The following is a 115,104-nucleotide window of genomic DNA, read 5'->3' as shown; positions in this document are numbered from 1 at the left end:
ACCCATCAATATTTTGTACTCAAATATTTTATCTAACTTTATGTCTGTCTGTCTGTCTGTCTCCATCTATCTGTCTGTCTGTTTGTCTATCTTTCTATATGTCTCTCTGTCTATCTGTCTATATGTCTGTCTGTCTGTCTGTGTCTATCTGTCTGTCTGTCTATCTATCTTTCTATATGTCTGTCTGTCTGTCTGTCTAACTGTCTATCTTTCTATCTGTCTGTCTGTCTATCTGTCTGTCTGTCTGTCTGACTGTCTGTCTGTCTGTTATCTATCTTCTGTCTCTGTCTGTCTGTCTGTCTTCTATCTATCTATCTATCTATCTATCTATCTATCTATCTATCTATCTATCTATCTATCTAAATCCACAAAAATATTACTGTCTGTCTTACTGTCTGTCTGTCTATCTGTCTGTCTGTCTGTCTGTCTGTCTGTCTGTCTATCTATCTATCTATCTATCTATCTGTCTGTCTGACTGTCTGTCTGTCTGTCTATCTGCCTGTCTGACTGTTATCTATCTTCTGTCTGTGTGTCTGTCTGTCTGTCTGTCTATCTGTCTGACTGTCTTTCTGTTTGTCTGTCTGTCTGTCTGTCTATCTGTCTATCTATCTATCTATCTGTCTGTCTATCTATCTGTCTGCCTATCTTTCTATATGTCTGTCTGTCTGTCTGTCTGTCTATCTATCTATCCTTTCTATATGTCTGTCTGTCTGTTATCTATCTTCTGTCTGTCTGTCTAACTGTCTATCCATCTATCTGTCTGTCTGTCTGTATGTCTGTCTGGTCTGTCTATCTATCTTCTGTCTGTCTGTCTAACTGTCTATCCATCTATCTGTCTATCTGTCTGTCTGTCTGTCTGTCTGTCTGTCTATCTATCTATCTATCTATCTGTCTGTCTGTCTGTCTGTCTATCTTTCTGTCTGTCTATCTGTCTGTCTTTTCTGTCTATCTTTCTGTCTGTCTGTTTGTCTATCTGTCTGTCTGTCTGTCTGTCTGTCTATCTGTCTGTCTGTCTGTCTGTCTGTCTGTCTGTCTGTCTGTCTGTATGTCCGTCTGTCTGTCTTTCTGTCTGTCTGTCTGTCTTTCTATCTGTCTGTCTGTCTGTCTGTCTGTCTTTCTATCTGTCTGTCTATCTGTCTGTCTGTCTGTCTTTCTATCTGTCTGTCTTTCTATCTGTCTCTGTCTGTCTGTCTATCTGTCTGTCTTCCCGTATTTCTATCTGTCTGTCTGTCTGTCTGTCTATCTGTCTGTCTGTCTGTCTGTCTGTCTATCTGTCTGTCTGTCTGTCTGTCTGTCTGTCTGTCTGTCTGTCTGTCTGTCTGTCTGTCTGTCTGTCTGTCTACCACATGAACATCCCCCACGAGTGAAGTATGTTCTCGTGTACAGTTTTTGATGTTTTGATTAACGCAGTGATATTCACATTTTTGTGTGGCTGAAGTGTTCAGATACTTTTGGGCCTATTTATAATTGTGAAGGTGAAGAGATATATATCCTTAAAAAAACAGTACTTTCAGAGAGGAATAATATTTTTGCTATTTTATATGGGCGATGTGGTCTAGTTTTTGTTGGAACTGTAAACTGTATTGCAAGGTTCCAGTGCTGTGATGATAGAGGCGTAACTGTTTATTCCCATAATAAACCCATCCGATCCCTACCTGTGAGTGTGCTCTGCTGCTGCGGTTTGTACACACGAGCCAGCGTGGCACAGCACTGATTACAGGCTTGCTGCAGCATCACCTGGCAACCATGCAAAACCCTAAAAAGCAGATTTGTTTAGGACTCCTCTTTCTTCTTCTTTTTTTGAGTGTTCCTTTGTCATGGCAACCTTTCATAGAAACGCTTTATGTCCTCTCTGTGTCCGTCTGTTTCTCTGTCCGGTTCTGCTAATATGATCAGTGAGATGAGCAGGCTGTGCTTCTCTGACACATGATCAGCGCATTCTTGTCGTGTCAAAGTGCAGCTTTAAAATGTTTTGCCTTTAAAGCTAATTGAAGAGTTCAAAATCAATGATTTACGCTCATATTAAGTCTTGTCTTAACAGGTCAGTGGAATACATTATTATCAGTCTTAAATCTATGTTGGAGCTGAGTGCAGTCTCATGGTAAATTGATCCTGTAGTAAATCACTGTTATATTTGCTGATGTAAAAAAAAAAGTTCTTTGCACTAAAATAGGTGGACCATGCCTAGCTACAAACATTTTTTTTTTTTTTTATAAACAGCTTTTAAATGGGTCTGTTGACTTTCTTACTTGTTAACTAAGTCTTCCTTAACGTCTGCAATGGATTTTTTCCTCTACTCTCATGTTTACATACTTGCTAGACTGGCTTGTAAGGAGTCTTCACATTTTTGGCCTGTTTTCAACACGCTGTAGGAGTCTGTGATCTCCTCCAGTCCTATCAATGAATGGAAATATTTCACTATTTTAGTGTGTTCTATTTTTATGCAAACCCGATTCCAAAAAAGTTGGGACACTGTACAAATTGTGAGTAAAAACGGAATGGAATAATTTACAAATCTCATAAACTTATATTTTATTCACAATAGAATATAGATAACATATCAAATGTTGAAAGTGAGACATTTTGAAATGTCATGCCAAATATTCGCTCATTTTGGATTTCATGAGAGCTACACATTAAAAAAAGTTGAGACAGGTAGCAATAAGAGGCTGGAAAAGTTATTTTTCCCTTAAAATGATAAATTTTCTCAGTTTAAACATTTGATATGTCATGTATGTTGTATTCTGAATAAAATATTACAATTTGAAACTTCCACATCATTTCATTCTGTTTTTATTCACAGTTTGTACAGTGTCCCAACTTTTTTGGAATCGGGTTTGTAATATTTATGATGCACTGGTGATATGGGCTTGCAGTGAACCATTCTGTTTAGCGGAAAACATCCACAGATGACCAGTGTTGGGGAAAGTTACTTTTAAAAGTAGTGCATTACAATATTGCATTACTCAGTAACTAATTGCTTTCGTTGGTTACTTTTATGGAGAGTAATGCATTATATTACTTTTGTGTTACTTTTTGTCACCTGAGCTGAGCTTTCTTTTTTGTTTATAATCGCAAAATAGCCAAATGTTATATTTTTGGCAACTGTAAAGGCCCTTTTACATCAGAGGTGAAATTAATAAGCCTCAGAACGTTCTGTTCATTGGTTGCTGATGGGATTTTTCAGATCTATAACATGCATTTTAAAAATAGACAGGGTGAATTTTCATTTCATGCTGACTTTAAGTGTAAAACCTTTTTAATGTGAAAAATAATAATAATAATAATAAACAGTGAACATGAAGCAATGAATATGACTGAGCACAGTACATCTCCCATAATCACAGAATGACTGAACCTGTGGAATACTTCAAAGACTGAAAATTCTTTCAAATGTGAAATCTTTACAGGAACTCAATGACTTTAAAGGTAGCTTACTCTCTGAATAAACTGTTGTTCTGTCCCTCTCTCTTATTCAATGGAACAGCTGTAGTTTACTGGGTGTTTGAGAGCTGCTTGCAGTAAATCACTCTGGTTCCTCTCTGATCCTGCTGAATCAGCAACTTCACATGCTTACATTTAGAACAGCCCCAAATTGGAGCCATTTAATATGCAGATCATATCAAATGCTGAGCAAAGGGATTTTGTTTTTAAACATTAAGAAGATCTGTGCTAAGGAGTATTCGGAAGATAAATGAATAATTATAAATTGTTGCACCAAAAAAAAAAAAAAAAAAACACACACATTCTTTTTATTGTTATATATTTGTTATATTTTGACCACACAAAGTTAATGTTAGCATTATGTAACATTAACTAACAATGAGCAATACAGTATCCATTATTTTTGTTAATATTAATAAAAAACATCTGCTCATTGTAAGTTCTATAAATAATGATGCACTAGTAAATGTTTAAATTAACTAGCTAAGTTTAATAAATGCTTTATTTATTATTACTGTTATTATTTTTGCTTCTGGTATTGTTTTTTCTTTCTTTTTATAAAAAAAATATATATATAGCTATTTTAAACATTGTATTATTATTTTTTAAATAAAATAAATAATTCTTAAAAACACTAAATATTCTGAGGTTCTAATTATAGGTTCAGTTTGGAAGCATTGTGGGTTTTTCTCCGGGAAATAGCCTGCAGTAAACAATGAAAGAAAAATCACAGGTTTAGTTCTTGCAGTAAACACAGACTTCTTGCAGATAAAACCTGAAATGGTCTTTTAAAGCCCATCATCTGAGCGTAGCTTACATAAATGAATACTTTTCTGGACATTGTTTTCCAGCTAAGAACACAATGGAGGTGTTGCCACCTGGTGGATTCATGACACAATGACGTCACATTCACTGTTCAAACTGACCATGTGCAAATGAGAGCTTGATATTAAAGTAATTGCATAGCAACTTAAACATTACTAACAGGTACATTAATAACACTCGACATAATTAACATATAAAGTAATAGCTTTATAGTGCTGCTGGTTTCACAGGCATGAAACTGTGAACTCACAAACCAGCATTCACACACACTGTTTGATCCTTACAGTCAATGTCTGCTTTTGTTCATCTGTTACCAAGAATACAGTCAGAGGAATGTGGAGCATTCATGTTAAAAAGCTCATTTCTGTTTCTAACACAGCTTCACTGATTTTGTCCATGGGGAAAATTAGGAACATGGAAATGAGACAGAGTGACTGTAAATCGTGATTAATACAATGATGTATTTTTGTTTAAATATGATTTTGTCCTAAACTCAGCGCGTGGTTGTAGCCACAGTCTCTCTCCGGCCCTCCCTGCAAGGCTATTTCCTCTCAGATGCTGACTGGACATCTTTATAATGAGACGGAGTACAGCACGTTAATGTGCTCGTGTCTGGAATTTCTGACTGCAGAAAAACAGAGAGACACCCATTTTCCTACAGTTACACCCACTACTACACTGGCTTTACACTGCGTGATGTCAGGATTAACTACGACACTCACATGCACTCAGTACTGTTTCTTGCTCATGGAGAACCTGTTGTTTGACTGCAGTTTGAGTCCAGCCTTCAATATGACACTTTCTAAATGTGATATGCTGAAAAAACAGCATCAATACACTGTGACTTGTTTCTATGTTCTGGTTTATTTCTAGCCAAGTGCTATTCTTTGTTTAAGCTTCTCTCAATAAATGAATGAATACATTATAAACAAACAATTGCAAATATGTTACACACAATTAAGGCAGTATTAAAAAAGCATCTGTTGTGAAAAGTCTTATTGGGTCAGATATGACCATATTAAATATGGTAAATGGAAACTTTCTAAATGACCAATATGATCAAAACTTTGCTGAAAACCTGTTGAAAGTTTATAATTTTTTTAATCAAGTAAAAGGCCTTTTAATAAAAAAAAAAAAAAAAAGTCCACCTTCCGGTAATGGTTCACATGTCTTTTTGTTGTGAAATCGTTAATTATTTTTATAAAATAAACTATTTTTCACAGTTTTACTAATATTGGACTGAATATCCATAATTTTTTTTTTTTTTTTTTTTTTTAGAAAAAAATGTATTAAAATGTAAATATCAAATATACATCAGGCTTTACTGAGGAAAGTTTTGTTTACATCTATTAATAATCATTGTATTTCGATAAAAAGCTTGATGTATCAAATATGATACAAAACATACATAAAAACTCCAAAGTAAAATTCTAAAAAATATCAATTAAAAACTAAAAAAACCGATCAATCAAAAAAAAAATGAAAGTCAGTCAAACGATTAATCGCGATTAATCGCATCCACAATAAAAGTTTCATTAAACAAAATAAAAAAACTTAGTACAAACAATTATATTTATAATGTGTATATATACACATCGTTTGACAGCCCTAACTTTAAAACGAGTGTTGATAGGCACTGTGTACGTACCTTTGACTCAGAAAGCTTACAGCGCCTGTGACAACTAGCCCCGGTGTGTTTCTGCGCTGTGTCAGCTGTGTGGGCGGCAGCAGCATCTCTCAGAGTCAGACTCAAACTCGCTCGCTCTCAGTAAAGTCACATCTGCTCGTGATCAGGTGCATGCGGACGATGCGAACTCTAAATTTACTCCATGATTTCACCGAAGATGGTCGCGGCACACACCTCCAGCCACCCGTCCGCCTCTGCTGAGTGGATCATCTGTCTGGATAAGAGGTACCATCATTACCCTGCACAAACTTCATTCGTCTGTCCTGATGATGTTGTTCTGGTCCACCTTCAGCAATCATTCACCCAACAGCGCCTCATGCAGAAGACGTTCCAAACACATTTGATTTGTTAAACAATGTAAGTTTAATGTCATAAATGTTAATTGCGATCGTCAGTGATTGATGTACAGTACAGTATGCATTCAAATGCAGCGTTTCATGCTCAGCCCGATAGATTTCAGATGATAGACGGATTCACTGCAAGCTTCACGCCTTCCGCTGCTTTGATTGTGAACGCAGTAGATGGTGAATTGAAGTGCACTGAGTGTAGTTTGTAAAGGGCTGTTTGTCACCTGGAGGAGGTCACCAGTGCTGCAGTGCTTGGGTTACTGCAGACATATGAAGAGACACTTTCTGCTGTGAAGGGCTTTAGTAACGAGACCAAACTTAAAGGAATAGTCCACCCCAAAATAATAATAATAAAACATTCACCTTCATGTTAAAAACCAAACACCTACACATGCTTCTTCAGTGGAACTCAAAAGGAGAAGTTTATCAGAATGTCCATGGTGCTTTTTTGCATGAAATTAATGGAATTCAGACTAGACGGTTAGACAGAATGAGGCATTCATTTGTACAAACTATTTTAATAAACCACTCCTTTTATATGCATTACTTTTACAATGTCTTTATATACTTTTTGAAGCTTGAAATCTTGGTTGCATGGACTTTCAATGGATGGTCAAAAATGAAAAGAGAATATTACAAATGTCTTCATTCATGTTCAAGATGAATGAAAGACCTTATGTTTGGAATGCTATGGGTCAGTAAATGATGACAGAAAATTATGTCATTTTTGGGTGAACTATCCCTTTAAATTAGTCTGTATCGATTTTGCACAACTTGAAATTTAAAACACTATTGCACGGACTTCACAATTATACATTTATAGTGCTGATTTAAATTTTTGGGCAGCCAATGGAAGAAACATACAGATTTAGAATGGCACAAAGGTTAATGATGACAGAACATTTTTGGGTGAACAGTCTCTTGAAGAATTAAACGTTTTACACATGAGACTTTTCATTTGTAGTAATAACAATACTGTGAGTGTCTGGACTCTGCCCATGATAGCCTAGATACAGGACATCTGGGATATATCCAACATTTTAAAGCAGTTAACAAACATTACAGCCTCATTATCAAAGATAGAGCAGAGATTTGTGTGTAATGTGTTCATGACACACTCTAATGGACTCAGACCTGCTCCTCCTGCAGTGAATGTCTCCATCTCGCTATAGATCAACATTTACACACCTAAAGCAGATGAAAAAATAAATGTTCCAGTATTCATCTCTCTCCATTCCTGTCTTTGTCTCGTTGCACCTGACATTATTTTGATGGAGACATAGATGCATAACAGCAATGTCCAGATGTGTTGAGTGAAGCTGTACTTGATTTTTCTCCTCTGACTCAAACGACAACATATTGATTGCTGTTTGAATTATATGAACGTCATAAATTCACCTATTGAGGCTGAATGTAATTTCAAAATGCAAGTCTTGAATTAAGATTGAGAAGAAACTGAGAAGAATTTGAGGATCTCCATAAATGCCCTGAAGCTAGTAGTCTGTTTAAATCATTAACCCTTTAGTTGCTATGGAGAGAATTTGTATTCAGACTGTGTTGTTCTGATGAAAAGCTTTGGGTTAAACATCTTGGTCACTTTGACAGTGTTATTTAGGTTTTGATGTAGAACTGTTTGCATAGTAAATGGATTTCTAGTCTCTGTTAAACACCCTCAGACACACAGGCACATGATCACATGTTGTTTGCACAGGTGTGTCTGACCTCTAAGTAGATATGTGCAGTTTAAGAAAGACACCTTTTTAAAAAATAAAGCCTAAATTTTCAGCTTTAATCTTATATTTAATATGCTAGTTTTTAAATTGAATGTAGTTTCAGTGTGGGATGCATATTGCACACTAAAAAGGGAAAGGAAGGGCAATTTTAGATCACTGGAAATAAAATTGCATTTACAAGGTTGATACACTGAACGTCTTTGTAGAAGACCCTAATTCCAAAGCTTTTGGCAGATTTTTATTTGATGTCAATATTCAATATTCAGTCAATATTCATGACTGATCATGCCATTTTCTGGGTGAAACCTAGAGATACGGTCACACAAACATCAACCTCTTTAGTTTGCAAGACATGTCAAGGCTGCAGTGTTTTGCTTGACTTGCTCTGTGATTGTGTGAGGTGTTAATTAGCCAATACTGTCAATATCCCATTACTCCACAGTGCTTAAACCTTAAACATTCACGTGTGATCGATCTCGGTGTCATTCTGCTTGGCCAGAGCTGTTGCATTAAAGAGTGCTTACAGTATCTGCATTGCACTGGCCATTGTTCAACCTGCGGTCTAGAGCACTGGTCATCAAAATCCCATCGTTCCACCGCTAGATCTGTATCACATACTGTACAGTACCTCATGGTTTACTGATGATGATGAGCATTCTTTCTCTGGGGTGCTGTTGAATAAATCAGACTTGCTAATTGAACTGCTTCAAGTGACAGTAGCAGTCAAGAGTCCCCTAAACATCCATAAATCATCCTAGATATACATGATTATTTTATTTTATTTTACTTTTTTACCAAACCAAATCACTTTTAATTTATTTTAAGAACACAGAATGTGTTGCTCTATTAATTTGTCTGTAATCGTACACTATGGGAATACTGAAAAGCATATTTTCTTTAAGGTTGGCCTTTAGCTTGGTTGTACCCAATGTGCTCTGGTTAATAATCAGACTTCTAAACAGACCAGCTCCACCATAGTACAAAACACACACACACACACACACACACACACCCCCCCCACCCCCCCCATGAGAACAATGTTTCTGTGTGTGCAGACCGGAGGAGCGTTCGGGGGAGGATGTGGACATTATCTTGGCCCGTCTGAAAAGTGTGAAGGCCTTTGAGAAGTTCCACCCTGCTCTACTTCAGCAGATCTGTCTGTGTGGCTTCTACGAGTGTCTGGAGAAAGGCATCACATGTCAGTCAAACACACACACATGCACTCACGCTCACACACATAGGCCTTCATATGATGTGAAAACATTGTTTGTTGACAGAATTACTTCACATAAGCTTGCATTGTGACTGGGTCTAGTGTAATGATATGATTTTTTTCAATAATGCACTACCTTCTCTCTGTCTGTGTGTGTTAGTGTACAGGCAGGGTGACATTGGCACTAACTGGTACACCGTCCTGTCCGGTTCCCTAGATGTCAAAGTCTCAGAAACTGCAAACCATCAGGTACGTTGTCATGTCAGTTCTGTTTTTAAATGATAGTGAACAGAGCTTATCCTGGGTCTGAACTATCTAAGACATGATAATATTAACATTTTAGGCCTTTCATTTATGTGCATCATTTAACTTCATATGTTTCAGAATCCTCAATATCACCACATAACAAATTAATAACTTGATTAATGAATTAATAAATGATAATGATCTATAAAACTACAATAAGTATATTAAGCTTTATTCTCATGCATACAGTTCTCACTTAGTATTTACTAGATGTGACCCTTAACCACAAAACCAGTCATATGCTGAATAAATCAGCCTTCTATTGATGTGTGGTTTGTTAGGATCGGACAATATCTGGCTGAGATACAACTATTTTTAAAATCTGGAATCTGACGGTGTAAAAAAATCCAAATATTGAGAAAATCACCTTTAAAGTTGTCCAATTAAAGTTCTTAACAATGGATATTACTGATCAAAAACTAAGTTTTGATATATTTATGGTAGGAGATTTACAACATATCTTTATGGAACATGATCTTTACTTAATATCCTAATGATTTTTGGCATAAAAGAAAAATATACAATTTAAACCCATACAATGTTTTTAGGTCTATTGCTACAAATACACCTGTGCTACTTATGACTGCTTTTGTGCTCCAGGGTCACATATAGAAAATCGTAACTGCTTGATTGTTGCAATCGTATATTGTTGCAAAATGTAAACTATATTATCAAACAGCTCTTTGTGTAAAGTTGTATATATAAGTATGTTCAGCTTCATCTGCATACTGTATGTACAGTACACTAATGTAAAGCAATATGTACCATATAACAAATCTAAAAATGCTTGATCACCCATATTGTTGTAAAATGTAAACTGTATTATAACATAGCTCTAATCTTCTAAAATGTGACTATAATGCATGAACATATTAAAATATTATAAATATTAGCAACATGATTTTTTGTAAAGCTTCTTTGAAACAGTGTATTGCTGTATAAATCTTGCTATATAAAGCACTATATAAATAAATTTGACTCGATAATAGAACATACGCATACTCACACATTCACTGTAGTTCATCAAGGACAGTTATGTAAATCATCATTTACATAACTGTTATTACATCACATTAACAGGTCTCCTTAGACGTACAGTATCTCACCTAAAAGGAGTTATATTTAGGCACAAGACAATTATGAGAGGAGATGGAGCACTCAGAAGCTTACAGTTACAAATATTTAGTGTCAGCTAAATTCTGTTCAGTTTGCTGAATGTCCCTCATTTGTCTCTCTGTTCTTTAGCACTTGCTTTTTTTTCTCTGTGCTTGTGTTGTGAGCAAAAACTACCAAGATAAAAAAAAAAAAAAAGCCTTTAGTGGAATTAATTTTTAGTTGCTAAGTAGAATCTGAACTGGAGCTAGACCCAGTAAACTGCTTGTGATTCCCCTCCCAAGTGAAAATGAATATGATCTTATATTGGACGTTTTTTATAGAGTGCAGGTGCTTAGTATGGACAGCAGCAGAAAACTAGAGCAACTCCTAACAGATCTGCATCTTACATTACAAACCTTAGGGACGAATGAGCTGACCTCTCTCTTTCTCTGTGTGTGTTGTCCTTGAGAAAGGCCTGAATCTACGTGGAAGTGCATCAGTCTCTCGATCAGAAACATCTTAGATGACTCCTCTCTTCTCATCTCATCCTCTCTGAAAGAGTTGTGTTTCTCTTCATGTTAAGATGCTGTCACTATCTGTACGCTGGGCATCGGCACAGCTTTTGGGGAGTCTATTCTGGACAACACGCCGCGACACGCCACCATTGTCACCCGAGAGTTCAGTGAACTGCTGCGGATTGAGCAGAAGGACTTTAGGAGCCTGTGGGAGGTATGACAGTTTACTGAGAGTATAGCAATGACGCCTTTATGAACAACCACGACTGAAGTTGTATGCATCTATTTTGTTAAATTTATTGTCTAAATTAGCCAAGTGGAACTTGAATATTGGTAAAATACAAGCATACTTTAGCATACTTTTTTTTTAAAAAAGAGTGTTTATTATGGAAGTAATACACTTTAATAAAATAATAAACTTACAGTAAGGGCTTATATTATATTAACGTGCTTAACTTATATTAAATGCTCTTAGCTCAACTTTACAGTATTTTTGACCCACCTATGTATATCTTTTTAATGTATTTGTCAAATGTATTTGTAATTACACAACTGTAATGATGAAGTTGCAATATAATACACACACACACACACACACACACACACACACACACACACACACACACACACACACACACACACACACACACATGAAGACTTTAGATGCAAAAACCTCTAAGTCTGTCTGAGATTTTTCAGTTTTTTTTTCTTTTAAATGGCCATTTTTATCAGGCTCCTATGTTAAGGTTCAGTAATCTCACTTTAATGGCAAAGAAAATGTTATTAGTCAGTTACTGAATTATTTATTTTCAAAAATGTCCAATGTTATTTTCATAGGAGCCTGATAAAAATGCTAATTTAAAAGAAAAAAAATCTTGTATGTATGGTGGATATATGTATGTGTGTATATATTAACCTTAAATGTAATATCAAATAACACCCTACAGTTAGAACTATAATCAAGTACTTTAAATGTGTTTTAGCATGTTAGTCATTACAACATAATAAGTGCACTTCCTTGAAACATGACAAAAGATTATTGAAACATTTATTTAAGATATAATTTAAAGTATTACAGCATTACAAAGTGCACTTTTAAAAAAAAGTGTAATCTGTGTTAAGAAACATAGTCATAAAATGTACTTTCCTTAAGTACACTTAAGTGGCCTTTTATTTCATTATGTTGTCTGCAAGTACAATTTTAAAAAACGTTGAAATTTTGAAGTACAAGGTCACTTTCGAAAATTTTTGGCACTTCTTTTTTTTTTCCACAAGGGCAGCCATATAAAAACAATAATGAATTGAATTGAGTTTGAATTTGAATTGACAGTCCCAACCTATTGTTACAGAAAGTAAGAAAATAGGATGGTATTGTGATGTCAGACATTTCACTTCATACAGAACTGTACACAGTGCCAACGAGCTCCTGAATCCACACTGGTCCACCCTTAATTGCCAGACTGCCTCAACTTGTGCAAAAAAACTTAAAAATGTATTTTAGCTGCAGCTGCAGTCTGTAGCCAGCAGGAGGCAGTGATGAAATAAAAAATGTTCTGTTCTCCGGTCTCAAAATGTTGTGGTAATCCTCTAGTTCAGTGGTTCTCAGATAGGGAGCCAGAGGTCAGGCAGCAGTTGGAGACTTAAGCACACTTCCAAGGGGCCTAAAGATGGATTAAAACACCCTTAAAATAAGCTAAAATAGCTAAACATGAAGATGTCTTATCCCATCCTCACAAGCCATTGGAAAAGACATGCAAATTCATAGGCCATGAAGAACATTTGGTTCTTAAAACCTCTGTAATTACGGAATGTAACTGTTTAAATGTACTTAAAATTAATTTACTTAGTTCTTTTATTATACTGCCACTCCACGTTTCTGTAAGTAGGCAGATTTATCATTACAGCAGCTCCCAAAATATTGGAGTCTACATGGATTTGAATGATGAATGTCTTTAAAGGTCTTGAATAATGGATGGTCTCACAGTCAAAAAGGCTGAGAAACACTGCTTTGGTGTGACATGTGACATGACATGGTTTATGTAGAGAGTCGGGGGATTTTAGGCGTGTTGTGCTCACTTATTCTTCAAAAACACAACAGATGAAGAAGACTTTTTTGTCCTTTTCAGTCTTTGGCAGAAAAGGCATCAGTGCTTCTGCTCTTCGGGACCGTGAGTTTATTTCTATCTTAGTCTTTCATTCTCTCGTTTTGTTCTTTCTGGCTGGGCCTGATGGGCCTGATGGGAAGCTTTTACTGGAGCAGGTCAGAGAAGGACAAAGCAGCCTGGAGCAACACCAGAATGAGAGGAAGACAGGGAAAACAGGAGAAAGAAAAAAAATAGAGGAAAGGAAGGAGAAGGCTGAGGAAAGATATCAAGACACAGAGTTCCCCTGAGAGGGACTGTCCCTCTGCTGAGTGTGTGTGTGTGTGTGTGTGTGTGTGTGTGTGTGTGTGTGTGTGTGTGTGTGTAGCGCAGTGGGAAACTGAGAGGACCAGCAGAAGTTCTCTGCTGTATCTGCTATAACTCTAAGGTGATGTCTGTTTCTGGCTAGCTGCAGTTATAATCTAATTATAGTATTTTATTTCTCTGACTGTTATAAAGATATATAAGTATTTATGGCTGTTTTGATGTGGTGATTCATACTTATAAGAAAATCAGTACAGAACTAGTTAGTGTAGTGTTAAGCTTGTGTGCATTTTTTAATTTGAAAAACACAATAGACAGGTTTTATAAGCATGCCACTGGTCAGTCTGTGTTTCATTATATTGATATTAATTGTGTTGGAAACTAATCTGCTCTGTATTGAGATTTGATAGCAGTGTACATTTTAAAAACAGCATTTCTGAATTTGACAATCAAATGTGGTAGTGTTGTTTGAATAGTTTTTTGAGTACAGTAGATACACTCGCACAATGGCACACACAGTTAAAAGAGCAGGTTATTGTTAGCTGGATCTTTACTGGCTGTCAGTCATGTTGTGCTGTGCTGATTTGATTGAATACATGTCTGTGTGCAAAGCTCCTGAACAGATCAGTGACGTTCAGTGCTGTCTGACTGCCTCTGTCTGCTGGAGTGAAGCATCATGGTGTTGTGTGATATAGAGAGGTCACTGTATGGTCACTGTAGCTCAAACATCAGATTCCTCTGAGATTCCTCTAGTTACAGTATTATACTGTTATCCTAATGACATGATTATAAAAACATACAAACCATGGCCTAAAAATACACTTGTGAAGATTGATAAGTATATTAAGTACACTAAAAAACTGTACTTGTAGATAATAGAGTATTCAATAAATAAAAGGCCATGTAAGTCTTATTACAAATGTTTAATAACATACAGGTTTCAGTAACACTTCTCACTGGTTGCTTGTTAGCGCGCCTATTATTAACATATTGGCTGTTTATGAATGCTTATAGAAACACATATTCTGCACGAGCATATTCTACATCCCTAATCCCCTAAACTTAACAACTAACTTACTAACTAATAATAAGCAGCAAGTTAGGAGATTATTGAGGCCAAAGTTGTAGTTAATGGTTTGTTAAAAGCGATAACTGGACCTTAAAGTAAAGTGTGACCCAGGTTTCAATAGAAATTACATTAAAATATATTTTACCATTTACCATAGTTTACCATTAATGCTGGTCAGTGCATTTAACAGTACGCTTAAACCATATTTCAAAGGCAATAGAATTATGATATTATTACATTTAGAGATTAGTAGCCTACTTATGTCCTATGTTAGTGGGTCAAAAAACACTTTGAAGTTTAATGGCATTTAATATAAATTTAAACTATAATAATTTTCATGTAAATGCAATTAAGATGCAATTAAGTATCTGAAAACATTCAGTTCGCAGTTATTTTTAAGTATATTATTTCCATAATAACCATGCAATTTTATTAAATATGCTAAAGTGTGTTTCTTTTTCACATGAGTAACATAAGCTTACCAGCATAGTTTATACTGCTGTTCACCATTAAACTTGCTGAATACTAGAAATGTGTTGATATGTGAATGTTTGTGGTCATATAATAACCCTGTGGTGGTGATTAGATGAGTTGCTTTTGCAGTTTGGTTTTCTTAAATGATCTGGGTGGACTGTGCTGGAAAAGGTGTTTTAATTGTGAATGATGGAGTATGTCTAGATTATACATAAATCTCATATTACAAAGTAACAGGAGCAATCACTTTGTCCATGATTTTATCACTTTAAGATTCAGTTTAGAGTCTGTTTAAAGTCCATGTGAACCAGACGTTGCTGCCGACTTCAGTATTGTGATGCATTTCCAACTGAAATGGAACACTGAATAGAGGAAGGGGCTTTATTTAGCGCAGCTCCTCTCCATCTCTCACTAACGGTTGGAGAGCCGAGGTTAAGGATATTCTGTTCAATCCATTACACTGACGTCATCTGAGAAGGAATGGCATTCCAGGAGGAAGCAAATTTACAGATTAGGAGCATTTTTTCCCCCCTGTGGAATAACTTGCAAGGATTAATTATTCACCTCAATACTAATTATGTGCGTTAACAAAATAGATAGTGCCGGTTTTGATTTGCAGACTCTTTTACAGTTGTGTAAAGTCAGCTTACTTTAACAAAAATAGCAAATGACTGCTCGGATGCTTTCTGACTCCTTTCCGTTTACAGTTATAGATCTTATTCACATGGCTTCTGGGAAAGAGAGGTGTGTTTGTGTATGGGTTTGTGTGTGTTTGGAGTGTAATGCTGGGTCACTGGGTGGGTTGCACAGAGGGCTGACTAACAGGAAACCAGAGAGACATTGAGTGTCTGTCTGTGTGTGTGTGTGTGTGTGTGTTTAGGGGGATTTTGGGATGGACAGGATGACCATGTTCCCATCCCACCCACACCAGCTTACACCCATCTATTATAACCACATACTATATATGCAAGCATATGACAAAAAAAAGGTTCTATAATGTGATTTTGAGCTTTTGAAATATTTTAAATCGTCAGCTGTACATGCAACCAGCATTGTACAATCATTACATCATCATTAAACTTAATCTGAATGTGAAATAGATACTTATTAGTAATAAACTGGTATGGCAAAAGGAAGATGGATTTGGTTCCCAAATCACTCCAAGTAATTTAATTTCACCAGTAGCACATAATTCTTCTTTCACTAGTAGAAAAAAATGTTGGTTACATTCACTTCTTCTGTCCACAGAGTGCAGTCAGTGGGAACCGAAACTGTTTAGTTAAATATCTTCTTTTGTCATAAAGGGATTGGAATGACATGAGCTCAGTAAATGATGACAGAAATATTATTATTATTATTATTATAATTTTTCAGTTTTGGATGAATTGTCCCTTTAACAAGGTTTGAGGAGCAATATGTAAAATAGTTACTGCACATAAGCATACGATTTCCATAATTTTTAGTATACTGAGTTCTCTAAAAAACAATCCTACAGCCAGTATAGTTTATAAATTATGTTATTATGATAAAGAATTTTTTTTAACAGTATTGTTATAGATCTAATGGGACATTTTATTTAATTTCACATAATAAAATACTAAAATACTTGAAATACTATTAAATGTGTTTTGGAAGTTAAAAAGTCATATTTACAGTGGAAAACATAAATTGACATTCCCAGAATTATCTGTGTGTCACTTTATGTTTGAGTTCAGAAATTTAATTTCTTCTTAGTTTTTTCATGGCATTTTATTGTGCATGAGGGTTTTATGTTACATCTTATGTTGTTAAATGAATGTTTATTGCATTATATAAGTATGATGTGTGTTACCATGACAGTGTTTTGTATTTGTATTTATGGCACTTCTGTATATTAATATTTACCTCATCTCGTTGTAAAGCTGCTTGTGATGAACTTTGATTTATGTGAGTTTTTCTTACCTGTGTTTTTAAGTTGAATGTCAGTATATTATAAATGCAAAAAGATTTTAGTAAATAGTACATTACTGTAAATTTAAGTTCAATTTATATAACTTAAAATGTTACTACCATATTTTTTTATGGTAAAGTTATATGCGCTGATATTTTGCCTGACACTAATTCTAGAATAAATAAGTTATTGCGATAACCAATTTGTTGGCCAACATAACATGATCTTGGTCAATACAAAATGCATCTACAATTTAGGTTTATTTCTATTTATAATTATCATTAATTACCAGTATAACAATGTTATAAATAGTACCTGGTGTTCCTGTTTTGGTTGCTCATTGGCATTTAGAGGAAACCATATTCATATAGATAAAAGACAGCTTTGGCAGAAACCAGCAGCACCTGTAAGTAACTCATTTCTATTTCAAAGCTGAAGCTCTGCGCTGGGTAATTGTGATGTTTGCATGAATGACAGTGGTCTCTTTTGAAGCAGCATGTCTCTCTGCCTTTATAGAGCGACAGCTGGTCTTTAATCTGAGACAAACACAGATCCTATCACAGCGCAGACCTCTGCCTGTCTCTGAATTAAACTCCACTGCATACGCAGTGTGTCCGTAGGAACTATCCAAACTCAGTGTGGCTTTGCTGCTCTACTATTTCTATCCAAGGTCTTTGACTGTTTGGAGGTGGGTTATTTCACTCCAAAATACCCTCCCAGATCAAGCAGTTTGTGTGTCAGCATTTTGTTTTCAGATGACATTGCTGAATGTGTCTGGAAGGGCTGTTAATATTCCTCGATTGATGAAGAACATGCATTTTGATATATATTTTGAACATTTCAAGTTGTGCACATTAACATTTGATAGTGTATTATGAACAAACATGAATGTTCATGAACAAAAGTGTATTTACAAGTTAACATTAAACTAGATTAATAAATGGTGTGAAAAAAGTTTAGTCAATACTTAAAAAAAATTAATTAATATTTTATTAGCAAGAATGCATTCAATTGATCAAGTGACAGAAAATACTTTTACATTGTTACAAAAAATTATTTCAAATAAATGCTGTTCCTTTTCAGTCGGTCACTCTCGACGTCACGTCGATAATGACCGACGGATTGGGATCTCGCTTAGAGAGACCAATCCACTTTCGAGTGTAAACTAAACAAGCTGATGCACATTGGCATGCGATGATTGCATCCAGCTGCCGCTGATCGCAGCACGAGTATAACTAGCAGCAGGTGCAAAGCATACTCAGCTTTTCGCTTTGGAGCCAAGCGGTCATATCGTTCTGCTCCTGACTTTGAGGAAGACTGAACAAGTTCAGCGCTCTTTGGAGCTCTTGGTGTTGGTGGTATGGCGCTTCAGCAGTGGTGGTTTCCCGTGTCGCGTGGGTTGCATACATCAGGCTGCACTACCCTCTGTTTGTGTTGATACATCCCCGGACGTTTTTTTAAAGATGCCCTTCAACGCATGCATTTCTGGATGTGGTCGTTACCTGGCGCCTGTCACTTAACCCTCTGGAGTCTAAGGGTATTTTTGGGGCCTGGAGAAGTTTTGTCATGCCTTGACATTTGTGCTTTTTTCAGTTTCTTATAAATATCTAAATGGCTAAAGTCTAGTCTCACTGTAATCAGCACAAACTAGGCTATAATAATATGTGAGCAGCATGTATCTACATGATTGTGCTTTTGAGAAAAAAAATGTTATGCGTGGTTAGTGAAAAATTAAAAATGTTAAATCACTTGAATAAGGCAATAAAACACATACAGAAAATTGGTTCCCAGGAATTTTGAGAACTGGAGCTTGTAGCCTAGAATTTTTTTTTTCTAAATGATGTGAAAATCATCTTGTTTACTCACTTACAGAAAACAATATATTTATTAAAATTTTCTAAGACACTTTTTGTTGGTAAAAGTCATATGCGAGTAGGCGTCAACTATCATGAATTCACACCTGAGAAGACAAAGACCTGCATAATGAGCTGCATAATGAACCATTCAGTCACCTGTGTCACTGAGAGGGATGAGTTTACAAGAAAGAATGTGAGGACAAAATAAATCTATATAATTTTATGTTTGTAGTTTATTTAGAATATATTTAATTATCCCACAACATAATTTAATATTCACTTGTGAGTGCAGTTAAACAGTTTATTAGGAAAAAATCAAAGCTGACTTTCAAACTGAATTTTTTGCATCTTTACTCCAGTCACACAATCCTTCAGAAATCCTTTTAACAATCTTATTTTCTACAAAAAAAAAACATTTATTGTTATTATTATCATTATTATTATTATTATTATTATTATTAATGTTGAAAAGAGCTGAGAATATTTTTTTTTTTAGGTTTTTTAGTAGGGGGATAAATTGAAAGAACAGCAATGATTGTTACATTTGTTACAGTTACATTTATTGTTACATTTATATTATTTACATCAAGCTTTTGAATGGTATAGTAGTGTATATTGTTATTGAAACTTCATCATATTTCACTTGATTATACATTTAGTCAGGAATTATAGTTTGGAAAAAGTCTTTGGAAAAAGTCTAACTAGTAAAATGTTTACACGTTATGTGAAAACTAGTACAAGTATATAAATAAATAAAAAAAAGACTTACTCATGTTTATGATCTCTGCTGAATAAAGTGCTTCATTCTTTTTTTCTGAGGAAATCCAAATCTCAAATCCTCAACCACATCACATCTTTTTGGGGTGAATTATGTCTTCCTCTCATCGCGAAGCAAACAGTAAAATAATAAAAACTTGAAGAACAATCTCTCTGCGTTGTCTTCTGTTGTGTGGGCGTATTCAAAAGCCGCGCGCTTCAGTGAAACATTTGAATCTCAAAAGCGCGCTCGGCGCGGGGGCGTGGTCGCATTAGAAGATAATGAAGGGAGACGTGAAAAACGGACATCGCGTTGTTTTCATATGGATTACTTTATCACAGAATATTTGTTTTCAGCAGCACTTGTTTAGTTTAAAAGTAGACATGTCAGGCTTTCTATAGATATCTCTCTCATGTCTCTTCGTTGAGTATTCACTGAGTTACAGTTCATTTTAATGACGCATTTGTATCTGAAGATCAGCGCAGACAAAGGCTGCAGACAGCACTCCTTGGTTGTTATCTTTATTTTATAAGTGCACAAAGTTTTGTTGTTATTATGTCTGTATACAAAAAAAAAGTAGACCCTTTACAGATTCGATTGATGTATTGCACTTATCTGTACGATCAAAACTGAAAGTGTAATTTAAGTTCTTTTCGGGGTTTTCAGGAGAAAATACCCCAAAACGCGTATACGCGTTAATCGACTCCAGAGGGTTAAAGATGCCCTTCAACGCATGCATTTCTGGATGTGGTCGTTACCTGGCGCCTGTCATTTGTGGACGAGTCATGCTCTCATTGCGGGAGAATGACCGTCGCAGAGTTGTGGAGCAGGGTCTGTTTCCCTCAAAGGGGGCGGGGTTCCAGTGCCTCTGCCTAGATCTAGTGTTCCCCCTGGCAAAACCTCCGAGGGCTCCTCTTTCCACCAGCACCCAAGGAATGGGCTGGAGCCTCCCGTGGGGTACCACTCGTATCCTTCGGCACCCCCCCCCAACCATTGGATGCTGATCGCTGCATCGAAGGGTGAGCCAGACCCAGAAATGATGGCTATGCGTGCCAGGGCCGCTGAGAGGGTTGGGCTTGAGTGGAAGCCTCCACCGTGTCCCGAAATCTGTGAGGATGGACGGGGTTTCTCGGGGTGGCTTACGCTGGTTCTCAGGCCCCCACTTGCCAAATTTCATTACGAACTCAATGATAAAAACACCCCCAGAAACCCACCCCCCCTCACCACCCTCAACCACCCCCCCAAACGGTGGGACAAGTCAAGTCAAGTCTGCTTTATTGTCAGCTTTATTGCCAGCGGGGGGTATATGGAAGTCCCACCAGTGGAGTGGTTGGGGCAAGCCATTGCTCCCCTCCCGGGCCTGTAGGTACTCAGTGAAGACTGCAGATGCCCCTGTCTTGTGTGCAGAGATCGCAGTCCTACTGGGGAAGGATGCGATAGAGCCAGTCCCTTCAGCCATTAGAAGATGGGGTTTTACAGCCCTTACTTCATTGTACCCTAGAAAGGCAGTGGGTTACGACCAATCCTGTAAAAACTTAAGGTTTCTGTTTGTATTTGATATGATGATAGTTTTTCTCAAAAGAAACAGTAAAATTCTCATGAAGTGACTCTCAGAGCAGTTCCAGAGATTATGTTTGTGCGTTCATTCATGTACTTATATATTCAGACAGCAGAGGCTGAAAACACTGTATACTGTATGTGTTAAGCAAACCAAACTGTGCATCTGTGCCATGCATTCACACAGAGGCACGAAGAACATCCAGGATTCTTAATTAAATTGTCTTTTCAAGGTTCAATATTCACAGACAGTAGTCCATATTGTGTTTTGACTCGAGTATTATGACCTACTTTTGATTTGTTTATCCAAAATTTAGCAAATTCTGTGACATTCCGCGCCATACTGTAATTCCGTTTTCATGACTGAATAGGCCCTACAGTTCAAAAGATATTAGCATAAACATGAGTGCAGATTTGGGCAGTTGGTGATGCTAGAGATTTTGAGTTAGAGACTCCCAATTTGCTGTGGTTAATGTTGAGATCTGTATGCCCTCAAGTGGATCTGTTGGCTGCCACAGACTTCTGCCTTAGCTGAAGAAGAAGACACTTGTGAATGCGAGTAACCGGTAATGGATGTCCAGGATGAATGACTCACTGGGTCACAGTCCTTTAATGATCTGTGATGGAGAGCAGGTGTGTCTGTTTCCACGTCCCATCAGCACACATGGCTACTGCTGTCGTCCAGAGCAACGCTAACAGGTGTTCAGATGACTTGCTATAAGAGCAAACATCTCCTCTTTCTGTAATGATGCTGCTGAAAGTTCAGTGTGTGAAAGAGCATCTCTGTGTCTCTCATTCAGTCTAATATAATCAGTTCTCCTGAAGACACAAAGCAGACCACCAAACACTCTGTTTTACAGAGTGATAAATGTCAGCGCTTGTGAGAAAGAAGTGCACCTATTTTTTCTGAATGTGCACTTAATTTTTTTCTTTCTTCAAATCTTAAAAGTGTATTTAAAAAATACTTGCAGATAATATTAATGAAATAAAAGGCCACTTAAGTGTATTTAAAGAGAAACACTTCCATGACTGTTTCTTAACACTTTTGAAAAATCTACTTTGTAATAATGTCAAATTTAAAGTTTACTTTAAAGTACATTTTAAATCATTGTTTTAATAACTGATTTAAAGGATTCAGCTGATTTGTGATTTAAAGAAGTAACTGAAGTATATTATTTTCATAATAAGAACTCTTTTTAAAAGTATGCCAAAGTGTTTTTTTTCACAAGATGCAAGATATAATGTGCAAGTCACATTATATTTAATAAATAGCTCATGAAATACAGATATATTGTTAAAGTTGGCTTTGTTTAGAGATTCATGTTTTAAACAAATGTATTCAGATCAGTGTAATAAATAGCGAGCTTACTATGCTTTTTTAATTTTATTAATTTTTTTCCAGGCCAATGGAAATATCCAGCTTTTTTGTGGTCATAGAGTTTTGTGTGAACACAGAAACTGAATTTCAGAAATAAAATTTCACTGGAGAAAAGTGAGACAACTAGCCCCAGTCCCCCCTTGTATAAATGTATGTTTATAGGTTTTGCGCCACTGGATTGATTTTGAATTATAGTTCTTTTTTTTTTAAAATCACTGGAACTAATAATCAAGGAAGAAGAAATAATTGGCAATAACTTTCAGAAAAGAAAGAAAAAAATAAACAAATAAATAAAACAATAAGCAAAATAAATAAATAAAAGGATAAAATAAATCTAAATAAATACAAGGGTTACATTATATAACCATTCCTTTATATAATACAGTAAGGTGGAAAAAAAATGTTGCCAGGCATCAATGGTCCCAGATTTGGCCTTATTAATTCATGCTGTTGTACACCAATAAGTCACTATTTTAAGGAGGCCATGAATCTTTGCAGCTGTAAACCCAGCAAATAACTTTCTCTTTTGTAATAAACTTGCACATTGTCACATCATGCTGTTGAGGAAATATGCTGGAGTCATGAGGAAACGTTTAACAGTCTTTAATCAAGGAAACACAGTGAATAATCCTTAACAGGAGCTTGAGTAACACACGTAGACAGCAAGTAGACCCAACAGAGACAGACTGCACAGACTAGGTCTTAAATACAGGGGATGATTAAGGAAACACAGGTGCATGGGATGACTAATCAAACTAATAAGACAGAACGAGGACAGGAACAAGACCAAATAAGGAAACATAGGAAGGACTACGGGGGCAGAACAAAGTCTGACATTTCGCCCCCTCCCAGAAGGTGCATCCCTTGCACTGTAGCAGCAACAGAGGGAGGCATGGGTGGGAACTTAGGAGAAGGCTCAGGAGGAGGACGGATATCCGGGATGGGGCCGGCAGACAGAGTCCAGGGAGAAGACAGGAGGGGCTTGGAGCAGGAGGAGCCAAGCTGGACCCAGGCCACAGCCATGATGTTGACCCACGGTGGAGCCGACGGAGGCAGGAGCCATGGAGGAGGAATGGCCACTGACTCCAGGGGACTGACCAACGGTGGCGGAGCAGGTAGCTGAGGAGCCCAAGGTGTAGACGGATGAGCCAGGGGGGTGCCGAGGATCTGGGGGGCCAGGATGGAGCCGAGGTCCCTGGCAACCGAAGTGGAGGAGATCCGCAACAGAGCCAGAGCAACTGAGAACCACGGTGAAGCTGGCAGGAGGAAGGAGCCCAACGGAAGTCGCTGGGATGGAGCGACGAGGTGCAGCCGGAGGAGCAGTGTCCAGAGTTGATGGTGGGTCGACGTCTGACCAATGCGGAGCCAGAGGGCAAGGGAGCCCAGTGGAGCTGGTGGATCGACGGGTGACGGTGGAGGCGAGGGACCTGTGAACAGAGGTGGAGCCGCTGGGTCTACGGGCCTCAGAGGTGGAGTCCGGGCCTCGGAGGTAAATGTGAGGGATTCCCGGTCCATGGCGACGCTGGAGGATGGCAGACCCACGGAGCTCACACCGTATAGATGGTTTGCTGAGGGCGAGCTGAGGGGCTGCCAGACGACAGTGATGGAGGAGGCAGGAGCGGGTGGGTGTGTGGGCATTCGTGAGCCCTCAGGCTCTCAGGGCTGCCCTCCGGGGTCCGTGCCCACTCCTGGCTGGACTGGGAAATGGGAGCTCCCTCAGGACTGGATGGGACCAGCGGGGTCCAAGGAGAGAGGAGAGGGGGCAAGTCGACTTCCAGCTCTGTTTCCCAGTCTATTAAGTCCCCCTCAAAGTCCAGCAGTCCCATATGTATGATCAGCTCACCCTCCGCCGCGGGCAGAGGGCCGTCCACCCTCTCACCATCCACGGCTTTCTCCCTCGTGATGGGTGTTGCAGCCTTCATAAGGACTTAAATACAGTGGATGATTGGGGAAACACAGGTGCATGAGATGAGTAATCAGACTATTAAGACAGATCGAGGACAGGAACAAGACCAAATAAGGAAACACAGGAAGGACTACAGGGGCAAAACAGGTCCATGTAACATGGAGGCTGAGGCGACATTAGAATCCATTTGCAGAAGTTTATTAGAGAAAGATCTCAAAGACAGAATCGTTAAACCAGGCAGAGGGTCAGTGCCGTAATAGCAGTCCGATCTTTCAACATACACAATGGGAATCCACAAGGCAGAGACGAGTAGGCAGGCGAATGGGTAAAACACAAACATCAGTCCAATCAGGCTTTAAATGGGCAATCCAGCAAGACAGGCAGAATCATACACAGAACAGGCAAGCAGAACAACAATGAGAAACGCTTGGTAAGGCAGGTTAACTGGCAATACTTCACAATGAGCAAACACGCTGACTCATGTAAAATACTGTCAAACAGGAAATGAATGTAGAAGCAGAGGGAGCGGTAAAAAGTCAGTACTCAGGCGAGGGCTCCCTCTGCTGGTGCGGCGTTACAGAATCCCCTCCCCTATGAGTGCCTCTTGGCACTCGGCGTGGATGTCCCCGTGGTCGTGGCGCTGGTCGATTGGGTCTGGGTCGATGAAAGTCCTCCACGAGAGAGGGATCCAGAATGTCGCTGGCAGCTACCCATGACCTCTCCTCAGGTCCATAGCCCTCCCAGTCCACCAAGTATTGGAGCTGACACCCTCTCCTTATTGAGTCCAGTAACTCATTGACCTTGTAAGCTGGTGATCCATCAATGTCCAGCGGCGGTGGCGTTTCTTGAGTCTCATGATTGGGGTCAGCATCCGGATGGACCGGTTTGAGTAGAGAAACATGAAAGGATGGAGAGATACGATAATTAGCAGGAAGCTATAACTTGTATGTGACCTCATTTATTCTTCTAAGAATCTTGAAAGGACCAACATATCTTGGGCTGAGCTTCCTGCTTGGTACCCGCAACTTGAGATCCCTTGTGGAGAGCCAGACCCGTTGTCCGGGTTGGTAGGGAGGGTGTGATCGGCGTCACTTGTTGGCCTGGAGTTCCTGTACTCTCACAGCAGTCCTTTTAAGGGGATCAACCGACATGACTTGGAGAATCGATCTATGATAACTAGGATAGCAGTGAAACCATTGGACAAAGGTAAGTCTGTGAAAAAGTCAGTGGAGAGATGAGACCAGGGACGTTATGGAATGGGCAGTGATTGAAAGAGTCCTGATGGTAACTCCTTGTGGGTCTTGGATTGGGCACAGACTTGACAAGCTTTAACATAAGCAGTGACATCCTTAAACATTAAGGGCCACCAAAATGAGTTGTGGACCCATTGCATTACCCCGTGACGTAGACTTTGTGGAACATAGTGTTTATTAGGTGGGCAGTTGGCAGGGGCTGGTTCTTGGAGCTGTTCGCGTTGTATTTTCCTCCATGATATCCCAAGGGCGATGACTACAGATGAGGGAAGTATGCATTCTGGGGTACAGCTGTCGAGGGGAAGATCATACTGTCTGGAGAAAGCATCTGCCTTACTGTTCTTGCTGCCAGGGCGATAGGTTACAGTGAACTGGAATCGGGTGAAGAAAAGGGACCAGCGAGCTTGGCGTGGATTGAGTCGTTTAACACTCTTGATGTATTCCAGATTCTTGTGGTCGGTGATCACCTGGAAAAGATGGACTGCTCCCTCTAGCTAGTGTCTCCATTGTTCGATGGCTGCTTTCATGGACAGGAGTTCTTTATTTCTGACATCATAGTTTCTCTCTGCTGCTGTTAATTTTCTCGAGAAGAATGCACAGGGATACAATTTACCAGGTTGGCCGTGGTCCCCGAATACAATGTTAGAGGTGAAGCAACCATACTGTAATTTCTGATGAAACGTCAGTAGAAATTAGCAAACCCCAGAAATCTTTGAAGTTCCTTTATCATGGAGGGTTGTGGCCATTCTGTGACTGCCTTGACCTTGGATTCATCCATCTTTACTCCTTGATGGCTACTCCGTGATATGATAGCCCAGGAATGACATCTGTCTGACATGAAACTCACATTTTTCAGCCTTGACATACAATTGGTTCTGTAGAAGATGAGTGAGAACTGTCTTGACATGGTTGATATATTCCTCTTCAGAAATAGAGTAGATCAGGATATCGTCAATATAGGCTATTACGTACTGGTTCAGAAGATCTCGGAAAATCTCATTGATAAATGACTGGAAGGCAGCTGGAGCGTTGGCAAGTCCATATGGCATGACCTGGTATTCATAGTGCCCCCTGGTGGTGAGTAAGGCAGTTTTCCATTCATCACCCTTGTTAATTCTGATTAGGTTATAAGCACTCCGTAGGTCAAGTTTGGTCTTTATTGTAGCCTCATGGCGCTGTTCTAGGGCCAAAGGAACCAGTGGCAGGGGGCATCGGAACTTTATGGTGACATTATTCAGTCTTCAATAATCAATACAACGTCTCAGTGAGTTTCACAGAAAGCGGACCACTTGGTCAACTCACCCTGATGCCAAGAAATGACGGGGTCGTGAACAGACAGCCATGAAAATCTTAGGATTATTTAGTGCTTGGGAGAGTCGATGACATACAGAGAGATTAATTCCCAATTAAATAAACCAACTTGGAGGGTTACTGGCTTGGTTTGATGAAAGATTCCATTTCCAATTGAAGTATCGTTGATGGCTTTAATCTTGATGGGTGGGTTGCATGGTTGAATAGGTAAATTATATTTCTTGATGAGATCCTTGTGAATGAGGCTTAATGCAGCTCCAGAATCAATCATCGCTGTTAACGAAACGGACATGTCTTCAGTTTTTAGGGTAAGAGGACGTTTGAAAGACTGGTTACTTAGCAGAGAGAAATGTTCCATATTTACCAGCGTGGGGGTTTGGGCCTTGTGAGGGCATCCCTGACAGCGATGGCTTTTTCACCTCAGTAAAAACATAAACGTAGTTGACGTCGCCTTGGCCTTTCTCCCTCAGAGAGTTTAGAAAATCCCACTTGCATTGGTTCTTCACTCAGCTTGGTGGTAGAAGTTATGGCTCGATTGACACCTGGGGAAAAATAGGCAGAATCTCTCTAATAATCTTTCTTTGTGGGGCTTGTCTCATCAGATTATCGATCTTGATGGTGAGCGTTATGAAGTCAGAAAATGATAAACTCCTTTACACACCAGTTCTGCCTGTAGATCAGTGTTGAGGCTCCTCTGGAACACAGCTTTGAGAGAGACATCATTCCATCCACTTTGAGCAGCGATCTTTCTGAACAAAATGGCGTACTCAGTGGCTGTACTGTTGCCTTGTGTCAACTGCAGAAGCTGGGTTGATATATCCTTGCCCCCTGCGGGATATTAAAACACTTCTTGCAGTTGATGTATGAAGTAATTTAACAATCTTCTAAACCGCATATCAGTCTCCCAAACAGCCGCAGCCCAGTCGATCGCCTTGCCAGATAACTTCTTATCGTCAGAATTAAATTTGTCTTCTTGGTTATCAAAGTAGATTTTCACTTATCAAACAAAGCCTCTACGTCGATCCGCAGATCCATCGAATTTATCAGGTAGTGCGAAATGCACCGCTTGTGCCATGGTTGATGGAAGAGACTGGATGTGGTTCGTCAGGTGCTTGCAGGTTTGTAACTTCCGCTGGATTCAGTTGAGATGAAGTATTCTGTAACATGGAGGCTGAGGTGGCATTAGAATCCATTTGCAGAAGTTTATTAGGGAAAGATCTCAAAGACAGAATTGTTAAACCAGGCAGAGGGTCAGTACCATAATAGCAGTCCGACCTTTCAACATACACAATGGGAATCCACAAGGCAGAGACGAGTAGGCAGGCGAATGGGTCAAACACAAACATCAGTCCAATCAGACTATGAATCCAATGGAGCAATCCAACAATTGAGAACGTGAAGACAGGCAGAATCATACACAGAACAGGCAAGCAGAATAACAATGAGAAACGCTTGGTAAGGCAGGTTAACTGGCAATACTTCACAATGAACAAACACGCTGACTTGTGTAAAATACTGTCAAACAGGAAATAACTGTAGAAGCAGAGGGAATGGTAAACAGTCAGTACTCAGGTGAGGGCTCCCTCTGCTGGTGCGGCGTTACAGTCCAAAAGTCTGACACACATAAATCAGAGTCACCATTAAGAAGACATACTGTAAACCGGATTGAGGATGTGGTCAATTTTCAGTAAGGAGGACAAAACAAGTCCATAGATTAGAAACAATTTGACATTCCCAGAACATATGAAGAAAAGTACCTGGTACCTGGTAATGCAGTATTACAAATATGACAATTATAAGTCAGTTTTAGTTTCATTTTGAATCTCTTGAAAGGAGTAATGTGTGCTCTGTGGATGACTTTGAAATGAGTACAGATGGTAGAGTACTTTCACTTTATGTCAGTGTCCATCTTCTTGAAAATACTAAATTATTAAGTGAAACACTGTTACCTTTAACATGCCTGAATAAACAAACACAATTTTAAGCATGTAAGTCTGCAAATATGCTTGTTTTTAAGTGTTAAACTTTGTGTGCAGGTTCATCTTAAACAATGAATTATTAAAATAAACTCTTGCTTATTAAGTAATTATTATTAATAGAACTTCAACCATATTGAACAAAAATATGTTTTTTACACACGTGTGTTTGTGTGCTTGTGCAGTCAGTAGTCATCAGACCATGATGATTGGAGTACTCAAATCGCCTAGCAACCACTCTGCTCTGGGGTGGAGGGGGTGGGGGGGGTTCAGCTGCCTGTTCAGCCCTACACACACACACACATGCTTACTACATCAGCACTCTCTTCTGCCTGCCGCTCTGACCACACACACACACACACACTACAGCATGCTTGAGCTGTCATATAGACCTCTCTGTATTAGATGCTAATAGTAGTGAGAAAAAGACAGATAGAGTCCCTTCAGTTTGTCACTCATGGGTCACTCACTACTGTAGGTAAGTGTCTGAGCACTCACTTGTTCTGCTTTGCTTTATTTGAGGTGTGTATTCTGTGGCTCTGAGGGCACCGTTTGAATGTGTGCTTGATTGTTTTTATCTCAGGATGTAATATGAACTTTCAGCACTGATATGTTTAGGACAGTGGACTGCATGTGTGTAAGATACTGAGGTTTATATTGAGGTTTGAAGTTGTTTTTAATGAGGTGAGGTCTTGTGAGAAAAGAACAGAAAATTGCTACAAATTCATTGCAAGTTTGTCGCAAATAGTTTTTGCAGTGATGTTAGCTCAAATAAAGCACTAATTATTCTGGATGTGTTTGATACTTCAATCATAATTTCATTAAATGCTAAAGTTAACATGTTCAGATATGGCATCATGCTGTAGTAGAGTGCATACCTTCAACCATTTTATTTCTCTGTGAAACTTTTATTTCACAACAAAGAAATTCTAAATGAATAAGCAGTCACACTTTATTTTAAGGTCTAATTCTCACTATTAACAAACCATTAACTAAGACTTTTGCATCAATGAACTCCTAATTTGGTGCTTATTAATAGTTATGAAAGGTAGTTGTTAAGTTTAGGTGATTGGGGATGTAAGAATATGCTCATGCAGAATATGGGCTTTATAAGTACTAATAAACAGCCAATATGTTAATAATAGGCATGTTAATAAACAACTAGTTAATAGTGAGAATTAGTCCATACTAAAGTGTTACCAGAATTAGCTTTATATAATGTTTTCTTCTTTCAGAAAGTACAATTATTTTGGAATTCCTTTTGGCATTGCTTGTGTCACAGAAATCAAAAATATATATATTAAAATTAATAGCTGTTTTGCACATAGCATTAACATTCTGATATTTTATTTAGCAACACAAAGTGAAAATACACTACTGTTTTATATAATATGACTCATTCACAAAAACAAATCAAACAGTTAAAACTCATCTTAATTCAGTGGAGCAAAACTATCGTTTATACAGAGTAGACTGTATACTCCAGTGAATATTTCTCAGGGAAAGTCTATTTCATTATTGACACAAATGTAAGCATTCAATGCCCACAATTTGCTCCAAGTTTGCTTCAGATCTTTCAGGTTTGGGTGACACCTGTGCACTGCAGTTTTGATATTTAGGTTAGTCTGTATTTGAGCCAGTTCAGTGTTGATTAGACTTCCCTTTTGAATATTTTTCCTGCTGGATGGAATTGATCCAAGATTCCGTTCAAGTTCCTTTTTGCATGCTTCCCTGCATCCGTGTAGCTTTGAAGTTTGCCCATCCACACTGCTCTGTTTGCTCTCGTCTGACACCACATCTGTCCACATATCTCAGTTGCATCATTATTGAGGTTTTTTGCCCCAGACATGGATCTCTCTAAGTAGTAATGGCATCTATCTTCTGTTTGATTGCTGTATCTTTCTCAGTTCTGAACTTTGAGGTCCCTGGATGGTTGATGTGGCTTTCATCTCCTAACAATCATACCTTCTTCCTAATTGAGGCATTAGTTTGACTATATATCTCTGCTCCTGCAGATTTATAATGATCCTAATGATCAGTAACTGTAGTAGGGTTTATCCAGAAAATGCGCTTGATATTTTAATTATTTGTCGGTTGCAATTATAATACATTGCATTTAAAATGAAAATAATTCATTTGAGGTTTTGTTGGTTGCAAAACCATTTCAAAGAAGAGGACCACTGAATACTAAACAGCATATTGTTATTTTCTAGCAAGCAGCTGATCACGGATACTGTCTGGTAATGGTCAGATGCCCCACTGATGCTGGAAACACTCCTTCATCTTTACAGTCAAAAAACGCCAAAGTCAAACTCTAATTATCTCAGAAGCAGGCTACTGTTGTCATGGCGATGGACACTCTGATTAGTTCTAAATATTTTTTTCAGGGTGGCATAGATCTCACAGATGGTCTTTATAAACCTTTTCTTTTCTTTTTTTGCAGAACAGTTGTGCAGACCAGCCACACAATGGCTTATTTCAGTGCTGTCATTTCCTGTTGATATATTGGGTTTCTGCATTGAGACAGATGTAATCGATCAAATATGAGGTTTCATTACCCTCCCAAAACTAACCTCAGTATTTCTGTGTGAGTGGAGAAGAGGCTCCACGAGACAAGCAAAACTCTTTGAATTTGAGAACAAGTTTTTGGTAAAAGTCTTATATGCTCACCATATATGCTCACCATTTATGTCAAATCTACATCATTAAAAACAAAACAAAAAATCCAAACAATAACATCTAAATAATCAAGATATATTTCTAGGTTATATAATGGATATCATAAAAACATTGGTATTTTTAAATCTAGATCTGTTCTGGGGAGTTTTCTGTCTGATTCTCAGAGGCGTGTGAAAGTGTAGAGGTGGGTTATGTAAGAGTTTGCTTGAGATATTCACACACTCTGAGCACGAACGCTTCATTACTCATTACTTTGCTCAGGACGGATGCCTGCAACTTAAAGAAACAAAACCATGCCACATTCAGTATCATTGCAGCACATGTGCACTTCTGTATATCAGCTGTGTGTGTGTGTGTGTGTGTGTGTGTGTGTGTGTGTGTGTGTGTTGTGTGTGTGTTTATTGTGTCTCATCATTATGTGTTTGAGTGAGTGGCCATGTGCAGGTGATATTTATGCTGTTCCACATAAAGTACTCCATTGTCCCCTTCCAGCTTTGTGTGTGTGTGTGTGTGTGTGTGTTTGTATTGTGTGTATTGAGGGTCTGGGTCTTCCCGCTATTGGAAACTCAATTTGGATTGAACTCATTACTGTCTTGAGCTTCAGGTGTTTTTTTTTTTTTTTTTTTAAATTGACAGCACTGCACAGCCACAGTGATCTAATTATAAGGACTTTTGTTTTGTATTTATTTCTGTAGAAACACTGTTTAAACATAATTTTGTGTGTGCTGTTTGTGTGTTTGTGCATCTGACTGTGTAATTGTATATCAGCCTCCACTAAGCACCTCTGGGCTGTCATGTCTCCTTCAGTCACAGCACCCCACTTAAGCCCCAGGGGATGATGGGTAATTTGTCATGTTCTGTTGCTGTTTGTATATCATTCAGGTCATTAGAGTTTAGTGTATAGCATATTTGTTGTATATGATCAGCAGCACATATGCAGGGTAGCTTTACTAAAACTAAAAGCATAACACATTTTGGTTACTTGGAATAAATGTTACTATTATATTATAAATATGAATATATATTATAAATATTATTACAATTATAAAATAATAAAACAATTTTCTCTTTTAAAATATTTTAAAGTAGAGCGCTAAAATGTAATATCTAACACACTACATAAACTTATAATTTGACATTATTATATAGTGCATATTTTTAAAACTTTGGGTACACTTAAGCTGCCTTTTATTTAATTAATATTTTTATCAGCAAGTACAGTTTTTGTAAAAAAAAAAAAAACAAAACATATATATATATATATATATATATATATATATATATATATATATATATATATATATATATATATATATATATACATATATATATATATATACATATATACATATATATACTTTTAAGTTTTGAAGTACACAAAGGGGGTACTTTCTATGAAATTCAGTGCACTTTATTTTTACGAAGGATTGCTTATTATTGTTTGAAATGTCACATGATATTTACACTAATTACCGTACAGTACATATAGCATTTCAGAGGACTGAATGTACAGTGGCCTCAAGATGCATTTAGTCTCTAAAGGCAACGTTTGACATGTCTGAATGTTGTTGCATGAAAATCTGTAATCATTTATTCCTCATGTCAGTCTGTGAGACATACACGGATTACCTTCCCGTAGCTCAAACAGCAGAGTAAGGCGCTACCAACACCATGGGCTCAATTCCCTGTGTAGCTATGTATGTAAGCTTCTGTCAAATGTGTAAATGTAAACCCAAACCCAGATGATCAACACAGAAGCAGAATTTTGAGGACTGTGTTTTTGAAGATTGGTTGTTGTTGTTGTTGTTGTTGTTTACTATGCAAGTACAATGAATGTGAACTCGAGGCTTGGATTAGTCCAGCTGATGACTGAATCATTCAGACTGGCTTCGTGAACGATCTCATGCAGTTCATTGAAAAAATCTGACTCATGGAAGAAAGTAAGTCATGTGAGTTTGAACAACATGAAGGTGAGTAAACGCTGACAGAAATGTCATTTTTGGGTGAGCTAACCCCATATGCACACTCACTCTCTGACTGCTGTGTTCAGTGTTGTGTCATTTATCGATAGACATAATTGTGTGATTCATGGGATGCATCAGTCAGAGATAATGACTTGTCCTCTCTCAGAGAGACTCCACTCCCCAGAGTGCCAGGCACTCAGAAAGGCCACATTAACTGTCCCAGGTGTCCTGGTTAATGGCTCGGGCCGCCTCTGTGTCATTAGTCACTGAGCCTCATTTATTGGCACCTCCTGTTACTAAAACTTTCAGCTTTGAGAATAATAAAATCAGCTTATGCCATCATGCTCTGTCTATATAATGATATTCATCAGCTCATCTGTGCTGTATTTCGTTTTCTCAGTTCTGAATCCTTTATAAAGATACAGTGATGCAAAACATCTTCAGTTCTGTATTAGGTTTGATGGATCAAAACAGATGTTAATTAAATTTATTGACATATTGAATACGGTCTTTGGGGATGTGCGAAACCTCTGCATGTGGCGAGGTCTTAAACCCATTATGGACGAGCAGGACAAGCTGGACTTTCTGCCCCTTTTCCAAACACTAAATGGGCACTAATCTCTCTCGTGTGTCTATAATTAGCAGATGCTTTTGTCCAAAGCAACATAAAGTCTACTAGTGCTCTCCTCCAGAGAAATCCAAGGTTAAGTGCCCTGCCCAGCGGCACTATCTGTCCATCTGTCCATCTGTCTGTCTAGAATTTGATGTCAGTTAAAGATGTTAATGGAAATGTCGAGTGCCTGTGTGCTCTCTTATTATCATCCTTTTTTTTTCAGAAACATTTTTTTTAAGAAAAAAGTATTTAAGAAAGGAGACAAACAAACAGTAATATTTCTTAATAACTTGCTATAGTAGAAAGCTGGAAACATGACAAAATTAAATACCCTCCATATTAAACATATTTATACATAATATAATAATATTAATATATATGTGTATATGCGTGTAAATATTTTCAAAATATATAATGAATGTGTGTGTATTTATATATACATAAATAAACACAGTACACATACATATATTATGTAAACAAAAACTTTTATTTTGGATGCGATTAATCAGGATTAATCGTTTGACAGCAATGATATATATATATATATTAAATATACTAAATTGCATCATCATTTGAAATGTGTAATTACGAATATACTTAAATACATGCATTAAATATTCAATAGAAATTGCATAAAAGTAGATTTTAGTCTGTATTCAGTACTACACTTAGTAAAGACAATAGCAGTAATTATCAAATTACAAATAGAAATGTACTTAAGTCTTACCCAAGTGGATCAAAAAAAATCCTGCACTTAATATACATTTAAACAAAAATGCAATGTTTTGATTAACATGTAATTAAGTGTCCAAAAGTGTTACATTCAGTTCACACTTAAGAATATTCTTTTAAATGATATTGTTTCTGTTATAAAGCATGCTAAAGTCTACTATCTTTAACACTGTGAAATTAACATTTTGATATGAATGCACTGCATGCAGCGTGAACGACTGCTGGTACCTGTGATAGTATTTGATGTGAACTGTACATCAGGAGCTCTGTGTCAGTAATGTGCACATGTGTGTGACCTGTGTGTGCCGTCTGATCTTTAGCTCAGAAATATTGATTTAATCCAGCATAATCCTTTCTGATCTGCAGTCAGACCTGATTAAAGAGATTACAGACGACTCTCCAAACTCTTCCTCTCAAACTGCTTTTCTTATTTGTGCTCAGATGAGTTCATCGTTCTGGGCTGACACTCTAAAGCTGAACTAGATTGTAGGCGACTATGGCAAGAAACTTCATGGGATGTTTAGGCGAGAGAAACCTTGTGAGGAAGCAGACTCAGTTGGGGGACCAGGTTTATGGTGGTTTTCATGTGTGTATTATGTGTACCGTTACTCAAAGCTCATGCTGTTAGTCATGTCTCTTACAGCTTCTACATCACTGAGCAAATGTGTGTGTTCGTGCATGTCTGCGTCTATTATTCATATATGACCAACTCTTCTACCCATAAGAAATGTTGTTCACAACCCATTTACCTCCACATGTATTGATGTATTTCCAAGTGAAATGGGATTTTCAACCAAAAATGTAGGGCAGGACTTGATTTTATCCACCAGGAGATGATTGGATCATGAGAAATATCTCTATATAGCAAGTGATTAGCAGAAAAGTGACATTTGTGATGCCAGATATAAAGGAAAGTTTTGATGAAAAACTGAGAGCACAAACTTGTTTTTCTTTGCAATAACTGATGAAGTTTGTCTGAAAAGACCAGGAACACGCACTAAGTAATTTGGGTCAAATTGAGTTTCATGGTGACATTATTTGACTATTTTAAGTAATTTATTCATTTCTTTTCGATGTCTTTGTGGCACGTCTCGTTTGTGACTGTAGTGTTGTATCTTTCAGAATTATCGTCGGTGTATGGCTGGTCTGCTGGTCCCTCCCTACGGTGTTATGGAGAGCGGCCCAAATACTGACAGTAAGTACACACACTTGTCTTTGTTCACCCAACAGTGATAATTCTAGACAAGTTTATAATTCTAGATAAGGTAACAAATAATACATTTTCCGAACTCCTTTTTTTTCTCCATAAAACTAAAGCATATTGTGATGAGGGTCTGTAAAAAATCAAGAAAAAAATCAAGTTGAAAGTATCTCCTCTGAAATCATAAAATAACTTTTAGTGAGAAAAATATCAAAACATAAACCAAAAGTTTGGTGTTGGTAAGATCTCAAAATATGAAATTATTATCAATAATACACAAAAAAAAAAATAAAAACAATAAAACATAACAAAAATTAAAAATAATACTAAAATATAAAAAAACATCATTCAATTTAAATATATTTTAAAATATCATTTATTTCTGTGATGCAAAGCTGAATTTTCAGCAGCATTACTCCAGTCTTCAGTGTCCTTCAGAAATCATTCTTTGATGAATGGAAAGTTGAAAAGAACAGCATTTATGTGACATAGAAATCTTTTGTAACATTATGTGCCTTTACTGTCACATTAATCAATTTAATGCATGTTTTGCTTAATAAAACTATATAAAACTAACTAAAACCCAAAAATCCCAAACATTTGAATACCATATGTCTACCATATCTCTATTACTCACCTCTTCACCAACTATCACAAAACCAGTCTTAAGTCACTGGGGTATATTTGTAGCAATAGCCAAAAAATACATTGTTTGCGTCAAAATTATTGTATTATATCGTATTATATTATTATTTTTCTTTTATGCCAAAAAATCATTAGGATATTAAGTAAAGATCATGTTCTATGAAGATATATTTTAAATTTCCTACCTTAAATATATCAAAACTTAATTTTTGATAAGTAATATGCATTGCTAAGAACTTAATTTAAACTTTAAAGGTGATTTTCTCAATATTTAGATTTTTTTGCGCCCTCAGATTCCAGATTTTCAAATAATTGTTCCTCGGCTACATATTGTCCTAACAAAGCATACATCAATGGAAAGCTTATTTATCCAGCTTTCAGATGATGTATAAATCTCAATTAAAAAAAACTGGTTTTGTGGTCCAGGATCACATTTCTGCTTCATCACAATCAAAATGAGTGTAACTGAGTAAGTGTTGTAAAAGAATATTTTTTTTCAGGGCTGGAGTTATTGTTCCTGAAGGAGAAAGAGTTTGTGAAGAGGGTTGTGCAGGGCTGGAGTTATTGTTCCTGAAGGAGAAAGGGTTTGTGGTGTGTGTAATGATTGCCGCTGTTCCTCGCAGCCCCACAGGACACATTACTGAAGATTACACACATCCTGCTGCCTCATGATGACTTTACACACCATATTTAATCTTCTTACTTAACTATCACTTCTGCTGAATCTTCTGATCTTGACTAAACGATGGTGCTCAATATTAGATTTTAAAGATTTGATCTTTTATATTCATCATATAATTCTTTTATTTGGTTTACAAGGAATGCCTGACAAAGAGCATCTGAACAACAGTTCACCCGGATCATCATCCAAACACTTAAATAAGGTTTGTTTTAAGCTTCTGTCTTTGAAATCTTTCATCTCTTCAGTCAGGCCACATGTTCACTCATGTCTGTCATCATCATTTACTCACCCTCATTCTAAAAGTATATGATTTTCATTCTTCAGTGGGACACAGAAGTTTAGCAAAGTGTCTTGAGTGATTAAGATTACTCCAGATTACTCATTTAAGATTAGGGAACATTTTTTTTACGATTAACTACGGTAGTTAACTACTCACAGCCTTGGTTTCATTCATGTAAAAAATTAAATATGGTTCTACACTGCTGTCCATGCTCAGTTTTATCTGCATGAAAACTCTTTTTGACAGTATAAGATGTCCTGTTTGTCCTTATTGTGAGGTGGTTTGTGAATTATCTAAAAATCTAGAAGGTTCTTAGCATCTATGGTTCCATGAAGAACCTTTAGCATCCATAGAACCTTTCCATTCCACAAACGCTTCTTTACAGTTCTTCACACTAAGAAATAATGGTTCTTTTTAAGAACTGTTCACTGAAAGTTTCTTTTGTGACCAGAGTTGTTCTTCTTGGCACTGCTGTGAAAACCTCCCTTTGTTTTGAAGAGCGTACTGTGAAATCTCATACAAACTCTCTTCACGCCTGACACCAGGAGGCAAAGCTAATGATGAAACAGCTCCAGCTTCTCTTTTGTAAATAAACAGTGTCCAAAAATGTGAAGAGAAAATGAATTTCTCCTAGCCTGTTCATGAGAAGCTCCTCGAAGTCCATCTTGACTCCCCTAACATGCAAAAAGTGTTTGATTCTTGTTTTTTGCGTCAGTTCTGATATAACTACACCCTTCCTTCCCACCATCTCCTCGACAGAACGAGAATACATTTGTTTGAAAACTCAAATCAACCAATCTCCTCCACCATCCCCTCCTCCTCTCTTCGTATGTATTCCTTCCCGCACCAACCACCCCTCTCATCACCCCCCCACCACTCCTACAACAAAACACACCTCTCAATAATTTTACAGCAACAAGTGCTTCCGTTTTATTTGTTTACTTTTCTAAAGATGCATCCAAATAGGCAGGCGATCAATGCAAGCCACAGCACAGTCTCTGTGATTTGCATAATGGTGCTGTTTTATTCACTTAAATGTGTTTGTTGCTTTGGTTAACAGAAGGAGGAATCTGTCTCGTGGATGTACAGAATCGTTATGTAATGAAGGAAGTGTGTAAATTATGCTGTAAGATGCTGAAGAGCTCAGCTGACACTCTTATATTGATTTGAACTTGGATGAGTTCACTGTTAATACTGCTCACAGTCTGTTCTGTGTGAGATAAGCTCTGCATTAGAGTAACTTTAGCTGGACTGCAGACAGAATCTGTTTGTTTGGAACAAAAACAATTTTGAGATATTTTTGCTTTTAAGTTCCAGTTAATGGTCTTTTTGAACTGGGAAGAAGTTCTGAGTTCTAAAAGCATGTTTTCTATATATATATATATATATATAATATATATATATATATATATATATATATATATATATATAATCACGATAATCAACAATTAATCACAAAATTAATCATACTAAATAAAAGTTTTTGTTTGCATAATATATATTTAATTTTATTATGCTTATATAAATAAAAAAAAATAAAATATATAAATTAAATATTTAAAATATTTACATGTATTTACAAGTCTTTTTTTATATACATATAATTTGTTATAAATAAATATATTTACTATATAAACAACCTATTTTTCTGAAATATACTGTATACATGCATGTGTTTGTATTTATATATACATAATAAATATACACAGCATAGATACATATATTATGTAAACAAAATCATTTATTTTGGATGTGATAAATCGCGATTAATCGTTTGACAGCACTAAGATATATATATATATATATATATATATATATATATATATATATATATATATATATATATATAATATATATATATATATATTTGTGTGTGTGTGTGTGTATATATATATATATATATACATATATATATATATATCTGGTGTGTGTATGTGTATAGATAGATAGATAGGATAGATAGATGGATGATAGATAGATAGTAGATAGATAGATAGATAGGATAGATAGATAGATAGATAGATGGATGATAGATAGATAGATGGATGGATAGATAGATAGATAAGAAAAAAAAGAGATCGATCATTAGATAGATAGATCGATAGATAGATAGATAGATAAAAAGATAGATAGATAGATAGATAGATAGATAGATAGATAGATGTGTGTGTTTATTGAAAATAGATTCAAAACTAATAGATATCACCATATTTCTCCAGTCACTTTTTCACAGTATAACACAATACATTTTGTATTACTAGATTTCTGAAATGTTGTTAAAGTAAGCAAAAAAGGAATTGTCTAATTAAATATGCACTCTGTAAAAACCTTCAGAACATCAGTAAATATCAAAATAGCCCCAAATCTCATAACTAACCAATTCATAAACAGGGTTTCTGCAGGTCTTAAAAAGTCTTAATTTGCCCTTTCACAAATTAAGGCCTAAAACGGTCTTATCTTAAATTTATAAAGGCATGGAATTAAATATTGCATTGCTAAAAATTAATCAGTATTCCTCAGTATTTTTGTTATTTTCCAATACAAATATCTTAACATTTTTAAAACAAGATACATTTACCTGTGAGTTTATGCTTAGGAACAAATATCTGTCAATGGGGTATAAAAAGATTTTTTTCCCCCCTTGTTTGAATGATAAACACTTATTTTTCACAAACTTATATATACTGTATATATATTCTCAAGTGAATGTATCTTTATTTAAAAATCATTAAAGTAACTGAGTTTGGTTGGAAGTTGTATTTTCAAACTTTCAAACAACTGAAGAGTTGCTTATACAAGACATTTACATTAAGAGAACACATTGATGTATTTCTCTACTTGGTCTTAAAAAGGTCTTAAATGGCTTTGCCTCTAGTTTTTTACCTTAAATATAATGTGATATTTTGTTGGCAAATCTGACTCACTGTCAAACACTGTGAACACTTCATTGATAGAAGCAGTATGAAGTGTGTCTAGTAATAATCACTGTAGAGTTTGATTATGGGTCGTGTGTTGTTGTAGATGTACAGTCTGGGTGAGGATGGTCATGAATTATTTAAAAGGTTTGGTTAAAAATGCAGCAGATTGGCCCTGGCCCAGCGTCAGGAGGGAGAGCAGTGCCCCAGACCTGCCTTCTGCTCGAAGCGCTGAGAAACACTGTAGTATGACAACATGACATTAAATATTATGTAATATGAGAACAGAATAGTCAGCAGAATTCTACACAAGCTGCTTGTGATGACATTTGTTCTGATATTAAAGCACATGACTTAATGCTGATGGGTTTGTTATGAATAAATGGCATTTTCAAAGAATTGGGTACAACCAAATTTACTCACTAAAGTTTAGCTGGGCGTGTAAATATAGTTTACAACATTGATGCATGGGATTTAGCATTGAACAGGAAAGAAACACGCTAATTAATCATTTTAATGAAAATATAGGTATACAGTTTTCAAGAAAATCGTAAAAAGGTAGTGTGGTTGTGTGAAAATATAGAGAAAAGGATCAAGTGGAGTTTATTTATTTGTCTTTTCTCCAGAAAATGTTCAGATGTTGCTTTCTGAGTATCACAATTTTATGTAATTTTATGTATTTATTTTTTTAATCATACATTTGAAAATGATCTAAATGCACATAGAGTGAGCACAGGGTCATTAGTATTATTGTTAGGCAATCTCCTGCACCAGCTGTCATTCAAAGCTAGTTTTATGTAACTTAAGATATTATAAATTATTTTTGAGAAAGCCATGCCTCAGCAAATGAGATGTTATGATATTGCTCACTCTGCATTTTCCCATATATATATGGAGTCAATATGGCTGAATATTTCACAGAAAGCAGTCATTTATTATTAAACAGTTTTACAGTTGACTCTGTCAGCCAGAAACAATATACACTTCAACTGTCTGCCAATATTTCACTGTGTTGTGTAAAGGTTAACAAAAGACTCAAGAACGCAGCTAATGGTCCTGCATCCATCTCATCCGCATCCGTTTGTTTTCCAGAAATCATTCATTCAAAGTCCCACCAAACTTCACCCCGAATCCATTGCTCAGGTATTCCAGCCACCCTGTTGTCAGTGTGACAGCTGTCAATCACAGTGTTGAGCTGTTTGTTATGTACAGAGTGGTTTATGTCTGTCTCTCAGGTGCCGTCAGAAAAGATCCTGCGGGCAAGTAAAGTGTTACGAAACACCATCCTGTCCAGAGCACCTCACATTATCAGAGACAGGAAGTACCACCTTAAAACATACAGGTAAGTGTAGTCTTAGGGTTTTAATATTATTATTTACTGTGTTAAATATTATATATTTTATAATTTATTATATCCTTCTATTCTTCTAAGCAGTGTTGGGATCATTCTGAGGTTAAATCCAGATTTAAAACCAAAACAAGAAATAGTTTAGTAGCTATGATACTGTTTTTGAAATCAAATCTTTGCATAGCTATGACAGGAAACAATGCCTTGGGAAAAAAAAATACAGTTAATTAAAAAAAATAAAGCATAGGCATAAACCCAAATAGGAAATAAAACAGTTATCGAATAAACGTGTCCTATTCTGTGTCCTAATAAACTCCTGAAACATTCTTGTCTCATATTTTAAAGCAGTCAGTGCAATTTTGGAACGAAATCAATCAAATCTGTATGTGTGTTGAAATAATTCCTTTTGTAATCGTTAACATTTTAATTTTCTCAGTAACTGTAATGAAACTCTATTACCTGCAACTATTTAATCAGGGCCCGAGCACCGATGGTGTGAGGACCCTCTTGTATCTGCTTTTGTTTATTATTTATTATTATTATTATTCTTCTTCTTCTTCTTCTTCTTCTTCTTCTTCTTCTTCTCCAAAATGAAATCGCATTTTTGAGGGCCTCCTCTAAACATGCTCGAAAAGTCCTGAAACTTTGCACACGCGTCAGACCTGGTGAAAATTTACGTCTGATATAGGTTTGCAGAAGAGGGTGTGGCAAAATGGCTCGACAGCGCCACCTATCGTAAAAAAATCAACAGCCCTCGAGCTGTGTTTCACCGTACATGCACGAAAATTGGCACACATATGTAAAGCATCAGTACCTACAAAAAAGACTCTTGGAGCAAATATCCGAAACCCAACAGGAAGTCGGTTATTTTTAATTTTATGAGCAAATTTTGCATCATTTTTTGTCATTTGCATGCCTTGTATTTTAACGAACTCCTCCTAGAGATTTTTTCAGATCAACACCAAATTTGGTATGCCTAATCTAAAGGCCTTTGCGATGTTAAATTGCGAAGATCTTGAGTTTTCGTTGAAGGGCGTGTCCGTGGCGGCCTGACGAATTTCGATGATTCGCCATGAAAAATGAAGTTGCTATAACTCAGACCTACAATGTCCAATCTGCCACAAACTACACATGTTTGATAAGACTCCTGACCTGAACAGATTGATATGCCCAAATTCAGTTATAGTCATAGCGCCACCTACTGGCAACAGGAAGTGACATATTTTACACTGTAACAAACTACCCCAAGAAATTTTATGACATAAATTTTTTTTTTTCAGTCACTCTATTCTAAAGGCCTGTGCGATGTTAAATTGTGAAGATCTTGAGTTTTCGTTAAAGGGCGTGTCCATGGCGCCGTCACAAAGTTCGATGTCTCGCCATGGGAATAAAATGTATATTCTAACTCTGGCATAAAAGGTCCGATCTTGCCCAAACTTCAAATGTTCGATAAGAGTCCTGGCCTGAACAAATCTGAAGGCCAATATTCCATTGGGTATGGCAAAATGCCTCGATAGCGCCCCCTATACATTTTCAACGGAGTGCGCCTCGAGCTACATTTCACGTACATGTACAAAAATCGGTACACACATGTAACACACCAATACCTACAAAAAAAGTCTCTTGGTACGAAATTCGAATCCCAACAGGAAGTCAGTTATTTTGAATTTTCTCTGCAAAATTTGTGTCGTTTTTGCCATTTTCATGGGTTGTACTTTAACGAACTTCTCCTAGAGATTTATTCAGATCAACACCAAACTTTGTCTGTGTAATCTAAAGGCCTTTGCGATGTTAAATTGCGAAGATCTTGAGGTTTCGTTTAAGGGCGTGTCTGTGGCGGCCTTACAAATTTCGATGTTTCGCCATGAGAAAGGAAGTTGCTATAACTCAGACATACAATGTCCAATCTGCCCCAAACTTCACATGTTTGAGAAGACTCCAGACCTGAATATATCTACATGCCAATATTCAGATATCGCTATAGCGCCACCTGCTGGCAACAGGAAGTGACATGTTTTACGCCGTAACAAACTACTCCTAGATATTTTATGACATTTTATAAATTTTTTGGTCAGTCTAATGTAAAGGCCTTTGCGATGTTAAATTGTGAACATCTTGAGGTTTCATTAAAGGGTGTGGCCATGGCACCGTGACAAATTTCAATGTCTCGCCATGGGAATAGAAATTGTTGTAACTCAGGCATAAGATGTCCGATCTTCCCCAAACTTCACATGTTCGAAAAGAGTCTTGGCCTGAACACATCTGAAGGTCATTATTCTACTATAATCATAGCGCCACCTGCTGGCAACAGGAAATGGCTTGTTTTACACTAACTTAAACATGCAATATCCAATCTGCACCAAACTTCAGATATTTGATAAGAGTCATGGCCTGAAGATATCTAAAGGCCAATGTTCAGTTATAATCATAGCGCCACCTGTTGGCAATATGACACAACATGCATTATACTAACTCAAACATTCCATGTTCAATCTGCACTAAATTTCATATGCTTGATAAAAGTGCTGGACTGAAGAAATCTACATGACAAAATCCAGTTATAGTCATAGCGCCACCAGCTGGCAGCAGGAAGATTGGCACATATAAATGACTTTGACATATTCCTCTTATATTTACCGCATTAAAAGCATATTTCTCGCCGTTCGCTGTTTTACAAAAGCCACCCGGTGGTGTTGAGCCTGGGTGCGAGGGCCCGTTCATCGCTGCTTGCAGCTTTAATTAGGGCCCGAGCACCGATGGTGTGAGGACCCTCTTGTATCTGCTTTGTTTATTATTATTATTATTATTATTCTTCTTCTTCTTCTTCTTCTTCTCCAAAATGAATCGCATTTTTGAGGGCCTAAACATGCTCGAAAAGTCCTGAAACTTTGCACACGCGTCAGACCTGGTGAAAATTTACGTCTGATATAGGTTTCAAAAGAGGGTGTGGCAAAATGGCTCGACAGCGCCACCTATCGTAAAAAAATCAACAGCCCTCGAGCTGTGTTTCACGTACATACACGAAAATTGGCACACATATGTAAAGCATCAGTACCTACAAAAAGACTCTTGGAGCAATATCCGAAACCCAACAGGAAGTCGGTTATTTTTAATTTTATGAGCAAATTTTGCATCATTTTTTGTCATTTGCATGCCTTGTATTTTAACGAACTCCTCCTAGAGATTTTTTCAGATCAACACCAAATTTGGTATGCCTAATCTAAAGGCCTTTGCGATGTTAAATTGCGAAGATCTTGAGTTTTCGTTGAAGGGCGTGTCCGTGGCGGCCTGACGAATTTCGATGATTCGCCATGAAAAATGAAGTTGCTATAACTCAGACATACAATGTCCAATCTGCCACAAACTTCACATGTTTGATAAGACTCCTGACCTGAACAGATTGATATGCCCATATTCAGTTATAGTCATAGCGCCACCTACTGGCAACAGGAAGTGACATATTTTACACTGTAACAAACTACCCTGAGAAAATTTTATGACATAAATGTTTTTTTTTTTCAGTCACTCTATTCTAAAGGCCTGTGCGATGTTAAATTGTGAAGATCTTGAGTTTTCGTTAAAGGGCGTGTCCATGGCGCCGTCACAAAGTTCGATGTCTCGCCATGGGAATAAAATTTTATTCTAACTCAGGCATAAAATGTCCGATCTTGCCCAAACTTCACATGTTTGATAAGAGTCCTGGCCTGAACACATCTGAAGGCCAAAATTCCATCGGGTGTGGCAAAATGCCTCGATAGCGCCACCTATACATGTTTAACGGAGTGTGCCTCGAGCTACGTTTCACGTACATGTACAAAAATTGTTACACACATGTAACACAACAATACCTACAAAAAAGTCTCTTGGTACAAAATTCGAATCCCAACAGGAAGTCGGTTATTTTGAATTTTCTCTGCAAAATTTGTGTCGTTTTTGCCATTTTCAGGGGTTGTACTTTAACGAACTCCTCCTAGAGATTTATTCAGATCAACACCAAACTTTGTCAGTGTAATCTAAAGGCCTTTGCGATGCTAAATTGCGAAGATCTTGAGGTTTCGTTGAAGGGCGTGTCTGTGGCAGCCATACAAATTTTGATGTTTCGCCATGAGAAAGGAAGTTGCTATAACTCAGACATACAATGTCCAATCTGCCCCAAACTTCACATGTTTGAGAAAACTCCTGACCTGAACATATCTACATGCCCATATTCAGTTATAGCCATAGCACCACCTGCTGGCAACAGGAAGTGACATGTTTTACACTGTAACGAACTACTCCTAGAAATTTTATGACACTTTATAATTTTTTTTGGTCAGTCTAATCTAAAGGCCTTTATGATGTTAAATTGTGAACATGTTGAGTTTTCATTAAACGGTGTGTCCATGGCACCGTGACAAATGTCGATGTCTCGCCATCGGAATATAAGTTGTTGTAACTCAGGCATAAGATGTCCGATCTTCCCCAAACTTCACATGTTCGAAAAGAGTCTTGGCCTGAACACATCTGAAGGTCAATATTCCACTAAAATCATAGCGCCACCTGCTGGCAACAGGAAGATTGGCACATATAAATGGCTTTGTCATATTCCTCCTATATTTACCACTTTAAATGCATATTTCTCGCTGTTCGCTGTTTTACTAAAGCTGCCCACAGGCGGTGAGCCTGGGTGCGAGGGCCCGTTCATCGCTGCTTGCAGCTTTAATTATTATTATTATTCTTCTTCTTCTTCTTCTTCTCCAAAATGAATCGCATTTTTGAGAGCCTAAATATGCTCGAAAAGTCCTGAAACTTTGCACACGCGTCAGACCTGGTGAAAATTTTCATCGGATATAGGTTTCAGAAGGGGGTGTGGCAAAATGGCTCGACAGCGCCACCTATCGTAAAAAAAATCAACAGCCCTCGAGCTGTGTTTCACGTACATGCACGAAAATTGGCACACATATGTAAAGCATCAGTACCTACAAAAAAGACTCTTGGAGCAATATCCGAAACCCAACAGGAAGTCGGTTATTTTTAATTTTATGAGCAAATTTTGCATCATTTTTGTCATTTGCATGCCTTGTATTTTAACGAACTCCTCCTAGAGATTTATTCAGATCAACACCAAATTTGGTATACCTAATCTAAAGGCCTTTGTGATGTTAAATTGCCGAAGATCTTGAGTTTTCGTTGAAGGGCGTGTCCGTGGCGGCCTGACGAATTTCGATGATTCACCATGAAAAATAAAGTTGCTATAACTCAGACATACAATGTCCAATCTGCCCCAAACTTCACATGTTAGATAAGACTCCTGACCTGAACAGATTGACATGCCAATATTCAGGTATAGTCATAGCGCCACCTACTGGCAACAGGAAGTGACATATTTTACGCTTTAACAAACTACTCCGTGAAATTTTTTGACATCAATTGTTTTTTTTCAGTCACTCTATTCTAAAGGCCTGTGCGATGTTAAATTGTGAAGCTCTTGAGTTTTCGTTAAAGGGCGTGTCCATGGCACCATCACAAGCTTCGATGTCTCGCCATGTGAATAAAAGTTGTTGTAACTCAGGCATAAAATGATTCGATCTTGCCCAAACTTCACATGTTTGATAAGAGTCCTGGCCTGAACACATCTGAAGGCCAATATTCCATCGCGTGTGTCAAAATGCCTCGATAGCGCCACCTATACATGTTTAACGGAGTGAGCCTCGAGCTACGTTTCACGTACATGTACAAAAATTGGTACACACATGTAACACACCAGTACCTACAAAAAAGTCTCTTGGTACGAAAATTCAAATCCCAACAGGAAGTCGGTTATTTTGAATTTCCTCTGCAAAATTTGTGTCGTTTTTGCCATTTTCAAGGGTTTGTACTTTAACGAACTCCTCCTAGAGATTTATTCAAAATCAACACCAAACTTGGTAATTGTAATCTAAAGGCCTGTGCGATGTTAAATTGCGAAGATCTTGAGGTTTCGTTGAAGGGCGTGTCTGTGGCGGCCATACAAATTTCGAAGTTTTCGCCATGAAAAAGGAAGTTGCTATAACCCCAGACATACAATGTCCAATCTGCCTCAAAACTTCACATGTTTGAAAATGACTCCTGACCTGAACATATCTACATGCCCATATTCAGTTATCGTTATAGCGCCACCTGCTGGCAACAGGAAGTGACATGTTTTACACTGTAACAACACTACTCCAAGAAATTTTATGATTACTTTATAATTTTTTTTGGTGAGTCTAATCTAAAGGCCTTTGCGATGTTAAATTGTGAACATCTTGAGTTTTCATTAAAGGGTGTGGCCATGGCGCCATGACAAAGTTCAATGTCTCACCATGGGAATAGAAGTTCTTGTAACTCAGGCATAAGATGTCCGATCTTCCCAAAACTTGACATGTTCGAAAAGAGCCTTGGGCCTGAACACATCTGAAGGTCAATATTCCACTATAATAATAGCGCCACCTGCTGGCAACAAGAAATGGCTTGTTTTTACACTAACTTAAACATGCAATGTCCAATCTGCACCAAACTTTAAATATTTAGAAAAGAGTCATGGCCTGAAGATATCTAAAGGCCAATATTCAGTTATAATCATAGCGCCACCTGTTGGCAATAGGACACCTCATGCTTTATATACTAACTCAAACATACCATGGTCAATCTGCACTAAATTTCATATGCTTGATAAAAGTGCTGGACTGAAGAAATCTACATGACAAAATCCAGTTATAGTCATAGCGCCACCAGCTGGCAGCAGGAAGATTGGCACATATAAATGACTTTGACATATTCCTTTTATATTTAACACATTAAACGCATATCTTGCCGTTAGCTGTTTTACTAAAGCCACCCGCTGGCGGTGAGCCCGGGTGTGATAACCAGTTAATCCCCAACACCATCTATAATTAAATTATGTAATTCTATTACTTGTAACTAGTTACTCCCCAACACTGTCTATAAGCCATTAAACACAGCTCTCTGTGTGTGTGTGGAGTGGTTCAGTGGATTATCAGTATTCTGTGTGTGTGTAGGCGGTGCTGTATGGGCACGGAGCTCGTTGATTGGCTGATGCAGCACACTTCCTGTGTTCACTCTCGTGTTCAGGCTGTAGGGATGTGGCAGGTGCTGCTGGAGGAGGGCGTCCTAAACCACGGTGAGTGTGTCATCTCATACACTATCCCTCAGAAGTGAAAGAAATTAATACTTTTATTCAGCAAGAACACTTTAAACTGATCAAAAGTTACAGATAAGACATTTCTAATGTTACGGAAAAAAAAAAAAATCAAATAAATGTTAAATGTCTTTTGAATGTTATTTTTTCGAAGAATCACAGTTTCCACGAAAATATTATGTAGCACTGTTTTCAGCATTAATCATCATAAGAAATGTTTTTTGAGCAGCAAATCAGCATATTAAAATGCTTTCTGAAGGATCATGTGACACTGAACGCTCACTCAGGGATTTGTTTAGTATGATTTTACCAGAAAAGATTTTAATATTTTTAGCATGTGTTAATTTAAAGATGCTGTATGTAGGATTGACGCCGAGTGGCTGAACTAGGTATTGCAGTCCAAATTCAAAATATTGAGAGGGTTTTTTCACCTGGCCCCTCCTCCTCAGACTTGATGCACACGCAGGTTGCCAGATTGATGACACAAACAGGAACGAGAGCACTTGACGATGAATGAAATGAAATACGCTGTGTTTCCCGCCAACTGGCAACCTGGGGTGCTGAAATACAACTGGGTATTTGTGGGCGGGTTTCACAAACCAAAACAGAGATTCCAGCCCAAACACACATTTTCGAAGGAGAATAACTGACTGTAGCATTGTTTTTCAGATAAACAAGTATGTTAACTTAGCATGTTTCTTAAATATCTGCAAACATATTATGGTATATTTATGCTTTAGTAGACTCCAAATTTTACATACAGCACCTTTAAAAAAATCATATAATTTTAAAAAAATGCCATATTTTTGTGTTTGCTTGGTTTTTATGTTGTGTTTATGTAACTTGTATTATTGTAGTTTTTGCCATTAAGCTGCCTTAGATGCTGACATGGCAATAAAAATAAATAACTACTAACTCGTGACACTGAAGACTGGAGTAAAGATGCTACAAATTCAGCTTTGACATCAAAAGAATAAATTGTAACATATATTCAAATAGAAATTGGAATAGTATTTCACAATATTACTGTTTTCACATATTTTATAAAATAAGTGCAGCTTTGCTTGAGCATAAGAGACTTCAAAAACATTACAAATCTTACCAAGCCCAATCTAGTGTACATGCAGGTCAGTCATTGATTCAGGTAGGAAATCACAGCAGTTTGCAACAGTTTTTGAACTTAAAACAATATTGAACCGAACTGAGCTGAATAATGACATTATTGCCTAGAGAACATATAAGTACCTTTTAAAACGGTACCGCCCCAGAGAGAACTTTTGTATCTTTTGTATATTTTTCAGTGAGTGTAAAATGAGCCACACATGGGTTTCTGTGTTATATGGTTGGTCTCTATTACCGGTTTGTTCTGTGTTTGGCTGCAGTGGACCAGGAGCTGAGTTTCCAAGATAAGTATCTGTTTTATCGCTTCCTGGAGGATGAGAGCGAGGACGCACCCCTCCCCACTGAGGAAGAGAAGAAAGAGAGCGATGAAGAACTACAGGACACCCTCCTGCTCCTCTCTCAGATCGGACCTGACGCCCATCTGCGAATGATCCTGAGTAAACAGTACGTTCTCCCTCAGAAGCAGCAGCAGCGCCTGTTAATATGAGTCATTACGTTCCCCAGAGGACTCTGGGTTATTAAGAGAAGATCTGTATCTGCTCCTGTTTGGCTGCTTTCCTAACTTTCCCACAATTATGATGGTCTGAAAGTCTTTAAAGGCAGATTAGACCTTTATATGCATGCTGTAACTGATGGAGAGACCTTCTAAAGGTCCTGGGAGATGTAATATCTGCACTTTTTAAAATGTCAAAATAAGTTTCAAAGTCATCACTGTCCTCCATGCTCTTCTCTGCAGGCCTGGCCAGAGGACAGTAGATGACCTGGAGATCATTTATGAGGAGCTGATGCATATTAAAGCCTTATCACATCTCTCCACCACTGTAAGGTGCTTACAAATCTCATAAACTTATATTTTATTCACAATAGAAAAGTATATACAAACCCGATTCCAAAAAAGTGGGGACACTGTACAAATTGTGAATAAAAAAGGAATGGAATAATTTACAAATCTCATAAACTTATATTTTATTCACAATAGAATATAGAGAACATATGAAATGTTGAAAGTGAGACATTTTGAAATGTCATGCCAAATATTGGCTCATTTTAGATTTCACATTCCAAAAAAGTTGGGACAGGTAGCAATAAGAGGCCGGAAAAGTTAAATGTACATATAAGAAACAGCTGGAGGACCAATCTGCAACTTATTAGGTCAATTGGCAACATGATTGGGTATAAAAAGAGCCTCTCAGAGTGGCAGTGTCTCTCAGAAGTCAAGATGGGCAGAGGATCACCAATTCCCCAATGCTGCGGCGAAAAAAGTAGTGGAGCAATATCAGAAAGGAGTTTCTCAGAGAAAAAATTGCAAAGAGTTTAAAGTTATCATCATCAACAGTGCATAATACCATCCAAAGATTCAGAGAATCTGGAACAATCTCTGTGCGTAAGGGTCAAGGCCGGAAAAAAACCATACTGGATGCCCGTGATCTTCGGGCCCTTAGACGGCACTGCATCACATACAGGAATGCTACTGTAATGGAAATCACAACATGGACTCAGGAATACTTCCAGAAAACACAATCCACCGTGCCATTCGCCGTTGCCGGCTAAAACTCTATAGGCCAAAAAAAAAGCCATATCTAAACATGATCCAGAAGTGCAGGCGTTTTCTCTGGGCCAAGGCTCATTTAAAAATGGACTGTGGCAAAGTGCGAAAACTGTTCTGTGGTCAGACGAATCAAAATTTGAAGTTCTTTTTGGAAAACTGGGACACCATGTCATACGGACTAAAGAGGACAAGGACAACCCAAGTTGTTATCAGTGCTCAGTTCAGAAGCCTGCATCTCTGATGGTATCGGGATGCATGAGTGCGTGTGGCATGGGCAGCTTACACATCTGGAAAGGCACCATCAATGCTGAAAGGTATATCCAAGTTCTAGAACAACATATGCTCCCATCCAGACGTCGTCTCTTTCAGGGAAGACCTTGCATTTTCCAACATGACAATGACAGACCACATACTGCATCAATTACAACATCATGGCTGCATAGAAGAAGGATCCTTGTACTGAAATGGCCAGCCTGCAGTCCAGATCTTTCACCCATAGAAAACATTTGGTGCATCATAAAGAGGAAGATGCGACAAAGAAGACCTAAGACAGTTGAGCAACTAGAAGCCTGTATTACACAAGAATTGGGACAACATTCCTATTCCTAAACTTGAGCAACTTGTTTCCTCAGCCCCCAGACGTTTGCAGACTGTTATAAAAAGAAGACGGGATGCCACACAGTGGTAAACATGGCCTTGTCCCAACTTTTTTTGAGATGTGTGTTTAAACATTTGATGTGTCATCTGTGTTGTATTCTGAATAAATGATAAATTTTCTCAGTTTAAACATTTGATGTGTCATCTGTGTTGTATTCTGAATAAAATATTGAAATTTGAAATGTGTATATATACAGTACAGGTCAAAAGTTTGGAAACATTACTATTTTTAATGTTTTTGAAAGAAGTCTCTTCGTGTGTGTATATATACAGTACAGGTCAAAAGTTTGGAAACATTACTATTTTTAATGTTTTTGAAAGAAGTCTCTTCATGCTCATTGCATTTATTGTGATCAAAAATACAGAAAAAACAGTAATATTGTGAAATTTATTACAACTTAAAATAATAGTTTTTTTCTATTTGACCACAATACTTTAAAAAAATAATAATTTATTCCTGTGATGCAAAGCTGAATTTTCGAGCATTCATTACTCCAGCCTTCATTGTCACATGTACATCACTATCACATGATCATTTAGAAATCATTCTAATATTCTGATTTATTATCGAGTGTTGGAAACAGTTCTGCTGTCTAATATATTCGAATAAAAGGTTAAAAAGAACTTTTGAATTTCTTCAAAATAAAAAAAAAAAATTCTATCTTTACTATCACCTTTTTATCAATTTAACACATCCTTGCTGAATAAAAGTATTGATTTTATTTAAAAAAAGAAAGAAAAAAATGACTGACCCCAAAATTACTGACCGGTAGTGTATATTGTTATTACAAAATATTTATATTTTAAAAACATAGCTTCTTCTTTTTACTTTTTATTTCAAAGTATCCTAAAAAAATCACATGTTCTGAAAAAATATTAAGCAGCAGAACTGTTTCCAACTTTGATAATGAATCATCCATATTAGAAATTTCTAAAGGATCATGTGAGAATGAGCCTAAAAATTCAGCTTTGGCATCACAGAAATAAATGATAATTTAAAGTATAATAAATTTAAAAACAATTATTTTAAATTGTAATAATATATCACAATATTAAATTTTTTTCTGTATTTTTGATCAAATAAATGCAGGGCTTGATAAGCAGAAGAAACTTCTATTCACAAAAACATTAAAAATAGTAATGTTTCCAAAACTTTTGACCTTACTGTGTGTCTATATATATATATATAGATATATAATTATATATATATATATATATATTATATATATATATTATATATATATATATATATATATTTTTTATATATATATAATATATTATATATTTTTTATATATTGTACACTGCACGCACACACACACCACACACACACAGAGACACACACACACACACACACACACATATATATATGTATGTGACCCTGGATCACAAACCCAGTCTTAAGTGTCAATTTTTCGAAATTGAGATTTATACATCATCTGGCTGAATGAATAAGCTTTGATGTATGGTTTTTAGTATAGGACAGTATTTGGCTGAGATACTGTACAACTATTTGAATATCTGGAATCTCAGGGTGTAAAAAAAATCAAAATATGTACTGAAAAATCAGCTTTAAATTTGTCCAAATCGAGTTCTTAGCCATGTATATTTACTAATCAAAAATTAAGTTTTGATATTTTACGGTAGGAAATCTTATGGAAATGATCTTTACTTAATATCCTAATAATTTTTGACATAAAAGAAAAATTGATCATTTTGACCCATACAATGTTTTTTTGGCTATTGCTAAAAATTTACCCCAGCGGCTTAAGACCGGATTTGGGGTCCAGGGTCATATATATATATATGTTTTTTGTATATATAGACTGTTTTTACACTTTGGGGTGAACTATTGCATTAATGCATGAATCTCAAGCTGAGCCTTAATGTGTTTGCATTATTAAAATATCATTTGCTTTCAAATAAAGGTGATTTTCCATTTTCATTATTACACTGGGACATGTTTCATCACTAGTATAGAGTCTATTGTATTGTGTTTTCTCCTCAGGTGAAGAGGGAACTAGCTGGTGTTCTGATATTTGAGTCCCATGCCAAAGCAGGCACAGTGTGTAAGTGTCAAAATCATTACACCACTAAAATGAAGTCAAGCCATTCAGAACTAACCATCTTTAAATGAGTGCTGTGAGATTAGAGCTTAGATTATTTGTCTGTGTTCTGCATCAGATGCGTTTGATGTTCATTATTGATCTCTCTTGCTCCTAGTGTTTAATCAAGGGGAGGAGGGCACGTCATGGTACATCATCCTGAAGGGCTCCGTTAACGTGGTGATATATGGAAAGGTCAGACCAGTAATTCCCCACTAATGCTTCACATTCAACAGACTAATTAAGCGTTTAATATGTGATAATGCAGACCAGATAATCACTCTCAAGCCAATTATAGTGCATGCAGACTGTGCCAGGAATGTGTGTGTGCAAATTGAATTACAGCTGGAAGATGTTTTCATAAGTGTCTGTGCCCTTTGCTGGTTTGTCTGGGTCACGTCTCGCTGCAGGGTGTAGTCTGCACGCTACATGAGGGAGATGACTTCGGGAAGCTGGCTCTGGTGAATGACGCACCTCGGGCAGCGTCTATCGTACTGAGAGAGGACAACTGCCACTTCCTGAGAGTGGATAAAGAAGACTTCAACAGAGTCCTCAGGGTCAGCGCGCATTATTCACAACAAAACAAATGCCCTACACTGAGAAAAGTGCTAACTTATACATTTTGATTTGTTGGTGTAATATTTGAATAATAAAATAACAATTTAAAAAACAATAAAGTGATTCAGTGATGTTAAATAGTACTTTGGACTAAATAAAAAATTAAATAAAGATTTATTTACTAATATATATATTGCTATTTAGCTTTTACTTTTATATTTTCAGCTTTTATCTTAATTTTGAATTAAAAATGTAACAATTTTGAAATGTGATTTTATTATTATTATTATTATTATTATTATTAGTTTATTTGTGTTTTATGATTTTATTTAGCTTTAGTTTATTTGATTTCAATTTTAGTGTTAGTTTACAAAATTTCAGCACTTCTAATTATTTGGTTTTAGGTCGTTGGCCAAATCAACTTTTTTAATCATTGCTTATCTAATATTTATATTTTATTTCAGCTTTCTTTATTAGTTTTAGTTAACAATAATAGCAATAACAACTAGCATTGTTATTTTAATATCAATTTTTGAACATTTTTATATTTTCTGTTTTCACATTTAATGGTTTTAGTAATTTTGTTGTGTTTTGTCATTTTAATTAGGGGTTGTTGTTTTTTTTGTCTGCATAGTTTTTATTTTTATTTATTAGTTTATTTAGCTTTAAAGTGCTTCAAGCTGAAATAAGTAATCTTTTTTCTTTTTTTTTTTTTATGTTTTTGGTTGCACTTGGTTTTACAGTATGTGCACTTACCTGTACTGTACTTGCATACCTAAGAAAGTACTGCGTAATATAAGGTAACTGCATGGGTTCAGGTTAGGTTCAGGGTTGGTACCTAGTTATTACCCAGTTATTGTAATTACTACTAATACAACAAGTACATGCAGAACTGTAAATGTAAACCATAATAACCCTGATACCTACATTTGAATTTCTTTACCAACCTGAACTTTTAATTCAAAAAATAATAAAAATGATAGAAATTGAAATGGGTGAGTTGATAGTCAAGGAAAATCAGAAAACAAGTGTGCAGCAGACATGTGAACTCCAATACTGTTTAAAAGCATCCCAGAGTGCAGCTCACAAAGTGAGTGTAATGTGCTGTTGCCGTAATGATTATATTTACTTATCGTCTAATAGTTTTCTCTGGCTGCACTGGTGTTGTGTTTGTATGTATAATGGGTCGTCCATCAGCAGCACAGGAGAATCTCTCTCCCAGCGCTCGGACAATAGAGAGCTGAGCTCAGGAAAGCTGTGTAAGCGGAAGCTCAGTCTGATAGTGAGGGTGTGTGTGGCACACACACAAACAGGATGCCTACTGTCTAAACAAATATAGGCAGATTGAGTGAGATTTCACATTCTAGGGTCATTTATTGCATAGTTACAGCATGATGCTGGACAATACAATCTGTATTCACTATATCAGACTGCAACTGATAGAAATGGTGAAGGACACAGTCTTTAAATGCAGTCTTTAATATGGTATCATTTCTGGGGAAACTACTTGTCACACTTTTTCCTGATTTGTCAGTTGTTGTTGTTTTTTTTACAGTCAGTTTCTGTATAAACTTTAAAGTCTTGAACACAAACTACTGAACATTATTATTCAAGAAAAAAGATACAATAGCTGCATACTATGTTGGTGCAATGACAACTTGCCTGTGTCTTCTCTATGCAGAAATGAGTCATTAAATGTATTATGTCTTATTATTAATCGAAAGGTTTGAACAAATCTCAAGTGTACTATTTAAAAGTAAAATTCAACATTAAAATTAGTAATTGAGGCATTCAGACAAAATAGGTTGGGAACCTGTCTCCCTCTACTGGTAATGATGCTGAATTACAACAAATATTACAGAGGTCACATTTGATCATTCATAAATCAGCTATATGATCTGATCTCATCAGTGCTGTAATAGTGAGTTTATTGCTTATTGCTGCAAAACTACTGATAAAAGAAACCTCGTGTCCTGAACACTATCACATATCATCTGTTGTGATTTGTTTCCTGTGTGAACCTAACCAGTCATTTAGATCTTAGTACATCACATATGAATATCGCTTGATTAGTTATGACTAAATCTATTTCTTGTTCTAAATCTATTCATTCTGTTTCAGGATGTGGAAGCAAACACGGTCCGTCTGAAGGAACATGAGGAGGATGTGTTAGTTTTGGAGAAAACTAACAACAGGGGCTCCACTTCCTCTCCTCTCAAGTATATTTTTGTTCTTCTGTCATTTCTGACATTGGAAATTTAGGAATACTATGGAGTAACTGTATATATCAACAACCTCAAACTACGCCTGTTCTTCAGGTACACTGTGATGTCCGGGACTCCGGAGAAGATTCTGGAACATCTTCTGGAGACAACGAAACTCGACTCCCAGTTCACTGAGTCAGGTACTTTGCAGTGCATTCAGTAAGAGAAATCTACGCAGCCGAACAGTGCAATGGGAAGTGGCTAAATGCAACTTTATTTTGTATTTCACATTTTGGACATTTTTGAGATGCAGTTAATACAGAATTATCTGAAGTCCTGTTTGGCCTGAAATATAAGCAGAGATGACCATCACAGTCATTTACACAAGGTTTCAATAAATAAACAATGCAGTATTTCCCACGCTAATGGAAAACCTGGAAATAATAGGGATTTTTAGAATTTTCCAGGACTGGAAATGTCATGAGATTCATATAATGAACATTTATCACATTATGCGGATCCCTAAAATGTTGTCAAATTGTTAACAATTTTCTTTCTTTCATTCTTTCTTGCTGTCTTTCTTTTATTCTTTCTTGCTTTCTTGAAAGAAATTATTTTTAGTCAGCAAGGATGCATTAAAGTGTGAATGTGACTGAAAAAAAAACATCTATAATGTTTTTTTTTTAATTCTATTGCAAATAAATGCTGTTATTTTGAACTCTGTATTCATCAAAAAACTGTTTTCAACATTGATAATAATCAGAAATGTTTCTTGAGCAACAAATCAGCATATTAGAAAGATTTCTGAAGGATCATGTGACACTGAAGACTGGAGTAATGATGCTGAAAATACAACTTTGATCACAGGAATATGAACATATATTGCAATATAAAATCATAATTTTTAATTGTAATAATTTTTCACAACTATATCACAAAGTTATTAAACATTTTACCAATCCCATAATTTTTCATGGTAGTATAGATGTTGCCCTTGTGCACAACATTTGTAAAACTTGCATTTGTAAAATGTTTCAAATTGTAACCAACCACCTTTGACTAACTTTTCTTTTTCTCTGTCTCTATAGATCCTGCTCTGGATGACTTTTTGCTTATGCACTGTGTTTTTGTCCCAAACAGTCAGCTGTGTCCTCTGCTCATGGCTCAATATCCTTTACATCTTTGCTGACTGATTGGTGAAATATATAACTGTCTATAAGTCTCTGTACTTCATCAGCTTGGTAAAAATGGTCAATGTGCCATAGCTGTGTCCTTTATGAGTATTGTTTTATTCAACAAATGACAAGGTCGCTAAAGTCCTTAGCGCTCGTTCACCTATCACGCTCAGCCATCTCAGGGCAGTGAACAGGAGCGGATGGATTACTCTCTCAATAACAAGCGCAGGGTGATTCATCTAGTCTTACAGTGGGCCGCCATCAACACAGACCACCTGCAGGAGGAGGACAGCTCTTTCCACTTCCTCCAGGTCAGCAGATTTGATACCCTCTGCCGTGTTAGCTGATTCAAGTTTACCAGTTCACGAAGCTGTCTGTTCGTTATGTAGAGACCTTCTGGTGCTGCTGTGATTGAATGTGATTGTCACTCTGAGCATGTTGTTTTTTGCAGGAGTTTTATGAGACAGTGTGTGAAGATTCCAGACTCATTCCAGCTCTGAAAGACCAGCTGCCCGAACTAAAGAAAATCATCAAGCAGAAGTAAGAGCACAGTCTTACAAGCCCATTTAGCCTGACATATGAAGCAGTCAAAAACATCTCTTTTTTTTCTTCTTTTTTTTAATAGAAGAATTTATTGAACCTTAAAATCTGGGTATCATATTTGATAAATCAGGCTTTTGTTGCTCATTTAGTATAATATGAAGCTCATACTAGAGGTGAAAACATCTCAGTTTTGTTCAGAGGCCCTGAGAGCAAAATATACTATTTGGTATGCTACAGTATTTGGTGCAAATGCTGATTTATATGGCCAAAAAGAAAAAATAAATTCCGATTTCAGATTAGTTTGTAATATAAATCTATAGATAGATAGATAGATAGATAGATAGATAGATAGACATTGTCACAAACACAGGCTAGGAGACACAGAGGTAGAGGTCAAACAAGGGTTTTCATTGAGGAGACTATGGAGTGAGCCAGGTGATGACGAGAGGTGAGTGAAGCGTGAGGAGCAGGTTCTGAAGTCTTAGCTTGCAGTGACAGTTCTTTGCTTTTGTGCAGGGATCTCGTGGAGCAGTGGAGAAACTGGAATGTCTGAGGTAAGTAAACAAAGGTAAGTCAACAGAGAGTTTGGCTAGGTTCAAGGTTGTGAACGGTAGACCGGACAATGAGCATCCTGAGCACTGATATAGGGAGGCTTAATGAGCTGCGGCAGGTGCAGGGAATTAGAAAGCAGGTGATTGTGATCTTGTGAACATCGGTGCTGATGACTGTGTTGATTGCGGTGACTGTGACTCTCTTACCCCCTACCCCAGGGGCGGCTCCTGAAGCCCTCACATGGTGATGGGGACGGCCACGGCCTCTGGGTGTGGGATGATTCAAGTGATTGCGATAGAATTCCACCAGAAGTAAGCGGTCTATGATATCATCTTGGGCCACCCAGGAACTTTCCTCTGGTCCATATCCCCTTCCAGTCCACCAGGTATTCGTGTGAAGAACAGGGCCCAGCTGGCTTGACGAGGGTTTAGGTGTTTTGCATCTCTTAAGTACTGTAGGTTCTTGTGGTCGGTTATGACGGTAAATGGGAAAGAGGCTCCCTCCAGTCAGTGACGCCTCGTCCAGGGCTAACTTGATTGCCAGCAATTCCCAGGTTCCTATATCATAGTTTTGCTCCACAGGGATCAGCTTCTGGGAGAAGTATGCGCAAGGATGTAGGTAGGGAGGCTCACCATGGTACTGTGACAGCACGGCCCCAATTCTGGTGGTCGAGGCATCCACCTTGACTACAAAGGGGATCCAGGTGATGAAGGACGGGGCCATGCTGAATGCTTCCTGGTGGAAGGCTTCGTGAGCATCGGGGTTCCAGGACAGAGACTTGGGCTTGCCGCGTAGCATGGAGGCGAGGGGCGCTGTGAGCCAACTGAACTGGTGATTGAATGCTTTATAGAAGTTGGCAAATCCTAGGAAACGCTGTAGTTCCCTCACTGACTGTACAACCTGCGCTGATTTTATGGCAGTTACTTTCCCCTGGTCCATCTGGATACCACCTGGGCTGATTTTGTACCCGAGAAACTGGACTGTGGAGCGATGGAACTCGCATTTCTCCAATTTCAGATACAGGTGGTGTTGTCTAAGCAGCTGAAGGACCTGCGTAACGTGGTGGCGATGTTCGGCCAGGTTCAGGGATATGAGGATGTCATCGATATAGACAATTACGAACTGATGGAGGAACTCCCAGAACACCTCATTCATGAAGCATTGGAAGACGGACAGCGAGTTGGATAGGCCATATGGCATGACCAGATATTCGTAGTAGCCTGAGGGTGTGAATGCCGTCTTCCACTCATCGTCCGGCCGATCCTGATGAGGTTATATGCGCTTTGCAGGTCCAGCTTGGAGAATATGCAGGCTCCACAGAGTTCCTTGAGGGCAGCTGGGACCAGGGAAAGTGGATACGGCATCTTCACCATCTGTGAGTTCAGGGCTCGGTAGTTGATACATGGCCTCAAGCCTCCATCCTTTTTGCCTATGAAGAAGAAGCTTGAGGCGGCAGGAGATGTGGATGGCTGGATGAAACCTTGCTGGAGAGCCTCCTTGATGTAATCCTCCATTGCCTTGCGCTCCGGGATAGACAAGGGGTAAACTCTAACCTTGGGGAGTTAAGTTCCAGGCAGCAGGTCGATAGCACAGTCCCATGGCCGGTGTGGTGGAAGGTGGGTTGCTGCCTGTCTGCTTACTGAACACATCCTGGAACGCCTGGTAGTCAGATGGGATCGTACACTTCACTAGAGGCTCAGGGCTTTCGACGAGGGTGGAACATACTTGGATCTGTGAGGATTTCTTGAGTGGCTTAGGGACTGAGTACAGACAGTTCTGGGAACAGGTTTCGCTCCAGCGAGTAATATCAAAAGGATCCCATCTGACTTCTGGAAAATGTTGGTTGAGCCAGGGGTGTCCCAGGATGATATCCACCGTGGGTACCTCCAGTACCAGAAATGAGATGGTTTCATCGTGCAGGTATCTATCTCTCATCCATAGAGAGGGAGCCCGATACTTAACCCTTCCACGCCCAAGTGGCATTCCTTGAATCGTCCCGGGAGGGCTTGGGATATAAAGTTCTCAGAGGAGCCAGAGTTGACAAGGGCGGAGACTGAAACAAAGGATTCTGGGGCAAGTAGTTGCACTGGAAGAAGGGACAATGTGGAAATATCTGGCTCTAGTTGAATCGTACTCACCGCTGGGCATGGAGTTCTCACGGGGGAGTGTTTGATGAAGTGATCTGGAGAGGCACAGTACAGACACAATCCATTAGTGAGGTGGCGAGTGCGCTCCGTGCGGGACAATCGAGTGGAGTCCATTTGCATGGGTTCTTGTACTGGAGGGCCGGAAGCCTCATAACAGGCAGTAAGGTGTTGCGACATGTGGGAGGCACGCTGCATGAAGCTTTCCAGTCCCATGTTGTCATCGTAGATCGCCATCTGGGTGCAAAGGTGGGGATTGAGCTGAAAAAGGCGAAAAGCACTCAGCAGCGCAGCCTCATTCCATCCGCTGGTGGCGGCAAGAGTACGGAACTCCAGAGTATACTCATCATTTGATAATTCTCCCTGAAGAATCACAGGAGCTGGTCTTGCATGGACAGTCTACCAGCGGCAACACCGAAGACCTCCTTGAAATGGTTGGAGATAGCTTCAAAGGAGTTAATAATGAAACTTTGGGCATTCCAGATCGCTCTTGCCCACAGCAATGCTTTACCACTTAATAGTGAGATGAGAAATGCTACCTTTGATCGCTCGGTGGTAAACTTCTGTGGCTGCATCTCGATGAAGAGAGAAACTTGGAGTAGAAAGCCACCACACCCATCTGCATCACCCGGGATGGCCATGGGACATACAGAGGCAGCTGCCGGGTCGTACGGAGGGTATTGACCAATTCCTCCAGCATGTCTGCCGTTGTGAGAGGCCGGGGGGCTCCATGACATGCGTTACAGTCCTGATCCAGTCTTCTGTCATGAACACAGGCTAGGAGACACAGAGGTAGAGGTCAAACAAGGGTTTTTTATTGAGGAGACTATGGAGTGATCCAGGTGATGACGAGATGGGAGTGAAGCAGGAGGAGCAAGTTCTGAAGGCTTAGCTTGCAGTGACAGTTCTTTGCTTTCGTGCAGGGAGTTCGTGGAGCGGTGGAGAAAGTGGAACGTCTGAGGTAAGTAAACAAAGGTAAGTCAATAGAGAGTTCGGCTAGGTTCAAGGTTGTGAATGGTAGACCAGACAATGAGCATGAGAGTCATGAGCACTGATATAGAGAGGCTTAATGAGCTGCGGCAGGTGCGGGGAATTAGAAAGCAGGTGATTGTGATCTTGTGAACGTCGGTGCTTGATTGCGGTGACTGTGACTCTCTGACAGACACATGCATGTACTGTATGTGTTTACTCTACATTTACATTTATTCATTTAGCAGATGCTTTAATCCAAAGTGACTTTCAAAATGGGGGATACATTCATCTTAAAGAGGAAAACAGACACAGGAAGTGCTCGTAATACCAGGTTTCAGGAATTGTTCAACAAGCTAGACTGCGGATTAAGTTAAGAGAAGCAAAGCTTTTTTTTTCCTATATTCTCTTCATTAGTGAAAGTCAAGATTCATGTGCACAATTCATACAAAAAGTCTAATAGAAATGTGTAGAAAATATGCTTGACAGTGTATGTTTTGAGGGGTAAGACTACTGCACAGAGAAATATATAATACATTTTGAGCAACATGACAATAGTAACTGATAATGTAGGAAACCCCAGACAAATGTACGTAATCAGTTGCATGAATGTACCAAATCAATCACAACTTGTTCAAAAGAATGAGAAATGTTTTATGATGTGCACAAGTGACTAGATGATGTGGAGGTTGAACAAGTAGTTTTGAGAGTTTCATTTCTGAGAATCTGAGAAATGCACAAAAGCAACTGAGAAAAACTGTATTTTGGATGCGATTAATCGTTTAACAGCACTAATATGAATATCAGTTTTCTCTCAGTATCTCCCAATAACATGTTTGAGTAAGATGATATTTAAATGGCTAGTTTTATCATCAAAGCTCTGTAGTTGTTATTGTGTGTGCAAACCATATCATGTAAAGCAATACAATGACGATTGAGGGATGAATAATTAAATGATCCTCAAAAGCCTGATGTATCTTATTTGATACTCACATTTTAACTCCATTTTTATTAATAATCATGTAGAGAAAATCAAGTAAACATAAGTTGCTTCAGTCCACCTTTCATCTTTTACCTTTTAAAATCAGATGAAGGAAGGCATGTAGCAGATTATGTACAACAGGCTTTTCATAAAAACTGTGATAATGTTGATAATGTAGAGGTCTCAGGAATGTGCATACTGTATATACTATAATACAGCAATTTTTTTATCACATTGATAAACCTTCTACTTGCTCATAATCATAACACTCATAACATTTATTCACAGCTGTGATGATGGCCGGCCCTCTCAGAAAAAGGTGAGGGGAAAATAAAACCAACCAGAGTTTCTGTAGTATTCTCTTCAGTGCTGAATAAGTGTCATGTGATAGTCCTTCTCCCTCATTTCAGCACAAAGTCCTGCTGCGTCAGTTCAGCACGGGGAACGACAGACTGCAGAAGAAACAGCCAATCAAAAGCACAGACGAGAGTGAGTCTGTATCTGCTCTCTGTTGTGACTGACAGAACACTATTCTCTCATGTGGCATTTCACATATGTGATAGATAGATAGATGGGAAGAGTCACAAAAAGAAGGTTCAAAAGAGTTTAAGACCTTAGGACAAAGAATAGATGTGTATCTTTAATTGAAGTTAATAATGTTCTGTGATTAAAAGCAACTGATTATCAATGTTTAATGTTAATGTTCTTTTCAAATGTGTGTGTGTTGTGTTGAAGTCCTCTTTAAGGTGTACTGCAGTGATCATACGTACTCCACTATCAGAGTGCCTGTCTCTGCATCTGTCAGAGAGGTCATCGCCGCCGTTACCGATAAACTGGGGTCAGGAGATGATCTTCTGCTCATCCACCTCAACTCGGCCGGAGGTGAAACCACACACACACACACACACACACACACACACACACACACACACACACACACACACACACGCTCGCACACACACACCCACGCACACACACACACACACACACACACACACACACACAACAAACAAACAAGCTATTTTTTCCATTCTTATCGCTGTATTGACAGCCATTTCCTATTTTTTTTTCAGTGGTGGTTGATTAATTGCAGGTTGATTAATTCCATGTTTGCAGAGTGTGCTGTTGCACTGACTCTTATCTCTTTGACCTCTGGCTCACAATATGAGCTCTTTGCTTCACCCGTCTTGCTGTAGCATTGTAGTATAAAATTATATTAAATGCATTTTGCTGAACTTGACATTTTTTAACCCATTTAATTAAGACTTTATTAAATTTTATATGCAATTCCATTGTCTGGTTTAAGTATACTAAAATTGTAAAAATGCTAAAGCACTAAAACCAAAATGTACTTTAATGTAATTTCTACTGAAACATACAGTACATGTCATGTTTTTCAAATATATTTGTAATTAAGTGATTTGGTACATTAAAATTTAAATAAATACTAAACTACAAAAAACTGCTTGTTTGTAAGAAACAAATCCATCACCAAGACGTTTTAACTATCACTTCTGTCCAAAAAACCCATCCATAATCTATATTAACACTTCCTCCAGTGAAAATGTCCACCCCCTCACATCAAAATCAACAGACTTATTTGTTTTGGACTGTTTGCTTTGTAAACTGTGCTTGATCTGTGCATAAAAGCTGATTTAAGAGGCTGTTGGTTGGATATCTAAGTTTTGGTTCTTTTGTAAACTGCAAACATTAGGCATCATAAACCAATAGTACATATTATACTAGATTTAAATTTCTAAATGAATAGTTCTTTATATATATATATATATATATATATATATATATATATATATATATATATATATATATATATAAATATATTAGTGGTGGGCATAGATTAATTTTTTTAATCTAGATTAACTCTAACTTGTTAATCTTGGAATTAATCTAGATTAAAATGGCTCATTTGAATTTCTGCCGAAAGGCATTCAAATTATGTTCAATAAGATGTACTTGTAAGTACTGATAGAGCTGTGCTGCACTCAAACATAGTAGTTTGACGACGACTCTTCCCCTGCGCTACATTGCTTGGCCCGGCATCTTCCGCATTAGCTAAAGGATGCTTTGTGTTTAGGTGGAACTTGAGACTGGAAGAACTCCTGCAGTAAACTAATTCCGCATTGCACAAGTTGCAAACAACCTTACGCCTGTTTCACACATACTCCTTCTGCAGTGCGTATGCGTTGCATTTTTTTTTTTTTTACGCACCCATGTTAACGGATTCCAGTATTCATGCGGTTGCGGTCCGTCAGTGCGTTCCAGGAGCAGTGCGTCTGATGCAGTACAGCGATCGTTTACGTACCGAGTCTATTTTTGCTGTGCTGCATGCGTTGAATTAAAATGACAGCGCATTGTTCGCGGTAAAATTAACATGGATTGACACGGAAATGCAGTAATTTCACAATAAATGTATACTAATTAAAGCCTAGTGTGTTTCACATGCAACACATGGGTTTTGGCTAGGTTTAAAACAAGAAAAAGAGCACCTTTAGATAAACGAGGCAACATGATATAGGCCTATGCACTTTTATGGAAGCAGAAAGACGAAGTTCATTAAGAACCGTGCGATTGCTTGTAATAAAGATTTAAATGCAAAAGGCACAAGAGTCGACTGTTTCTGTCAGCGGTGCTTTAATTTTAAATATTTGCGATATCCCAACAAGAAAAGTAGGCTAATTGTTGTGTTTAAATGTTTTGCCGCTTGCTTGAGCAGCCTATTATACAAACCTAGAAGTCAAATTCATGAATAATATGTTGTTTTTAAGTTTAAACTAATGTCTATGATTATGAAAGACTGTTACTGTTCTGTGATAAGAGTCACATTTTTTTTTTTTTTTTTTATTTTTTTTTTTTTTTTTTACATGGTTTGAAATATAGAATAAAGAACAAATGTTGTGTTTGTGGACTAAACAGCCGCGGATCAGTAGCGGACTGCAAACGCTTCCTGTGTGAAAGCACAATGTGTCCGTGCTGCTTCTGCACCACATACGTAACGCACATGGACTGCATACGCACTGCAGACAGAGTATGTGTGAAACAGGCGTGAGTCTTTTCGAGGTTTTTTTGGGGAATCTTGGTAATTTCACAGTAGACATACACACAGGTTCGAAGACTCGTTCTCGCCTCCTACAGTGCAATTCGTCTAGGTCTACATCCGCGCTAAACTATCATGGTGAAAGTCATCATAGCTTGCGTAGTATAGACCAAGCTCCCAACCCAACTTTGAGAATAGATTAACGGCGATATTTTTTTTATCGCCCGATAAGAGTCTCACGTTAACACAGCACGTTAACGCCAATAACGGCCCACCACTAATATATATATATATATATATATATATATATATATATATATATATATATATATATATATATATATATATATATATATATATATATATTCATCCTTACAGCATTAAAGATATAGATGAGTTTGCTTCCTTAGATTTGAAGAAATTCTCTGAAGAGTTGTAATTGGAAATTCACATCACTTGCTCACCAGTGGATCCCTAACCCTAACCTAACTCTAACCCTAACCCTAAATCTGACGGCACCCATTCACTGCAGAGGATCCATTGGAGAGCAAGTGATGTAATGCTACATTTCTAGAAATCTGATCCCATGAAGAAACAAACTCATCTACATCTTAGATGGCATAAATTTTCAGCAAATTTTCATTTTTGGGTGAACTATACCTTTAAATTATTTTTTTGCTTTTTGACTTGTAAATATTGCAAAAATACTTAGTGTAGTTATTTTTAATAAGTAACTTCATGGTTTAGTCATTTGAGAAGCAGCTGGTTACTGATATCTTTAAAAGCAGAATGACTGATGACTGTGTGTTTGTGTTTGTCAGATAAAGAGCTTCTAAAGCCATCAGATGTGTCCATCTTCTCATCACTGAGCATTAATGGTCGTCTGTTTGTCTGCCCGAGGGACCAGATCGACTCTTTGGTGTGTAAGAGCCCCCAGAGACTGCATTTATAACACACATCTGCTGTAAACATGCAGGATCAAACATACATTAGCTTACTGACTGTCTGATTAACTGATGAATCGATCGACTCGTTCATGCAGACTCCGCTGCCGGAGCAGGAAGGGCCGTCTGCAGGCTCCATGTCCACGTTTGAGCTCATGAGCTCGAAAGATCTGGCTCATCAGATGACTCTCTACGACTGGGAGCTCTTCGACTGTGTACACGAGGTACAAACACTTTGGTTTTAAAATGACTCTCACTTAAAGGGCTAGTTCACCCAAAAATGAAAATCCTGTCGTTGTTTATGCACCCTCATGTCATTTCAAACTCACTTTAGTTCATCTACAAAACACGAATTAAGACCTGAAAAGATTCTGTCCTTCTGTTAAATGTCCACACAACCAAAATGTTGAAATTTCAAAAAAGTTCATGAAAACGTGTAAAAGTAATCCAACTGAATAAAACAGTTTAATCCAAGTCTGAAAAGGCATACTATCTTTATATGATAAGCACATTTAATTTAATTTTTAATTTTACATATAAACATTGATTAATGAACATACACATATAGATGTTTATATATATACTCCACAAGAAAAAAATAATAACTAAATTTATAAAAATAACCCCATTCAAAAGTTTACATACCCTTGAATCTTAATACTGTGTTGATCCATGACTTTTTTTCTGGTTTGTGATAATCCATGCATTAAGAGCCGGGGGGTGAAAACTTTTGAACAGAATGGATATGTGTACATTTTTCTTATTTTGCCTAAATATTATATTTTTCCATTTAGTACTGCCCTTCAGAGGCTACAGAAAATAGTTATATTTATATCATAATAAAAAAAAAAAATAATTTACACTTACCCTCAAATTCAAATTAAAAAATTTCACCCCCACCTCCGGCTCTTAATGCATCGTATTTCCTTCTGGAGCATCAGCGAGCATTTGAACCTTCTGTAATAGTTGCATATGAGTCCCACAGTTGTCCTTAGTATGAAAAGATGGATCTCTAAATCGTACAGTCACTGTTGGAAAAGGTTCAAATACGAAGAAGATGCTGGAAAACCAAAGAATGTGCAAGAGCTGGAGGATTTTTCTGAAGAGCAGCAGGAAGTTTAACTGCTCAGGACCAGCACAGGACTCATGAACAACCATCACAAAACAGAAAAACAGTCATGGATCATCTAGGAAATGACACACAGTATTAAGATTCAAGGGTATGTAAACTTTTGAACGGGGTCATTTTTATAAATTCAGTTATCATTTTGCCTTGTGGAGTATATATATATATATAAACATCTGTTATGTGAAATAGCTTATTCAGGACAGTATTAAATAAAAATAAAATGCAATTTTCATGTGCTCTCTTATTTTGTTCAAATTATTAACATATTTGCACATTCTGCAAGGGGTATGTAAACTTATGAGCATAACTGTATATACCCTTGTGAAAAATAAATGTGCCTTATTTCATTGAATGTGCACTTGTAGTGTGCTTAAAATATCCAAATCAAATCTGTAAAAACTATACTTGCAGATCATATGATATTAATAAAATAAAAGTGTACTTTCAAGAGAGTACACTTCCAAGATTGTTTCTTAACACACTTACAGTAAGCACAATTTGTAATAAAATATAAAAAGTGCACTTTGTAATAATCTCAAATCAAAAGTTTTACCTTTAAACACATTTTAAATCATTATGTTTTTAATTTTAACTGTAGTGTGTTATTCAGTATTACATTTAAAGTAATGAATGTACTAAAAATCATTACAAATGTGTAATGACAAATAGATTTAAATATACATGACATACTGTACAAGTTTCAATAAAAGTGACAACATAGTACAGTATATTTTAGTTTACCATAAATATTTGGCAGTGCATTCAGCAGTACTTTAACCATATTTCTCATATAAGATAATAGAAGTGATTATGAAATGACGTATTAAAAAATATGATTTCATTTCATTGCAATATATAGTGCATTTTCATTTCATTGCTGTTTCACTCAATTTTAATTGTCTGAAAATATTAAATTCAAATCACACTTAAATATATTCTTTTTGCAGCAAGTGCTCTTTTAAACGTATGCTACAGTCTTCTTTTTCTCAAGAGTTCTAAAAGAATCTTTGTTGTTCTGTGTGTACATTTATATTTCATTGTATTCATCACCATTTCCAGTAGAGTTCTAGTAAGTGTGTGTGTATTTGTGTTTTAGCATGAGCTGATCTACCACACGTTTGGCCGTCAGCACTTCAAGAAGACCACAGCTAATCTGGATCTGTTCCTGCGGCGCTTTAATGAGGTTCAGCTGTGGGTGGTCACAGAGGTTTGTTTGTGTCCCACGCTCAGCAAACGCGTCCAGCTGCTCAAGAAGTTCATCAAGATCGCCGCGCAGTGAGTCTTTACTCATAAACATGTGACGTGTGTGTGTGTGTGTGTGTGTGTGTGTGAGATGAGTCATTTTGTTCAGAGGAGCAATGATATATGTACACATCTTGTCCCTTGTGAAAAAATGTACGCTTTAGCATACTTGTGCTTATAATAGAAATACTACTCTAAAAAAATATACTTACTGTGAGTGCAAACAGAATGTAATGTTTCTGGATGCTTAACTGCATTTAATTACAATTAAATGAAAATGTAGGTTACACTTTTTTTAAGGTGTCCTTGTTACAGTGTAATTATACATTTAAGTACTGAGTAATATTAATTAACTACATGTATTAACGATTAGGGTTTGGCTTAGGGTTACTTGCATGTAATTATGCATAATTAATTGTTATTATAATAGTAAGTACATATAACGTGTAACAAGGACAACTTACAATAAAGTGTTACCAAAATGTATTATTTGTTTAAATAATTAAATGCAGTAAAAGTGTTTTGTGACCCACTTAAGTAGAACTTAAATACATCTCTATATGTATTTTTATAATTATCTCTATTGTCATTTGTAATGGTACTACTAGATGTACACACAAGCATTTATGGTAAACTATATTGAAATGCATTTTTAATTGCATATTTGTAATTAGGAAGTTGCAATTTAGTACACTTAAAATATATTAGCTTTAAATGAAATATTGAATAACAAACTACAGATTATAATGAAGTACTTTGCATGTGTTTTAGTATGTTAGCCAACATATTTAAAAAAAGAGTACTACTGTAATAAATGACAAAAGATTATTAAAACATAATGATTTAAAATGGACTTTAGTAAATCTTTTAATTTAACATTATTACAAAGTGCATTTTTTAAAGTGTACTTAAATGTGTTATAAAGCAAACATGTTTTTGCTCTTTTTAAGCTGTAAAGAGTTTAAGAATTTGAACTCATTCTTTGCCATTATCATGGGTTTGGGAAACCCTGCGGTCTGTCGACTCAGTCAGACATGGGAGGTGAGTATTCACCACACACACACACACACACACACACACACAAACACACACACACACACACACACACACACACACAAACACACACACACACACACACACACACACACATACAGAACAGACACTGTCGTGACTGACTGCTTAGTTCCATGTTTAACACTGATTCTCTGATATGCTTTTTCACAGAAACTGCCCAGCAAGTTCAAGAAGTTTTATGGAGAGTTTGAAAACCTGATGGTGAGTTCAACTGCTATTGACCTGAACATGTCACCTAACAGTAAATCTACTAAAAGAGGATTTCAGAGATCTGTTGTCTTTCTTATTGAAGATCCCTCCAGAAATCACAGAGCGTATCGACTTACAGTGGCCAAGCTAGAACCACCTATCATTCCCTTCATGCCTTTATTAATTAAAGGTGAGCGCTGCTCTGATATCACACACACACACACACACACACACACACACACACAAATGCTGCTTTATTAGTAGCATTTTCCATATTTTTGAATAATAATAAAGTTAGAAAACTATAAAAATATAAAATAAAAAAACAAACAAACAAAACAATACACACTATATAAAATTCCAATCAAAATAAAAAAAACCATAAATCACACTATATATTAGGGCTGTCAAATGATTAATCACGATTAATCACATCCAAAATAAAAGTTTGACTTACATAATATATGTGTGTATACTGTGTATATTAGCATATCACACACATGCATGTATATATTTAAGAAGAATATGTTTGTTTATATATTAAATATATTTATATATAATATAAAATATAAGAATATAAATATATAAATGTATATACATGTAAATATTTTCTAAATATATAATTTATGTGTGTGTATTTATATATACATAATAAATATACCCTGTACACATACATATATTATGTAAACAAAACAATAAAACTATATTAGAATAATCGTGAAAAATAATTTTAAAAAAAAAAAAAATATATTTGTCTACAAAAATGTGTAATTAATTAAAACAACATTTGACATACCTAAATATTCTTTATTAGTAGCATTATCCACATTTTTACTATTTTGTAAATTAATAAAAAAAAAAAAAAAAAACATTAAATTCATTAATAGTAACACATCGATATGGTCTTATTAGGAGCATTCTCCACATTTTAATTCATAAATGAATTGATCAATAAAAACATGTTTATGAATTAATGATTAAATTTCAGGTCAAAATTTTTTTTTATTAAATTTATTTTCAAATAATACTATAATGATTTGTAATATAAAAAAAAAATATTTAAAATGTAACTTATTTTGTAAGGTTAATATTAATAATTATTCAAACAATATTTGTAAATAATAATCTGATATATAATAAAATATTCTATATAATAATAATGCATCTATTTAAATGCATGTCAATTTAAGACAATAATGATTCATCCTCAACATAATAATTATGTTATTAAAAATGCTGTATAACAAAATTAGCCACAATAAATTAAATACAGCTCATACTTTTACTATTCTGTACATTTTGATATTAATTCACACATAACTCATGCAGTATGTGCACAATCAAATCAGAATGAGAAACTAATAACAAGTTACCGTAACTGCAATAATCTGATGAAGTCAGGAGTCAAAATTCTCATTTAATGGAAACAACAAAATGTTGTGAAGAACTGTTTCATGACACAAAAAGACGCAGATTTTAGCTTCGCTTAAATGTCTAACGTCCCCTTCTGCGCTTTCAGACATGACTTTCACACATGAGGGTAACAAGACGTTTACTGACAGATTGGTGAACTTTGAGAAAATGGTGAGTTTGCAAGGGACCTACTTCTCCATCTCCGAGACCGTTTTAAACCGGACTTGTTTAATATTTCTTGTGTGTTTTCCAGAGAATGATTGCAAACACAGTCCGAATCATGAGATACTGCCGGAGTCAGCCTTTCAGTAAGACACCAACACAAGCTTCACATCATGTTTGAGTTCATCTGATTCAGCATTTCTCTCTCTTTCATCCCTGCAGATCAAGAAGCACCGCAGGCGACTGGTAAAAGCCATCAGGACGTGCGGAGCTACGTGCGTCACATTAGCGTGATGGACAACCAGCGTACCCTGTCCCAGCTGTCCCACAGACTGGAGCCGCGCCGGACCTGATCAGTGCCGCTGCACCTCTGCCAGTCGATAAGCTCGAGCTGTGTATGAGCAGAAGTCTCCTCCGCTGCAGCAGATGCACACACAAGGGCTTTCCCTCGCTTTGGCTGCTTGTGTGAAAGCGTGGCTTCATTTCTGTGCACGGCTGTGGATGTTCAGAGCTCTGTTTGTGACTTTCTTATATTCTGCTACGGATCAGACGTTCCCTTTGCTTTCAGATCGTGTTTGTAACAGCTGGACACCTTACATGCTGTTTTGGAGTTTCAAACAGTTTGTCCTGTGGGAGCTTTTGGAGACTCTTTTTATCATTTGAAGGACATTCTGAGCTTACTGAGTTTGCTGACCTTAAAAATACAGTTGAAAAATTTGGGGTTAGTAAATTTTATATTTTAATTTTTATTTTTTTGAAAGAAATTAATACTCAGCAAGGATGCATTAAATTTATGAAAAGTGACAGTAAAGACATTTATAAAAATTCCAAATAAATAAATCAAATAATCCTAAAAATATATCACAGTCTCCATAAAAACAAACAAACAAAACACACACACACACACATATATATATGTATCATTTTTAATTTATTCATTTATTATAATAATAGAAGGATTGAGTGAATGAATGAATAAATGCAGCCCTGGTAAGCACAAGAAACTTCTTTCAAAAACATTTAAAAAAATATTACTAACTCCAAACTTTTGAATGATAGTGTTTATCAGTCATCTCAAAGCATTTCAAATTTAATTTCTACATTTTTTTTAATTATGATTTATGGAAGTTTTGGACTGGATGTAAATTTTATCAGGATATTTATATCATCTTAAGCATGAAGAAAAAAACTGAATGGTGAAATGAGAAATTATGAGCCCATTTCAAAAGCCTATTGTTGGCTTGTCTGCAAACTTTATACCTCTGTGTGTATTGTGTAAATAAAACTGTCATAAGATGACACATTACAGACATGTCAATGTCTTTTTTTCATGCATAATTATGTATTGTCCTTTTTAATTTCTCACAGTTGATTTGGTATAGTTTACAGCTTAAGAACAAATTTTCTTTAGTAAGCAGGTCCCAAAAACCTCACATGCTCAGAATATATATTATGTTATGTTGTATGTTATATGTTACGTTACGTTACCCAGGAGCACAAAAGCAGTCATAAGTCGCTGGGGTATATTTGTAGCAATAGCCAACAATACATTGTATGGGTCAAATAATTGATATTTCTTTTATGCCAAAATCCATTAAGATATTTTGTGAACCACAAACAAAAAAAAAAAAAAAAAAATTCTCTATTCAAAAATAAAAAAAATAGCATATTCCTTTTTCCTTTTTCTTTTTTTTATATATATGTATATATATATATATATATATATATATATATATATATATATATAATATATATATATATATATAACATACTTGTATATACCTTTTTTTTTTTTTTTTTTGTTTTTGTACCCTCAGATTCCAGATTTTCAAAAAGTTGTATCTCGGCCAAATATTGTCCTATCATAACAAACCACACATCAATGGGAAAGCTCATTTATTCATGATGATGCATAAATCTCCATTTCAAAAACTGTACCCTTATGACTGGTTTTGAATACATTTTAAAAATAATATATTTTATGTATAATTTAAAAAAATAATTTAAAAACAAAGACCATAATAGATCTGTTTTAAATGTTATTTATTTTTTAAATTATAAAATAGTCTTTTTTTAAATCACACCATTTTTAACACGTGGGTTTAGGGTGGTTTGTGTTGCGTCCGCTGGGTGTCGCTGTTTCTGTCCCGCTCCGCTGCGTCACTCACAGCGCGCGCGGAGCAGCTCTGATCAGGAAGAAGTGGTTACACGTGAAATCACCGCAGCAACACGTGAAACTTCCTGACTGCTGTCCATCTCTCCAGGGAAGACTGTCAGCGGAGTACAGGAGATAACACACGTTCATGTGTGTGTGTGTGTGTGTGTGTGTGTGTGTGTGTGTGTGTGTGTCATGATGTTACACTGTAATAACACTCATGTAATGCTGGGATGTTGGATCAGGAGCTCATGGATCTGTTGGGATCTGTCTGGACCTGTTCCTGGACCATCCCGCATCACACACACAGAGAGAGAGAGAGAGTTTCTGATGAACTATTCTAGAGTCCTAGATATGCTCTTCTAAAGCCTTAAAGTCAGATGAATCAAAGCAGATTGCTATTATATAGAGAAGAGTTCATATAGCATATGCCTACATTTCATATAACTGTTTCATTCACATAAAAAAACCACTGTACCATGTGCACTGATGGCATCAGATGTATATTTTGATATTCATGTTTTGCTTCAAACAAGTTCTGCATGCATCTACATGGTAATTATAATGTAATAATGCATTTATGGTTTTTAAGAAACAAGAATAGGCTAGTGGCATCATGTTATATTGTTTCAGTAAACTGAAGATGGGTTTTGGTTGAAGAATTGTATTGAACTTGTGTGAAAATCATTGTGCTGTCGGCTGCACGCTGCATTGTGTGGAGAGTTGTATGAACACACAGGCCTTCAGTCCCGGATGAATGAGAAAAATCCCAGTTATTCTGCCACTTTTACTTTCTGTTCTGTGCTGAGTTATGTATGGAGGAAAGCTGCTGTCATCCTATTGGCTTATAAATCAGTGAGGAAACACTGCTATAGAGTGCAGAGAAGAATCACCTTGAAATGCTTAGAAATGCATGAATGTCATTGCATTACATACAAAATATCAAAGCAAAGTCATTTATTTTAAAGAAAGATAAACCGATACAGCACAGCAGTTAGGAAACCAATATTGTTTAAAATGCAGACAAACACGATTGTATTTACTGTTATTTGATCATCTTCATATTTAATGTGATTCTCTGTGGTTCCTGCTTGCTGCGAGTGACACTTGAGGAGAACTGACTTCATACGTCCACTAAAAAAATGAGGAAGGGACATTAGTGAAGACCCTTAAAGTTAAAATATTAAGTGACTTAAAGAAAAGAATACACTTTTGATGTGTTGACTAACAAAGCATGTAAAGTAAAGATTATAATTTTAAATGTAGTGAGTTATTTGATATTACATTTACATGTACTAAATGGCAACTTCATCATTACAAATGTGTAATTACAAATAATTACAGACATTTCAATAGAAATGTCATTAAGGTATATTTTAGGTTTTTAGCTGAATTTTACAGTACATTCAGCAATCCACTTTAACCATTATTTCAAAGGCAATCGAATTCTGAATTTACTTATGAATATTTACTTATGACTGGTCTAAAATAACTAAAGTTTAGCTAAATGTATTTAATATAAACTGAACTTATAATGCATTTAAAAAAAAAATTCAACTTACATGCCAACAAAGTGTCCAAAAACCTAACATGTAATTCACACTTAAGCATATTTTTCTGTACTAAGCAATCTTTTTAAAAGTATGATAAAGTCCACTTCTTTTTCACAAGCAGAGAAAAGCTCATGCAGCATATGATGAATATTTTGTATCTAATTCAATGACATTCCAAACGTTTTTATAGCCTCTGTATTTATAAAGATGTGAAAGGGTCAGCTATCCCTTTAAGGTAAATAGTCTCTGAGAGTCTCTTTGTGGATGTAAGGCGCCAGGGTGTCAATCCGCTTCCTGCGTTGCTAAATATAACATAAATCTGCCCAAACCGCCCAAGAGCCATGGAGTCCCTCTGTGAGAATAGAGCTGGAGCCCGCTGCGCACCCCAGCAGTCCAGCACAGCCCTCGAAAAACATAATTACTCCAGTGAAAATGAGGAAAATATCCAACAATACACCAGCAGCAATTTGCTCTGTCTTCCTCTCCTCTGTGTTTGCTTTAACAAGATGCATTTATAATTTGTGAGCATCTCAAACCCAGGCACAGTTTTTAATGTAATACACTTTTAAGATTTGAAGTGCACTAGATGTGCACATTCAATACAATTAAATGAACTGCTGATATGATCTGCACTAGTAGCTGACTACAATTAAATGAACTGCTGATATGATCTGCACTAGTAGCTGACCTCAGATCAGTATGAGTGTGTGTCATGTGCTCTGATTGCAGATATGAGGAATTCCCAGTAAAACATTGACAAGCGAGAGGAATGTCAGACTCATACATGTGCAGAGAGGCAGACCGTAATCGTCCGCTTGTTGATCATAAGCTAAATGTCTTGCTTTAAAACTTATTCTTATGAATTCTGTGGATTTAGAGGAATAGTTCAACTAAAAATGAAGATTTGCAGAAAACGTACTCATCCTCAGTTCATCCAAGATGTAGTTGAATTTGTTTCTTTATCAGATTTGGAGAAATGTAGCATTGCATCACTTGCTCAGCAATGGATGCTCTGCAGTGAATGGGTGCCGTCAGAACGAGAGTCCAAACAGCTGATAAAAACATCACAATAATCCACAAGTAATCCACACTTGTGAAACGAAAAGCTGTGTGACTGTTAGAAACAAACCCCTAATTGAGACGTTTTTAACTGCAAACTTCCAGCTAAAATATGAGTCCTCTCTCCATAATATTGCTTTTTCCAGTGGAAAAGTCATCTTGTCTGAATCAGGAGAGAAATCTGCACAGATCAAGTGAAAATGGACACAAATAAGTCTGTGGATTTTGATGTGAGAGGACAACAGTGCATGGACTATCACTGTAGGAAGCGTTATTATGGATTATGGACTCATATTTTAGCCAGCCAGAAGAGATGGTTAAAAGTTAAAAACATGCAGCTTTTCATTTCACAAGATGTTAACTGACGGACTGGAGTGGTGTGGATTATTGTGATGTTTTTATCAGCTGTTTGGACTCTCATTTTGACGGCACCCATTCACTGCTAAGGATTCACTGGTGAACAAGTGATGCAATGCTACATTTCTCCAAATCTGATGAAGAAACAAACTCATCTACATCTCGGATGGCCTGAGGGTGAACAAATTTTTATTTTTGGGTGAGCTATATCTTTAAATATGTGCCTGTGTTAAACGTATCCAGCAGGACAGGCATGCAAGCTGTCGCAAAAACACATAAACACACACAGTGCCAAACGTCACCTTCACACCAGCCTTGAGCAAATTGAGCAACACTTGAGTGGATTCTGTCTGACAGCTTGCGGCGCACACGCGTGTGTGTGTGTGAATGTGTGTGTTCACTGGAGTAGAAGTGAGCAGTTCTCTCAGTGGCAGATCAAATCACAACATCTCTCCTCTGAGGAGCCTCGTCCCTCGCTCTCTTCTCACTCTGTCCTCTTTTCTTGGTTCTTCAGGAGAGAAGTGTGTTGCTAAGTGCCATTATGCCATGGCATCTCTGGGCGCCTCCTTTGTGCAAATCAGATTCGATGACATCCTCTTCTACGAGAACTGCGGCGGCGGGAGTTTTGGGAGCGTGTATCGCGCCCGCTGGCTCTCACAGGACAAAGAGGTGGCGGTGAAAAAGCTTCTGAAGATTGAAAAAGAGGTGGGAGTGAGAGTCGCCCGGGCTTTTCATACACATGCTTTAATTGTCAGAGTGATAATCATTTTAATTGCCTCTCTGTGTGTCGACTCCAGTCCGAGCAGCACGATTGCGCAGAGAGTCGCGCACTCTCACAGCGGCTTTTGTGCACTGAAATTCATAGACTATGTCTTTAAGAGAAAATTGTCATGTAATTAAGTCATATTAGTTTCAGCTGAGTGCAGTGTTTGTCTTTGGGGTGAAGTCTATTTACTTTTAAGTGCTAGATTCATTGTTGTCTTTGTTCTTCGCCTAGTGATTTTAGAGCATAATGGCTTTGGTAGCGTTTGGGATTGTACCGAAAAACGACATTAAAAATTAGTTTGATGGAAGAACTAACTGCCTAAAAAGTTTGTAAAATCACTACTCCTTTCAAACGATTAATCGCATCCAAAATAAAAGTTTTTGTTTACATAATAGATATGTGTGTGTGTGTACTGTGTAATATGTTTATTATGTATTTGTAAATACAAATGCATGTATATAGTTAAGAAAAATGTTATGTTTATATATATATATATATATATATATATATATATATATATATATATATATATATATATATATATATATATATATAAATTTTATTATATAAATATAAATTGATATATGTATATATTTTCAAAATATACACTGTATGTGTGTGTATTTATATATACATTATAAATATTCACAGTACACACACACACATATTATGTAAACAAAAACTTTTATTTTGGATGCGATTAATCGTTCGACAGCACTAAAAATTACACAGAAGTATCAGCAGTAACTGAATAAAACTCAACATTCATACGATTCACTTCATATTAGTAGAGCTCTTCCAAAAATGTTTGTGTAATTTGTTCAAATCTTATGTGTTCATATTTGATAAATCAGGCTTTTATGGGTCATATAATATGATAAAAGATCATCTGTAGCTCGTACTTGAGGAGCAGAAAAACACCTTAAGTGTATTCAGAGACCCAAACTGAGCAGTTGCTGATATTTATATGATCAAATGATGTATCTCAATGATCTTTACAAATGTATGAAAGTTTGTTGACATAAAATGCATATAAATATCAGTTGTTACTAGGGATGTAACAATTAAACGAGAGCCAGTTGAAAATTGATTCAAATATGTGACGATTCAAATCGGTTGAGATGCTAAACCGATCGCAATTTATTTAGGTGTAGGAGTTTATATGAATGCATGTCTGAGGGGAACTTACTGTCTTTAGAAAAGTTTAGATGGTATTTTTATTTTCATCTTGCCTCTGTATGAAGCATATTAAAGTTCATAAGTGCAGCGCAGCTTTGTTAACAGCGGTAACCAAGGAAACGCTTTAAGCTCCACCTGCTGCGGTGTTCATAAGTGCTTTGTTTACAGCGGTAACCAAGGAAACGCTTTAAGCTCCACCTGCCGCGGTGTCAATAAGTGCTTTGTTTAGAGCGGTAACCAAGGAAACGCTTTAAGCTCCACCTGCCGCGGTGTTCATAAGAGCTTTGTTAACAGCGGTAACCAAGGAAACGCTTTAAGCTCCACCTGCTGCGGTGTCCATAAGCGTTTCGTTTACAGCGGTGACCAAGGAAACGCTTTAAGCTCCACCCGCTGCGGTGTTCATAAGTGCTTTGTTTACAGCGGTAACCAAGGAAACGCTTTAAGCTCCACCTGCTGCGGTGTCCATAAGTGCTTTGTTTACAGCGGTAACCAAGGAAAAGCTTTAAGCTCCAACTGCTACAGTGTTCATAAGTGCTTTGTTTACAGCGGTAACCAAGGAAACGTTTTTTTAGCTCCACCTGCTGCAGTGTTCATAAGTGCTTCGTTTACAGCGGTAACCAAGGAAACGTTTTTAGCTCCACCTGCTGCAGTGTTCATAAGTGCTTCGTTTACAGCGTTAACCAAGGAAACGCTTTAAGCTCCACCTGCTGCGGTGTCCATAAGTGCTTTGTTTACAGTGGTAACCAAGGAAACGCTTTAAGCTCCACCCACTGCGGTGTTCATACATGCTTCGTTTACAGCGGTAACCAAGGAAACGCTTTAAGCTCCACCCGCTGCGGTGTTCATAAATGCTTCGTTTACAGCGGTAACCAAGGAAACGCTTTAAGCTCCACCCGCTGCGGTGTTCATAAGTGCTTTGTTTACAGCGGTAACCAAGGAAACGCTTTAGGCTCCACTTGCTGCGGCGTTCATAAGCGCTTCGTTTACAGCAGTAACCAAGGAAACGCTTTTGGCTCCACCTGATGCAGTGTTCATAAGCGCTTCGTTTACAGCGGTAACCAAGGAAACGCTTTAAGCTCCACCTGCTGCAGTGTTCATGCGTGCTTTGTTTACAGCGGTAACCAAGGAAACGCTTTAAGCTCCACCTGCTGCAGTGTTCATGCGTGCTTTGTTTACAGCGGTAACCAAGGAAACGCTTTAAGCACCACCTGCTGGCTGAGAGTGAATCTGCGTCTCGTTCAGCTCGTCTGCTGTTTCTGTTTCATGCAGATATTTTTATGTATAGTTTCACAAAACTGAAGTCAAACATTCTGTTTTTGCTTTAAATTTAGAAATTATACAATCTAATTTAGATTAAAAACTGCTCATGTTGCATGTATGCAGTATCTATGTTTGGATCATGATTAAAATGCAGTGGTTGCCTCTAATTTTAAAAGAGCACAGACAAAGCCTTATTTTGTTTATATGAAGAGATTTATTTTATATTTGTTACTTATTTATTTGATTTGGGGCTTGTTTTTAAATTTCTATTTAGTTTTATTTACATTTACATTATATTTACATTTTGTTGTTTAGCAGAGGCTTTTATTCAAAGCGACTTACAAATGAGGACAACAGAAGCAATCAAAACCAACAAAAGAGCAATGATATGCAAGTGCTATATTAGTATATTATTATAGTGTTATATTTCAATTTCACAAAGAAACATGCAGCATTTTGTCCAAGCAATAATAAAATGACACATTTAATTTATAATTTGGCTTAAATCTCATTTAAAAAAAAATAAATGGTGAATCAAATCAAATCGTTACATCCCTAGTTGTATCTCTACATTTTCCAGTAATATGTCTTATTAAGATGATATCTAGATGCTTAGTTTTACGATCAAAGCTCTGTCCTTTTTAGCATATAATGCAATACAATGATGCAAAATTTCTAAGAAATTATGTTTGGAGCATGAAGTAATCATACGTTGCTTCAGTCCAGTTCATTTCTAACAATATAAAAGTTACTCTGACATTTACTTTAAAAAAATCGATAAAGATTTCAATCTGACAGGTTGACAGTTTTACTAAAAATAAGTTAAAAAGTATAAACCATCAATCAGACGACTGAAGGCATGTTGTAAATAATTGCATACGACACAGGTTTATCGTCATAGTTTTGATCGTGTTGATAATTTAGAGACCTTAGAAATGTGTATCAGAAATGACACAGAAGCTTTATAGGGTTAAATTGTTATGCTAACAGTGTCATTATTTCCAATGACACATTTTTGTATTAAATTAGGAAGGAATACAGATGTATTGAATATTTAACTTTTTGATATTGTTGTGTTCTTTGTGTTGGCTGTATTTCCAGGCAGAGATTTTAAGTGTTCTCAGTCATCGAAACATCATCCAGTTTTATGGAGCGATTCTGGAAGCGCCCAACTATGGGATTGTTACAGGTCAGTCAAACATGACTCGTCACTCTGAAACACAGCATTAATTACTCTTTGTAGTGATAGTCCACAAACCTGCTTTTTTATTACTATCCACAATCTTCTGCAATTAATTCAGCTGGAATGATTAACATACAGACTTTGTTTCGTAGATAATTTCAGTCTGATTTCTATTTACTTTTTTCTGTGTTTCTTTTCTTTTTTTTACTTATTTAAATTTTTATTTTCTTTATTTACTGCTCTCTTCATTTGTTTATAGTACATCGTTTGTTTTGGTGTATGCTGACTTGGAAGCACTGATACTTCCTTCAGGAAATGCAAATTTCTCAGCTGATCTCAGATTAGTTCTGTTTGCTCTTGGATTAGAATAAGCAAAAACCTGTAATAAACAAATATCCTCAGTTTATTTTTGGGATGAGTTACTGGCCTCTGGTTTGTTAAATCACACAATGAAATGGTCACACTTTATAATAAAATCCCATTGGTTAACATTAGGTTAAATTAAATTGTTAACATAAGTTACTTCTGAAGCATTTATTAAACATACTTAAGATGTATCTGTTAATATTATTTAATGGAGCTGAGCTAACAATGAACAGTATATATGTATATATACACACAAACTATTTTACTATTTGTGTCAGCATGTTTCAACCATATATAAAATAATTATTACTGTACATCTTGAAAATGTTTAGTTTTAAATAACTCATAGAATGACGAAACCCCACAACTTTTGCCCCATATATCAAGAATGAGTAACTGTCAGGTCTTAATGAGCTGGACTTATGTAATGCTGTTTCTTCATGATCTGGTTCTGCTGTGCTGAGTGAGTGTGACTCAACTGAATCTGCAGTGATTGTAAACGATCATAAAGCGCTGTGTAAAGAGTCTTTGGTCTGCAGTACTGACAGACTGTTGAGTCTCTCTTTATGAAAAGTAAACGTAATAAGAGCAGGTTAAGGTGCTGTTTATGACCAGCTCAGCCTTGTCAGTGATGTTATTAATTTCCCCTCTCTCTGTGCGTATCTCTGTTTGAACCTGATAATCTGACCATTATATGATGTGTACTCACTGTGACCTAAACACACAGTATTCATGAATATTAACAGATGCAGACTGTAGGCATACGTTAGAGGTATGCGTCTGTATTTGAGTAGTTCGTATTCTTTTGGCAACACTATGTGTGTGTGTGTGTGTGTGTGTGTGTGTGGTGTGTGTGTGTGTGTGTGTGTGTGTGTGTGTGGTGTGTATATATATATATATATATATATATATATGTATATATATATATATATATATATATTAGTGCTGTCAAACGATTAATCGCATCCAAAATAAAAGTTTTTGTTTGCATAATAAATGTATGTGTTCTGTATTTATGTATACATAAATACACTCACGTACAGTATTTTGAAAATATTTACATGTATTTACTTGTCTATATTTATATTCATATAATATATATATTATATTATAAATAAGTATATTTAATATATAAACAATTTTTTTTTCTGAAATATATACATGCATGCTTGTGTATTTATATATACATATTAAATATACACAGTACACATAAATTTATTATGTAAACAAAAACTTTTATCGCGTAACAGCACTAATATATATATATTTTTTTTTAAACTTTTTTATTTCAATTATAAAAATAATATTTGTTTTTACCAAAATTGTTGAAAATATGTATTACAGAGAGAGCTGCACATCAGTTCGTTGCAGGAGAAGATAAAGATGCCTCTCCTCTGTTGTCAGTAATGTTGAATTTATGATGAAATAACTCTAAAATTAGGTGTGTCTTGAAAGGAAGTCAAAGTCCATAGCTTAGAGAACTCTGATATGTTTGTTTTTTCAATAAACAATATTGTCAGTCATAGTCAGAAATTATTTTAATATTTAATATTTTAACCTGTGATCTGTCGCCTGATGCCTTTAAACACGTACTATGCCAATGCAAATATGTTACATTACAGTTGTGTTTCCTCCTGTCATGTGTGCCATAGATGTAAGTCTTTGTTGGTGTTATGTAGTGCTAGAATTTTCCAGATAATTATAGATGATGTCATTGAGCTCAGGATCTCAGGAGGACAGGATACTGTGATAAACACATGGACTGTGGCACAGCACTTGATCTAATACTAACACTAGCAGTGATATATAAAATGTGTGTTTGTGTTACGGTAGAGTACGCCAGCGGTGGATCTCTGTTCGACTATCTGTCCAGCGCTGAGAGTGAAGACATCAGTATGAAGCAGATTATGACCTGGGCAATGGACATCGCTAAAGGTGTTATATATTCAAAAAAAGAAAGATTGAATGCTCTAAATGCACAACAGAACACACTCACAATGGAAGCCTAGCAGAAATGGTTACGTTGTTTTGACTAGGGATGTGCGCCACAATAAATTTCACTAATGTTTAAGTGGAAATATTGTAATAGACTAGTCGACTATAGCAAGCCTATAAAATAAGCTTAATTGCTATATGCTAGTCTGACACAGTCTACACAAAACGTTTCAGATTTCAAGATTTAGGTGACTAGTTGGCAAGTCTCGCACGTCCCAAATAAAGACAAGAACACATTAGAAGCGTGCGGTTCAGACTCCCTTCCTGGTCACGCTGGTGTGTTTTTGTGATTTTAGTGGGTTTTGGTGCTGATTAGACTGTGACCAGCTTAAACTAGTGAAGGCCAGCATGGCTGTAAACATTATTACAGTTTAACTAACTTTAACTTCCAGCTGTTTCTCTGACCGGACTTGACCTGTAAGAGGAAACAAACTGTTTACATTCATGCTTGTGCCTCTTGAAGAAACACTGAGAATTTGACGCATGAACTGCGCTCTGACATTTGCCTTCAAATACTCACGTGAAATATGTTGCCGTGTTTGGGTTAACATCACACATGGTGATATGATGCTGGTGTGATATAATCAGTTACCAATCTTGTCTGTGCAAAGGTATAGCTAATCGGTCAAATCTGCTAGAAAGGGACCCGTTTGCTCTCAGTCTGTATTCATAAATTACTGTTTACATGAGTCAGACGACACCAGACAAGAATTGAGAGCATAATGTTTAACCACAAGCTCGGAAAAGGTCATAAGCACACTACAAGCTTCACATTTCTGCGTTTTAATGTGGCCTCCATTGTAAGTGCACTACTGTAAGCACATTTACTGTGTGTTCACATACACTGGGAAACATGGGAAGCAACAGATGTTGTTGTTTCAACAATTTTCATTTTGGGGTGAAGTATCCCTTTAATAATTACTCTTACAAAATCAGACTCTGCATTTTCTTAATTTGTGTGTTTTCTCTCATAGGCATGCATTATCTGCACGCAGAGGCCCCGTTTACAGTCATTCACAGAGACCTCAAGTCCCGAAATGGTTTGTGGAGTGATAAGTTATATGTAACGTAATTATATCATTTAATTACAAAATAAATGTAACTGGATAACACTTTATTTTAAGGTGTCTTTGTTAAACATGTTACATGTACTTACTATTATAATAACAATAAATGATGCATAATTACATGCAAGTAACCCTAAGCCAAACCCTAACCAGATAGTAAGTACACAAGTCAATTAATATTACTTATTACTTAAATGTATAATTACACTGTAACAAGGACATCTTAAAATAAAGTATAACTGTAAACTTCATAAATTAAGTTTTAAAAATTAAGTAAAATTAAATTGTTGTAATCTTAGTTCAAGTAAAGAAGGACGTTGAAAGTCTGACAGTAATCAGTGTTGAGCACTACTGTAAGGTTAACCCTGCCTGCTTTAAATGTTTGAAAATGATTAACAACTGAAAACATTTGTTGAAATTTAGAGAAGTAATAAAAAATGAATCAAATGTAATCAGTTATATTACTTTAATAAAGTAATTAAAATAGTTACACTACTTACTACATTTTAGAAAAAGTAACTTGTAATCTGTAACCTATTACATTTCCAGTGTTACCTTCCCAACATTGGTAACTTTTGTAACAAAAAACAAACAAAAAAATTAAGGCTGTATGTGTATTTTTGATGCTGTATTTTCTCTGACCTGGTCAACTTGTGTTTTCATTCCAGTTGTGTTGACAGCAGACTCAGTACTCAAGGTACATGATGAATGTCTGTTCATACAAAAAGATTCAGGCTGTCTGTATTGTATTAGTTAAACATGAAAAATTAACCCTTATTGCAATTCTCCATGTCCTCAGATCTGTGATTTCGGGGCGTCTAAGTTTCATTCTCACACCACCCACATGTCTCTGGTGGGCACGTTTCCCTGGATGGCCCCTGAAGTCATCCAGAGCCTCCCAGCATCTGAGACCTGCGACACATACTCGTATGGAGTGGTGAGTGTGTGGACATCAGCGACAGAGCTTCTGGCTGCTTGCACTGGGAAAACTGAAACCACTGAGTCATTTATTGATTTAAATCAAAACTCAGTCCAAACTTGTTTAAATAGTATTTTCTCTTCACACCAAGACTGTTGATGTCCAGAACACATATTACAGTACATATCTTTTTTAATTGTTATTATTATTATTGATATTATTTAGTGCTGTCAAACGATTAATCACGATTAATTGCATCCAAAATAAAAGTGTGTGTGTGTACTGTGTATATTTATTATGTATATATAAACACACACACATACAGTATATATTTTGAAAATATTTACATGTATATATTTATAATCATATAATTTATATAATATATAAATATATTTAATATATTAAAAAAAAAAATTCTGAAATATATACATGCATGTGTGTGTGTATTTATATCTACATAATAAACATACACAGTACACACATGTATTATGTAAACAAACACTTATTTTGGATGCGATTAATCGTGATTAATTGTTTGACAGCACTATTATTATTATTATTATTATTTTGATAGTCCATGACATAAAATGTGATTCATATAAAAAAATCTCAATTAACATTAAGGACATTATATTGTCTTTACTTAGTAAGTGATCTAAATTAAATATTACTTAACATGTTTTATAGTTTGACATATTATCGCTAATTTAGCCTTTGTTTTTTGATGTAAAAGTTGTAAAAACCCAAAAATATTATATTGACCCATATTTTGACTTATGGTTGTAGAAAATGCAGAACATTGATTAAGTATGTTATATGGTCTTTACAATAAATAATATTCTTATTTTGCATAAATGTTTTTTGGTTTTAAGGAAATAAATATTTGTATTAATATATTAAATCAAAATGTAAGGTTTGAACCAAACCATTAATATAATTTGCGAAAAACTAATAAATGAGATTTTTTAGGTCCAGAGTATCATTTTGTGAGTGTGTGGTTGCACTGTGTAGTCAGGTGGTCGATGCATTGGGTCTGTTGGCACAGATCTGTATCATATAGCTGTGAATAACACGTGGGTTTCTTTCAGGTCCTGTGGGAGATGCTGACTCGGGAAATTCCCTTCAAAGGTCTGGAGGGGCTGCAGGTGGCCTGGCTGGTGGTGGAGAAGAGCGAGGTAAGGGGGGTTTCTATCGGCCGTGTGACTGATTGAGTGAGTGAGTGAGTGTCTGCAGCATGGTTTATGACTTGTTTAATGTGTGTTTTGCAGAGGCTGACAATTCCCAGTAGCTGCCCGGACAGTTTCGCCTGTCTGATGAGAAGCTGCTGGCTGACAGATCCAAAAGTAAGACAACAGATGCACACATTTACCTTGGTGTGTCAGTTAGGTCACGTCATAGATTATGACCACAGACTAAACCACTGTTACTAAATATAGTCAATGGAAGGAGCTAAAGTCTGCTCGGAAAGTTGCTAAATGTCACTACGATGACACCATACGCTAATTATATACAGTCGTGTACATTCTTTACATCCGTTTGCTTCTCTCCTCCTGACATACTGTACTTTAATATAGTCAAATTCCCAATAAAACTGTTTTCATTTACAGGGGTGCGCATGCACAACCAAAATAAAAAATGTACTGGGTAAATAAATAATGTATAATAAGTAAAAAAATAAAGCACAATCACAATGATGTTTTAGATTTGCTAACTGTACTGTAAAATTTATATTCAAACTGAAAGCATTGCAAATTGCAAATGCAAATGCAAAACTGTGACATTTCATTAATTCATGGCGCTAAGACCGATAAAACATGCTTACTTGCCGGCAACCCACCAAAATACAAGCTTGCTGATGTAAGCATTAGTGTACTATAAACTTAATTGTAATTTTATTTAACACACGTTTTATTTTAAAATAAAATAGTATAACACTTTATTTATTATTTTGTTTGTTATTATATAAAAATAAATAAAAGTGCAATAATACTATTATTACTATTATTAATGACTTTATTTTATATAGGTATGTTTAGTACACTATGTGCAGTGTAAGCACCAAGTCTAAAAGTGATCTGAAAAAAAAAAACTTAATAAAAGTTGGCAACACTGGACTAAATCAAATCTAAACACTACCCTTCATTCATTTATTTTTGCCATTTTTTTAACACAGTTTTTTAATTTGACACACCCTTTTGGCGTTCCAAACCTGTATGAATCGATTTCTTCTGTGTAACATGAAGATTTTTAAAGAAATGTTTCCACAGAAGAAAGAAGGTCATTCAGATTTGAACAACACCTGAAGAGATAAGTGAATGAACTCTTTTTATGGTCTGTTTATCATATGAGATCATATTTAGCAAATATAGTATATGTTGTATGCAAACATACAATGAACCTACGATAATAACACACATTACAAAGCATTAGCAATATGTTGCAGTACACTAATACAGTAATTATGCAGCGCTTAAGTAGACTGGTATTTACTCCGTGTTAAAGTGAAATGCATTAATGCATGAAGAATAGATAAGACATGCTGTTTGGTCAAGACATTAATAACCGCTGTCTTTATTAATATATGACTGGACATTTTTAATTCATCCAGTCAAAGTTGATTCCAGGGCTTGTTTTCTCCATCTCAGTTTCAGTCTGTCAGGTCACACGTCTCCTCTGAGCACTCACACTCATTCTAGAGAGCTTCATACATTCACATCTGCCTGTCACTTACTGTATAGAAACAGTATCATAACACCCAGCTGTACAGAAACTGTATCATAACACCCAGCTGTACAGAAACTGTATCATAACACCCAGATGTATAGAAACAGTATCATAACACCCAGCTGTACAGAAACTGTATCATAACACCCAGCTGTATAGAAACCGTATCATATGGACGATCCTACCATTCAGTAAGTTTATGACAGCTTACGAATGTTTCATTGAAAAGGTGTATGAACCGCTTCAACCTTACAAGCCCTTGTGAAAAAGAAGTGCACTTAGTTGAATTGAAAGTGCACTTGTAGTGTACTTCCAACCTTTTAAAGTATATTAAAAAAGTACTTTCAGATATTATAGTATTAATGAAAAAGGCCACTTAAGTGTTAAAGATGACTAACACACTTAAGTGCACTTTTGAGCATTTTGCAAATTAACTTTGTAAGAATGTCTAATTAAAAGTTTTGCTTTGAAGTACATTGTTTTAATGACCTTTTGTCATGTTTTAAAGAAGTACACTTGTTGACTAACATACTAAAGCACTTGCAAAGCCCTCGATTGTAATTTTAAATGTAAAGAGTTAATCAATTTGATCTATTTTCATCATTACAAATGTGTAGTTACAAATATATTTAAATACGTGACGTACAGGTTTTAACAGAAATGACATTAGAGCATATTTGAGTTGATCATAAATGCTTGTCAGTGCATTCAGCAGAACTTTAACCATATTTGAAACACAATAGAAGTAATTCTGGAATTACACATGAAGATGTACTTGAGTCCTACCCAGATGGGCCATTTAATGTTTAATAGAAAATGTAATTATAATACATTTTAACTTAATTGCAGTTAATATTGTTTCAATAAGAAGAACTATTTTTAAAAGTATACTAAAGTCTGTTTTTTCACTAGAGAGTGTTTTGATGTAGTGTTGTTTATAAAGCAAATCAGAATCTGAGTATGGTTTTATTGACCAGGTAAGATTTCTGAGCCAGTTATCAGTCTGTAAATGTTTCTAGTGTTTTAGAAGAGTTGATCGTGTCAGAAATGCTGTGCTGGAAGTGCTGATGTTTTAATTGATGGTGTTGTAGGACAGGCCGCTGTTCAAACACATCCTGTCCACGCTGGAGTCCATGTGGAGCGACAGTCACTTACCTGAGGAGTGCAACACCTTCCTGCAAAATAAAGCAGAGTGGAGGTACAGTAACTCACCTGTGATTACATGCTGCACAATATCATAAGCCTGACGTGTATTTTTTGCATAACTCTGTTATTTTCAAATTAATTTTTAATACTGCAAAGTTTAAAGAAAAAATGGAAGAGATGTGATGTGTCAAAAAGGGGAACTGAGGACACGTGAATGTGAGATTTCAACATCATTTGTCAGTAAAGAAACACAGGAAATCGATTGCACAGGGAAGTTTGGAGCTGGAGTGGAGCAAGAGGGGGCGGGGCTAAACGAGAGGGGGCGGTCCTAATGGGAGAAGTTCCAGCTTCTGTCCTTTTATAGATAACTGTAGTCTGGAGAGAATGTGCAGCTCCCTCTGTTGGTGAAATACGATATTACAAATGAACAATGGCTCGGGCTTCTATAATTAAAGAAACACCGCTGGATGATTCTGCACTAAATGTTGCCGACCAGCTGAGAAAATGTCTTTCCTTTAGGAGCATTTATGCTGTCTAGAGAATAAAGACAATATTCAGCCATTATTCTTCCATAACATTTCAGAGCTTTGTAGTGAAATCAGCATACAAAAATAACAATTTCTTCAAAACACCATATAGCCATTTGTTAGAGCACGTGGAAACATTTTAATAAAAAATACATACTTGTGGGTAACAGTACAGCCATGTGTGTCTGAAATGGGACATTTGTATACGGTTATGAGCATTATTAGACCCATTCTTATATTATATATATATATATATATATATATATATATATATATATATATATATATATATATATATAATTTATTTGTTTATTTATTTATTGCCAGTTGTTGTAACATATTTGAACTCAAATTTATTCCTTTTTTTTTTTTTTGCCTTTGAATAAGTGTTTTTTTTTTTTTCTGATATTTTTGCCCTAAACACCAGTGGAATTTTATGTTGTAAAATTGTCAATGTACTACAAAAGTGTGACTGTGGTTAAAAAATTGAAAGCAATAAATAATATTAAAATAAGTTAAAAAAAATAATAATAAATTATCACCTAATCCTATATCTATTTATTTTAGTGCTGTCAAATCGATTAATAGCAATTAATTGCACCCATAATAATAGTTTGTGTTTAAATAATAAGTGTTCTGTGTGTATTTATATGGATAAATAAACATATGCACATGTATGTGTTTATAATATATATATATATATATATATATATATATATATATATATATATATATATATATATATATATATATATATATATATAAATGTGTGTGTGTGTAAATATGTGTGTGTGCTACATATAAATATAGTCAGAACACACATATATTACGTACAAACTATTATTTTGAATGCGATTAATCGATTTGACATCACTAAAATATTTACATCTCCATATCAATGCATGACACATTATGTAAAAAATATTTAGGTATGTTCTCACTGAATAGTGGTGTGATGTTAGTGAATGTGATGGGTTTTGTGTGAGCAGATGTGAGATCGAGGCGACTCTAGAGCGTCTGAAGCGGCTGGAGAGAGATCTGAGCACCAAAGAACAAGAGCTGAAAGAAAGAGAGAGACGGTTAAAGATGTGGGAGAGAAAGCTCATCGAGCAGTCCAACACACCGGTGAGTCTCTGTCTGTCTCTTACTGCAGTCACGGAGGACTTAACTCAATGTTCTAACGTAAAGTCAATCTGAATCATGCTTTACTCTCATGCTTTCCAACATCTTGTATTTCTTTAATAGACCATAAAAGGAGATGTTTTGAAGAATATTTACACTCTTTTACATATCTTATAAAATAGTCATGCTCTTTTCTGTACTATGAAAGCAGCTTGCAAGGGACTGTCAAGCTCTAAAAAGAACAACAACAAAAAAGTGTCATAATCCTTCTGAAATAGAAGTACACTTTAGCATACATTTTTAAAATGAGTGCTTATTACGAAAATACGGTTACACTTTATTTTAAGGAGTCCTTGTTACAGTGTAATTATACATTTAAGTACTGAGTCATATTAATTAACTACATCTACATACTATGTGGTCAGGGGAGGGATGAGGGTGTGGTTTATGGTTAATTGCATGTAATTATGCATAATTTATTGTTATTATAAGTACATGTAACATTTGTAACAAGGAATCAGTAAAATAAAGTGTTACTGAAAATACTTAAGTGCAATCTGAATGTTTAATTGCATGTTAATTGCAATAAAAGGAAAAATGATGGTAACATTTTATTTTAAAGGTGACCTTGTTACATGTTGCATGTACTTACTGTTATAATAACATTAAATTATGCATACTTATATGCAAGTAACCCTAAACCAAACCCTAACCATGTAGTAAGATCGTGTAGTTAATTAATGTTACTCAGTACTTAAATATATAATTACATTGTAACAAGGACACCTTAAAATAAAGTGTAACACAAATTATTATTTTTAAATTTTAAAATAAATAAAGAAATAGCTTAACAAATTGCTCAATTTCATAAATTGGTTCTATTGTTTTTGAAATATGGTTAAAGTACTGCTGAACATACTGGCAAGCATTTATGGTAAACTAAAATATACTTAAATGTCATTTAAATATATTTGTAATTAATTAGGTTAGTGATAATTTAGTACTTAAAATGCAATTTAGTATTTAAAATAATATTAACTTAAAGACTATTAAAACATGATTTAAAATGTAATTTAAAGTAAAACTTGATTTGACTATTGCAAAGTGAATTTAAAAGTGTACTTAAGTGTGTTAAGAAACATGAATGCGAACTCACTTTAAGTACACTTAAGTGTCCCTTTTATTTAATTTTGATTATATGCGAGTACAGTTTTGTTTTTCTAAATAGTCTTTTAAGATTACACTACAAGCACACATTCAGAACAATTAAGCATACTTCTTTTTCACAAGAAAAAAGAGAACGTTTTAGATGTTGTAAAGAAAGGCATAGTTAAGTCTACAAAACTAACTTGACCATTTAAGCAAAAGTCTTTAAACAGGTTTTACTCAAGCTTGTTTTTAAGGTAGCTGCACTCAATTAGATTGATAAGAGTGTTTTTGTGCTGTTTTAAATTCTATTGGGAACAGTATTTGTTTGCTGTTTTTTTAGAATAGTTTTAAGTGAAAGTAAGTGGTCTGTTGTGTGCTGTGGAGGTTAGAGCAGTCACTTTCCTTGATTCCCAGTAAAGGCTGTATTAGGTGAGGCTGCTAGACGCCCACCGGGTCCTTATGGATGTTATTTATGGCAAATGAAGTGGATGTATAGCCACATGCTGAGGAGAGCGAGAGAGAACAACAGCATGTCAGCGTGGAGAGGACAGCGCACACTTACGAACAACTGACATTTCACTGACATTAAGATTGGCCAATTTGAGCAGTGTGAAGACTGTGAGGAACTCGCACACCATCAAGAAAGAAAGAGAGAGAGAGAGAATGAAAAACACGAGCGAGAAAGAGTATTTCAATATTTCTTCCACATCTGTTCATCTAATCAGACTTTCCTCTTCACTGTTCACTCGATAAATCACTGAATCCAGGTAAAGACTGGTACTCCCTTGTGAAAAAGAAGAGTCATTAAAGTATTTAAAAAATAACTGTACTTAGTACAATAATATTATTAATAGAAGAAAAGGCCACTTAAGCGTATTTAATGAGAGTGCACCTTCATGACTGTTTCTAAACACACTTTTAATAAGTGCTCTTATTTTGATGTTGACATGTAAAGCGCTTAACTGTAGCATGTTTTTTGATATTACATTTAATGGATTTGAAATATACTAAAACAGCTTACATTGTTATTATATTGTTACTAAAACGGCTTACATCAATACATTGTATAACTGCAAAAATGTGACATGACATACATGTTTCAATGGAAATGACTGTATAAAACTATATTTAGTTGATCATAAATGCTTGCAAGTACTTTGAGCAGTACTTTAACCATATTTCAATGACAGCAGAATTATGGAATGACATGTAAAGATGTGCTTAAGTCCTACTTAAGTGGGTCAAAATCACTCAACTAACTATATTTAGTATAAATTTAAATATTAATACATATTCATTTAATTGCAATTATCAATGTCCATAAACATTACATTCAGTTTGCACACAAGTATATTCTTGTAAAGTATATTATTTAGTAAGTACTGTTTGTAAAAGTGTGTTAATGTGCACTTTTTTCACAAGGGATGGTAAAACGTTGAAGAAAATTTTGAGCAGGTGAAAGCTTTAAACTTTAAACTAGTTTATTAATTATTTATGTGATTCAGAAACAAAATAAAATCAAAATGCTAGCTTTCATTTTAGCTTAAGCTTCAGTATTTGCTAATAATAAAGTAGCAGGCTGAGAACATGTCAACAATAGCATCCTCACAGCATCTAACAACAGTTATTGTTAACATCATTCTGGTAACGCTTCACTTCAAGCCTTTATGTTGAATGCAATATAAAGATAATGTACATTGTAAAGCATTATATCTATTTATAAATAATTGTAACCAAAGCTAAAATGCATTCTAATATTTTAAGCTTTGTTTGTCACGTGTTTTAACGCATTACACTTTCTAAATAGATAAGTATTATATTGCATTATAACTGTTACAGTTATTCATGAAATCACACAATGCATTATAAGGTGCACAAAAGTTATAATTAATGCATTAAAACTACTTTTATAATGCATATTTTTGCATATGTAAATTAGGGATTATACAAATCTTTTTTTTTCTTCTTCATTGCAAGTGAGCATCATATGACAGAATCAAAAAATTATGAATTGTTGATAATACTGATAAATCTGCACTTATCTGTGCTGATATTAATGTAGGCTGTGTGCACATGTGAGTCTTTCTGTTCCTCTGTCTGTTTTTGACAGCTTCTCCCAAACCTGGCCATCCACTCCTGGACAGAAGAACATGTGGTGGGTAGAATATCTCTCAACAGAGATGATCTGATCAGACTTTATCACCTTTAGATTTCTGTTCCTTTTTTAACATATTTTGTCTTTACAGCATTTCTGGATGGAGCAGATTTTTCAAGGTGAGATTCTTCATCATGTTTATATTTATACAAAATTGAAATTTGGGGCCAGTAAGATTCATTTTTTAAAGAAATTAATACTTTTATTACACAAGGGCACATTAAATTGATCACAAGTGACAGTAAAGACTATCACAGTGTTACAAAAGATTTCCATTTGAAATAAATGCTGTTTTTTTTTCTACTTTTTTTCCTAATCAAAGAATCCTGGAAACATTAGGCAGGGAAACCTATTTTTAATATCTTCATCATGCAATGAAGAAGGGAGTAATGATGCTAAAAATCCGGCTTTGTATGGCATGAATAAATAATATTTAAAAATATTTTTAAGTAGCAAACAATTATTTTAGAGAGTAATAATATTTTACAATATTACTGTTTTTACTGTATTTTTGATAGATGCAGCCTTGGTGAGCATAAGAGACTTATTTCACTAAACATTCAGCAAATTCAGAATGGTTTCTTTGATGGTTAGCTTTTGCGTTGTAGGTTTAGTGGATAGAAAATATCATTAGGTCAGTATAGAGCAACAACAAAAATGCATGCAGTTAACTGAGAGAATCCCTGCCATGACAGAAACATAAGCGTGTGTGCTGTGTAGGTGATGGAGAGCTGCAGCGGTACGCCGAAATCTTCAGGCAGAATCACATCACAGGACAGAGACTGCTGCTGCTGTCCGAGACGGACATGAGAGACCTGGGTGTGACGTCTAAAGGACACATCATACATCTCAAGGTACCAGGCTGGAGTGCACATTATATTGTCTCTGAAAACTTGTCCATACACTCTGAAGTTCAAGTTAATAGGAAATAATCCCAGCATGTTTGTAAATGTGATGTGTATTTTGAATGGCACATATATCTCAGATTCAAAGTGCATGGTTAAATACATCAATGCAACAGTGTTTCAAATTATATTCATAGCTTCACGAGTAAGACCACTGAACCAGCTAATCCACAGCACAGCAAAACCACAAATAAAATCTCCTTAATAGCTCAATTACTTCTCCTCGACAGCAATGAGATTGAATGGAGAGAGCATGTTTACTGAGGTCTCCAGCAACAGACGGTCCTTCTAAGAAACCCAGACCCAAACATCTTACATGCATATCCTCTCGTTTCTCAAAAATGCTCAAACTGTGCTCAGAAAGGCCAAGATCTCAATATTAACTTGTGTAAACAATATGAATATTTGGAGCCAATGAATTCTAGAAATATCTGTGACAGTGTACAATTTCAGTGAAACTCGATTATATCATATGGCTAAGCTTTAAAAGCGCAACCTCTGAGAAATAATTTTCCTTCCTCTGGAATATCACACGTCTGATCGTGTAAGGCATTCGTCGGTGTGCTCCATAGAGAGCCTGATTTGTTGAATGAATTACTCTGGATGTATATGACACATGCCAGAGCACGAATTATATGTTCATAAGTGATACACAATAGTATTAATTGTTGTTTTGCTGCTTCGAGTCCATTAACAGGTAATAATTATGTTACATTCACACCCAGCTGGTCATTGGCTGATTGTCAGTGCGCTGCATAAATCTGTTTTAAACATTATGTCAAATCTTTCTTTTTCAGACCGAAATTGAGAAACTTGCCCACGACTACCTGAACCTGTTCCACTTTCCGCCGTTGATCAAGGCAGGTGGTCTTTGAGGTTTCATCGCTTTCTGGATCTTCTTTTACATCAGAGTTTGCATCATGAATTTGCATTTGAAAAATCTGTTCCTCATCCGTCATCCGAATTAACCTGTGCATCCTCTCTCAGGATGGTTTGGCCACGGAGGAAGCAGAGGAGGAGTGGAGGAAGACTGTGAATCTGGAGTTGGTGTTTGGATATCACTGGAAAGCAGGCACAGGCCAATCGGTAAATCACTCCACTTCATATCATGTGTATCATAGATACTGATTAATCTGGGAAACAGAACTGAATCCATGTGATCTTTGGGTTTGCCGTCATTTTAATCTATTGCTCACAAGATGCTGGGATGCTGTTGAGTGTTTTGAGTGGTTGCCAGGGTTTTGTAGGAGGTTACCGATGACGTAATGCATAGTTTTTGTCATATTTATTAATTAATTCAAAAATACATCAAAAATGCTGTTTTATTTCTGCATTAGATTTTATTGTGATAAATTTGTAGCATAAAATCAAACATGTTAGGGTGATAAAACTGCCCTGGAATAAATAATGAAGAAAAAAGCTTATTAAGAAAACCTTAGTAAGTACTAAGGCATAAAAAACATAAGTATAAACAATATAGAAAATAAGTAACGCTTTATATTTTAATTTAATGTATTTTATTTTATAACTTATACTCATCAGAGCTGATTCACTGCTTATTAACATTTTAAAAACGTCAAATTTTCAATTTTGAAACATTTCAAAAAAGTCAAATCATAGTCATGCGGTCCAACTAACATGCAAAGGTATGCAGAAAAAGAAAAAAAAATGTACGAAAGATTAAGAAAATGATATGTCTCCTAAAACACTGAACAATATTTTATGACAAGGCAGCATTAGTTCAGGTTGAAAAATGTCATGCGGTGCAACTCCCCAAAAACTTTGACATTTCTGAGTTTAAAAAATAATTTGATATTTGTCAGAATAAATTAATAAATAACTTGAAATATATTTCAAAACTTTTTGGAAATTAATGAGATGTGGACAATCACATGCATTCATGAAATTGATGTTTACGCCACATTTTAAATTGGAAATTGCACAAAGATGATAGCATTTCCAAGAAATAAAAGATTTTCCCTTGTCACAGACTCATGTGCGATCACTTAAAAAAGTAATTGCATTTTTTTTTGGTTCTCCGTAATGTACGTAAATTTTTGCATCTCGGTCTGTGTATCATCTGAGACGTTAACAGGGGGCTTTTGTAGAAGACGTGATGTTTTCTCACAATCACAGTGCTCCTTGATTTGAAGTTGTCTTCCTCAAGTAAAAGATGCCTGTTATCGGCCTCCTCTGATGACTGACCACCGTCTCGCTAAATGCATTTTCGGTTCCCGAGCCTCTTGTTTTTGTTTCTCTTCTTCGTTCACTTAAAAAGGGCTGCGAGAGATAAATAATTTTTCATCCGAGACGACGCGTAGCATCCGCCCCCTCTTGCCGGCGAGCCTTTGTTTGGGCCCCTGACACAGTCTTCACTTGCCGTTTGAATTTAATCAAAAATTTAGCCAGAAGTCATTTTCTTTTTAAAAGGCAAATGTTATTTAATCTTTCAGCTGTTCATTGTCCCATCATAAATAGTCCCCTTTCAAGGCGTGCGGCGGGGCTGAAGCGGGGCCGCTAATTGCCTCCCATTTCTCCTGACATGTGGTGGTTTGGTTGGGAGGAAGCTCAGCGGGAAGAAGGAAACAGGAGTCTGAGAAAATGAGAGCTAATTATTTTCCCCTGCCTGGTGTCAGCCTCCGTGTCAGCCTTGTTTTTACAAACTGCAAGGTTTTTTGCACTAAATAAAACAAACCCGCTCTGCTCAAGGTTTTTTTTTCACAGTTTTCGCTCTCTCGCTCTGCGTCTCCCTCTCTCTCTCTCTCTCTCTCTCTCTCTCTCTCTTTCCTGGCGGTGTCGTGGTAGCAGCTGCACTTCTCAAAGCCTAAATGAGACCCTGCGATTGTGCCTTGCCCATCTGACAGCACAGAGTGTTTCTGTTAATGAGGATATCAGGGCTTAGTCGCCGGAAAGGTGCTGAATTATGCATGAGGTGTCATTAGACGCTTACCACGCTGGCCGTCATTACCGCACATTGTTTCTGCCGCTGCTATTAGGCAGGGCTAACGTTTGGCAAACGCCTGGTCAGCGCTCGGCCGACGTGTTACTGGATGCCTTTAAGCCCCGTCCAAAACAAACAGGCACACGTTCACGATTGCCTTTTCACAAGCGCTCGTTCTCTGTGGAGATGTTGTGGAAATGTGAACAGCCACGTGCTTTAAGCGGTAAACTTTGACCTCGGTGCTGGGCTGCCAGATTGGACGGATCATTACCGCTCTGCCCAGCGCGCTCGGCTCAGACGTTTCTTGCATGGTCTCTCAGAAAAGGGCGTCATCTCCATTGCTAATGTGAGCGAGAATGGATGTTAAGGTCTCCAGCTCTTGTTATGCCTGAGATTCGAACACGATCGCTTCTCTGCACTCTGATCTCTAAGCTACAGTCTTCACATCATTCACGTGTGTGTGTGTGTGTGTGGATGAACACTCATTCAAACATTCATTCTCAAGCTTGGCTAGCTCCGGGATGTGTTTGCGTTTACATGCCACACCTCAATCCTACATGGCTTTACAACAGAGTAAAGTCCAACATTATCTGTAACACTTGTTGTGTTAAGTGTCTATTTATAAGCATTCACCAGTTGTCCTATTGTATGTATTCAAGGCCCAGACACTCCAATCCAACATAAAAGCAGCAACGAAAAGCTGACTGTGTCTGCAGTGTATTATGTCGCCTGCATCTTGGCCAGAAAACTACACCCAGTGGCCAACTAGCACATAACTCTACTCTGCATCTGTCAATCAAAAGGGAAACCAGAACTAGGACTATGGCTATTCAAACTGTAAACAAATAAGTGCTTGTTTAGCATCTTCACACCAATCTCACTCACCACAGACAATATCTGCATACAGTATTTAAAATTACTGTCGTGTCCTAGTCCTAAACAATTGAGCGTGAGTAGAAAACATTTGTTAATGTCCTTTCATCTTAATTTTATGTTGTTACTTATTTTTTTATCTTTCATGTTACACATGGCTTGGATTTGTCTGTGCTCTGAAAATCTGTAGCCGGGTTTCCATTACAGATTTGCGCAAAACATTTGCGAAATTTTATAAATGTCGATAAAAAACCTTACGTCATTTTTTCCTCTCATGGTATGTCATGGCAACAGATGTTGGGAGGTTTACGAATATTGCAGCCACCGCACTAGCCATTATTTTTAATTGAAGGAGACATAAGTGTGTGTCTTTAGTGAAGGAAAGCTCTTTATACTTGAGAGCAGCCACGTATCAGGTGTTTCTTGGACGTTCGTGGGATCATGTGACTTTTACGAACGTCAGCTGACCTGTAAATGCAAAAAACTGTTTCCATTGCAGTGTTCCGATATATTAATTTTTTTGAATTGCCTGAAAAACCACTTCATGTGAGTTTTTGCGATATAGTTTTCTTGCAAAATTGACGTGTTTCCTTTAGGTGTATTTTCAATTCGTAATTTCTGTTTGCACAATTTGAAGGGTAATGAAAATGCGGCTTGTGTCAAGTTTGAATCCAAGTCCTCCCGAGTCCATCCAAATCCGATCTAAACACTATCCCCAACTCTATTTGAAATGCTCAGATGAGCTATAAAATTAGATGAGTTTTCTGTATGGTCCATCTTTACCTTCAACATTTCCTTTTTCTGCTCGTGCACTGGTTCGTTAAGCTGAACAGCCAATCAGAGTGGCCTCTCTCATCAACACACTCAATGCTCAACATGCACTAGAAAGTTTCATCCTCGTCCAGTGTCCCCGCTATTTCTCTCCAAAAGTTATCAAAATATCTTGTACCCGTTTAAACTGGAGTTGCTTGGATCTCTTACTGGACTCACACAAGCATCCAACAAAGTGTAGTGTGTATTGTTGTTGCCATCTCCATTTGTTGTTTCCTGACTGTTAAACAATGGTTCTGGTCAGTGTTGCCACTTCTGGACTGATTAGTGCAAAAACATCAAGTTGCAGGTGCGAGCTGAGTGCCCATTATACAGATAAGGAAATCCGTTTTGACCTGGAAATGTGAAAATGTGTTTAGATTAAAGTGTACAGAATAGTTTCACCCATGATTGTCCTCTAGGTTGTGCTGTTGGGTTATATCGCCCGGCTAAAATCATACAGGTCTACATTTCTGTTTGTTGAAAACATGCATCATATTTATGGCCTCATTTACCTACACAAGATGCCACACTTTAACCTCATTCTACTGACTGTTGTCTTTCTGACCTCCGCAGGACTGCAAATGGAAAATGTACATGGAGCTTGATGGGGACGAGGTGGCAATCGCATATATCAAAGACGTGACCTTTAATGCCAACAGACCAGATGCAGATGTATTAAAGATGACCAAGGTGAGAAATGTCATGTAACAGTGTAAATTACGTCTCCATTAGGTTTGTACTGTGTTTTGAGGAATGCAAAAGACTGAAGTCGTATAGCTGAGATGAGTGTGTCATAATGCTACCTCACAACCACCAATACAAGTTTTAAATGTGTAGATGCTTGTTATGATGCTGTCATGCCTTTCGGCCTTAGGTTGATGTGCTTTTCTGTTTGTGGTAAAATCTGAATTACTCCCCAGCCTCCGTTTGTGATGGATAAGTGGATTGTGGGAATTTCTGGCACACAAACTGTTGACTGCACAGTAAACTATGAGGTAAGTACCAGAAAAAAGACTAGAACCACAGTACAGTCAACATGAAATAGCGCTTTATTTTAGTCTTGTTCTGAGTGTACTTACTACATACTTATTATAGTAGTTACAAGGTACTAACCCTAAACTAAACCTAAAACCTAACCTATGATAAGCCCATGTAGTTACTTTATATTACTTTCTTGGGTAAATACACTGTAAGTGCATTGCATATCCTGTAAAATAAAATGCAATCAATTCTGCAGTGTGTCATTTTTTCAGAGTGAAACTGAATTAAGAAAATGATATGTAAGACAAGACTTGATTTTGATCATTGGTTAAAAACTTGAATAGCTTTGGTGACAACAATTGAAAGAGAAAGCGGCAGAGCAGGTTTGATGAAAAATAATCTATTTCAATAATTGTGTGCAAGTGAAAACTGAATGCTTTCGAAAAATGTATGTTTGTTAATTGCAATCCTGTCTTTGAAATAAGGTGTACTGCCGAATGTACTAAAGTATATTAATGGTAAATAAATGGTAAATAAACTATAAATATTTTCTATTGAAACTTGTATGTCATGTATTTGATTATATGATGTTGTCATTTATTACATTTAAACTATGTTACATTTAAATGCAATGCTTAATAACACACTGCAGTTAAAATCAATATATTCATGTATATGTATATGTCACATGTATATATTTAGTATGTTAGGCAACACATCAAAATAAGTGTACTTCATTAAAACATGACAAAAGATTATTAAACCAATGATTTAAAATGTAGTTTTCATGACATTAAATGTGCAATTAAGTGTGCTAAGAAACAGTAATGAAATTGTCTCTCTTTCAGTAAACTTGAGTGGCTTTTTAAATTAATATTAATATGTACAATTTTGAAATATATTATTTTAAGTTTCAAAGTACATTACAAGTGCACATTTAGTACAATTAAGAACACTTATTTTTCACATGGGTAGGAACTCATATTAAGAAAAGTTATTTTAATTTATTGTTAAATATACAAAGTCAGCGTTTCACTGGACATATTGTCATTTTAGGGAGCAATAATTTCAGGTAGTTCACTGATTTTGTGATTTAGTACCTAAGCAGCATGCTTTTTATTAAAACTCTTAATGTGCAACATTCTAAATAGTCTAAAATTCATAAGGTATATTTGCAATATATATGTTACATTTTCAAATGTTTTATTAAGGTTATAAGGGGACATGTTTAAGCTGGTGCCTTGTCTCCTGGCAGGGTAACGTGAGATCTCCTAAGTGCACGAGACACGAGCACAGAGTGCAGTGGAGTGCAGACAGCGGGAGGGACGTGATCAGACCTGTAGAGCTGCTCATTGAGACGGCGCCAAGCATCAGGGAAGGCCACAACAGAAGCAGGTCCAACTCAGGTAATACAATACTGACTGGTAGAGAGCTTGTTTGGTGTCATATTTAAATGAATTATATTGAACTTTCTTTTGAAAGGAAATATAATATATAGGGTAGTAATTGAGTAATCAGTAATTAAAGTAATCAGACTCCAAAAAAATTAAGTACTTGTAATTAGATTAAATTACATTTGAAAATACTCAAATTAGACCTTTTTTATTGATTATATGATTACATATTATAATTTTTCATGCAATTTGGAATCAGTAATAGAATACAATTTTCAAGTGAACTACCAGTTCTGTATATATATGTGTGTGTGTGTGTGTGTGTGTGTGTGTGTGTGTAAATTGTAAAATTGAATTTTGAATATACCTGTGTGTATGCATAATATATAACATAATTATAAACATATATATAACATTTTTGACACAAAATGTTACATTGTATGCAGATGTCATTCAACCCTACTATCAAGTATTTGAGTGAAAAATAATAAATTATCTTTATTTATAAGTAAACTACTAGTGATAGCTTAATGTGGGCAATATTTGCAATCCTGTTACTTTATTTTGTATGCTTTTATTTTTTTTTTAAATGTAATTTTATTTAATGTTATTTATTTAATTTAACATTTTTTTTGGCTGTTGTATTTGGAAATAAAAATTACTAATAGCTATTACAAACATTTGGATATCAGTGTTGTAAAAATTGCAAACCCCGCATGAAAAGTACAATAAATAAACCAGTTGCAATGATATTTAGTTTGATCTTCTGAGATTAAATGCCCTTTCAACCCTATTTTGCATATCTATGGAAAATGTCTGGGTTTCTCATTCTGTTATTCTGTTCCTCGATCAGGTGTTGATCCCAGGTGGATTCACAGTCTGAGAATGAAGCAGTGGAGAGAGCAAGCTGCCCAGGAGTGCACAGGCAAGATGAACCTCCCTCAGTTCCTGTCCGTCATCGGGAGCCAGTCATCGTACGCCGCCGCTGTCAGGAGATCGCCCAATCGCAGCCCTCTCACTCCATGGACAGACTCACGGAGTTCCTCTCCCACCCTTTCCGTCAAACTCTCCACCATCCATCTGGGCTCAAAGGGCAGCAGCCCGTCCAGCACGATATCTGAGAGCACCTTGGAGCGAGAGCGGCCCCCTAGTGCTGGAGCTAAACACAACTACCACAGAAAAGCAGACTACAACAACACCTTTAAAATCAATGGAGGGGGAAGAGGAGAAGGGGAAGCCAGACGGTTTAATCAGATGTCACAGAGAGGATCCAGAGGCTTCCAACATGCTGGACGGCCCCGAAACAACAGCTCCTATATAACACCATCTAACCACCAACCACGCCCAATCCCGGGGATGTCTGTTGTCAGTGAAGGGTTGAAGCAGAAAGAGGCCGGGTCTGGTGATGGGGACTGGATTAAAGTAGAAAGAAAGAAATCTAATAAACAGGAACATAAGCACCAGGAAGTGAGGCAGGGCAGAGGCCGGCCGCGCAGAGGAGGGAGAGGCGGTGGGCGTGGCCGAAGTTGAGTGATTATAAAGCGTTACACCGTGTCTTAGCTACATGCGACGCGTCAAGATTCCAGCAACAAGCAATTAGGGTGTCCTCACCAGACGCAACGCAACAGAATCAATCAAACATCACAGCCAATCAAAAGCATCTGTGGGCGGGCTCTCTCTGGAAGCGCATTGCACTCGCAACGAAATACGTTAATAATATAATTCGTAAAAATTAAATCTTTTTAAGATTATTAAATGTACATACTGAGTCAATGATACCATCTTTGTTATGGAATACGATTTTTGGGTCGAATTGAGTTCACAGTTTTATCATTTATTTGTTTAATTTGTATGTTGTTGTTCCTGCCATGTCGTGGCGGAAATGGAAACCATTTCTAAAATAGGAATTTCATGTATCGCTGTCGTGGCTATAGTTAGCACAAAACCTCTGATTAACATGGAAAAGATACCTTTTATCACTTGTCATGGCCTTGCGTAGCGTGTAGTTAGGACACGGTGTTATGGTTTCGACAATGGTTTTGATTTCTCTGATGTCGTGGCTGGAACAACAACATGCAAACTATATGACAGTAGATAATCTTAGGTGATCTTGCACTTTATTAAAAGTTAAACGTGTCTTATGTGAGTTTGAATGTCATTTTGCGTGAGCTTATAGCCATACTAAAAGCAACAACCAATAGTTAATCGCAGATTTAAAAATTAAATTAAAGCAAAAACTGCGAACACAGTGCGAACCAACAAGCGTTTTCCATGATGACAAAGATCGTATCAGTCACTTAGTATGTACATGTAACGATGTTAAAAATGTTTGATATTTATGAATTATAAACTTATTCATTTTGTTGCGAGTGCAGTGCACTTCCAGAGAGAGCCCGCCCACACACGCTTCTGATTGGCTGTGATATTTGATTGATTGTGTCTAGTGTGGAAACCCAAATTGCTTGACGCTGGAATCTTGTCGTGTGGCGTGTAGATAGGACACGGTGTTGAAGGGGTTGATAGTGAATCAGGTTTGACCCACTGTAAGGGCTGGAGAGTTGCCTTATAACCAAAGCACTTAAGTGTTCCTAGGGGATTCAATAAAAGCATCTTCTAAATTGACACTGATAAAGGGTAAAAGTTCACCATGAAATGGATATACTGATCTTAAATGTCATAAATTATGCATTTTCTGAAAAAAAAAAGAGAGCTTTTCTCTGCTATTTCATAGTTGACATTGTCTTTCCAGGTTTTAACATGAATTTGCCTCTCGTGTGGTCTCTGATTTTCTTTTGTTTCTTTTTAAAGAGTTTCTTCTGTATTTGAACTATTAAACACTTAAGTGATGATGATCATAACAGAGGACTTTTTCAGTTAAACCAAACGTGGTTATATTGTTATATTTTATTATGGAGGACTATTTCATTTATATGATATTAAAATATATTTATTATATTGGTGGAATTTCAACCTTTTGTCAATTTATAAGATATTAATAAAATATAAATTTGAAATGAACTCTGCTTGTTTGATCTAGTCAGTATTTCGCGCGATTTATGTGCCCTTATGCAAATGAGCTCTGAGGTTTGGCGCCACAGCTAAAGATCCTGTAAGCGCGTAAAAACCAAATAGACGTGATTTTAATCACTTCAATTCAAATAATATAGGACTTCTAATACAGTTTTATCAACATGTGTATACTCAACCCCTTATGAAATGTATCATGTAGTTCTTGTGTCTTCAGCCTGTTAGATTGTGTTACTTTATTAGTTTTACGGAGCTTCCAGGACTCGCGTGTGGCGCGGAAGAGAGTCACGCCTCTTCAAGAATTACCCGCCAACTTCCAGACTAAACCCCGCGCCACAGCACTGAACCACAGCCACACACATTCAGACACAGCATACACTCACACCCACTCAAATCACAGCGAACTCGACACAATGCGCTCCAAGGTACAGTAAAACTCATCAGCTTTTGTTTTCTGTTGACCTGAAAGAACAGCTGTTATTGTATGTGTGGGTTTGTGTTTATGAATGCATGAATGAATGAATGAACGCATGCATGCTCTCGTGGCGTGTGTAAAGTTTGTTTTAACGCTATAAAAGTGAAATTAACAGTTCAAACGATTCTGAACGATTTATCAGGTTATTTATTTGTTTGGGACATACAAGTTTGTTCCATAAAAAAAAAAAGAACTTTAAACTTTTTGCTGGTTTATTAAACTTGTAGGCGTGTGTTTAGTGGGGGAAGGGGTTCCCCCAAACTTTACAAAGCATCTAATCAACATTTGTATATAATGAAATATTTATCAGTATTCTAAAAGCAATTACTGTTTGTTGACCCACTAAAGTTTACATAAAATTTCTCAACGTTTTACAAATAACTTGATCTTGCAAAAATAACTTTGTAAGTAGATAAAACAATTTAAGTTACACAGTTGTAAGGAGGTTGTGTTCCTGCCTAGTTTTCATGGCCTCCAGACATAGACGACGTTTGAACAGAGTTGGCTTCACTTTTACTTCTCACGCATCTGCACTCCTTTATTTTTATATTTTTTTCTAATTATGATTTCCAGTCTTAATCCACTTTAAATTGCCATTGGTTGCTGTGTAGAGAAATATTAGACAATATGCAATGCCTGTTATTGTTTAGAAGATGCATGTCTCAAACTTATTTCTACAGGAGCCCAGACTGAGCTGAGCAGGTTTATCATGAATGTTTTGTATGTTGTTGTGCACAGACGCAGCAGGCGAGGTCTCCCCCCTCCACCAGAATGAACCTGCGCAGTTACAGGAGCACCGCTCTGCTTCCTATGGAAACCTCGTCCTCCTCAGACGACAGCTGTGACAGTTTTGGATCTGATGGTTTTGGGACCTCGGTATGACATGAATGTTTCCCTACATTAAACTGACCTTACAGATGCCCAAAAGGTCAAAGACTGTTCTCTATACCTCCCTCTTAAAGTCCTTTGAAGATGATGTTTTGTTTTTTCTTCTTATAGAAGAGACCGCTAAGACAGACGAGAAGCTCTGCTCCGAGTGAGAAAGTGTTTAAGGTTTTACCTGTGACGGAGGAAGAGGATGCTTGCAGCGGTTTTGAGAACGACCTGAACGACGACATGACAGAAATGGTTTGTAACCACAGGAAACACTTCAGTCTCTGCTTGGTGCTTTATCATATACTGGCTTCTGAAAGGATGAATGTGTTCAATTAATCAAGTGTTTTTTTTCCTCACAGAAAATGGACTCTGATTCTGAGGCCTGTTCACCTCCCAGAAAAACTCGTAAATCGTTCACACTCAGAGTAGCCATGAAGTTTCCTAACAAACGGGCCAGTCCATCAAAGCCAGTGTCGCCTGAGTCCAAACCCAAAACCGGCCCTAAACCTGAACCCAAAGACCCAGAGTCTGACTCTGAGGGAGACAACTTCATGCTGAAGAGAGCGCTGAACATCAAAGAGAACAAAGCTATGGTGAGGAACTCTACTTCTACACACCTGCATTGTGCATTTAATATAGTTTTTTTTTTTTTTTCTTGAAGGTAACTCAGTATGTATCCAACCCTGGATATTAGTATGCATTTATCTATTTGCAGTTTGAATGTAATTCTTATGATGATAGTGTGATATATAACCATGGTTCAAATCGTGCTGATCTGACAGCCATCAATTTGTAGCAGTGAATGAAGAGGTATTATTCATCTCAAGTGCAGTATGGAGTACCTCAAGGCTCAGTACTAGGGCCGTTACTCTTCACGCTTTACATGTTACCCTTGGGAGATATCATCAGGAAACACGTGTTAGCTTTCACTGTTATGCTGATGATAATCAGCTCTGTTTATTCATGGCCCGACAAAACATACAGAATGCATAGTTGATAAAAATAAAAAAAAACTGCATGACGAGTAATTTCTTACTGCTACATTCTGAAAAAAACAGATGATTAATTATCGGTTCTAAAAAATCCACATGTATTAACTTAAAACACCGTCTAACACTCGATGGCTGCTCTCTTAATTCCTCATCATCAGTTAGAAACCTAGGTGTGCTATTTGATAGCAATCTGTCCTCGGGAAGCCACGTTTCTAACGTTCGAAAACTCCCTTTTTTTTTTTTGTTTTGTTTTTTAACTCAAAATTATCTAAATTGTGACCTATGCTCTCAATGTCAAATGCAGAAATGTTAATCCATGCGTTTATGACCTCAAGGTTAGATTATTGTAATGCTCTATTAGGTGGTTGTTCTGCACGCTTAATAAACAAACTCCAGTTAGTCCAAAATGCAGCAGCTGGAGTTCTTACTAGAACCATTATTTTTAAGTGAGTTTTGTTTAGTTTGAGTATGAATCCTGTTCTAACAGAATTGCTATCTCTTCCTTGTAGCTTGCTAAGCTAATGTCAGAGCTGGATAAGGTTCCTGGACTCATTCCCAGGAAGGCTGCTTTGTCACAGGGCAATACGGTAAGACTTCAGAGTACTGTTATTAAAAAAATTATGACTAAAAACTGTATTAATACTACTGATGATTAAAATTATACTAATAATTTGTGAATATCTACCATAGTTACTATGAATAACTTGTTTATGCTAATAATATTGATATACAATTACATTATTACTAATAAGAAATAATGCTTAATCATTTTATTATGAGCAATACAACGCTACTAATTTAGATTATTATTAGTGCTTGTTGTACCTTGATTTGACTGAATTTTTCCCTGTCTCTCTGTGCAGCCTCGTCGTGTTCCTCGCCGCTCTCTGGATGGCAGCGCCGCTCGCCGGAGAAACCCAGAGCGAACGTCCCGTCCCCACACACGCTCCCGGTCACTGGTGGACGGACCACCCTCCCCTGCTCCAGAGGATGACCCTGAGGACAAATACAGCCTGGTCCGCAGAAACAGAAATGACGACGACGATGATGATTATGAAGAAGAGGTGCGTTCCTTTAGTTAAAGGGATAGTTCACCCCAAAATGACAATTCTGTCATTAATTACCCTCATGTTGTTACTTTTTTTTCAAGTAACTAGTAAAGTAATGCATTACTTTTACCAGAAAATATGAGTTACTTCAAGTAAACTTGCTTTGTTTTTCCATTTATTGACTTTTGCATATTTTAATATTAAAATAATATTTTGAGATACTGAATTTTTGACTTTAATGAGCTGTAAGCTCTAATCGTAATTAAAGCTAAAATGTTTGAACTGTTTTACTTTACATGTAATGAATCTAGAATATATGAAAGGTTCATGGTCAAGTTTTTCACTATATTCAAATTTTAAGTGCACCTGTATAATAATAAGAAATATACAAATGTAATATAAGCAAATACGTTTTTTGTTGTTGTTAAAAATAAGCAAGCCCAACTTGGGTGACAAAAAGTAACACAAGTTACCATAAGTAATTTAGTAAAGTAATGCAAATAGTTACTTTTTTAACGGAGTAACGCAATATTGTAATGCATTACTTTTAAAAGCAACTTCCCCCAACACTGGTCACATGATCCTTCAGAAAGCATTATAATATGCTGATTTGTTGATCAAAAGACATTGTTTTATTATCAATCTTGAAAACAATGTCTTTACTGTCACTTTTCAGCATGAATGCAGTAAATTGATCAAAAGTTTTAATTTCTTTGTAAAGGAAAAACCTTAGTGTCCCCAAACTGAGCTTGTGAACAGCAGTGTACGTGCAGTTCATATTTTGTCATGTAAAGTTAAGGTGAGTGCCACTGTATTGATTTGTACTTTATGTCCCCGCCCGTGTGTGAGCAGAGAGAGCCACGTCGGCGCAGCTATAACAGCACTCTGACGATCCCTCACGTGGTGAGGCCTGTGGAGGAAATCACTGAGGCTGAACTGGACAACATCTGTGTCAACGTCAGAGAGAAGATTTACAACCGGGCCACTGTAAGTCTCCTTCAGCGTGATGCTTTTACCCTCACCGCACCTGTTCCGTACCGAGCCTGCATCTCTCAGCTCGTTTGAAGCACTGCAGACTCTTGATGAGCGTGTGGGCTGTGCTTTTGTCCGACAGGGATCCACCTGCCATCAGTGTCGACAAAAAACAACCGACAGCAAGACCAACTGCCGCAACCCAGAATGTGTGGGGGTTCGTGGACAGTTCTGCGGGCCTTGTCTCAAGAACAGATACGGAGAAGACGTCCGTGATGCCCTCCTGAACCCGGTTAGTCACGTTTCCATTCAGTCTTATGCACACAAAGCAGAGAAACAGTTGTGACTAGCTAGTTTGTTTCCACAACAATGCTTTGTACTATGTATGGTGGTTAATCAGCGAGTTACGTCGTCGTACGGGACACGCACCCCACATCAGCTAGCACTTTTCTAAATTAAATGTTGTTGTGTTCTTCTAGGAGTGGCTTTGCCCCCCGTGCAGGGGCATCTGTAACTGCAGTTTCTGCCGTGCCAGAGAGGGCCGCTGTGCTACAGGTGTGCTCGTGTACCTGGCCAAATACCACGGCTATGACAATGTCCACTCCTATCTGAAAAGGTAATGGGATTTCGTAGTAACTTAATTTGTTGCACTATAATATGAATGCTGTTACTATAAATATGCAACTGGGTTCCAAAAATCTACACTACCAGTCAGAAGTTTTTGAACCGATAGACAGATGTTTGTGTGTGTGTATATAGCTATATATATATATATATATATATATGAGAGAGATTTTTTTTTTTTTTTTAAGTCTCTTCTGCTCACCAAGCCTACATTTATTTGATCCAAAGTACAGCATAACCAGTAAAATTGTGAAATTTTTACTATTTAAAATAAATGCTTTCTATTTGACTATTTTAAAATCTATTTTATTCCTGTGATTTTAAAGTTATATTTTCAGCATCATTGGTCCAGTCTTCAGTGTCACATGATCCTTCAGACATCATTCTAATATGCTGATTTGCTGCTAAAAAAAAAAAACATTTGTTGAAAACAGCTGAAAATGTTTTTTTTTTTTTTTTTTTTTTTTTTTTTTTTTTTTTTTAAATCAGGTTTCATTGAATAGAAAGTTCAGAAAAGCATTCATCTGAAAAATCTTTTGTAACATTTATAAATGTCTTTTTTCATCACTTTTGATCAGTTTAAAGCATCATTGCTAAAAAGTATTAATTTCTATAATCTCTTCCCCAAAACAATTATACCGACCCCAAGCTTTTGAAAGGTATAGTGTATAATGTTGCAAAAGTTTTTCATTCAGATAAATGCTGATCTTTCTATTCAAAGAATCCTGAGGGGGAAAAAGTACTCAACTCTCTTAAATATTGATGATAATGTTTCTTGAGCACTTCAGTATATTAGAATGATTTCTGAAGGATCACGTGACACTGGAGTAAAAGATGCTGAAAATACAGCTTTGATCACAGCAATAAATTACATTTTAAAATTGATTCAAATGGAAAAGTAAATTAAAATGTTTCACAATATTACTGCTTTTAAAGTATTTTGGATCAAATAAATGCAGGCTTGGTGAGCAGAAGAGAATTATAAGAAAAAAATTCTTACTGTTCAAAAACGTGTGTGTGCTGCTTATAGACTGCGTTTAAAGCTGTTTTATGTACACTACTCACTACATTTTGTGAATTATTTTTCATGTTTTGTCAGTCACTTGGCTTTCGGGTGAATCTATGAAAGTGTAACCGTGACCTCTGACCTTTCTCCACAGTTTAAAGAAGGAACTGGAGGAAAGTGAATAAAATGGTTGCCATGTTCGGCGGAGTCCAACCGTAACTGACGTCGTCCTCAAGTGTCTTAATTGTGTGATTCTCGGAGCTTCCTTAAACCTGCTGCAGGCTCAATTTGAGTAGACCGTTATGAGTGGTCTACATGAAATCCTTAGGTTTGCATTGTTTTAAATGTATAATTTTTCAGAGGGACTGTTTTTATCTCTGTACTGTAATGGAAACTTTGGAAACTGTTGGCTGCAATACTTCTCTTTGCTGTTTTTACCCTGATTTTATCCAATCTGTAGGTTCTTTAGACGCTGTTGTAACTGCGCAGTATACTGCCGTCATACATGAATAAAATTTGTGCTTTTTAAGTTCTGTTTTCTTTGTGTCTGTGTGTCTATATATATATATATATATATATATGTATATATATATATATATATATATATATATATTATATATATATAATATATATATATAATTTTTTTTTTTTTTTTTAACAAGTTGTGGTGTAATGTTAATATTTTCCCTGTATTTAATAATTATAAAGATTAGTACTGTTAAACAATTAATTGCATCTAAAATAAGTTTTTGTTTATATATGTTGTGCTGTTTTTGTGGATATATATATATATATATAAAATAGGAATTTAAATGTATACATGTAAAAAAAAAATTTGTATATACTGTGTGTTTAATTAGATATGCATAATAAATATACACAGTACACACATGTAAACTTATTTTGGATGCGAATAATCATTTGACAGCACTACTAAAGAGGTGTACCATCTAAACTTATATTTTTCTTGCTTAGCGCTAATATTTTTTTGGGTAGAATATCCAACGTGTGTTAAATGAGGCTGACAGTCTTTATTTCACTATTTTTTTTACTTTTAGTTTCAAAATATTTCTTAAAGTGAAATGGTTTTTCTACTTTATAAAAAATATTGCTACTTTTTCGAAAAAAAAACTTTTTGGCAGTTAAATTCTCAGGACAAGTTGAAAACATCATAAAAGAGGTCTGTTTATAGACTGGGATAAAAAAATGTTTACCAAATTAATGGAAACCTCCTCTGACATCTAACATCAGCACAGCCCTGCCAAACATCTCACATTACAGCAGTGAGTCCGCCTCCACATCTACTTCAGCACAGATTCAATCAGAAAGGAGTATTGTGGTGATCTGAGCGTGCCCTTGGCTCTTGCCCCTCTGTGCCCCTGTGGGTTAAGAGGGCATAAGGAGGGGGGCTATAACAGGAGGCCTGCAGAGTGCTGTGATATACTGCAGTCTGCTCGTGTCCCTCATTAGAGAGCTGCCGCTAATGGTGTGGAAATAATTAGCAGACTCTAATGGGAAATCTTATACCTGTGAATCATTTTTCCCCGTTAAAGCTCTTTCACGACCCTCAGCTCACATTCTTTGATTTTTTCCTTCCTCTCATTCAGATCGCCACAGACTTCACAGACACAGGTTTTCTGACTTAAAACCCTGCTTAAGTATTATACAGCTTCTGGGCATTCATAGCATGTAATTAAGTACCATTACATCATTGTACCTAGTGCTGTCCAGCGATTAATCGCATCCAAAATAAAAGTTTTTGTTTACATAATATATGTTTGTGTTGTGTATATTTATTATGTGTATATAAATACACACACATACAGCATATATTTCTTAAATATTTACATGTATATATTTATATGAATATAATTTATCATGTATAAATATATTTAATATATAAACAGCATATTTTTTCTTAAATATATACATGCATGTGTGTGTATTTATATATACATAATAAACATAAACAGTATACACATATTATATAAACAAAATCTTTTATTTGGATTAATCGTGATTAATAAGTACCACCAATTAAGTTTGTGGGAGGGTGCTGTGTGAAGCTGTGGACAGTGATAGACAACGCTATCTCACGACCAGTTCGTACGTATTTTACGAGGTGGCTAATTCGTAAGACCTCACTCGTATGATTTGTCTACACCCCAGTGTCGGGTAGGTTTAGGGGCAGGGTTAGGTGTAGGTCATTCGTACATATTCAAACGAATTGTGCAACTTGTAAAATACGTACGATTTGGCAACAATCATATGAATTTGTACGAGTGAGTTCGTACGAGTTAGCCACCTCGTAAAATATCTACGAACTGCCATGAGATTAGGCTGTGATAGATGCTTTAGTGCTGTCAAACGATTAATCGCGATTAATCGCATCCAAAATAAAAGTTTTTGTTTACATAATATATGTGTGTGTACTGTGTATATTTATTTTGTATACATAAATACACACACATCT

The 115,104-nt window shown here is 36.5% G+C and overlaps 3 protein-coding genes across 6 annotated transcripts; all 3 read left to right on the top strand.

The window, feature by feature from the left end:
• The first annotated feature begins 5,962 nt into the window (after nt 1-5,962).
• On the top strand, nt 5,963-73,871 carry LOC109054047 (rap guanine nucleotide exchange factor 4-like). 4 transcript variants are annotated; one of them, XM_042730613.1, is made up of 31 exons: nt 5,971-6,181; nt 9,092-9,234; nt 9,410-9,498; nt 11,233-11,379; nt 36,148-36,220; nt 37,691-37,755; nt 41,841-41,891; nt 41,984-42,090; nt 49,116-49,237; nt 50,638-50,821; nt 51,114-51,198; nt 54,590-54,650; nt 54,805-54,881; nt 55,097-55,243; nt 57,366-57,463; nt 57,563-57,648; nt 58,537-58,615; nt 58,784-58,934; nt 59,075-59,163; nt 64,102-64,132; nt 64,224-64,302; nt 64,549-64,695; nt 67,690-67,787; nt 67,911-68,036; nt 70,038-70,216; nt 71,134-71,224; nt 71,408-71,458; nt 71,549-71,636; nt 72,966-73,030; nt 73,113-73,167; nt 73,244-73,871. In XM_042730613.1, exons 1-31 carry the CDS (start codon nt 6,099-6,101, stop codon nt 73,372-73,374), a joined length of 3,078 nt encoding a protein of 1,025 aa, XP_042586547.1. In that variant the 5' UTR covers nt 5,971-6,098; the 3' UTR covers nt 73,375-73,871. The 4 variants fall into 4 exon arrangements, with proteins under 4 accessions (XP_042586550.1, XP_042586547.1, XP_042586548.1 ...); XM_042730614.1 differs by lacking the exon at nt 41,841-41,891 and having other exon boundaries at nt 5,973-6,181; XM_042730615.1 differs by lacking the exons at nt 5,971-6,181; nt 9,092-9,234; nt 9,410-9,498; nt 11,233-11,379 and adding an exon at nt 29,345-29,515.
• Nucleotides 73,872-75,166: 1,295 nt separating this feature from the next.
• LOC109074872 (mitogen-activated protein kinase kinase kinase 20-like) lies at nt 75,167-105,257 on the top strand. The gene is made up of 20 exons (XM_042730611.1): nt 75,167-75,311; nt 78,655-78,850; nt 82,452-82,539; nt 84,733-84,834; nt 85,869-85,934; nt 86,630-86,658; nt 86,761-86,898; nt 87,969-88,055; nt 88,149-88,223; nt 90,696-90,802; nt 92,267-92,402; nt 95,659-95,703; nt 95,795-95,822; nt 96,424-96,557; nt 97,406-97,468; nt 97,596-97,694; nt 101,809-101,925; nt 102,156-102,230; nt 103,472-103,622; nt 104,464-105,257. Exons 2-20 carry the CDS (start codon nt 78,692-78,694, stop codon nt 105,138-105,140), a joined length of 2,376 nt encoding a protein of 791 aa, XP_042586545.1. The 5' UTR covers nt 75,167-75,311; nt 78,655-78,691; the 3' UTR covers nt 105,141-105,257.
• A 1,670-nt stretch (nt 105,258-106,927) lies between these two features.
• LOC122138412 (cell division cycle-associated protein 7-like) lies at nt 106,928-113,160 on the top strand. The gene is made up of 10 exons (XM_042730612.1): nt 106,928-107,062; nt 107,851-107,988; nt 108,112-108,240; nt 108,348-108,581; nt 109,490-109,567; nt 109,844-110,044; nt 110,882-111,016; nt 111,144-111,293; nt 111,481-111,617; nt 112,786-113,160. Exons 1-10 carry the CDS (start codon nt 107,051-107,053, stop codon nt 112,814-112,816), a joined length of 1,245 nt encoding a protein of 414 aa, XP_042586546.1. The 5' UTR covers nt 106,928-107,050; the 3' UTR covers nt 112,817-113,160.
• The last annotated feature ends 1,944 nt before the right edge of the window (nt 113,161-115,104 follow it).

Source organism: Cyprinus carpio, chromosome B9 (genome assembly GCF_018340385.1).
Source record: "Cyprinus carpio isolate SPL01 chromosome B9, ASM1834038v1, whole genome shotgun sequence".
In the NCBI taxonomy this organism is placed as follows: Eukaryota; Metazoa; Chordata; class Actinopteri; order Cypriniformes; family Cyprinidae; genus Cyprinus; species Cyprinus carpio.
Note: the sequence above shows the minus strand (reverse complement) of the source record. Positions and strands in the feature narration are given on the sequence as shown.

Bases quoted from the DNA above. Each gene is read 5' to 3' on its own strand.
- LOC109054047 (XM_042730613.1), top strand. From the start codon at position 6,099: ATGATTTCACCGAAGATGGTCGCGGCACACACCTCCAGCCACCCGTCC. The intron at 70,217-71,133 runs GTGAGTCTTTAC...GCTCTTTTTAAG, and splicing joins TTCATCAAGATCGCCGCGCA to CTGTAAAGAGTTTAAGAATT. The intron at 71,637-72,965 runs GTGAGCGCTGCT...CTGCGCTTTCAG, and splicing joins CATGCCTTTATTAATTAAAG to ACATGACTTTCACACATGAG.
- LOC109074872 (XM_042730611.1), top strand. From the start codon at position 78,692: ATGGCATCTCTGGGCGCCTCCTTTGTGCAAATCAGATTCGATGACATC. The intron at 86,899-87,968 runs GTGAGTGTGTGG...GGTTTCTTTCAG, and splicing joins ACACATACTCGTATGGAGTG to GTCCTGTGGGAGATGCTGAC. The intron at 92,403-95,658 runs GTGAGTCTCTGT...TGTTTTTGACAG, and splicing joins TCGAGCAGTCCAACACACCG to CTTCTCCCAAACCTGGCCAT.
- LOC122138412 (XM_042730612.1), top strand. The intron at 111,017-111,143 runs GTAAGTCTCCTT...TTTGTCCGACAG, and splicing joins AGATTTACAACCGGGCCACT to GGATCCACCTGCCATCAGTG. The intron at 111,618-112,785 runs GTAATGGGATTT...CTTTCTCCACAG, and splicing joins GTCCACTCCTATCTGAAAAG to TTTAAAGAAGGAACTGGAGG.